The following is a 113685-nucleotide window of genomic DNA, read 5'->3' on the forward strand; positions in this document are numbered from 1 at the left end:
CTGTTTCTTGCACTGATATTTTCACAAATGTATTCAACATGTTGCAATAGACTTGTGAGCTGTAAAATGTTATTCTTCTCCCTATTATCTCCTATCAGCTGTCCTCCATGTCAACACCCCATTTGACCCTGTTGTGGGGGATTGAGCTATTGTTTCAAATAACAAATCTGGATAGCTTATGCCAGATTGCAGATCAGTAGTCCGTCAGGAGAACTTCCCCTCGCCTTGGAGCATATGAGTCAACTTCAGCATCACTGCCAGGCTGTAGTGGCTGCCGTGAGTCTACTGTGCCATGCCACAACACCACAATGCCAATATAGTCTAAGCACACTGAGGCCCCTGAACCGAAATGAGCCAGTACTGTAAAAAGTAATGGTGGTGATACCGTTTTAAAAATATCACATTAAAAAAGTTACTGTTTTAGTTCACCAGAGAACAGCGGATTACATGGCAGCGTTAGCACAGGACAAGGTGTTATATAAAGTGACGAAAGTAACGGGACAAGATGGAGAAGTCCGTTATTTTCTTAGGCTATGAGGATATTCTGATATTGTACTTTGATACTGGAGCGTATTGCCACTTACCACAGGCGTGTTAAAATCGTCAGGACATTTTCAAAGTTTTCTTGTAGTCAGTTTAACCCATTATTCTGTTCGCTAAAAGTGAGAGTTAGCTAGTTTAGCTAGCATTAACTGCTAGCAGATACACTGTTGCTATGGTTACCGTTCTTGCGCACCTATTTAGAGAAGGCGATGCGATTTGACCGGGACTATGTTTGTTACATGATTTTAAACTGCTCGACAAGACATTTGACATGTATATGTTTAGTAGCAATGGAGTTATTTCCCAAATTGAATTACAAGTATCTATGATAAGATTATTACGTTTACTTTGCTGTGATGTAGCTAAGTAAGTAGTTCTGTGTCTGGTGGAGGGATACTTCATTGGGTCCCAAGCTAAATCTGAGAGGTCGCAGGGTTATGTAAGAGATGTGAGAGAGACAAAAAATACACAAAATTAGATTTCTGTTTCTTTATGTCTTTTCTCTAATTATGCTTCAGTCTGAGGGGGAAAAATCACTATTTGGTTACACTGCTCATAACTCACTTCCACACTACCATATCCTGTGATGTGAGGTCACAAATAGACATGAACTCATTTTATGGAGTCACAAGCAAAAAAAAAGACTGGGAAACCCCTGGTGTATACTATCATATAAAACAGTGTTATGGGTATGAACTTTTTTTTTACTCCCATTTCTTTCCCACCGTCTCCTCTTATTTGATGTCATGTTGATAATATTTTACGAGCAAGTTTGTGTAGTTTTTCTTTCTGAAAGCATTCGGCGGCCCACAGTGCCAGTCCCCACTGACCACAGAGAGCCCGTCCAGGCACTGATGTCACCAAGAGCAGCCATTTTTAATGCTCATCCACTTACTTTCTTTTGCAGCCTAGCAGATCCCTGCAGCTCATAATAGGCTGTCGTGACAGGCAGGTTTTAAATCATACTCATAACAAGGGTTTTTCCAATTAGGATAAAGACAAAAGGAAAGATGATTTAGGATGAATGTCCTCTGCTTTGTCATTTGGTTAGGCTTTCAGTAATCTGGGGGTAAAATGTTGGATCTCCATTATGCAGAATATAGTTTAACTGCTTACAGGGATGTTTTGTGACGCATCTATAATATGATGTATTTAAAGCATGACCTCTTAAAACTTACCACGGTTTATGTGCCTATAGTAACTGTAGCATTAGTGGTTTCTTGCACTAATATTTTCACAGAATATAGTTTAACTGCCTGCTATAGACAATGTGTGCAGCATTCAAGTTATGCTATGGGGGCTTCTTTTGTGGTGAATGAAAGAGAAATTCTGTTGGCTATTTTTCCTTGTTTTCAGGCTGTGCTGCACTCTATTGGAGGAAAGACGTCATTGCATTAATCCATCAGGCACAGTGACATGTCATCCAGCAGAGCAGGCGTTATACCCATGTCTGTACTTAAAACCTCCATGATGTGTACAGTGTATAGATATGGCTCTTCACAGTATTTCAGTAGTATCAGTGTGTGCTGTAATAAAACACACAGCCACATCACTTTACAACAACGGACATGAAAAGAAGAAGTTTTGACAAACCCTCTGCATCCATCCCACTGAACATCTTTATTCATAAACTGGTAAAATATAGCACATTTGTATAAAAATGTAGAAAATTGTACACAAAATATAACACTTGGCTTTTGTCTATTGTAGTTAATGCTACTATTATAGCTTTCTGTTGCTAAAGGTGATAGTCTTTTGCCAGCAAAAAAAAGTCAGAATAAAGGATGACAGTTATAAAAAAAAAATGCACACATAGAAGGCAACATCCATAAAGTTCATTAATATAAAAAGATAATTTTATACAAAACATCTCATACATTCTAAAGAACAGCACTATCAGTCAATGTTCATGCCCCTATTGCTAGTGTTAGTGTCGTGTTAAAATAGACTATTTGTGCATCTTGTTCTCAGTCATTTTAAGGTGTCTTTGGTAGGTTGTACACTTTTTCCAAAATGGAGAAATGTTTTTTCCCGCTAATGCTTAGTAAACTTTGAAGTGAGGCGACTATTTTACTCTGACAAGTCTCGTGAAATGCTGAAGCAATACTTTAATGTGGCCTTATTGAGCCTAGCTGTGCTCAGATGTGTTCTTGAATGACTATTAAAAAAATACTGTGATATTTCTTTATCGCTATCAAAATGAGGTTCACGTGAACAGTCACAAGAGACAGAGACCTTTCCACACAGTGCTGTAGTCAGTGCAAAGCCACAGTGTAAAATTAGTTCTCCTATCAAGAGCTGCAGCCTTCTTCTGTATGATACAGCTCAATAGTTGCAAAAAACAAGTACCTCTGTGTACCCATGATAATATGTGTTTCATTAAAGTGGTAGCGACTGATAAAATCCCGCTTCTTGGCTTCCTATCCTTATTTAGTAATGCAGAATTTCCAAATAACTCCTCTTTGGGATTAGAGCCAAAGTGCAGCAGCACTATATTATGAATGTACCTCAAACATAGGCAACTATTACTGATCTGCTAAAACATACACACCAGCTGACTCGGGTTTCATTCAAAATAGCCGTCATCCTCAGCTGAGTCATGTACGAGTCACAGGTCAGGTTAATGTTTGAATATATCAGACATACTGTAATGTAGAGGGGACTGTTGCACATGTACAATATTTGAGCTTTACTTATTATCCCCTATGTATGTACCTTAGAAAGAGCAAATAACTTTCTGTTTTGCAATTATAAACACCATGGGGAAAAAAATAAGTACACAGCTGCTTTAGGAACACTTACAGTAAACATGTGGAGTGCAAACTCTCTGTCTGGAAAGGCAGTTACAACATACATGTAATCTGAACACCAAAGATTCAAACACCAACGAGTCCTGAGTGTCTATGTGTAGGCTGTGAGTGTTTGTGACTGCATTTGTGCATGTGTGGGAATACTGATATGCCACTATAGAGTGTGTTGTTCCTGACGAGGAAGAAATCCCTAGCAATACAGATTAATATTTAGTAGCACCGAGAAATCATTTCTCAATCACTAAAAAGCATAACTTTAGTCTTCACTCAGCTTCTCAAACAACCACCTTAGAAAGTCCCGTCTCAACATTGGCCTTCAGGATCCAAGCAGTCTATCACAAGACGGAGGATGATTTACCCACCGTCTCATTGTCATATACACAACATATATAAATGTATATAAAACGTATTTACATGCATCCTTCTCTGCTCCACTGTTGCCACAGCCCCATGTGACCGGAATGCCTGTTTCGGATAAAGTTCAGTATCAATTTCATATCAGGCATATCGCTCTGTGTCTTACAGTAAGGCACAGAAAAATACCAAGTACCAAGGCAGCAAAGGAACAATACAGCGAGGGAGGTTGATCAGGCACCTTTGGCTTTAAGGTTTGGGGTGGAGATTCTTAACACTTTTGAAACCTGTGATAGGATCACAGCTTAGTCTCAGCTTCCAACCAAAACATACTTTAACCTGTCATTATTACTGTTACATGTGTATCCAGTAGCAACAGACCCTACAGAAGTTCAAGATCCTGGCTCGAATAAAGGTTCACGTGTTGGGTTTGTGTGTAAAGGCTTATGGGGATGTATAAAAAAGCCCAGACTCCTGATCCATAGCATGAAATGATCCCCTCAAAAGTTTGTCTACCTTACCGTAACTTAACTTCCTTGCAATGTACCATGTAAAATCAATATGAGCAACAGCATTTAAGTGTTTTAAATCCCAGCCTGGTTACCCTTTGGACGTTAGGCTGCATACATTTCTATGTGGGATCTCAATTAAAACATTAAGAACTGGTCAAGGCCTCAACTTGATTGGTCTGGAAAAAAGATAACCCAAAGTCTCCTTCTAAGACAGTGTGTTCAGGTATTTATTCTCCCCAGCCAGCGAGGTAAGCATGGACGTCATGTCGCCTACAGCCATGTTAGACAGGCCAGAGCCTGCAGCTAGGCTGACAGAAGTCTGGGGTGTGGTGAGGCGGGATGAGGCCTGTGAGGAAGACCCTGGCTGAGCCTGAAGGGGATTGTTGATTGGGCTGAATGAGGAAGACTCAGCATCATCGATGATGGAGGTGAAATCTATACGCGCATTATCAAGGTCCAGGTTTTCTAAGGCATTGGAGATGGGGCCAGATTCAGGATAGGGAGCCATAGGGGCAGGCTTTGTGCCACCTGTTGGGTCCAGGTTGGGTTCCATACTGTGCTGCTGGTTGAGACAAGGTCCATTCTGGGGGTCCATGTGTTTGTTCATATCCATGTTTATCTGACCTGAATAGTACATGTTGTTGTTGTTGGAAGGAGAGAACATTTCATTTTGCTGGTGCTGTGGATGCTGAACTGGAGGAAGTCGAACCGCTCGCCTGGGGCTGGAAGTTGAGTGGACGGGGCTGAGGTGGGGTGGGCTGCCCAGGTAGCTTCCTCCTGCCTGTGACAGGCTGTTCTGGCGGCTGAGAACTTTCGGTCCCGGTGGGGGCCTGGGGACCACCATCTCCTGGCCATAACAGCCTTGGAGACCTGTCAGCTGTTGGTCTTTAGGTGTCACGGAGCTGGGCCCTCGGCTGTGGGATGGAGGGCTCATAACCAGGTTCTGGTTGGGGTAGGACGGATAGGGCTGGTTGGAGTAAAGATTCTGGTTTTGGTGCTGTGGACTGTGCTGCATCATCGCTGTCTGGGCACTCATATCAATGTTATCAGATAGAGGAGGAGGCTTTATTCCACTCTGCTGCTGCTGTTCTTGTTGCTGCTCCCACATGAGTGCTTGCTGTGACTGTACATAGTTCCTCACCATCATCTCCTTCACCTGCATCATGGGGGTTTCTGACCTCTGCCCATCAGAGAGTGCAGTACCAGCACAGCCCAAGCTCAAGCCCCCTCCACTGGGGAACGAGTTCTGGTTCTGCCCTTGAAAATCACAGCTGGGATTGTTAGAGTTTCTCATCAGGACCTGGCCTGTCTGTTGTGGGTAACCCTGAGTCTGCTGGACGAGCATACGCTGCTGTTGGAGCTTAGCACTTTGACAGGCATTCCCACCTCCCATCCCAGGGTGGAACTGCTGTTCAGGCTTAATATTGAGTTTGTGGGTTCCATCAGGACTGTTGTAGAGGCCTGTCTGATTGCTGAAGTGAGCTTGTGTCTGCTGAGGCTGCAGGCTAGGGTCTGAATACTGCATTCCTCGCTGGTTCTGGAGAGCATGGTTGGAAGTTTGGATTTGGCTGTGGGAATCACTCCAGGCGCCTCCAGCATCACCTCTCTGGCCTATGCTGGGGTAATGGGGGCCTGAGGGACTTAGCTGGCAGGTGCTCATACTGTATTCAGCCTGTTGGAGTAGTGTATTAGACATACCCTCTGAGTGAATAGGCCTTGCTTGGCCCATTGGATTTCCACCAGCCCTGGAGGTGACTTCCCCTCCTTGGTTCTGGTAGTGTCCTTGCATGTAACCCTGGTCTGGGCAGCTCAGAGAGTCATGGCTTGGAGACAGTTGGTTTCCAAGAGAACCTCCAGCTACTCCAAGAGTTTGATGCTGTTGCTGGTATCCAATGAAGTTTCTCTCTCCTGGGGGCATCATCATGGAACGATCCCTAGCATCCACAGGAGCAAGGTGGGGCTCTATACCCATAGCCTCCATCATTACATTCTCCGTAATGCTAGGTGGCCGAGGGGAGTACAGGTGGCGGGAAAGACTGGTGTCAGAGCCACGGTGCTGCAGCGCATTCCTTCGGCCCATCATGGCTACATTATTAAGGCTGTTGAAGCGCTTGGGGAGAGCTTGTGGGTCAGCTACTGATCGAACCGGGTCACTGGCTCGCCTACTGTTGTTACCTGGAGCCTGGTGAGGGTAGATAACACCAGTGCCATACTCTGTGTTGGCACTGTGCCTACGTGGACCACCTTGTTGAAGGAAGGGAGGCAGAGGCTGCCCCTGGTACTCACTCAAAACACCTCCTCTTCTGCCTGGGGTGCCTGGCTGCTCCATATTGGGTAAAGGAGTAGGTGGCGGTCCACCAGTTGCTGCAGCATATTTAGCCTTCAGGCTGTATTGCTGGGCAGGTGTTAAATTAGGAAGACCTGGCAATCCTCCTCCTCCAGGACATGGAGCTCCTCTGCGATTGGTCTCAGGAGATAAGGGGTCTCCTCCACTCTGCTCTGGGCCAATGAGGTGACATCCACCGCCACCTGTTCCTCCCATTTGTGAGACCTCACTGGAGCGACGGCTGGACAGATAAGGAGATACCATGGAGGACCGACGGCTGACAGTATATGCAGAGCTTAGGCTGCTGGTGCCGCTTCCTCTTCTGTCATTAGAGGAGCAGCCAATCGAGTTGCCACCTCCTAACTCGTGATTGGACAGCTCCATGACTCGTCGATTTGAGAGGAGTGGAGAAGGTGCACACATTCCCATGCTCTCCCCTGGACCTGTAAATGAACATACAGATGGAGGAAACAGCTTAGAAAAAGTTCCTCAATACAAACCAAGAATGTAAATTGAGATGTCCCACTGAAACGATCCCTGAATCCTTTTTCAGTCATAGGCCAGTCATGTTGTAAAAATTCAACTTTCAGGCCACCAAAAATCTATTTTGAGCAAAAACTTAGACTTCACTGATTAACACTAAGAATATGTCCACAACAGAGATCTGTATATTTAATTAGAGAACATACCAGGAAGTGCAGGTAGCTTGTTACTGGCACAGCGACCAGGAGGGGTCGGCCTGCGGATTTGCTTCAGCTTGTCAATCTTCAGGTTCTCCAGCCTCTTCAGAGCCTGTGCTGACATTCCCATTGTTCCCACACTCCCTGGCTCCCCTCCTCCACCTGCAACTCCATCCTCCAGTGCTGTGAGATCCTCCAGGCTGCCAGCTGCATTTAGGTTCATCTCCACTCCACTGTCATTGTTGTTGGCGCTCCCCAGTGGAGAACGTTCACTACTGCAGGAGGACTGACCACCCGGGCTCGGCTGGGATTTCTGAAAGACGTAATATAATGTATTGCCATGACAACCCTTTTCTAATGGCAGGAAAATATGGATGGATGTGCTGCTTTTAATACTGGACCAACTTAAATAAAATGCATCACTCACCAGTGCAGTCTCAGGAGCCAATAGTTTGCAGTCCTCCCTGCGTGTCTCTTCTTTCTCCAGCAGCAGTTCAGAGCTCTGGCCTCCCGGGGTCATAGCTGTACCAGGGGGTCGAGGTCCTGTGTCTCCGCGATGCTTCTTGGTGATGTGGGCTTCAGGGCCATGCACCGTCTTTACATGTTTACGCAAAGAGCTTGGATCTGTGTACCGCTTAGTGCAGCCGGGAATCTTACATACATAAGGTTTCTGTAAAAGAGCAAAGCATCTGTCAGTCTGGAGAATTGTGTTTGTGTGAACACAGTCTAGCATACCAACATTTACTTTTCTTGTAATGAAAATGTCTCTCAAATGTAGCAGTTTACTATATTTGGCCCAATACAAACTAATGTCAGTGTATTTTTCCTGAATTGACATTATCAGCATTCAAAATATTTAGTAAAGCTCTCTACAGTATTACTTTTAATAGTGTATAAAGCAAGTGGTCAATGTATTGTTCTAACTAGATTACTTTTGAGTGGTGCAAACTACACTACCTCATTAGAGTGAGTTCTGTTCTGGTGCTTGGCCCGGTCTGAAGCATTGGAGAATGCCTTGTTGCAGCCTTCATGTTCACACACATAAGGTTTCTCTCCAGTGTGAGAGCGCAGGTGGGTCTTCAAATTCTCCAGGCGAGAGTAGGCCTTATTACAGCCTTCAAACTAAAACAGAAATATATAGGACAGTTTTATAACAACAGCCAGGGTGTGAGAAAAAGAGCAACATCCCATAGCTAAACAGAGACAGAAACAGAGACAGAGAGTACACAGACAGAGACTTAAGATACACTCACAGTGCACTTATGTGGCTTCTCTCCTGTGTGTCTGCGCATATGAACCACCAGCATGTACTGGGCTTTGAAAGGCCGCTGTTCTCGAGAGCACTCCTGCCAGTGACACACAAACTCCTTCTTCTCTCCATGGATGTGCTCATTGTTGATGTGCTATTGGGTAGACAGATAAGCAGAGGGACACATTAATAATCAAAGTGATATGGCATAGATATGATTTTCCCAGCCTTTTTGTCTCTCCATCCTGCAATATCTATGGGTTGCTGTGTCTCTCACATGAACGAGCTGGTCTTGTGTGTCAAACTCCTTGTTACAGCTCTCCCAGTGGCAGTTGGTTTCATAGATGGCCTCTGGTTCAGGCTTCCCGTCCTCCTTGTCCAAGTCATCTCTGCCATCCAGTAGACCCAGAAGAGGGTCCTAATGAAACACATAGGTACAGATCAGAAGGTCATGGCTCACATTGAGGGAAAAAGTGTACAAATAGAGGCAAGGGGTTATTTGGGGCAAGTGGGGTAAAGTCCCACCTGCTGAAAACTATATAAAAAAGCGTGTTTTTAGTGGTACTAAAGAATTTAGAAATGTATATAATTCTGGATCAACTAATTAGTGCTTGCAACTAATATTTTGAATTTCCTTCCTTTACACAGATCTGAAGAAATTAAAAACAATAGTCACACGGTTTGGTTGAAAAGTGTCTTAGTCTATGGGCACAAGGGACTACTGTTTTTTTTTTTTCTTTATGTTTAATTATATTTTAGGACAAAAAACAGTACCATGTGCCCAAAGACTAAATAAAGTATGAGAAAGAGCACAATCAAGTGGGCCATTTGGTATCTTTGAAGTCACTGGGGATGCAGTAGCTTAAACCTTAGGGACCTGGGTTGGGAACCAGAGGGTTGGTGGCTCAAGTCCCCATCAGGACCAAATATGGAGCATGGACTCATAGCTGGAGAGGTGCCATTTTGCCTCCTAGGCACTACCGAGGTGCCCTTGAGCAAGGCACCATACCTCCAACTGCTCACTACAACATCCTACATTTAATAGTACATGTATAGGTCCTGTTTGTGCATGTGTGTGTATTTCAGGTCTGTGTGTATATGACAACAGAATGAAAACATTGAATTTTCCTTGAGTATATCCTATGTTAAATATCAAAGATACGCACAAAAATGCAGTGTATTTTCTTTTTTATTACAGAAGTTATTTAATTTACACAATGTTTATATTCTCCTTCATTTTTAAAAATCCTGACTTTGACTATTGATAAAAGTGTTAGTTTTCATGTGGTCTACACATTTCAAAGTTGTAGCCTACTGTTAGATACTTGCCCAAAGTATGTCTATACCCACCAGATTTCAAGATTTTAAACCACATTGAACAAATGTTGTCATACAGCCCTGGGCACAAGTGGTTGATGCATGGCATAAAAAAATCCGCAGTTGCTGGCTGCAGTTATTTATTATTATTCTACTAGATTATTTAAGTGGCTGGATACAGTAGTTTCCACGTGATGTTTTAATTGCGCATGACTCCATAGGAAGCGGGAAAACAGCAATGCGCATGCCCAAAACCTTGGCGGATGACACAAATTCGATTCCAGGTGAGTCTGATTATTGTTGACGTCATATGCTCGTAGTTAGCAACAGTTACAGAAAAGAGAGTGCATTTATCGTGAACGTGTGGTTTATCTTCTACAGCACAATGTTGAAAGTCTGCCTTTTGAAGAAAAACTAAACACCTCGGTGTCCCCCAGCCGCGGGATATTGTTATAAACCAAAATGGTAAAAAAATATTCAGATTTAAAAGTGTTTCTCCGGGAGATAAACGGCTAACTGCTAACTGCTAGCTTGTCAGGGAAGACTGTTGTTATAGCTCCCCGTCTGTTTCACTCACAGGGGGATGGTATCCGGAGAACAACAGACTTTCAGGATGTCAAGCATCTTTATGAAAACATGAAAGCAGCAGGAAAACGCAGTAATACAAATGGGGAATTGAGGTGTGCAACCGGAGGTCAAGAAAAAAAGGTAAGTACTCAGTCTGTTATCAGCTGTATCAACTGTATTATAATATGTATTACGTCAAATTGTGTACTTTTCCGGTTTCACATCTGTGCAAAGTAGTTGTTACTCCATCTATCTATCTATCTATCTATCTATCTATCTATCTATCTGTATGTGTTGGGTAGTTGTGAAGTACATCTAATTACATTTTTCAGTGGCATGCTGGTAGTTCAACTATACTCATAGTTGCATAGCTATTCAAGTAATTAAATGACCATTTTGCCATTTTGTGTAATTAACTACTGAAACTACAATTTTGGACCCTGAAAGGAATTTTTAAATTACTATTTCTCTATTGCTTCTTTACTGTAATTACTTCATTATCGTTTGAACCCAGAATTAGTCATGAGGTATGTATTACTGCTATAACAAATGCTCAGAGAAGTTGTTGCATTGTAGAAGTTACCTGGCTAATTGAGTCATCCTGCTTGGTGCAGTATCCCCACCTGGAGCCAGATGCATTAAACTCTGTGTAGATTCACGACTAAAACTGTGTATGCATAGAGGAGGTAATATGCATACGTATTATTTTCGTCAGATTTATAGAGCCTCATTCTGTTTTATAAATCTCAATCATTGTGGCGCTGTGTGGAAAAAGGCATACCCAGGTTTTTTGTGCGTACACACTGGTTGTGCATCTGGCCGCTGGACTCGTAAGTTTCTGAGGGCAGGTGCCAGACTGATGGACATTGTATACAAAACCAAAGCTGACATTCCTTTTACTTTCCCATGAATAGTGGTATATTATCTTCCGCTCTCTCTTTTTTTGGTTTATGTTTGACCTGTGAACAAGTGAACACTTTTTGCAATGAACTCAACGGAGCAGCATTTTTTGCTGGCATGTGACTTTTTTATATTATATTTTGATCACACATACATTGTCAATCTGATTATTTTTTACAAAGTAGTTTGAACTACTTATTCTAAGTAGCTTTAGTTAACCAAACTAGATTTCTCTCTAGGATATGTTTGCTGTAGGTCATCTTCTTCCAGTGTGATGTGTAATTGGTAGCTTGCAAAGCAATGTTTTCAAAGTGTCTTCCATAGGACTGAGGATCAGAGATCAGCCAGTCATGTTCTGCTGACATAGAGGTTCTTTGCCAACTATAGCTGCTTAGAAAAAGGCAGTGAAAGCAGCCAAAAAATATTCTTTGCATGCCGTGACTGTAATATTTTTGGCAAGAAAATGGTCAATAAGACAACATCTGCACATATGGGCTCACATCAGTCAACATTTACCATGCCTAACTGACACATATATCTCTACATGCCTACCTGACAAATCTAATGCCAAAACTAAAATAATAATGTATGAAGGTAAAGCTACTTGTGAGAATAACACCGTGTCTGTACCTGAGTGCCTGTGGAAGATGGACTGGCCACATCGCCCTCTGACCTCTCCTCCAAGCTCTTCACATTTATGCCATCCATTACACCTCCCAGCCCCGGCTCAGTCTTCAGCTACAAAACAAAACACAAATCGTGTCACCTCTGCGGTCCCTGCCTGTCAAAGTCATTCACATCCATACAATTAACACAGATTTTAATCCCAGGAAATATCAAAGTGTGCACTGATATTGAAATGATCTGACTGCTTTGTAACGTGATTGATAGAGCCATCTTACGTGTCCATGCTTGGGTGGAGCGTGGAGCCGAGGATTGTGGGGGGGTAAGCGGGAAGCTTGGCAGGGGCCTGGTGTGTGCCCACCCATAGGCGTCCCCCCGCCTCCTCCATACATGGAACTCTGTTGCCTGGATTGGCAGTTTATATTGCTGGAATAGCCGAGGGATGGACTGTGGAGTAACAGAAAAAGCAACAATATGACAACTCTATAAAAGCTGATGGAACTGGTCAAATCAAAATTTATACAACCACTGGCCAGTGGTTTAGGGATGTGATTACTTCATGCTCACACTAGATGGTGTTTGAAAGTAGAGGATAAATGTTGGATGATTAATACTGGTTTGCTAATGTGGCCAAAGGAGGGCTGAGGAACTAAAAGCAAACTTCATGCCTCAAAGTAAAACACTGCATATTGTGATTTTAAATTCAGGGAATGTGCAGCATGTACTTTGAATCCAGTACCTTGAATATTAGACCCTATGGTCTGAGGTAGTGTATATGGATATTGCTGCATCATAAAAGCATTTTTGTGCTTATTATAGAACAGGGAAATATCTGACCTCATGGCGCTCACAGAAAGATGGCCATAAGAGCTGGCCCCATTAGGGTTACAGCGAGAGTTGACAAAGGCCACCAGGGAGTTGGGTGATGTCCTGATCACTGTCTGCAGGTCTACACTGGCATCAGACAGAGGAGAGATGGACAGAGCTCTCTTTTTACTCAGCTTCAGCATTGAACGAGGTGTGGAGAACCTCGAGCCTGAAAGAGGGACAGAGGACAAGAAGAGCAGCAGGGTTAGCTTTCATGATATGAAATCATAAAAGATAAGATTTATATTTAGAGGACACAATAGGAGGAGTTAGCTTACCGTCACCTGAGCCGATCTGATCAGAGCCAGGCTGAATCTGGCAGAAGTTGTGATGAGAGGACATCATGTTGTTCTGGTTACAGTAGGGGGTGCTGTTGCCACCTGTTGGAAATTAAGTACAGTCAGAAACACTAAAACATACCACTTAGAAGATCCACATTAACATTTTGTAGGATAAGGATAGGTCTTACTATACAAAAACTGCATTTGTGAAGGCAGTTGACTCATAGTCATGTCGACATCTCATTTAACATATGCACTGATGCCTCTTTATGCTTGATGTTTTGCGGTTGTTAGTTAGTTTTGAAAGTACACAATACTTCAGTTAGTTTAGTTTATTTCCCGTAAAGTCTAGTTTTTATTTATTGCTACAGTTAACTTAAATTATTTTCCACACAAAGATCTAGTTTTAAGTTTAGTTTTTGTTTATGATAATAGCCTTGTGCTCAGTGTGTTGGCAGCTTAGGTTTCAAGATATGGATGACCTATTACTACCGTACGTTATGCAGAGAAATGAAAAGAACATCATAGGGATATGGGTTCCCGAAATTCTTGAGAGTCAAGAGAAGTTGGGTGAATCCAACACACACTCTGTTAGGAGATTTGTTGTCTTTTGAATGCAGATTTTATCCATACTTTTGAATGAGTTAATATCAATTTGACAGTGTCCTGGTGATTGGAAAAGAGGACATCAGTGTCAATAAAACAAACTTCAGAGACCCCATCAGTGGCAAAGATCGTGTGGCAGTATGTCTCAAGTAAAAGCCATGTTGATTTGAACATCCTGTAAATTCAGATGGATTTTGATTTGCTGTCAGTTTTTCTGTTGTTTATCAAATTGATCTGGAAGTGATCCCAGCGTTATCGCTCACCACTGTCGTTGTCGTAATAGTTGTAGTGTGGACTCCGCCATCTGCTTGAGTTAGAATGTTGTTTTTTTTAATTCTACATTTACAGTTATTGTTAAAGTTATCGTTTGGTGGACATCCCTTAACCCTGTACGTGCTCATGTTTAACACATCATGTTGACCTGCAGTCTTCTCCATCTTACAAGAGCTGATTGGTTGAGCAGGAAAAAAAGCCACACAACAATCATGTCATTTCAAGTTTTACTGTAGGTACAGCTGCAAGAAGCACTTGTAAAATCCAGCTTTTCTGAAATGACAAGTGAAGAAGAGACAGTTAACTACCCTGGGAGGTTTTATAGTCTAGACTCTTTGCTCTTAGTTTTTTTTTTAGAGGAGATGAGACAAAACAGGGAGAACTGGTAAAATAAGTGAAGTAGAATTGACACAGAGGGATTGTAACACAATGCAACAGTAATCAGCTGGCATCTGTTAAGTATTTGTACTTAGATTCTCTATTATTTGTGTATTTTATGTTTACGTGATCTACTTTAAATCGCTGGTCCATTTTAGGTTCCTGAGTAATTTAAATTAGTCCAAGCTGCTGTTTTTCTGCAGAGTAGAAGACATGATTATATCTCAGGAGTAAAACCTGCCTGTCTTTCCTTTAGTAGAAATCAGAGTAGTCTCTTCTCTGTTTCTTACTCAGTCTCTCAGGTATCTTTCAGCCCAAATCAGAAGCAGCTGTGCGATTAAGGAGATGTAAAAGATACTCTGACTCACCCTCTGTGGGCGGCATGCCCCGGTGGCCCATCATACTGTGTGGCGGTGGGGCCTGAGGGGGCCTCATGTATTGATCCATGCAGTGGCCAATCCCCTGTCCTGGGCCTGATCCGTGAGTCATACTGGGAGTCATGGGATTATACATAGCGCGGCAGTCTTGGGGAGGGCCGTTGAGGAGCGGGGCACGCAGCGAGGACACATCACTGTAGGGAGACTGGTCTGATGGGACTAGGCTGCAGATATCAAAGAAACACAGTTCATAATTATGAGAAATAATCTAAACTTAACGTCAAACATGGCAACTGCAAAAAGACATGATGGGCTGAAAAAGTAGGAGATGTGAAAGAGGTTGACCAATAGTGGATTTGTTTTTGGATCAGGCTCTTTTTTATTTTCAAATATAAAGAAAAGCGGACAACTTGAACACAGAACAATTACATCAAATCTCTGTATAGGAGCTTGCTTACACCGATCATATGTAGGGTCGATGTCTGTCTCAATCTTAGATAATCTGTCTTTGGTCCAATGAAGATGATGCACTATTTCAAACTGAACCACAGTGTGCCTAACACATATTGAAGAGGAGTAAATTCTCTTTAATTTTTTGCCAAATTGTTTCTGAAATTGTTTGATCCTACTCCTCTATACATAATGGAGAGTAAATTTGGGCTTGAAATGTACTTATGTATCTAAATAGAAATTTTACTGGTAGTGGTTGAGGGATGCAAGTCACTGAGAGACAGAAAGCATCACAGAGGACCATATTCAGTTGTGGTAGGTGAGCAGATTGGAGACCCTGAAGTGACACAGGAATTATATAATAAATAAATGAGGGTGATGCATAAAAACAATATCTAAATTCTATCAAAACTGAATAAATAAAATTGCAATAATACATGTTGAAAGAATATTATATAGCACTGAGTGTCCTGTGTCACTTTTGGGCCCAGGTAAGTGAGGGAAGATTATGGTAATTGGACAGCTTCTATAAATACCACATTATCTATAAGCTAAAATATCTATAGTAACTTTTAACAGGTGGTGTACAGCCTGGAAAGCAGCTCTGCCTGAAGAGCTGAAGGCGAATCTCTTGTGATGTCTGGTTCTCGCCACTAGATGGGGCATCGTCCTTATGTTGGTCCACACTGTGGAAACTTACTCATCTGGGTTTTCCCCGACCAAACTAGAGAAGGGAAGCTTCATTGGAACTTTCCAGCCTTCTCATGAATTTCAATATTTTCTCTGACCTTTCATCAGTCCCACTGGTCAGTTCAAAATCTGTCTCTCCTCTTCTTTTTCTCCTCTCCTAAAGGGGCAGACTTCATCCATCCACCTTCTCCTAAGTCGCCCTTTCAGTTCTTTAATTCTTTCACCGCAACGTGTATTCCACACAGGAGCTTAATCTGTCCTCTCTAATCCACTGTGCTAGTCCCCCCTGACTCTACCTCTCCCTCCCATTCTCACTCCTTTCTCCCATTCATCCCTTCTGTTCTCCTTCTCTGTTTCTCCCCCCTCTCTCTCTCTCTCTCTCTGTCACTTTCTATCTCCTCTTCCTCCCTCCTCCTCCTCCTCCTGCTCCTCTGTCATTCTCTGTCCCAACCAGCCACCTTTCTCTCCATCTCTCTCTGTTTCTCCCTCACTCTGGGTAACCTGAGCGGGGCGCGAGGCAGTCATGCAGAGCGCAGCAGGGCCTGGTCAGCCTGTAATTAGCAGCTGTCAGAGAGAGGCCGAGTCCGCCCGCAACCTGGGTGGCATGAGGGAGGGAGGGGAGGAGGGAGGAGAGGGGGAGGAGTGAGGGGCTGAGCTAGCACTGTGTCCACAACAATTGCAGCGAGACCTGGGCTTCTGCACCCTCAGAATATCTGTGTGATTAAAATAGGAACAGTTTACGAGCCTCTAAGATGAGTAGGATCCTTGCTTCTTAGAGACGGACTGCTGTGATTTCTGAAAAGATTGATCTGTCTCAGTATAAAGACTGGAGGCAGGGGGAAACGGCTTGCCTGGCTGGGTCCAAAATTAGAAAATGTGCCTACCAAAACCTTTAAAACTTATGGACATGATGTCAAACCTGTACAGAAACACAAAACAACTATTTGTGATTTCAGGGGGAGTGCTAATAGTTCATGCCGAGCCTGAACTTCTGGAAGTCTTCTCATCACAGTGAGGTTGCCAGGTTTTATACAATCGTGCCGATCATATCTGTCAACTTGGCTTGCTGCTGTAGTCTGTTATCAGTGTAACACTGTGTTCTGGCACACAACAATTAGTCGAAATAAAACTGATTTAGTTCATTTTCGCTTATCAGCAGCCTTCATCAAGAAAAAAAACTGAAGATACTAAAAATACTATGCATGCTATCAATGCTTAGTCAGACTAAGTGTGTGCTCTGTACAGCAGCAGAGTCACAGCACAGAGCTCTGCGATGAGGTCAATTATACCGACTCTACCAACTTGGTAACCAAAACAACTGCAACATAAAATTCAACAACATAAAATATAAAATATACCCCAAGCTTTTGTATGATCCCTACAATGCAACATGCACGTGTAAGCATCCATGCAGCAAAGCCAAAGTCAGTGTTGAGCTGTGTTCAAACAATGCATGCTTCTCTTGGGTCGCAACTAATCAGTTAAGCATGCTGTGGTCAACTGGTCACTAAAAATAAATTGGCATGATCAGTATAGTTTCTGAGCGGCAAGGTGATACAGTGGTTAGCACTGTCACCTCTCAGCTGGAGGGCCCTTAGTTCACATTCAACAACCAGCTGGGTCCAAGAGTTAATATTACTCACTTTTTATGAGTAATCAGTTGTGCCATACAATGAGAACGTTAGGTACTCTTTACCTGATTAGTTGTAGTGTATCAGTTTTTTAGGTACTCTTTACTCAGGACATGAGATTAAATCTACCTAACCATACTGAGCGTAAATCTTTACCTCACCTTTATTGAGTAGACTATAGGTTTTGTTTTAACACTGTACCAGGGTGACCTCAACCCAAAAGTTGAGGAGACCAAGAGGATGATAGAGAAAGAAGCAGTCATCCTCGGGTTGGATAAGAGGGGGATGAAGAGGACGAGGGGTCCACTGAGCCAAATCCGCAGCCAAAAAGATAAAAACCTTTGCAATATTATTGAAAAGAGAAAAAACAGGTGCTGCCTCAGCAACGCCAGCTGTTCCTGTTCTGATTTGTTTACAGTAAAGGGAAGATCTAAACTTTAAAGATCAAAGTAAGCGCTCTACAGATACTGAGTGTCATCGATGAACATCTTTGCCTGTAAAATGTCCTGCGTAATTGGCTACACTGGTGTTTCTTTTTTCCCTTTTTTTTCCAAAGATTATTTTTTAGGGCTGTTTGCCTATATTGACAGGACAGTTTGAAGTGTGAAAGGGAGAGAGAGCGAGGATGACGTGCAGCTCGATTCCATGTGGGCTGGAGTTGAGCCTGTGGCCGCTGCAGCAAAGACATTGCCTTTGTACACAGGGCGCCTGCTCTACCCATTAAGCTACTGGGCGTCCTAGGTGTTTCTTAACAGGTGGTAAAATGTTCTCACTGTGGCATCCCAACTGTCAACCCATGTATAGAGGTGCTCGGCGGATGAGCTGATGTTTATCAAGAAATGGCTCCAACATGTCTGCCTGCATTTATCTGCATGGCCCACATGTTGATTGATATCAGCTCTCACAGATATATCATTATTGTTATATATGTTGGCTAATGACTAAAAAAGAAATTGTGATACAGAAACGCCACTAATTTTTGTGGCAACTTAGACAATTGCCGTTTTACAGTTTGTCCTCAACATGGTACTTGAAGTTTGTTTTAGTAAGTTTAGTATATTTGTATCTTTGTTCCAAATTTAAAAGGATCCTTTTCAGAAATCTATAAGTATGTTATTTGGTCATGTAGAAAAGAAGAATATTTGTCACTATATTTTTAGATCCTTTTAATTCCTAAATGTCTCTATCAATATCTGCCCTTTTTACATTATTGCTCTTGTATAAGTTAAACAAACAAGATACAGCTTGTCAGCTTACAGTTATTGGTGGGAGTATTTCCGAAGTGTGGACAGTTCAAGGGTTGCTTCATCTCCGTTTCCCTTCCTTCCCTGTAGCTCTATACTTGACGATCAGATATGAGAGTGGTATTGATCTTCTCATCGAAAAGTTTTACCTCATCCGACTCATGGAAAGAAAGTACATAAGTATATTCCCCAAAATGTTGAACTAGTCCTTATATTTCTCTGCTGTGAGACATTTTAGGAATTCCCCATGACAAATAGGCTAGAGGTTAAAATGCAGCCACAGAGTAATATGAGTGAGGACGTGCACATGCTAACTGTCTTACCCTCTGGACGGCTGGCTGGGTGAGGTCTCGTAGTGATACAGCCCCTGGTGTGGCTGCATGTCCACTGGCATTGGAGCTCCGAGACCTAGCGCTCCCCGTACACCCTGGACCTGACACACAAAGACGAGGACACGGTTAGGGTGAAGTGAGGAAACTCAAACAAACCCCACCAAACTAAACTAAAGTGCATGAGAATGAAAAGGCAAATAGACAAAAACAATTGTGGTTGGGGGGAAAAAAGAATATGTAGGATGTTAATAACAGACCAAACCAAACCAAGCAAAACAGTTGAAGGGCAAAATAAGCTCCCTCTGAAAAGCCTGAGTCATACTTATTTTAAACAAAGCTGGTGAAAAGTACAAAATCATTACTTACGTAAAAGTAGAAATGTAAAAACCGCAGTTAAACACGCTGGAAAAGTACATCCTGCGGTCTTAACTTACAGTGCGTTAAATACAGATGGTTAGAAGTCAGATTTTGTGAAGAATAAAAAGTAAAAGCATAGTAAACAATGTTAATGATGGTGCTGTACCTGCTTCAGTTTTTTACATTTTTATTGGATTACTTGTGAGTTTGGAATATCAAATCTCAATAGCAAAATGTTTCACAACTATACAAGTTAGAGTTAAGAGTTTTGCTTGGTGCTTTTAAATTGCTGAGCACCTCAGGGTTTTGCAGGAGTGCCCGAACGTACACATGCAACATTTTTTGCACGCTCAGATTCATTGTTTTCAATGTAGATGCGTGGCAGGTGCACTCAAACACCAGAGGGACACTTTTCCAGTGTGCACATGTTCCCGAACGCCTATTTTTCAGGGCATGATGGCTGCACCCTGAGATAAACTATGTTAAACTTTTTAAAAACACAGCAGCGAGCACTGCTTGTCATGTCATGTGACGAGGATCAACCAATCACAGCCAACATCTGTCCCGATATCTTTCCCTTCTTCTGTAAATATCAGTTTGTGATAAATATGGAGCAGAAGTTGATCATTTTAGTGCAGAGCTGCCAGAGCTTTACATCTGCCCCACTGACAATATTTTAGACCAACACACTTAAAAACAGCGCCTGGAAGAAGATCAGCTCTGCACTCAGGGTTTCTGGTAGGTAGGCTAGGATATGGCGCTGGTTATGGTTGCCTAGCAACCTCAGACACAACCTGCCTCTGCACCCTGAAAAGTTGGCACAGAGTTGGCACAAGAGTAGTGCCCAGCGCCTGACCTCACATTTTCCAGGCAGTTAAAGAAACAGCATGTGTACGAGCCCTTAAGTTGAAATATAGTTATGCCAGAGCGGAACAGTCCAATATTGTCCAATCAGATGAATTGAGGGGCGTGTCTTCTGTGGTGGTGATGACAAGTGGTAGCATATAGTGTTAAGCTAATGTTGGCTCATTTTCATTGTAGGTTTAGGCAAGCTGCAAGACATATCTGAACGAATGTTGCCTTAACTACTTTCTAACATTTTACCAACTTTAATCAGACTCCACGACGCACAGCAGACTGTCAGACTGTCCATGATTCATCCTAAAATAAGCCTTGAACTGACGAACATCCAGGCAAAGCTCCTGGACCAGCTGGTGGTAGACCTACTTCCTGTGATTTCTCCTTTTTCTGAGGGTTGCATGTAGTCTACACACACATATCCGTTTCCCTGTGTCCAGTCCCCGTGCACCTCCCCGGCCGCCACCTGTCCATGTTATGTAGATTTTAAGGTACAGATCTGAGAGTTAACATCACAGAAAAATAGCAGTTGAGCTAAGGACAGGTGGTTGCCTAGCAACAAAAAAAAAAAAAAAAAAAGATACAGCAAGCTGCAAATCCCGTTCAGTCTGATCAGGGCCTGACTCTTGAGTTTCCCTTCTACAGTCACACATTTATAGAAATATTATCATCCAAAGCTCAGTTTAGACAAATGAAACCTGACATCCATTCATGATTACATAAAATTAACAATGTCCCTTAAATAACAGCTTGAATTGGTGTAAGGAATAGACACCTCTCAGCTATGGAAATAAGACATGTATACGTTAAGAGACTTTAAAGTCGGTCATGTGATGGTACTGAATGTGCCCTGACACACTCCTACAGATTAGACAAAACCCCTGTGACACAAACAGTGGGGTTGGCTCTAATCTCTCTTCTCTAAACAGTGTCGTGCACCTCAGACACCACTGACAGACACTAAAATCCTGCCGCACCTTCTCATCCTGGAAAGTAGCGATCACCATGGAAAAGGCATAGAGAAGAAGAAAAAAACTGGGGTTATGCCTCATAGCCTAAAAGACAAATAGTGACGGGATGCTAGCAACACAAACAGAGAAAAAGGAAAGTGGAACAAAGCAGTCTTTTGTGTGAAAGTCGTATTGAGACGGTATCTTTCAGCAGGAGTAAGGTGAGGTAATTCTAGCTGAGAGATTTGGGGAACAAGCACCTGCTCATTACATCCAACCACATCAGTGCAGGTACTAATAGTCGGGACTGTGGGCTCTTACATGGTTACACAGGTAATTAGGATCAAAAAATTACTGTACACACTGATGTCACAGCTACCGCAAATGGAGATAAGCCAAAAATTGTATGATCATTCTGATCGTTCAGAATGAGCTGCATTAAATATACGACCACAAACTTAATTCGCTCCAGTCAGATGGCTGAGAGGACTACTCTATATTTTTAAATGTACTTAAATGCTTTCATGTCATAGAAAGTCCTCTTTACAAAAAGATGTTATTTTGTAATTGTTTTACAAAACTTTTATTTTACATTGTAATTATTTTAATTTATCTATCAAATTATTTTTCCTAATGGTAATGCTGTAATGGCTTTTTATTGTTTTAAAATTGGTATTGCCTATTCTCTGTTCTCTATTTTTTCTTTTCCTTTGTTTCTATAATTAACTAAATGGCGTTGTAAACACGGTTGTCCCTCAACGATCTTTTCAGTATAAATAAAGGTTGAATAAATGAATTCTCCTCATGGTAACATCAACTAAATAAAGGTTTTAATCATCTAATTATTCCTCTTTTGAGGCCAAATCTATATTTAAAGTTTATACAACACATTTGGTGCCTGGAATTATACCGTTTTTATCTCTGTTAAAATACCAGTTATTGAAGGAAAGAAGAAAAGCATTAATATAAAAGGTCATTCCAGACTTTTTAACAGCAGAGTATATATGTATTGCATATTTGTTTTTTATATCCCGTAAGAATACATCAAAATCTGACAGAATCCTTTTGGCAGTATTTTTAAACCCTTTAAATCCTAGACACACTTGTCTCTTGTGTAGTAATATTTTAAATAGTAAATAGTGCAATCCGCTGCTTATCAAGTGCAATCCACTACGTCTTAGTGCAATATTCCCTTTATTAAGTGCAATCCACCATTTATTTTACATTAACAACAGCTTCATACAGCCAGTTTTTATTACACTATTTATGTCCACTTTCATGAATAATTATGTCGTCTGTTTTTTTTTTAAATTTGCTTTTTTTACTGACTAGTTGGAGCCTGATCAGATGTAGCACTCCTAATTTTGTTGTATATTCTTTGTACAATAACAATAAAGGCTTTTTATTCTATTCTATTTAAAAATGCAAGATTAAATATATACTTAGATTTTATCCACCACATTCTTTAACTCTGCATTTCAATCCTTGTCTGTGCATGTGAAATCAAAATGTCACATTGCTGCTGCTCATGTGACAAGTGTTCAAACCCAAACTGGGAAAGCTGCAGTCCGCTGCAGATGAAAGCTCTGTGGTCTGAGCCTAACAGGTTGCCAGGCCTGTTATGTAGTAGCACAAGTGTTAAAAGGGCAGTAGGGACCTATTTAAGCCCACAAGCCACCAGGGGGATTTGATACGCAAAGTTAGTAAGCGGCTAAATGATGTGGGCGGTCCGGGCCTAATTGCATATATTCAGCGCCTGCTTCGGATGTGTGTATGATAATTAGCCGGAAGCGCTAAATAGAGATCTCGCCGAGCACCTCAGCTGTCCAGAACTCATAAATACCGAGAAGGGGGTCGCCAGACAGCCTGTCACACACACACACACACACACACACACACACACACACACACACACACCTGTCAGTCTCGCCAGGGGGTAGCATAATAATCCAGTGGCCACCAAGTCTGCAGAGAATGTGTGTGTGAGAAAGAGTGAGTGTCACTGTGAATATAGCGAAGCAGTTTGTACTGTGTAAGCACAGTGGCAGGTGTGTATGAGAAGGGAGTTCTGGAGACAAGTGTATTTGCAGTGCAGTGTGTATGTGTGTGTGCGTGTGTGTTGGAGAGAGTGCGTTTGACATGATAAATGGTGGTGGATCTCAGAGTAAGAGTGAATAATGTATGAGACCACCTGCGCAAAAACAAGCTGGAATCTTTTTTAAAAATATGTTTGCGAGCGTTTCTCCAGGGAGCAGAGCAGCGAGTGAGTGTTACTGTTTTAGCTCCGTGTACACACACTATAAACTGTGCGTCGTGTAATTAATTTGCATGGTACATAGAGTATGCTCTTATCCAGCAAATTACTGTGAACTAAGCGCAAACATAGAGTAAGTCAACAGAATTAATGTGGACCAAGTCTGGGGATCCCTGTCTTCTGGAAATGACATTTTATACACTAAATTTGCACATTAAAAATGTCAAGTTTATATCATTTATCAATATAATGAGGAAACCTTTTTGAGTGACACATCTGCCAAGTTGCTAAATTGCTGATACTGAACATTTGCAAAATGTCAAACAACAAATCCCATGTATAAATGTGTAAAACGCATGCTTACACCTACTGTATGTGCACTTGTATGTATTTCTGTGCAGCATGTAAGCACACAAAGATGGATGATTTCTTAAATGCATGGTGCTGCTGACACAGGTGTCGTGGCATTGTGCTATTTTAGGTCAATATCTTGTGAGAAACTCTCAGGGAGTTTGCTCCCCGGTGTAATTTTGTGGTGCTGGGTTTTAGAGGGATGGGGCAGGAGCATATTAAAAACCCCAAGGCCATAAATCAAACGGCTAACTAAACAAGTCTGCTCCACTGCGGCACAGCAAGCTGGGCAGGAACCAAGGAGCTGAGGATGAGGACAGGATGTCCAGCCACTTTCTAAACCCCAAACCTCCCCATTCAAACACTCCAGCTTCACAGCCCTACAATATCGCCACCCCGTAAGCCACACCTAAAAGTCAGACATCCCTAACCTCACACAATCACTTGTCCTTAACATCATCAACTTTACATGGGAATATGATGAACCCAGTGCAAACAAACAGGCCATAGCATCAGTATATGGCAGAAGAGCTGAAGCGTAGCTAGAAATGCAACTACTGTCAGCCTGACACCAAATGACTTTTCAAGCCATAACACTGTCGTAGACAAATTTTCAATGTTGCAATTAAATCATAAGAGTAACACCTAGATGATGCACGCTTCTTTAATATCATAAGTGTTTAGTCATTGCTCATGCAAATACTTATGTGAATATTGTCAACAACCAGTACCTGCACTCAAACAGGAACAAACAGGAAGCAGCAAACCAGGTAGACAGTAAACATGAAGGTGACTCTGAGGATGCGCAACAATGTGAAAGAGTCTCAGTCAAGTTGTGGAGTGAACAAGAGTCTGTGTTTAATTGCCGTATCTAATCCACCAATCGGCACTTATTTTAGTGAGAAATCTTAAATTTCGAAATGGTTTGTGTCTCATTCCCATGGTCTCCTCTCACTAAAATAGCGCAGCTAACTAGTAGATGCTGGTAGCGAGAAATCAAAATCCGAAATGTTTGCTCACAAATACAATTTATTCTTATGGATTATACTAATGCTGAATGTACAAGAACACTGTTGACATATGACACCTTTTATCTTGTGTTTCTAGAGTTATGTTATTTTGTGGACTTGTAAGGAATTGTTAAATGTCATATTTCTTGGAGGGAGTTTTGCAGAATATTGTCCACCAGGTCAGGATATATATATGTATATATATATATTTATTTACGTTTATGTTTGTTAATAATTCCTGTTTATTTAACTATATATTTGTTAATACTACTGTTTAAATTTCTTATATTTTCACGTATCTTTCCTGTAACATAAATAATTTCCCCTCGGGGATCAATCAAGTATTTCTGATTCTGATTCTGAGGATGGGAAAAAATCTAAAAAAGAATCTAGTTGTAGTCCCGCAAATAGTGACCCTGCAGGATCCCCAGTTTTTGCAGAATCTTATATTGTGTGACTAAAAACTCACATTGTCTTTAGATGTGAGAGGGTGTCAGGCATAGGTATTTTAAAGGTCTCTTCATATATGTTACAAATGAATTGATTCATCATTTATTCTAGAAGAAAAAATCTGTCAAAAAGAATCAAGATCATAGACCCCCGTGATGTCTAATCAGCTAATTGAAATACTTGGCCAATCTATTTAGTTTTGGATAACACAAAAAATGCAACAGCAATAAAACAAACACAAAAAAAAAACACAAATTGGAAGATCATATTTTTAGTGTGTGACGACCCCAAATTGACCTCTCAAATATCACCAATCGAGACACTTAAAAAAAAAAAAACCTACATTTTAAAGCATGGCTCTGGGACACTGTATTATTTTTCCACACAGACAGATTCATGCTTGTCTTTTCCGAGCCCCTGCTTGAAGTTGCATGTTATCCTGGATGGATGATATTGGCTGAGTTCACCTCAATTACTGGATATTTTTAAACAAGACCAAGAAGTCCTGACTGTGGTCTCGCCTAATAAATTTCCATTCCGGCTTACCTACTCACTCACCAAAGCAACACAGCTTACCACCAATAAATAAAATATGGTTTTGTATCCCTAATGGTCCATTAGTCATTCACTGTCAGAAACCCAACCGCTGCACTGTAAAGACCCACCGTTCAGCAAAAGCTGATACTAACTACAACTGCAGATCTCTCGTATCCCTCCTCCTATAAATCAAAAGTTGGATTCAAGCAATAAAGCGTGACTCAGTTGAACACAGTCAGCTGTTTTTTTGTGTTTTTTCTTTTTTTGCTACAGCCTTTCTTGGTCTGGTATGAACAATAGCCAATGTTAGAAAACTTTGGCATTACTGTTATTCCATATTTGTTAGCTTTGGCCACACACACTTGCTGCATTTACAACAGCTCGCTTTAAATAATCTTTGACAGGTCTGTTACTTTACCTCACTTAAAGTGACAATAACAGGAAAATAAAAAGTGTAAGTAATACTAGCAAGTGGAAAAGACTTATTCTAGCAAATCTAACTAAAATTAGCTGATATTAGCCGCCATAAGCTAGTGCATATTATGATATTACCTTAAAGGGACAGTTCACCCCTAAATCAAAAGAACATATTTTTCGTCTTACCTATAGTGCTATTTCTCAATCTAGATTGTTTTGGTGTGAGCTGCCGCGTGTTTGAGGTATCAGCTGTAGAGATGTCTGCCATATCTACAATATAATGGAACTAGATGGCACTCGGCTTGTGGTGCTCAAAGCGCCAAAAAATATACTTGAAAAACTCAACAGCAATGTCTCTTTCCAGAAATCATGACCTACTTACTCAAGATAATCCACAGACCTTGTTGTGAGCAGTTTAATGTAGGAACTATTTTCTTTCAACCGAACTAGACCCACTAGCAGTATCACTGGGCGGACAGACAACCTTTCATGCACACATTCATACCTACGGGAAGTTAAAGACCCTGACACACCAAGGAGACGGTTGGCCATCGGTCAACATTGGGCCATCAGTGAGCGTCTGTTGCCCCAGTCTTTGCTGTGTGTCCCACACTGTTGGCCCTTGACGGCCCTTGTTGACCTTTTTCAGCCGATTTAGCATGTTGAATTTGCGTTACAGGGCGGAGCCTGTCAGTGAATGAAATAACGCTGATTGGCAGTTCAGCTCGGCGTATGAGAAGAGAAGTGGAAGTGAGGAAAGTAAACAAACAGCTTAACTCAAGGGGGAGTGAGATCAAGTTGTTACATTGGGTCAGATTATTCTCTTTTTTCAATAAGGTCTTTAGCGGAAATGTTTCACTGGTGCACAGTAAATGTTTTAACATTTCATTGTGTTGTTAATGTGCTAACTGGCTAACTAGCAACTTGAATCTGTCCGGTTTCCCTTTCTGAATGACAAATACAGACTACCGCCACCTGCTGCTATGGAGAGTTATTTTCTGTCACGCAGGTGCTGGTTGGCCATCGGCTGCAGTCTTTACTGTGTGTTCAGGTGCAACTTTTTGGGCAAGACAGTGGTGACGTGCAGCAAGGCAATAGTCGGCTTTTTTTTGCCGCTTGTTCTTTCATGTCAGATTGGTGTGTCTGTGCCTTTAAAGTGTCATCACTTAACCTAAGTTGCATGTCTCTGGACTGTGGGAGGAAGCTGGAAACCTGGAGAAAACCCACACTGACAGGGAGAACACGTGAACTCCACACAGAAGGGCCGGCAGATTTGAACCCACAACACTCTTGCTGTGAGGCAACAGTGCTAACCACTGCCCACCAAAGCAATCCAGACTGATAACTAGCACAGCAGGTAAGAGGAACAATATGTATTTTCGATTTTTGAATCAACACCATAAGATCCACAAGGTAGTAGCCCACTTGTTGCAGGGCTTCGACTGCATTAGGTGACTTTTCTCTAATGGCCTTTGGTTACACATTAGTCCCACAAACATAAGTTCTCAGGTGATAGTTTGTGTTTGTGGTATACAAAGAGAAACATTGTTAAGTCATGCACGGTTTGGCATTTGTGACATTCCCATAAAGCGCCAGTCCTCCTCCCTCTGAGGAAGTCTCCAGAGAGGACAGACATTTCCACAGGTCACTGGTCGTGTCAGACAAAGGGCCTGATCTCACCCCGCTCCACTCTGCTCCTACACTCTTTACTCTTGGGTGTAACACTAAACTGGGGCTCACACATGCCTCCCCCCTCCTGCTCTATCCCAGCCAATGTAAAAAGAGGCATTTAATGACAGCCCCTCTCCTCTTAACCTCATTTCTTCTCTGCTCTCAGATGGGAATGTGAGTATACAGTGTGTGTGTGTTTGCAGGATAATCTCTTACTTTAGACAACACAAAACAGCCTAACTCAAACTCAGCACACATCTTTGGAGCATGTCCTGCAGTGTAAACACCCATCTGAAACTATTTTGTCCCCCACCCTCTCCCTCATTCCCAACTTCCCTCTTCTCATTCTGCCTTTTCCATTTCTCTGTATCTCTATCTCTGGCTATCTGCTGCTCTCTCTCTCTCTCTCTCTCTCTCTCTCTCTCTCTCTCTCTCTCTCTCTCTCTCTCTCTCTCGCTCTTCTCCCCCGCTGCCTCCACCCTCTCCCTCATTCCCTCTCTCCCGGCTCATTCCTGCTCTTGCGACCTCTCCCTCGCCCCTCCCCCTCCTGGCGGAGCTGCAGTCGAGGTGGGTGTTCTCTGGCTGTTATGACTTGAGAGACGATAATGGCAGCTATAATGTAGCCAGCCGTTCCTGATGTGGCTGGGCTTGTGGGGGATTCTGTTGTGTTAGGGCTGGAGACTGAGCGGAGGGGAGGGAGAGGGGGGTCGAAGGCGGGGCTCGGGCCCTCAGCCAACCACAGTCCAGATTCTGCCTCATTTTCGTTTTCTTTTTTTTTTTTTTTTCCTCATTTCTTTCTCTCGCTCTTCACCCACCAACTTTTTCGAGCCCTGTTGTTTTCCTTCAGTGGTAAACTTTGTTTTTAAATTCTGGCTTTGTTTTTGTAACCCCCTCCCCACCCAACTCAGGCTCTCCTCCTTCCCCGCTTTTCTCCCCCACCCACCCTCCCCTGTGTTTTTTACCCCTTTTACCCAGACTCTGTGAATTCCTCACAGCTGCTGTAATGTGATGGGGGCTAATGGTGTGACCACCGAAAGGCCACAGGGCTGGAGACATCACTGTAATGTACAATAAGCCCTATTCACTGACCTGCTGCAGGGAAGATTAATGTCATATCTACTTAAACAACTACTTTGAGTCTTATTTAAACAGCTTTAATTAGTCTTAAGCCAAGACTGACATTTAACAAAGATACTGTACAAAAATGGCATGACTCTGCACGGACAAACAACTTGTCGAAAAGCAAGCATTTAATTCAGTCTTACTAATTATTGATTTCAGTGCTGTCGTGATTATCTTTCATGTCATGTTAGCATTACACCAACTAGTGCTTCCCAAATTGGCCATGCAAATATTTTACAGTAATACAGAGTTTGTACGGTCATGAATAACCTGGGAAAGTCATTGAATTCGAAAAAAGCAATTTCCAGGCAGGGAAAAGTTTTGGAATAATTAATTAAACCCAGAAAGTTTTTAAAAGTCATGGAAATTCACTTTACAAATACCTATACAATAGTTTATACTGTACGGTGTTTATGTTCAGGCAGTTTAGTCAAGTTAGTGGATGTTATGTTGTGAGCGTGGGTTACACCAGACTCTAAGCTGAGTTGCAGCTTCTACTTAGTCTAGATGTAAACTCACGCAATGCAAGGCTAATGCCGATATATTAACGCCTGGCTTCACTTGGACAAGTATAAGGTATGAGAACGACCGGGACCCCGGACATGCAAAATGTGGACTGTGTAGTTTAACTTTAAACATTTTGAACATAGGAGAGGCAGCGCTAGTTAGCCATGCTAAAGGAACTAACGCTAAACACCAGCTGCTGCTACTGCTATGCGAATCAACCCCCATTACCGACGTTTTTACCCCAGTGACCAATGTGATTCCCACTGCCAGTTGCAGAGCTTCCCTCTCATCCACCATCAAACAAGTACCCATTTAAGTTGCTGTGTCCAGAAACAAAGTCCTACCTGCAGCAGAGGTACTGTGGGTGCTAACGGTTGCAGATTTGCATTCGGTGAATGCAAGTACTCATACACAGTATATGTTTGTTTGGACTGGCTCCTCATTTTAAAAAAAAACTGACAGGTAATTTTGACTAGATTTTTGTTCTTATTTTTCATGTGACGTACCACACAGATGTTTCAGAGAATAATGGTCGGGAAAATTTGCCTCAAAGTCATAGAAAAGTCATGAAAATTTATGTAAAAATGTGCATGAACCCTTCAGGCATGCTGGATCCTTGCAAATGCCATTAGGAGCTCTACGAGGAAGCGGAGGACCTTGATTTTTTTTTTTTCCACAGACTATCTGTGTCCTCTACTGATGTGTGGATGAAGGGACGGTTTCATCAGATATTAGGGCTGCACGGAATATGCGGTAGACGGTAGAAATGATATAAATTTGGCCCACGGTAGAGATTTGCGCTCTACCGTCCTATCGTCGATGACGTCATCGCACCTGCCTCAGTGTGAAAATGGCTGCGAGCACAGAGACAGCGGAGCAAGAGGAGCTGGTTCACGTCCGTGATATAGCGTAGCACGTGCAACATGTGTTGCTGGAGAACTTGTGAGTGAGTGAGTTAATGTCTTATGAACAGCCCCGGACTTCTCAGACTCTTTTAGCGACTTACTGCTCAGAGGGAACTCATTCAGTGTCTCCTCTGGCAGCAGCACAGCGTCTCTCCCTCTCCTCTCTCGCCGTGCGCACACGGGAGTTGGTTTTCGGCAAGAGAGTTTGTCATAAACCTTTGGTAATGTAAACCTATGTGACGCTAGGGGCTCCACAAAAAACTCCATATGTGAATGTGTGATAGTTGTGGTATCATAACAGCCTGTCACAGGTTACAGCGTGATGATTAGAAGAGAAATGGCAGAGCATAAAGGTCCAGGTGGAAAAAACACAACTCAGTCATTTAGGATTTTGCTAAAAGAAGGAAATTACCTTTTGATATAGATCCCAGGGGACATTTTGCACCATAGAGTACTGGGTTTTAATTTTGAATTTTGAGATCTGCATTCTGCACAATAAATGCTCTAAAAAATACATTATATCTTTGCTTTTGTTGTTGTTGTTTTTTTTGTCAATTTAGCTTTGCTAAGGGACTACAAAACCCATTCTATTATAACTTTTACACTTAAATTTATACCACGATATATACCATTACCGTGAAGGGATTCGATTTATACCGTGATATGAATTTTAGGTCATACCGCCCAGCCCTATCAGATATGATTAAAACTTATTTTTATAAGTTACCAACTGTAGCTTTAAGGCAATTTGAAAAAAACAACAACAACAAAAAACAGGGAGAAATTAAATCACTAGATTAAAATAGAATAAATTAAATAACTGGTAATGTTAGGAACACCCCCAAAAATGTTAACGCCACAGTTAGGGACATGAAATGAGTGACTGTCCTCACATGACAAAAATACTACGAATGAAACTTGTCGTTTGGCAGCTACGTTGAGAAAGAAGAATCCCTGAAGCCCTAAACTAATGTTTACTAGACTAGCACTGTGGTTTAATACAGTCAACACCATAACCCAGGCTTCAACCCCACTGATTCACACCTCACGTATCCCTGTACTGTAAACTGTGGGCTGAGGAAGCTGCGGTGCTGATGTCTCCCTGCTGGGGTTCTCACCTTGTCGAAATGGCAGAATGAAACGTTGATCCCTTGTTGCTACACTGCCGGAGTGACTGATGACAGACATCAGGGCACTAGAGGGCTGGAGAGCGGCAGCTTTACATGACTACAAACAGTAGAGGCGGGAGCAGAGCTAAACCAAGAACAGTAGAGCAAACACAGCAGAAAACAGCACTTGATAAGCCTTTGGTTAACTTTTTTTTAGTTTAGGCAAGATGAAAGCCATATTCTTATTCAACATGATAAAAGTTACGCTGTGTCAGAGGAAAACGGGGTCCTGTACAATCGTTAAGGGTGTGGAGAAGAGCAAAGAAGGTAAAATGCAAGCTAAATATAATGACAAAGAACCACTTTTGGTGCTAAAAGTACCATAATTTACTCAAGCTGCCTTGTAGAGCAACACACTGCCTTTGCTGCACACTCATGATTACTGTTTTACCACCTTTGTAACTGTTGGCCTGATCAGTCGGTGACTTGATAGTGTTTGTTTTAAGATTAGGAGCGGTTCACCTCTCCATGTTTTCATTTGCCTGCACAAGCAGAGTTTTGTGCTGCTGGCCGCTGAGCAGCTTTGCTTTCTCAAAGGCAGTTAGATGTTTAACATTTGTCTGTTCAGGGATTCTAACCGACGACTCTATCAAAAGGACAGACTACCAACATGGGAGTGTTTCCTTCCTCTTTGGTCCCCCCCATAACTCGCTGTTCCTTCACTCCTCCACAATCCCACTTTTTCTGTCCTCTCTTCAGGCCACCCACCCGCCATCCTGCACATACCTGTGGTTTCCTGTACCCTGCTCCCCTCCTCTCCTCCCTCCTCTCTCCTTACCTCCAGCCTCTTTTCCTCCCCCTACACACCTTTCTCCCCGCTCTGTCTACTGAAGTAACATCTTGTCCTCCCCTCTTCTTCTACAACTTCTGCATGTCTGTGTATCAGGTAGGTAATGCCCTAACCACAAATATTTCTTTGAACTCCTTTTAAGGAGAAGAGCGGAGGAAAAAAGAGGAGAGAAGGATGGATGGATAAAGCAGATGAGGAAAGGTTGATTCACACAGCTGGCTTCCAGCTGTAGACCGAGGCAGCGCGTAGAAAATGCTCCATCTATAAACAACTGAGAGCCCAACCCCCACTTTCAAGAAAAAAAAAGCAGAGCTTTGTCATTGTAAATCCAGCTAAGCACTCCTCTTCACCTTCAACAGCACTCCTGAACGTCACCCAGTGACTTGTTGCTCTTTTCCTCCCACCCTTCTTGCAGCTCTACGTCATTTTCCGACTGGTTTTTGTCCACTCTACTCATCGCTGCCGAGTCTTTACAGTCGCAGTGGTAGTTAAAGTACAAATCAAGGCCTTGTAAACCTCCTGTCAATCATCTCCCTGACACCAGCGAGAGGAAAATGTCCTCTGCAGAAATTCGCTGGAGCTGGCTGTTACACATTGAAGCAGGGACAAAAACCAGATAATAATCTGTTCGGTTTATAGAAAGACCGCAGTGATTATAAGAAAAATAATAATCCTAACAGTCTTGGGTGGGCAGGCGATATTTATAGCCGGCCTGCTGCTACTTATATTCCTTAGCTGTATAACACAGCTGGAAGTGAGGGAGGAGAGAGAGGAGGTGGAACACTCGTGAGGAAAAAGAGACAGAGAAAAGGGAGACAGAGGGGCTCCGGTGGACGGAGGGGGGAGAGTGTGTGGGGGCGGATACCCAGCGCATGTGTGTGGCTCAGAGCAAAGAAAGACAGAAAGAGAGAGACATAGACAGCGAGTGCACTACATGAGGCTATGTGTTTATGTGTGTGTATGTGTGTGTTTGTATTCGGTGTGTGGGAGAAACCGCTGCGCAGTCCCTTCAAACAACGACAGCGGCAGACGAGGCCTGCAGGCCACCAGACAGACACAGTGACCACAGCTCTGAAGAGCCTCTCACAGAAGGGAAACGAGACACAGATCGACTGGGCAGGATTAATCAAGAGAAGCCACGTGGAATTTGTTGACCGCTAACTTTGCATAACTAGGCTGTATGGATTTAAAGGGTGACTTTGGTATTTTTCAACCTGGATCTTATTTTCCCATGTATTCGTGTGTAAGTGACTAATGGAAACAACAGTATTTGAAATCGGTCCAGTATTGAGTGAGAAAGCTGCAGCCGGGAAACAGGCTGCAATGTAACCACTCGGGGCATGTGCGCACCGTCACTTGACATCCACTGAAAGTTCTTGTTTTTGCCACAGACAGGCTCAGACTATTATTATTAGAGTCTGACATTATAGAAGGATCCCTTCATAGACAAACCTTTTTCTTTAAGAGTAATATGATTTTTGTTCAATCGGAAACAACCCAGAAATTGCGACCGCCAAACCCACCAGACTCCATTTAAATAAACAGTAATTTTATCATGGTAGCACACACTTTATTCAAAGTTAAAAGAAACAAAATAAAATGCCAGTAACTGTCTTTTTTCATCTTTCCATGTTCCAACAATCACCAACTCTGGTTTGGTTGAAATAAACCCTGAATTCACCCAGTTGGAAATATGAAAATATGCTGGCTCTATACACGCTATACATGCTAAAATTGCTTTTAATTTAAATGTAGTCTGGTAGGTTTTGATGATCTATCTCTACAGGAATCATTTCATAACGTTGTCAGACACTTAGATTAACAATCTGAACCCGTCAGTAGCAAAAATAAGCACTTTAGGTGGACGTATATTGATGGTGCAAACATGCCCCAAATCGTTACATTGCAGCCTCTTTTGCGCTGCCGGCTAAAGCCCTCCCGCTCAATACTGGACTGATCTCAAAAATGTTTTTCCCATTAGTCACTTAGACACAACAGCATGGGGAAAAATGGAGTCAAAATTGAAAAAGACCCAAGTAACCCTTTAAAGGCAGGGTCAACCTCAGACAGACAGATACGGTAAATGCAATGACTGGCAGGTTGTAGTTAAGCAGACAGACTAATAAAAAGGTAGAGGTTCAGACAAATTGCCTGATGGAGAAGACAGATGAACAGACAGACCTGCTCCTCCCATTGTAACTCCTCTTCACATCTAACATATCACTGTGGCTGTTACTGCTCTTACTCTTTCTCCCTGTGGTATTAGTAGTTTGTTTTTTTTTGTTTTTTTTAAAAGAAAAGCCGCTAATAAGGTCAGCTAATTCATGATAAAGACACGATGTTTTGTATAGGTTCTTCACAATAAAAGTTGTCACTTATTTTGTTATATAAATGGTTTTAATGTGAAGCAGCAAAATAAGGAAATGCTGATGTTTTCATTAGCAGTAACTTAATACGACTCCTATACAGCTACAAACAGAAATGAAACCGTCAAATATAGCACATTTCTGAAAGTAAAAAGACGACACGAGAGAAACTAAACTCTAAACTACAGACATTCAATTAGAAGCTACAAAGCTAAGCGCTGAAAGCAGAGACTTAAAGAAATGCCTTTCTGTCTCGACCTGAGTTGAGTCTTGCAACACACGCTTGTTTGAGGTGGTCCATATCAGGAGCAGCTCATCGTGTTAAAACTGACAAAAAAAACCTTAAATCGTTGCAGCATAGTTTTACTTACTTATCCTTTCTTAAGCCAGGTGGGTCCCACTGAGATACAAAATCTCTTCTTTAAGAGAGTCCTGGTCAAGACAGCGATCAGTTTGACCCAGCGTGGTGCAAATGGAAAACTCCTGTCAGCTGTCAATGATGACAAACCCCCTTTCTGTAGCGTCATATAACTAATTAAAACCATACTTATCAGAAAAACAAACAATTTAACATAAATCGGCATTATAAAAGAACTACCTAAAATGATTGAAACCATCTTTGGGAAACATTTATTTGATGTGTACTTTGATTATTTAGTTTGGCCCATGTCCAATCCGCTAACATAGAGGAGGCAGGGTTGTTGACCTATACTGCAGCCAGACACCAGGGGGCGATCAAGATATTTTGGCTTCACTTTTGGGGAACTGTCACATCGTTTAAACAGGATAAATCTGATTAAGCATTAATAAACAGGACTTAAATCTGATCAAACATTCAGTTCCAGTCTGCAGACATCATGTTTAACAGACATCACCTCTCACAGCCATTTGGAGCTGAATATGTGCAAAAGTTGAGCTGTAACAAAAGTCTGTCACTGTACAGGAGGAGCAGATGTTAGCTAGAAAGTGTGTGTGTGTGTGTGTGTGTGCGTGTGTGTGTGTGTGTGTGTGTGTACAGACAGTCGAGCTTAAAGTTTAGGAATAGGCAGAGCCCTCTTTCTGGGTTTTTCATCAGAAACAGTGATACATATATTTTAGCTCCACATCATAAACATCATAAACAGGCAGTGTTGTTCTACATAACAAACCAGTCTTTCTCTTTCCCTCCTCAGCGCGTAAACTGTACTTAAATTTGTCCCAGCAGCTGAACACACATGTGGAGACTTGTCTTCATCAGTTCACAGTTGTGCACGTCTGTGTGTGTTTGTGTGTGCACCCTTGATAAGGGTCATTGTATCATACAGTGTTATATCATCACTTTCACGCTAGTACTTTCACTCGACTCGCCTCTTTTCCCTCTTACCTCCTTCTTTTTCCATGTATTTGCTCCTCCTCCTCTCACTCTGCACTTTCCCAAAGTGTGAAAGAAAAACATGTGAAACAACACATTCTTTCCTCCCGTGCTCAAATTTGTCTCAGTCCACAACTCATCTCCCTCGTGTGCCCGCTGGGAATCTGCAGTAAACTATAAATCATACGAGAAGTGATGACTGCTGCGATCTGTTCGGGACGAAAGTGATGTTCTTCTTTTTCATTCTGCTTGCCATTTACTTAAACAAACCTCATCAATTTAGCCAGCGAACAAATTACAGAGCAGCTGTTTGGATCATATACACACAGAAACATACAGTAAAATGTGCACTTCTCCTGTGTGGTCCTTCTCAGAGCTGCTGACTTCATTACTAATATATCGCAGCCGTTTAGTTTAATACCCAGATGTTGGTAGGGGCAAGGCATCCGGGCCTGCGTTAGCTTTTAATTGGCTGGGATCCCTGAGCTGGTGTTTGGGGCTTAGCATGTGACTCAGGGAGACACACACAGGCAAAAGTGCCCACACACACACACAAATGCGTACACACACTTTCCCTGAACGAATGAAAGGCTTGGCTGGGTTCAGGATCATATGCTGTCATGAAGAGACGAGTCATGGCTGTCCAGAGTCTACAAACTAAACAAACGCAGACAGCACACTCACGCGCACATGCACACACGCAGTCACACACATAAACACACACTTATGCACATACACACACATAGTTACATCTTCGAGATCCCAGGACTGACTGACGCCAGGCTGCTGACGGTTGAGCCAAGCAGCAGCCATGATATCTGCCCAGCTGATTATTACAGTGAGAAATAAAAAGATGCATCCTACAGAGGGAGAGAGAGAGGCCGCATCCACACTGATATTTTAGAACAAAAAACAATCTCCATACACAGGAGACTTGAGTGCCATTTTGGAAATATTCTCTCTGGACAATTCAAGCACACTGGGCATCTGTGTAAACAAAAAGCAGATTGTCCACTCTGTGGCTGGCTGCTTAGTTACAGAAAATACTACAAAGGTGCCAGAAAGTAAGACCAGACATTTCTTTGCTTGAACCGACAACAATGTGGAACTGTCACTGAAAGTGCATAAGTATAAGGTGTTCAAGGGGGCAGAAAACAGATTGCGAGTTGTTGCAAAGCAAATAGGATGACATATCGGAGCTGTACAGGCCGGGAGCATTATTATTCACTGAAGGAAGTCATGGCAATGAGAAAGGAGTCACACACAAGAAGGAAGAAATCTCAAAAGCTATGTAGATCTAGCTATAATGTTTTGACTTGATAAGCTGTGACTGATAAGACCCAATCAAGGAGCGAATGTGGGAGTCTGACTCCCAAATGATTTTCCACAAGTCTCCGTTTCCACCCGTCCAGACTTAAACGCAACCACGGAGGTTTAAACTAAAAAGGGGTCTGCAGTGTTTTCAAAGGTCACCGTTGTAGTGACCAGAGTAGTGTGTACGTAGCAATAGCTGTGCATTTTGAAACAAAAACGTATTAGTGTGGAGAGAGAGAGAGAATCCTGTATCAGTCTGTCTTTTGGTCACAAACTGCACATCCACACTAGAGCCACACAATGTATCAAATATTAATCACTATACCGATTTCAGCTTCCTCTACCGCATGGCAAATCAAGTGTTTCCTTAACAGCCAGCCTCCAAAATGGAAGAGTTGTCATGCCGCTACCCACACACCCTGCAGTGGCAGCCTGTGAAAAATTTTCCTTAATGTTGCCTATCCGTTGTTTGGAAGTATTTGGGATTAAATAGAGAACAAAACATATGCAAAGACTGCATAGGACTTGTGTCTGCGCTGCAAAGCAACACAACTGACTCGATAAACCACCTGACAAACACCACAATTTGCAGTATGATGAATGCATTAAGGTGGCTGACATTACCTTACTGAATTTCCAAGCTGTGTTGGATACAAATCCAAGTCCATCAAAGACTGTCTAGAATAATAAATGCAATCACATTCATTTGGCCAAAAATATGTGTTCAATTGACACAGTTTTGCTTTTGTTTTTATTTAGCCCATAAGTTAGGTACAGTTTAATTTATATGTTGTTTCTTGGAGAAGCACTCTGACTATTATTTATTTATTTATTTATTTTTATTTTTCCCCCAAATAATGAATAATTGTGAAAAATAGTCACGATCTAAATATGGATAAAAATAATTGTGATTGTAATTTTGACTGTAAACGTGTGTGTGTGTGTGTGTGTGTGTGTGTGTCTGTTTTAAGCTCCTCATCCCCCTCCAATTCACAGCCAGCTGATTAGCTGATTTGTTGCCTTTTAGTTATGTTAATGCCACTTAATTACAGCCCTGGTGGGAACTCAAGACACTCACACACACTCTCTTTCTCTCTCTCTCTCTCTCTCTCTCACACACTCACACACACACACACACACACACACACACACACACGCACACTGATGCCTGCACACATCCACACAGACAAATAAAAATACTTTTTATAACCACATTTTAGGTTTTGCTCTCAAATAAACAGATGCACAAACTTGTGAAATGAAAAGCAAATGAAGAATTTCAACAACGTGATCTGTGGCTCATTTAAATCAATTGTGAAATCAATACTTAAGTTGGGAACACATTTTACAAGATTTTCTAATGTGTTGTGGGAGACCCCACACACAAGGAATGCCTGCACCAGTTTTGTCACTTATTGTATCTCATTAAAGTGCCATCACCACACATTACACGATTTCAGACTGACCTCAGGACTGTCAATCAAACTTTTTCTTTCAATTCCTCTTAGCAGCCACTCGTTGTAGAAGTCTTCCACCACTTGTTTTATGCACACTACGACATTGACCAGAAACAAAAGGATGGCATACATAATCTGGCCATGAAAAAAGGCTAGATGAGTGAACTACAGTTTAGCTTTGCAGGACTTCTGCTTTTGCTTGTTTGTCGGATCAGTAAGTGCCACTAGAAATAACAGCGTAACATTTCTCAGCATAGTTTTTTTTTTTCTGTTCATTTGGCTAAGGTGCTGTGACAACTCGCTGATGCACTGCACTAAAGTCTTTAGACTAAAATTTTGGTGACATACTTATGTGAACACAACGGGCAAAATCATACTGTATATGGACATGACAATCATTTTTGCTTACTTTGATGAGTTGATATGGTAATTATCATAACAGGCTAGTAATACGGTAAAAGGCACCATTGCGAGAGGAGTACAAGAGGAGTAACATGGAGCATGTTTTCTGAGGCTTAAGGACACAGTTGATGTGATCTGGTGATAAATGTTAAATGCAAACAAAACTGTGTTTGTTTACAATTTAAATGCCACAGGGTACATTTAACACACTGTATGCAAAGTGTAAGAATGAACGCCAGGCCCTCAAGTTATCCACTAGTACGAATATACCTCTTTTCCACCAAATTAGCTCTGGTTCTTGACACTCTTGGCACCTTGGTGCTATGTAGTAAACCAGCCTGCACTTCCATTTCAATTTTTTGAGTGGAACCATTGTAATCAAGGATGTGTCATCAACGGAAGGTGTTGCACAATCGAAGTAAATGGTCGTAGCAAAATGGCAGATTACATTGTTTACCTGCAAACCTTTGCTCTGTTATTACAACCTGTAGAAAATCTGCCTGATGAAGGTCTCGTCACTGAAATGTTGCAGCAGTTGCAAACACTTTTGTAACAAAGAGAAGCCATCTTAAGTGGCTGTGAGTTTGCAATTAGTCACATTACCCACATGTAGTGGAAAGGAGTAAATACCAAACATCAATCTGTGTCACAATCAACAATATTATACAGAGATAAAGGATTAAAGAAGTAAAGATTTAAAACTGCCTGGTGACAATCATAAACATACCCCAAAAAGTTTACATTACATAAGTACGTTCTTAAGAATAAATGCTTATGTCCTTATTGTTAAATTGAGTTCTCTAAAGAAAATTATACATATCCAAATCTTGCTGGTACATAAGAAAATGAACCTGTAGGGGTATGTTTACATGCAGAGTAAGCATCATTACACAGATAAGACTTGATATGTCTGTCTTGTTATTACAGACATTTTTCTTTACTTGAAAAAACAGCATGGACCAACTGTTAATATGACCACTGCATGCTGTTTTTTTTCTGATGATTTCTCACTTGACGTCTTCATTGTTTCCTACTCCATCCTCTCTTTCCAACCTGTGGCATATGACACGCCCACTGATGTCACAGTTCACACTTCAGGTCAAGAAAAACTTGAGATTTTTTTGAGAGAACCACCAATTTATTTTTGGTTGAAATGCTCTAAAAAGTTCAAAAATTAGATGCAGGAACCACAGCAGACCCAGTTCCATGTTGGTGGAAAAGGGCTAAGACTTGTTTTCTGCTGGAACCAGTGCCAGTTCCCACAACAAATCTCAAATGGGTCATAGTATTTCTCTTTTTTGCAGGGTGCTGTAAACTTGCATGTCTCAGCCATGGAGGCAGTGATGTCTGATGCAGAGGGAGGGACAGATCAAAGCAAAGGTGTGCACTGAAACACTTTCCACACAAAGCAGACTGGTTTAAAAGCTTAATAAAGACTGCCATCAAACAATGCGGTACACAGACTGCAGTAAAGTCTCTGCTAGATTACTGGAAGTCAGAGATCGCTGCCAAACATGGTCATGACAGGCAACAACCAACGGTAATGGTTGGTAAAGTTCACCAAGTGTAACTAGTTTTCGAAGCATCACTGTCCACACTCAATCAATGTTACTAGTTTACATTTACACTCGGTCAAAGAACGGCCATTTAAAGATGTTTAAATGTCTTCAGAAAAGAAGGAGTTGTTTCTGCAATCACAGAAGCTTTCTGCTATTTGTGCACGTAAACACTGATCCTATCTCATGCATGAGGAAGGGGCTCCCTTTCATTGTGTCTCAGCCCTAAATTCCACTCTGTATCTCCATGCAGTGCTCAGTGATGCACAGGGAGCACATGCACATACACACACACACACACACACACACACACACACACATAAAAACCAGACACACACAAACATTCACTCTCTCTAATACACAGATTCAAGCGTTTAAAGGCAAACTGTACACGAGGCTCACTTAATTAAACATAAATTGCATCGCATACACTGAAAAGACGTATCCCTGCACACATAGATATACACACAGATGTACACACATGTATACAAACAGATACACACACATACGGTGAATGAGAGGGTGGCTGGTGGCCCTGATGACCCAGGGACCTGATGTGACAAGCACAATAAGAAGGGCACGATTTACGTCAGCAGCTTGTGAAAGGCTCACTGAAGACACGCAAACACACACACACACACACACACACACACACACACACACATACACACACACACACACATACCTTGTGTCTGTCCTGCTCTATAACTGGAGGACTTTTCAAACAGTCCCTCTGGGCAAGGCGATTTTATTTTAGAGAAGCTTTTATCACTTCTTCTGTGATACTGTTCTCAAAAAAACCTACTAGACTACTACAATATGACAACTTAGCAATAAACACTAAAACCACTGATGCAAGTTATAATTTGAATCAACGTAACATTTGCTGGAAGCTGCCTCTGTGGCAACAAGTCATTGAATTTGCTAACTTTCTCTTGAGTCAGTCTCTTAGTTACATAATGTGGTTTAATGTCTGTTGGTGGTAAAAATCATTTTCTGATTTGTAAACACAGTTTTCCCCAACAACCATAGTTACAAATGGGGACATCAGATTATTTCTGAAAGCTCTGATATATGTGAGTTGGTGCTGAATAACAGAGGTGATGGTATTTTTAACCGTCACATGACCAACTCTGCAATCGTACAGTCGTTGTGAATTTACTGCCCCTGCAGCTCGGACTCTGCTGCAGACTGACTTGGGATACTATGAGTAACTATTTGCTCTTTGTGATCCAGAACATGATGACCAGATTTCTTGGTATGCTTGGATTCAGATTTTTTATTGTCTGTAACTGTTACATGTTGAATGTGTGTAACTTTGTTTAAATGTGCTGCTGCCTGTCTTGGCCAGGACAGTCTTGTAAAGGAGATTTGAAATCTCAGTAATACTTCTTCTAAAAATAAAAATATAAATCATCTGATGCAGTGATAATCTTTGACACCAAATATACTAAAGTTAACTAGCTAATTTTTAAGCTATATCAAACCTTTATTTCGTATCACCTCCTCACACTTTTCCCCGTTTTCTGTTATTCTCTACATTGAACAAAAATCACCTACCTAGAAATCACCTATTCTTGAGAGGTGGGATAAGTCATGTCCTGCCACAAAAAAAGACTTATTCCCTTTCTGGGGTGAAATGTTATTTTTTAAGGATTTATATGTATAAAATACAATTTATAAAATATTTTGATCTGCTTTCAGTGGCCTCGCCTTTAACCTGCCATGGGAGGTAGTAATAGCATGCGTCCCACCACTGGAGATTTAAAAGTAGCTGTTAGCAATTAGCAGCTAACTCAAAGAAGAAAAACAGCGGCCATAAATGTCTGCAAATTGGGAAAACAATGAGGTCCAGGAGCTCCTTACCATCTGAGCAGAGGACAAGATCAACTGCCATATAACAGCGACGGTAAATGATTGTTATTGACAAGTTAATGCCATTGTTGTGGTTTAGAAAGTGCTGGGGACGCATATGTTTTTTGTCACGCCCGTCATGCCTCTTTTGATTCCACAAAGCTGTGATGCAGTGTATGGTCACACGCTGAAGTGGAATGATTTTGCTGTCGTTTGGGTCTGTGTAAAAATACAAAGGAGGCATAAAGAAGGGACTTTAAGTGGCTCTTTTGCACTAACTCTGTGTAAAAAGGTTTAAGGACTCCTGTCTCACTTCCTAGTTTCCAAAAATGCGGAAAAGCTGCTCAAGTACTGGTAAACTTTTTACTACTTTCTGATAAAGTCATGAAATAATATTTCTAACTAGTGTGTCCCAACCTTAACAGGTCAATTCTGCAACTTTGAAAAATAAAACTCACTACGACTTCTTTTAAATATAACTTTTTGTCAACCCCGTACAATGTCAATTCCGTCACATCCTCTGACATCCATTATGTAGCTATTAGAGGAGAAATGTAATCACTGGGAAGTTGGCCCATCACAAGGTTTAATAGTCATGATTTTGATCTTTTAAAAAATGTTTTCCCAGCCTAACTGAAAACGAAAAAAAAAAAAAATCAATGTTTTGTCCCAGTTCTCAAGAATGTGTGATCTCCATCAAACAGGCGACCACATTCACTGTCAATCTACTCCAGCTCTCACTTTTCTAAACAAAACTTTCTGGATTTTAAACTGTATAATAAACTTTGAAGTGTTTAGTAAATAGTATTTGAGACAATAACTTCTTATCAATGTCTGCTTGGGACTTGGAACTTTTAAACCATAGGGAAAAGTCAGATTTCAGACACACACACACACACAGATTAAAATTATCTTAAGAAACATTCATATCGAGATGGACCCTGCCTAAGGACCCATGTATCCATAATATCACAGGATACTATTCTCAATAAATAAAAACACATTACATAAACTGAATAAAAACTCAGCTTTAAGACTTGAACTAGGAGGAATTAAAGATGAAAGGAGGGCAAGGAGAGTACATTTTTACCACTGTTTCCTGTAGAGAGGGAAAAAAAGGAGGCAGAGTGATTCACTTGAGATGGAAAAAATCTGGCAGCAGTAATGTTGCTGTGCAGCGGGCGACTCACAGTCTGCGTGTGTGGTATTCATGCTCGCCTTTCTCTTTTACAAAGCAGGGATGGGGTGAATCAGAAGGGATGGAAAGACAGAGAGAGGTAGAGGGGTAGAGAAAATGAGAGTGACAAAGAGAAACAAGTGAAGAAAAAGTGAGTTGATGGAAGAAGAGAAACAGGGAGAAAAAAGAGGAGGAGAGAGGGAGCGGGCTGTTGAGCGGCACTATGCTTGAGCAGTCCTTTTGACTGAGGAGAGAGGGACTGGAGACCTATTGTTGAAATCCCATTCCTCACTGTATTGTCCGACCTTATCAATGCAGGGTCACCAGGAACAATGGTGAACACTCCCAGAAGTTCTCATGTGTTCACAGTGTCACTGCAAACACAGAACGCAGGTGCTGTATCTGTAATTTTTTTAGGAGGCCAGAAAGAGTGCATAATGTCATTTGGCTCTCACATATTAATGGTAATATTATAATGTTGATGATGATGTCATCAGGGTTAACTCGGCTGGAGCTTGAGACACTTTTAACAGCTCTGAGCTCTACAAACTGGAGGTGTGGAGTTTGAAAGAAGTGGACATTAAGGAGGCTGGGAGGGTCTAATATAAGATGCTATTGAGTTGCATCATGGGAAATGTAGGATCAAGTGTTTTTAGAGCTTGACCCAAAACTAAATCTGGATATCTCGGCTTCTGCTATTTCAAATTTGGCCATGTGTTTGTTTGTTTGTTTTTGTCAGTCTCTTGTGAGTCCCCTGATTTTTAGGAAATCAGTTTACTGATAATTTTATTTATGACAATAATAATTCCAAGTGTACTGATCTGCATATTGTTCCTAGAAAAGTACTGCTAATCAGTACACATTTAATCACAGCTTGAAAAATATTTAAATAGAATAACTAAAATGAAATTTTTATTAGGCGCAAATCATTTATGAATGTGTCAAGTATTTGATTATATTTAAACAATTTTTAAAAAATTATTAATTACTTAGTGAATTACTTATTAATACCATCCAGGGCCCATGCATTTTTATACTCATTAATAAAATGGAATTGTTTATGCTTCATCATTGTAATACATTTTTTCTTAGTGAACCACCAGGGTTTGACTGAAACAGCAAGAACATAAACTGCCAGTGTAAAAACAATACAAACCCACTGTCTGCACAGATAATACCATAAAAAGACTCAGCTCTTTACTATGGGCGTCCCTTGGAGGGCAAGGGAAATCATTGTTCTGTATATATCGATATGAAAAACAAAACATAATAGCTAGAGTATTTAATATTTTTGCAGCTAAATGCGTTATCATGGCGTTACACTACGGTGCAAATGTAGTGACAAGACGTGGTGCCACCAGTATTTTCTCTTAATGGCCATGGGACATTGTTGTTTGCATGATCCCATATATCAGTCTATAATAAACCCCATAATAGCGTAAATATTTTTTCTTTTTACAGCAGCAAGCTAAGGCTTCTGTCTGCTGTGTCATCACATTGTGTGCTCATGAAAACGTTTTGTGCTGTGCAAAACCAGGCGAAAACGTGTAGTGGCACCAGAGGAATTAATAATGAAACTATTAAAAACACCTTTGCACTCTGCTCAGACAAGTTAGCATATCTCAAAGCTAAAAGAATGTACATAGTTCCAATAACTTATAAAGTGTTAATAAGCATTATGTTGATTTTTATACATTTAGAAATCTTTCAGACCAATATTTTGTTTTGTTTTTTTATAAAACATCCAACTTTTATGTTGTTTTTTTTTGTTTTTTTTTAATTTATATGACACAAGTTCAATACTTTTATCAGTTATTATGGCTAATGATTAACATAATCTTTTAGCTGAGGGTGTGCAGATTTTGGAGATGTGAGGTGTTTAAAGATATTAAGAAATCACATCACAATAAGCAAAAATACCAATGTAGGCACTGGTGGATCATTTCTACTGCAGAAGTCAGAGGGCAACATGACACAGTGACCGAGGCTGATGTAATAATAGGTTACATGTAAAATCCCTTTTGAGTTTTGGATGGTTAAGTTGAATTTGTTTTAATTCCTACAGCATCTTATCCATGTCGCTCGAGGCCGACTAGAAAGAAAGAGAGAATTCCACCTGTGCGATGGCAAAAAAAAAAAGCTCTTGGGTCACCAGACGTTTCTTATTCATTACCAGCTATAAAGCCTGACAAAGAGAAAGCTTCTAGCCCTTCTTCTGCCTCTTCACTCCCTCGCTCCCTCTCTCCCTCCGGCTCTTCATGGAGAACAGAGAGGGGAATCATTCAGCGGCTGAAAAGGTTAAAGTCTAGCCGAGGGCTGGAGTTCCTGCGTCTGCCAGGGGCACCTGAAGAGGGGCAAACATTTACCAGCAAAGAAAAGAAGAGGAGAAAAAAAATCAACAGCCTGCCCGAGAGCCGCAGGGTCCGCAGTGAGTGGCGGTGTAGGGCCCTTGGAGAGTTTGTCTTGTAATTGAGTCAATTGTTGACCCCCTGTTCAGCCTGCCTCTGCAAATCTTGGGAGGAAAAGCCTGCCGAATAATTAATGTTCTCTTTCCTCCTCTCCCTCTTGCTCTTCATCTATCTATCTCCCACTCCTCTTCAGTACCCCTTCTCTTCTTCCCTTGTTTTCCGTTGTCTCAGAGGATAATTGTGCTGTGAGTCAAAGGCAGTCATTTAGAGGAGGGGGGCTGTTCAGGGATCTGCTGAGGCTTACAATCTTCTTTTCACCCCAAATCTTTCTTACCGCCCCCCCAGCACTCGCTCTCTCCTCTCCGCTGCATTCTCCCGCTTTTTCATTCCTCCTTTTGTTTGCACCGTGGGATGAATTTTAATCACTCCACTCTCCACCTCCGATCTCAGTCCCCCCTCATTTTTTTCCCTCTCATTCCCCAGTCTGGCCACTCGTTCCCTGCTCCCAACTTATATCCAGCACCGCAGCACCTTCTCCCCTTACCACTCCTGCACTGATCAGCCCCTCAAAAGCTCTGAGAAAACAGGGACGCAGATATAGCCCTTTGATGACGAGAGGAGTGGAGTATTTGTCACTCCAGGTTTAGCACAGGCCAAATGTGTTTAACAGGCACGGGGGACAGAATTGGGAGAGAGGGAGAGAAAGTAGGCGAGAATGACAAAAAGAGGGAGTTTAGGGAAGAGGAGGAGGAGGAGGAGGGGGACAGCGGGACAGAGAGAGGAGGGTCTCATTCTGTTTGTGAAGAGCGATCATTTTTAAATGCCTCCTTCATTCGAGAACGGTTTGTTTGCATAAGGGCTCTAGTGTTGTGCTCCTATTGTGCTGGCTTATCCCAAGGGACAGTGCAAGCCAGGGACACTGTTGTGATTCACATTTCACACATTTACTTATTAGCAGATGCTCTTAACAAGAATAGTTTGACAAAGACCAAGTTGAAAAGTGAGAGTAAAAGCATATAACCATGGGAGGAGCGAGTGTAACATCCACTGAAAAAACTTCAGGAAAGTAAATTACAGGTAATCACAGATGAAGTCCCCACAGTAGAAGCTAGAGGCCACCACAGCCAACACATGTAAGCTTCCTGAGAAGCCAGTGGTGACACTTACGACAGATTTTTTTTTTCTTTTTTAACGAGGTCCCACAGGCTGTCCTCGTTTCCTCTCTGCAGGCCACAGGCGGTCAGCCTGAACATTTGTCCCAGTCTGGCTGGTCTGCACCAGCTGAAGACATTTACGAGGGACATGAGAGGGTCAGACAGCTTGATTTTTTTATGGTGATGTCAGGATGTCCGCACTAAGTATGATAACTTATGGAACAAATTCATAAACCACAAAACACTGGGCTCTTGATCCTTGTGGTGATGTTGTGATTACATGTACAGTATGTTTGATGGATTTACTGTTTTAAGGCACTTGAGTATTTCCATTTCATGTTACCTTGTACTTTTACTGTACTTATACTGTACCAACACCATAAAACATTCAAATGTCCAGTGTGTAGGATTTATGGGGATATGTTGGCAGATATGGAATATAATATAATAGGATGTTTTCTTTAGTGTAAAATCACCTTAAAATAAAAAATGTTTTTGCTACCTTAAAATGAGACATTTATATCTACATGGGGAGCTGGTCCCTGTCCACAGTAGTTGCCATGTTGCTCCGCCATGTTGCTACAGTAGCCCAGAATGGACAAACCATACACTGGCCCTAAAAAGGTTTAATCACATTTTCACATTAGCCACTGTAGTTGGCAACCCCTCAGCTGAAAAGCATTGAAAATACAATGATTTTCAACCTGAAACTGCTTCAGTCAGTGTTTTTACCAGTTTAAATCACCAGGTCTACTGGTTTTGAAGAGGAGGAGACCTCCACAGATAATTCAGCTCCTGCTAAAAACCATCTGCACATCTGGATTTTGTGTTATCAAAGAATAAAGATGAGCACACATTAGCAGGAGCTGGGCTAGCAACCATTGTCCGACGAGCCAAACGGCATTGGGGAAACATTGTTTTGTTTTGTTTTTTAACATAAAACGGCTTTATTAAGTGTTTTTAGCAGTTTAAATCACCAGATCTGTTTGTTTTGAAAAATAGGAGACCTCAGACGAAGCTCCTGAACAATGAAAACTGAAGGTATGCTAACCAGGAGATCACACTTGGCACATGGGAGAAGTTTCAGCTGGTTGCAATCTGCAATCCTCACCGCTAAATGCCACTAAATCCTACACACTGCTCCTTTAAAATGATGCTTACATGTTAATGCTTCAGTAATATTACAATACAATACAATTGAACAATATATATAATTACTAGAGACTAACCTGATGAATGAGACAACACCCTTTTAGATCTGGTGTTGCACAGGGAGAGTAAAGTCCTCACTGCCTCCCCTTCTCTGTCTCTCTCTCTCTCTCCGTCTGTCTCTCCACTATCCGCTGCCCTCCTTGTGGAGTGTTTGTTAGGAAATCCTGAACAAACCGCAGCTGTTTGTTCTCTCTTTGTCGATGACGGGTTTTTATTGACTTCTACTATTGACAATCGCACGACTCCTGTTGGCCTCGCACAAGCTGGATAACGCTGTGCAAATAGGTGTATGTACACACACATTCACAATCTGTCCGAAACACGCTCACAACCTGTGTCCAATTCACCCCGAGCACATTGTGGGGGGGGGGGCAGACAGAAAAGATAGATTAGAAAGAGAAGAATACACTTTATATATCACCGTAAAATGATTACGGTCTGGTGGAAAATACCTAAAGCTTGACAATAAAATGGTGTAACAGATGTCTTAATATCTAAATGACACACAGTGTGTGACCAAAGGTATGTGGACACCTGAATGTTACTTCCATATGAGACTGTTTTTGTGATTTAAAAACATGGACATTAATGTTGTTCTTCCACTTTTCCTCCAAGCTGCTGCCACCAAGTGGGAAGGATGCTATTAAAATATCACTGAATGCTTTGGTCAGAATGGTTTTCAAAGCTGCATTACAGTAAATTGATATCATTTTCTGTTCTAGCTGTTCTATTAATTATTTGCCTTTATTCACTTTGTCACCATATCCACATTAATTGGACGGCACTTGTATAGACCCACTCAAAGCAATTTTTACAGTTCACATTCACCCATTCACACACATACTACTGAGTAACCATTCACATGCTCTCACACACAGATGGAACAGCCATCGGGAGAAATTTGGGGTTCAGCATCTTGCCCAAGGATACTTCGACATGCAGACTGGAGGAGCCGTGGATCGAACCTCTGTTCTTCCGATTGGCAAACGAACCGCTTTATCTCTGAGCCTCAGCCACCCTGATGATTATTAATCAAAAAATTTATTGTGTAAATATTTTGTGAAAGTGCCAATAGTCAACTCTGCAATATCGTTGGAATATCGATCACAGTGGATTTGGTCAAAAATATTGTGATATTTGATTATCTCCATCTTGCTCAGCTGTACTCAGAGTTTGGTTGGTGTTGAGTGGGATTTTTCTGGGATGATTTGCGGTCATTTCAATGTTTCTGAAATATTAAGTACATTCTTGACCAAGGACAGGGGTGTCCATATACTTTTGGCCATATAATATATGTCTTCCAGGGCTTCTAAAAGGCATAGATACAACAGCAGTTCACACTACAACAAAACTAGGACTGGGCAATCAATCAAATTTTCTTTTCAATCACGAGTTTTGCTTCCAATGATAAAAATAAATGAATAAACAGGATAATCGAGACAAAATTATCATTGTTCACAATTATGCTCTTGTTTTGTCTTGTGTTGTAAATCTAGTGAATCCCTTTCCTCTGTGGTGGTGCACTTGGCATTGGCAACTTCACAACTTTCTTGCCAGATTTAGTGACTATTCAGACCCTCTTGGGGACTGATTTTGGAAAAGCAACTCGGGACAAATTCAATGACTTATTCTGACCATTAGGGAAAAAGTGAGAAATACATCAAAGATATTATATTGTAATTTATTTCCATGCATGCTGCTTTGAGTAATCGCAGTCCTGCCAACAGTGCAGGGTCTTGAATTATTTTCAAAGGTCAAGAAGTTCAAGAAAATCCACTGTTAAAAAGACGAGTTTTCAAGTTAAATAAATGCATGATGTTTCCAAAGTCAATGAGTAATCATGTTAAATAATCTTGATCAGTATTGACCAAAATGATCTTGAATATGATTTGTGCCATAATCAAGCAGCCTTAAGTGAAACACAGTTGTAATAACCTGTCATCGTTGCCATTCACAGCCATTAAACGCATCAGTGTGAGTCCAGTTAACTCAAACAGGAGGGAAGAACTCTCCAGATTCTTTGGCTCTGACTCAGAGCTGAAGGTTAAGAGAACAGGGAGTGAGAGAAAGCCAGAGAGCGAGATGGAGTAGTGAAAAAGAGGTTGACAAAAAACACACAGGGAGCGGAGCAGAGCTTCTGTGTCAATGAAGGAGATCATGGATGCCAGTAGGGGGCTCAGCCGTCAGCACAATAGACCCCCAACCGAGCCAAAACCCCTAATACCCATACTCCTATTTCACACATCTTTACAAAGCACCCATACAAGCCACATCCACCTCCCCCCGCCTCCACACTCAGGCCGTGCCCCGCGATTGCAGCAGGGGTGACAATGGTGAGAAAACCCTCCGTGGTACATCTAGGGGCCATCCGGGGACTCACGCAGGGGCCATCAGGACACCTTGTCTTTGTGTATTGGAAGACAATAGCGACATCTCAAGGAACAGTACTAAAAGCTTCCTCTGTCCTGGCAGGGAGCTGTTAAGAATGACAGGGGCGTCAAGTGTCGGTGATAAATGGGTCATTATCATCTGATCTAAGGTGAAGTGTGGAGCTGATAATGAGTCGCTGCGTCAAAATCACAGTTACGAGTGAGAGCCTGTTGTGCTGCCACACAAATGACTGTCGCAACTGTTTGAGGACAGCTGATGTTAGTCAAACTGAAGTGGTTTCCTCAGAGGTTTTGATACTGTGATACCCGGATAATGGCAATGAATCTTGCAGAATTATAGTATGAATTATACATGTCAGTTTGAGTCTCAACACTTAAAGGTATGCTATGCAAGATTTTTCTAAAAACGATGCCTCTCAATCATCTCTTAGAACCCCTTAGAAGTTTGTGGCAGTGTACATGGGTGGATTTTGAGACAATGGGCCCCTGGGCACAGATATAATAAGGGCCCCACCACCTCTCCTATTTCTCTATGAGGTAGCTGTGTCTTTTTGTGTCTTACTGAGGAAATTCTGTGTCTTCCTTGGTAGTTTTGTGTCAATCTATAGTTGTTTTGCTAGTTTGTTTTGTTTTTTTAGTTATTTTGTCTCTTAACAGTTCTTTTGCATCTCTCTGTGGTCATTTTGTGTCTCCTTGTGGTGGTTTTATTTCTCTATGAATTTATTTTGTTATTTTTTGGTTGTTTTGTGTCTTATTGAGGAACTTTAATGTCTTCCGTGGTCTTTTGGTGTCTCTTTGTGATCATTTTGAGTCTCTCCCAGGCTGGTACATATTTGAGTGACGTTTTGCAGGTGAAGGCCAGTGGGCCCCCTGATACTTTGGACCCCTGGGCCTGTAGCCGGTGGGCCCGTACAGTAATCCATCCAAAGCTGTGTATTTATCTTAGGAGACCCTGCCCTCTCCCTTTGTTTTCTTCATATTTTGCTGCGTTCAGGACGTTCCTGGGTACAGCACCCAGGTGAGGTTGAGACTTTGTAAAAAGGAAGCTACGAAAATCAACAACATTCCCACAATAGTACAGGACCTTGCAGTGGACATACAAGCAGTGCATGGAGGAGAGTTTGAATGTAACCGAATTCCCACATAGTATAGCTTTAAAACATGTAACAAGACATGAATACTTTATAATAATGATCAGAATTTAGTTATTTTCCTTCCTGTTAACAAGCTCCACCACTGAAATATTTTAAATGACCCTAGGCGTTATTTATTAAAGATCTCAGAGTCTTTTGGGTGTGATCTGGACGGTGCAATGGGAGAGACATGCAAACATTTCTCTTCTGCCAAAAGAAAACATCTTGAAAAAACTAATCGCTGGGAGCGGGGAGGAAAAATATACCTCAACATCCTGGGCAGCTCCGAGGGAATTCTGGCTCAGGCCCAAACACTGGAAACAGGGTGAAGAAGGCCGGGCTTTGTGGAGTAATGAGGTAGGGAGCATAGTGAGGGGCGTTAGGTAACTAAGAAATGATTTGCATCGGCAAAAATGTGACCGTTAGTGAAAGGGATGACATGAAGCGTTCAAGACACCTTCAGAGAATGGTGATCTTTGTGTGAAAGCAGGAGTAATTTGTCTTTAAATCAGATTGTTCTTCTAATTAAAACTAATACTGCAACATTTCTTTTCATTAGCCTCTTTGCTGCTGAGGGAGCTCATTGCATCAGTACCCTTAGGGGCATTCACAGGCTAACAAACTAGCCTTTAGTCATGATCTAGCTTAGCTCCACTAGCCTCTCAACCCGGCTACTGGCCTCCACTCAAGCAGACCCCCTCCTCCATTTACAAGGCCCTTCAGTGGCCGGCTGGTTGCTAGACAATGTGCTTGGTTATGTAAAGACCCTCCTGCACACAAAAGCCAATGTGGGCGCCTGTTATGTGCAGCTCTTCAGAGCCCCGGGTCAGTTAGCAGAAGAGCTCTGGTGCTAACACTCCAAGTTAAAAACGTTTGCTCTTCAATGTGTTTACTGAGAGGAGAGGAGAGGATGGACCAGTGAATTATCTGCTACTTGCTAATTTCACTTCCCCTCAACTTCCAAACCCCACTTGGCTGAGGTTAAACAACTCCCTTGTTGACCTGTGGGTGTATTAGAGGGTTGTGTTAGTAAAGGTGAGCGTGTGAACGGATGCGTGTACACGTGTACGCACACGTTGTGCTTATTCTTATCGCCAGTTACTCTGGTTTTTACATATCTCACAAGAACACCATGTTTTCGCAGTCATATCTCGATAGTGACAGCCCTGAATTTTAAAGTCTTGTCATGTTGTCATGTCTTTAAAGTCATGTCTGCTGCATGAAGAAAATTAAATCAGTCTAATAAAACACAAAACACTGAGAATGAGCTGATTGTAAGCAGGCTGTTCTCATTCTCTGTTCTTATGTATTCCTATGAAAAGTAATACACCAAAATTCGTACATGGCAAAAAACCAAAACCTCAACAACATACAAATCATACAACCACAATAACAGTCAGACCAGCTCTCCTTCCCTTTACTTTTGTTTGTCACTCCTGCCAACTGGACACCCCAGTGAATGAATTACATAGTACTCTGGGTGGCTGACAGTGAATGACACCACTGACATAAGCCTTTTGAGTTTATGTTACATCATATGAAAAACCAGGAGCTATTTATGACCGACTGTATTTGGTGAGAGAGAGACATTCTGTCCGTACAAGAACAACGAGAACACATTATGTCCTGCCAAAGCCAAAATTAGAGCTTAGTACAAGAGCATTCTCATATCAGGCTTGTCTAAGGACAAATAAACTAAACTAAAAATAAAATAATTAAAAATAAATAAATAAATAAAGACAATAGAAACATGTAGCTGATGATATAGTTCTCTGTAAATAAGTTGGTTCCCTGCTGTGTACAGGTATCCATTGTTGTACTACGTATAATGTGTGGACTAATTATGTTTGATGACTTGTCCAGTTGGACTAAAAGAGAACAACAAATTAAATCAAAGTACTACAGGTGAAATCATGAATATGTAACAAAATGTTTTTCATACAGCATGTCTGCAGTTAGTTATCAAATTAAAAGAAAGAAGTGTCAAAATGTAGGGGTGCACATTATATATCAGGCCGGAAGATTATCGGCCAATAATAGCAAATTTGTTATAATTTATTATTCTGATAATAAAATTATCGCAGCAATAGTGCAGCTCATACAGAACCACATTGCTTACATTGACTTCACTGGTGCAGCATCTAAACCGTTAATAAACACAGAGAAGAAGAGTAAGAGCAAGCCCAGCATAATAACTAGACAGTTTTTTGTTTATGTTATGTTAACAATAGTGGTATCAGTAGGATTTCATTAGGTCAGAGCCGTGGAATATTAAGCAATCCGCCTTTGCTCACTACATCTTAACCCAGTGGTTCCCAACTGGTCCAGCCACGGGGGTCCAGATTTCTCCTTAGTCATTAGTTCAAGGTCCACACAGTTTAATATATTCAGTGTCATGCTTTCGTTCGGCCATGTTGTTGAACTAGTTTGCCGTCTCTGTCAAGTATCTGTCCATTAGTCACTCACTCTATAGCAAGATATAGCACTTCAAAATGAAAGCTCTGTCCCCGAAATTTACTGTACTTTACAATAAAGTGTGTTTTTTACAAACAGGACAAGTTTGAGAGTCACTTGCGGTCCATTCAGAATGGATCCAACCTACTTTTGGACCTTGACCCACCACTTGGGACCCACTGTCTTAGCCTTTCTTAACCCCAGGTGTGCATAAACTACAGGTTATGATTAAGCAATATCACACGAGAGGGAGTGATGTTGTACTGTGATATCGGCACGACCGAATCACAGCCGTGACGATATCACAGTACAACATCACGAGCTCGAGTGTGATATTGCTTTTATACAACAGTTCAACAGTTAAATAAGCAAGGCTGATTAAGAAATGTTGAAAAATGAGGACAAAATAGATAATTTAAGCATTTTATTTGTCTTCCGCCAACAAAAATAGTTCCCTCAGGACTCCGCTGTCACCGTTGCTATGTAACGCAGACATGGTGCGCCAGGCACTTACTCTTTATACACATTTATCTGCACGTTTCCATTAATTGTGCAGCCGGTGAAATAAGTCTCTGGTGACTGCATGGTGGACTGTCGCTTCACAGGCACAGCCGACTCTGCCTTCTGATCTGACAGTATGTTGCTTTTCTCCAAGTCATTGAGCTCCGCTGATGAAACACTGACAAACCTGGATGTGTGCTCAGATGGATTCAGCTTCTCCTCTCCCTCATCTTCCTCTGATGACCATTCATAGTTCAATTCAAAACTTATTTTAGGAAATAAATCCATATTTTTGGCTGTTTGACAGTGGATGAATTAATTAGCCTACAACGCAACTGCTGACCTAACTGACACTAACCGTCAGTTTTGATTTGATTGTTGATTGCAATCAGCTGTGAGGCGGAGTGATACATACACAGTGAAATAACCGTGATGTTGTACTCCAATATCATCACAGTTTTACTGTCTCTCGACACTGTTGTGTAATCTTCCTTTTAAAATACAAAAATGTATGAATGTACAAATAAGTATGAGGTGCTTAGCTGGTGGTTTGCGAAACTGTCTACCTTTTTTTCTTGAGGTGGTAATCTCTAGGCACCTCATGATTCAATTCAATTCCGAATCAGAGGGCTACAGTGTGGTTATGAAACAATTATGGAGGCATCCAACTTTTTAAAATCTGTATGTGATTAATTTTTTCTCACTGTGTGACTACTTGCTGGATTGTATCCACCTGCGGTTGCTCACGCTCAGCTGTCTTCACCAAAACTTGAGAAGTCTTCCAGATTAGAATGTAAACACGATGCAGATGTTCACGTCCATTTCATCATCCAATAGGTTTAGCTGTAAGGAATGTACAGTCTGGTCTTACAAAATCGTTACAGGGGATCATGATGTCGTGACTTGGGTTTTAAATTTCTGATTAATGACATTTCTGCACTGAGACAGAATCTTTCAAGAGAGAATCGCAGTGCATCCAAGAATGAATTCTTTTCCCCCTAACCCTCGTATTTCTGTATGTTCAGGTTGACGGTTTTCTTCATTCTGAATCAATCACAGAAGAGGAACACAACTTATGTGTGTGTCTCTGTGCAAAGGTGACAACAGACAGCAGTAACCCTCCAGGCAATGACATGGTGGTAAGCCACTCACCTCAGACGCACCACCAGTCTGCTCTGATGGCCAACCAGCAAGGGAAGAAGTACTGAGGTAAAGCAAGCCACTGTGTGTGTGTGTGTGTGTGTGTGTGTGTGTGTGTGTGTGTGTGTGTGTGTGTGTGTGTGTAAAGGTTCGACTTAAAGACACACAGCTTTGCTTACACAGAAATACACACAGATCCCGCTGATGTTTGTACACCACAGACTGTCTCCTAACATGATGACTGTGAGCGATCAGGCATGATGTGGAACCACATAAACATGCCAGAACCCTGACTGTGTGAAATTACAGTACTGAACTGTTCGGTTTCAAGCAAAAACCCACAAAATTAGTTTCCTGAGTTTAAAAAACAGAGTGAAGAAAATATGATTGAGGACATTTTTTAATGTGACGACTTGTTTTTGAGTAGAACGCCATGCTAACGTCTTCTTATGAAAAAGATTTACCTTCAGGTTAACTCCTACAGAGGATGAAAACCAAATACTTAAATATATTTTATGTGTAAATGTTGCAGCTGAAATAGCTATTTTAGTAATTGATTATTTTTTATACAAGTAAAAAATTATACAAAAATTCGTTGTTTTTCTAATGTGAAGGTAAATCAATAATTCTGGAGGATTTGTGGTGTTGAACGAATAAAATCACATATTTGAGGACATCAACTTGGGATTTATGAAATTGTCATGTTTTTACAAAAGTGCTTTACAAATGAAGTTCATGCATGTGTTTGCGTGTGTAGGCCTTTGTGTGTATGAGTGTGCATATCCGTCTGTCTGCTGCTAATCTTAGAAACTACTGGACCAATAAGCCTAATATTTTTGTATGCACATTTATGGCTGTATGCTCAAGGATCTCTTGTGGTTGTGGTGATTCACAATTGTTGAAGAACCTGTTTTATTGACTGTTTAATAACGTCACTGACTGCTCATTCCTCACTCCTCTTTACCTGCTTGTAGGGGCCACAAGTTTTCCGTAAATCAGCTTGGCTAAAAAGAAGACTTACAGTCAGTTGCAGGCAACATTTTGGCCTTTGTTGTGGCTCAGAAACTGACATCCATTGAAAAGTTTGGTCTCATTTGGCACTGAAGCATCTGCCTATTAATTCCATACCTGATATGTTAAGATGTTAAGTGGAAGTCCCTGTATTTGTTATCTTCACCGCCATCTTGACCTTAAGGGAGCCTGGAGTTCCACTGGGCCCAGCTGCGAAAATGTTTTGTTCCCTCCACCGCACTGTGTCATAACACCTACATAATTGGCAAGATTAATCTATAATAAAAATAATTGTAAGATGCACCCCTTGAAAATATTTTCTGATATATAAGAAAACTAAATACAAAACTAAACTTTGCAGGTTGGTGCCAACTAAGTTTATTTGACTGTAATTTTGATTGTAGATCTTTGATTTATTAGCTGTTGTCATATGAGAGCAGATTTTGCAAGCACGCACAAACATGTCCTGTGTTTATCTCAATTAGGTGAATTAATAGTTGTACACTAATGAACAGCACTGGTTACCGGGTGCAAGTATACACACTATTTATTTTCCATTGCAACAAGAGATAGTAAATGTTCCAGAGCATCTTGTCCCTGAGATAAAACTCACAAAGACAAAGTTGTGTTTAGGCAACCTGAGATGAACCTGGACCACTGTGAACTCCTGCTAATGTGGGTTTTTCATCATGTCCTAGACAGTCACCTCCACCCACACAGAGAAAACACCCATATCTCTGACCATCTATACACACACACACACACACACACACTTGCACAAGGAGACAGCCAGACACACACAGACATACTGTATAGGCACTTGCATGCACACTCTCACTGTAAGACCCAATCACCCCCACACAAACTCAGCCTGACAAGCTGGAGCATGTGTGACAGAGCTCGTTGGTTGGAAACAGACATCCCTCTGCCCTGAGGCTCGGCTCTATCCCACAGGAAGCTGGAGTGTGAGCTGGGACACACAAGACGAGGGAGGGAGGAGGGGGCAGCCACAAGGACTCAACTCACCACCAACTGGAACTTCATGTGAAGGGATCTAATGACTTGCAGATCAGTTTGTTTGTAATTATGCATTGATTTGTTAGTGCTACTTAAGTTACTTAAATGATGATGGCAACAAAAAGTGGCACAAGAAATGGGAGAGAAAGGCATCTGACATGTGGGTCAAAGATCCCTGGCTCACAAGATCAGGTGTAGACCAAGGTTCACCGAATCAACACTCATGTTTGCACTGTAAATATGAAGCTACCAACACCAGTCGGCTAACCTAGCTTAGCACAAAGGTAGCTCTAGGTACCTCTAGCATCAATTTTGGACGTGGACAGCATGTCAGTTTCGGCTTGTTACATGCATAGTGTCTTTTCAGAATTAACTTCAGTGTTCACAGGAAAAGTAGGTTTCATCACCAAAACTACTTTAGGTTTAAACAACAAATCTACAGGGTTAGTTTAAAAAAAAAAAAAAAAAAAGATAATGGTTTAGGTTAAGATAACTATGTTTGTTATGTAACTTGAAGTAAGCAAATGACTGTCATATGACATGTGGCACATATGTCACGTGACAGTAACAACGTGACATAGTTAAAAACACTCGGCATTGACTTTTGGTTTTGCACGAAACATGAACAGCGGCCTCCTGGGTGAATGTCCTGTGCTTGTTTGACTGACTCACCACCCTGACCTCCCACACTACACAGACTTCCTTGCTCTTTATACTACATCATTGCCGCAGATGGGTTTACACTGGAGTTAGTCAAAGACCGGTATGTTTATACAGACGCTAAAAGGTGCCTTGTGCGTCAGAATCTGACGCCAACACCCACTGACTTGGCTGCCATATTTGATGCCCTGGGAATGAGAACGGACTGCTTGTTTTTAGCCTAGCCATTTGCCAGAAATGCCTTTGCTCTATATTTTTGCTACATGATTTTGTTGATCATTCGTGGTTCCTACCAGCAGGTTAAGAGGAATTAAGAGTCATCAGTCAAATACGGTCAATAAAACAGGTTTTTCAATAACTGTGAATCACTGCTCGAGAGGTCATTGAGAATACAGTCATAAATGTGCACACAAAATATTAGACATGACCCCCTCCAGGTTTTTGCCTAGCAGAGATAATAAAATTCAGCCATGCCTAATTCAATACATTCTTTGCACACTTTAAATATATATTGCTCTGTAACAGATACCTCTGAGTCAGCTCACAGACTCTTCTCCACTTGTGCTACTGTTAAACTGCTTTTTATATTTACCATTATATCTGAATTGTGACTTGTGGCTGTAGTGGCAGTAATTCAACAAACATTTGCTTGAAATATGCTTTAAAATGTACATATGAAAATGTATTAATTTTTTTTTTGTTCCAAAAAAATTATATTACCAGCCACAACCTTCAACCCAAACGTTCAGATAATAACCCACAACTTCCCTCGTTGCGCAATATCCACATCTGGGACCCTTCGCCCACTGTACACCCGAGCACATGCACAAAACACTTAACATTCACACAGACACATTGACACGCACAAGTGCTCACCACATTTCTGCTCCACAGCTGCACGAGAAGACAAGAGTCGATAAATAACCCCTTTGAATGGGATCCTGTGGGTTTCAGTGTTTGAAACTTTGAACATCCAGCGATTGTTCTCAGCAGCAGAACAAATTTCCGTTCATATCCCAAATGAAGTGTTCCTCTCACCACACTGAGAACTCAAAAGACAGTATGTATCTGTCAGACCGTCAGCAAAGCAGGGCTCGTAATGGACTACAGGTGCTAGCTAATAAGGGCCAATAAATGTGCCACAGTAGAACAACTGCCTGTCCTGTCCTGAACAGAAATAACGGGAACAGAGTGGGTTTAACTGCTGGGGAAACAATCAGCAGTCGGGAAAGTCCAAGAAAGTAACAACCTGCTGCGGAGTCATCACATTCGGATAAACTGAAAAGAGGCTGTATGGTTTTGTGTTTAGGAAGAGCAGAGACATCATTCATGAGTGTCACATTTTGTAGGACATTACATTGAAAGTTTTGCCAGGTTAATACAAACTGAAGCACCCTCAGATACATCTTATTGTGAGTACTGCTTTTTCAAGCTTACAAGTCCTGATTGATCTCTGTTTAGACATGCAATACCATACATTCAGTATTTTACTACGAGTTCAGTTGCTTCAACAAAGAGCATTAAAGGACTACTTTGCCCCACAAATCAACATTTGTGTATCAATTATTCAGCCCATGCTACGCTGAAATTGCAGAGAAAACTTTGTTTTTCTCACATGCCTCCACATTGAATGAAGAATCCAAAAACTGTGAAAATTCGTAATGAATTGAAGTCATAGGGGTCCATGTTTAACAACAGCAGAACTATATCAAAACATCAGTTAACAAACTCTTACATAACTCGTGCAGTATAATACAAGTCTCAAAAAAGTAAAACTTATCTTCACTCTCTGCACAGCAAGACTCCATTGACAAAAACAATAATTTTACCCCACAGGAGCTGCTGATCTACCACTGCCTCAATCAGCTGGTTTTTGTGTTACTGTGTGACTTCGGTGCTTTATAGGGTCAATTTAGATTCACATTAGTCATACAAATCCACAAACAAACTAACTGATGGAGGCAGTAGTTGACCAGCAGCTCCCGTGTTCTGCGAGGTAAAATGACATTTTGGAAGTTGATTCTGGCTTTGAGGAGAGCACAGATAAGTTTCACTTTCAGTTTAGTTTTAAACAGTAAGGTGTTTTAGTGAAAATGCATGCATTTGGCAAGCACTAAGCATATGACTGGATAAATGAGACTTGGATTATACTGCACGAGTTGTGTGAGAGCTTGTTAACACATATTTTGATATAGTTTTGCTGTTTTAAATGTGGTCACCTATGACTTCAATTAATCAAGAATTTTTTGGATTCTTTTTTCACCGGAGTTTTCTTTATGAATTCAATTTAACGGGGGTAAAAAATTGACATACAAATGTTCATTTGGGAGGTGGAGGATTTCTTTAAACAGATAAAACAACAACAAAAACTCAAACTCATAAAATAAATGGTAAATGGACCTGCATTTGTATAGCGCCTTTCTAGTCATCTAGTGACCACTCAAAGCGCTTTTTACACTACGAGTCACGTTCACCCATTCACACACACATTCACACACTGGTGGCCGAGGCTACCATACAAGGTGCCACCTGCTACTCAGTTTTAACACACTCACACACCGATGGAACAGCCATCGGGAGCAATTTGGGGTTCAGTATCTTGCTCAAGGATACTTCGACATGCAGCCTGGATCGAACCGCTGATCTTTCGATTGGTGAACGACCCGCTCTACCTCTGAGCCACAGCCAGTCAGAAGATTAGTCAAGAAGCTCAGGTCATAAGTACAGTGTCATTTTCTGAAGTTTGGCACACTTTCTAATGATGGTTAGTGTCCATCAAGTATATTTTATTTTAAATTGGGCTGCAACAAACAAATATTTTCACTATAAATCAATCTATTGAATAATTTTTAATGAATACATTAATTGTTTGGTCTGTAGAGTGTCAGAAAATAAAAACCAATGCCCATCATAAGCTTCTAGAGCTCATGTTGACGTGTTTATATTTTAAATGTCTTGTTTTGTCTGAACAATTATCCAAAACTTATCATAGAAGCCCCCTAAAAAACAGAAAATATTCATAACTGGAAAGTTAAAATTTTTATATTTCAATTATTTAATTAATTTTCCATCAATAGAATAATCTATTTATTGACTCTTGTTTCAGCTTATTTGTAAAAACAAAAAGTGTAACGTAATTAAATATATTTTTGTCCCAGTTTGTGTGAGAATGTAATATGATGTATGAAGAGTTACACAACACATCCAGGCAGCATTTCTCATCCATTCATCATGTTTAGGGTGTCGGGGGAGAGCTGGAGCATTTCCCAGCATGCACTGGGCGGAAGGCAGAGAACCAGCCTGCACAGGTCGCCAGTCTATCAGAGTGCGAACACACAGCGCTCTACTCTGTGTGAAAAGAAAAGTGAGCGTGGATCCCTGTTGACCCTCTGTGTATTCAGCTGAGTCTGGTCCTGTAAGCCCCGGCATAAATGCCCAGCATGGTACCTCGATCCTCCCCACAGACTAAAGACCAAGAGACTCACTCTCACAGCCTCTTCCTTTCACTGTACGCTGCCCTCTCTCTGTCTCACTCCAACACTCACAGAAAGACAGTATCTCTCCCCCGCCAGTTACTCTTCCGTTGTCCCACGCTCTCCTCAAACTTGTGCTGAGCAGGTGCATTACTGTGTGAGCTCCTGTCCTACAGGCTGATCCTGCTCTGTACCCCCTGGCATGAGGACAGTGACTATGACAAGAGCAGCATCAGAAGAAAGAAGTACATGAGGAGGAGGAGGAGGAGGAGGAGGTGGAGGAGGAGGAGGAGGAGGAGGAGGAGAGGACGACAACAGCTCTGGACCTGAAAAAACAACAGCTGCGACAGCCGCATTGTCATTCCAACATTTGCTTCATGCTGAGTGCAGCAGCAGGTCAGTTCACGGCATGGGAACCACAGAACTTATGCTGCTTTGCATCCTCAGCTCAAAGGACAGGTTAAATATTATTTAGAGCTGCCATATTGACCCTTCCTAAGTCCCGCCCCTTTTCTCTCTGTCCTCCAACAACAGCTGATGAAGCTTGGTCCCCGGCAGAACCTCGGTCAACTTTCCCCTTTCCTGTTGTATTCAGATATGCTATGTGCTAGTCTTGTCTATGTTGAAAAGAAAACAAATTTTAGAAGATGATGTGTCTCGGGGACTTTGGGGGGGGGGGGCCTATTTAAATGATCTATAGCGCATCGCCTGAAGTGCATGGTGCAAGTACATTTAGGGCGTGTCCAACTCCACCTTCACCACACATAGTCTGGGCGCTACGTAGGGTGCAAAGGGGTTGTATTTATTTTCTTAATTGATCATAGGTGGGTTTTGGGCGTAACATCAATTCAACCAATCAGAGTGCCATCCATTCCCCTTCAAAGACAAATTAGTGAGTGGTTTTCTGGGGAGAGTAATTACAAAGAGCAGTGATGTCACTGCAGCAAATATCGTGCTCTTAAGCAGCAAAACTAAAGACTATAGTTATAAACTTGACAAAAGAAACAGAACTAAACTTTTAGCTGCTGAAATAATCTAAGAAGTTACGCTGCCCCGAAGTGTGTAAATATGCATAGTGTCTCTCTTAATGAGGAGTTGGACAGCAGATCTGCAGCTCTGCTCTGCTCTCTGCTATGTTCACATTATAAAGAATGTAATAAATACTTTGTTCATTATTGATGTAATATTTCACAGAACCACAACCCATTCGCATGACAAACTATGCGCCCACCCACAGTTAATGTGAAGACCTACACATCCATGGGTGCATAGATGGGCGCAGGTACATTTGCTACTTTCACAATGTGGGTCCTGGCCATAAAAATGACAGCTGCATCAATCTGAAACTAGCAATGACAGTTGCGCTGTGCTGTGCACCACTTTGTGCCAGGTGTAAAGTAGGGCCCACAATCCTTTTGGATACATGATGTTGTATATAGTCACATCTTAACTTTGCCAATGTTAGCAAAATGCCAGCTAACTAGCTAGCTAACATATAGCTACATCAAGAGGAGTTAGCCCTATGTCAGATCCTTAGCCTATCCCTGTAAGGCTATGTGCCACCCTGAGCAACTTTTAGTGTTATTTATTTGGATATTCACGATGTCTAGCATCCCATTGATGACATATTCTTCCATTGCATAGGCTACTTTGGTCCTTGCATTTGGCTTCTTGAAGCTATGTTGCTTGACGCTCAGAAACAATCCATTACACACTCCAGCAGCCGGCTAAATGCCACTGACATCGCCATTTTAATTTTTGTCATGCTTGTACAATCTGGCTACAGTAACTAAGGAGGGGGCAGGATTTAGGATCTGTCAATTAGTCAAATAGTCGATTAGCTGATTAGCTGATTGACAGCAAATAAATCACACGATCTTTTAACCATTTTTCAGCGAAAATGCCAAACATTTGGTGATTCCGGCTTCTAAAATGTGAGGGGTTAATGCTTGTCCTTGTCACACGTAATACTGAATCTCTTGAGGTTTTAGACAGTTGGTCGCACAAAAAACACATTTGAAAATGTCACCTTGGACTAGGAACTTAGACATGTCTCCCTATTTTCTGACATTTTATAGTCTAAATAATGAATCAGTAATGAAAAGAATCAGTAGGATTTTGTCCCCCATCACGTACAGTACATTTAAATAGATATAGGATCTCTTCAAGACAAGTGTGGACATGAGGAACAACTACATCAACTAATAGTTGTTTCAGTGTATGTATGGGCATGTGAGTAATGTTTTTCTGGGCATTTGGAAAACAAAAAGGGCACTATCCAGTATCAGTGGGTCATTTTTGGATCAGTCATTTCAGAAACTTTAAGGTAGCCATCATCCTCCCACTCAAACAGAAGCTCTCGTGAGTAGCACGGTCACGGTGTGAAACCCACCACAGCCATCACACCTGCATCCATCCAGTCACAACATGTAGGTGTTTCTCCGGGTCTTCACCAGGAGAACTGACCTGCAGGGAGCTTTGTGTGTGGCCAACAACAGTGGCTACTGATGCTGAAATAACAACAAGCTGTCTGAAGATTTTAACATCAAGAATGAGTGTTTAACTAACAGCTGTGTTGCCACGTCACTTCACTCCCGCTTTACTCTGAAACTCGACCATGAGAATGAAGTTTACACGAGCTCCGTGGATGTTCACACACTCCTCTCAGCATAACGCTGGAAATACAATATACTGTGTGGCTTTTTAACCTTGGGCTGCTCTTACACATGGGAGGCCATGTTTCATGTTTCACCACACACACTATAATCATGTGTGTCTTAGAGTCCTTCTTTACTGGCTCTCTTTTTGTTAGTTATTGGCTACCAGGAAATGAAGGCCCTACTCATGTAATTAATGGGCACAATTATGTAATTGAGGAGTGGTCTGCAGTCTGCTGCAAATAGGACCAGATGTCCCGCAGGCCGAGAAATTCAGTTGTCCTGATCACTTACAGTGGGGTCAGCGCTCGTACCAAGACCTAACTCGCCCCCACGCAGTTACCCAGACCCTCTTTTCTTTCTCTTGTAAATAAAGACTTAATGGTTTACAAGCCTTCCAATAACCGTAATACCTTCAGAGCGAATTAGCTCACAAAGCAGCCAGACACACAGGCTGGAATGAGCTGAGACTGCTTGGAAGAAGAAATACACCCACGTGCATTTCTTTTCCTTCCTAAGGCAGAGTTTTAAAGGTCCAGTGTGTAGGATTTAGGGGATTCATTTGGTGTATAATTATGTGAAAATGAGAATCGTTGTGTTTTCATTACCTAAGAATGAGCCATTCATATCTATATATGGTGTTAGTCCTCGCATACGGAGATCGCCATCTTGCATCTCCATTTTTCTACAATAGCAAAGAACAGAGAAAACCACTGAACCGCAGGTTTTGTTAAATATGGGAAAACCCACTAAAAATAGGTAATAGCCTATAGTTAGTAAACAGCAGAAAGCAACAGGGAGGCCAGGGAAAATGTTAACGGTGGGTTACTTCTTTTTTTTATATCTCTGACTTATTCAATCTATTTTTCAAACTCTGTGCCAATGAATTTGTAAGGATGTTCAAACATTGCTGGGATGAAGAAGGATAAAACTTGTGGTGGCATTTCACAGTTTTGAATAAACCACATGAAACTGCTTTTTCAGTGTTTTTAACATGTTTAAATTACCATCTCCATATATTTTTTGGAGAGGGAGAGACTTCTGTTGATAATTTGGTCCCTGGTGAAAACCTCCTGAACATCTAGATCTTAAGTTTTCAAATTTAAAAAGGTGAGCAGCATAGGAGAAAAACTGATTTGTAACGTGAAACTACTTTATTCAGTGTTTTTATTGATTTAAATCACTAGGTCCATTTGTTTTAGAGAGGAAGTGACCTTTGCAGATAATTCGGCTCACAGTTAAAACCTCTTGAATGTCTGGATCAGACATAAAATGAGCACACATAAACTTATCAGAAAAGACTGGTGAGCATTTGCAAAGGCAGGGTGAGCAGATCATCTGAAATGTGCCAAACAGGGTAGATGAAACATGGATTTTTTCAACATGAAACTGCTTTATTCAGTGTTTTTACCTGTCTTCATCACCTGGTCTGTTTGTTTTGGAGAGGATCAAACCTCTGCAGATAATCTGCCTCCTGGTAAAAACCTCCTGAACAATGAACACTGAAGAAATTCTAACCAGGAGAAGTTTCAGCTGGTTGCAGTTTGCATTCCTCACTGCTATTTTCAACTCAACCTCTCTAAATCCTACACACTGCTCCTTCAATTTCAAAGATAATGTCTGTTTGACTTTGTTTTTAATTTTGTGATTAAAGTCTCGAAAAGAAATCACAAGATAAATGATCCCTGTTCAGACTGAAGCAACTACTTGTTTACTTCCTCTGGCTTCCTATTGTTGTAGTGTGTATGCATGCATGGACATGTGTGTGTGTGTATGTAAGTCAGCAAATTATCGTGGTGAACCGAGCAACCAGCCTCTAAATTTGAAGTTTAGATTATTGCCTGGGCTGCTCGGCTGATTTACATGCTGCTGATGTCATCCCCCTCGCTGTGTATTCAGCCTTCAGTCCTGCGCTGTTACTGAGGCAGAGAAAACCTCCCTGCTTTCAAAAGTTGGAGAAACTCAGCACTGAACAGCCCTTTCAGAGTTTAAGTACGACACAACATGAGGAAGATCTCAAACTGGTTCATATTGTTTAAGGCAACAAGTTGTTTCAACATTAAACAATATCTTAAATTTCAGTTTTACCACAGGATTCTTCCTACATTTGACTTTTTATGACATTTAATGTTGAGCTGACGCCCCTGTGAGCAGCTTCTATCCAGCCCTGAATCTCCACTGTGAAAAACAAACTGTCTGATAGCTGGTTGTTGAGTGAGCTACTCTCCTACATCCTAAACATCAGGGAATCTATTCGAAGGCTACATGTGGGCCCGGATCCTTCTCATGCTGAGCAAAACAAACAGTCAATGCTGGCATGAAATACAGAGGAGACAGAATTATGTCTTATCTGATCCAAGTTTTTGGGTTGAGACGTGAATCGTTTATGGAGGACAAACTAGTTCTTGAAGGAAATCAGTTTTCAGCCTGGAAGTTTCTTTAAACTTCCCATTTTTACAAAAAGAACAGAAGCTTTCTCACATATGAAAACTTTTTGATAATTTCTTGACGACTTCTCTCTTGCTAAAAACAAGAAATGCGTCATTAAAATGAGATAAACCATCTAAAACATGGAAAGCGGTGGTTGCTCAATAAGTGGCAGAAAATCAGTCGGTGTAGTGAAGTCAGGCGGGGCAGGGCCAGGCAACCAGTCAGCCAGTCAGGACGGTTGAGTTGTAAATGTGTTCCAGCAGGAAAAGCCAAGCTTCAGAGCAAGGCGAGCAGTCTGGAGTCGGCAACTTTCCCCTGCTCCAGCTAGCGCACCGCCCTCCCTGCAGCCCACCCAAGAAGCAGCCCATGGGCATAAATTTGAGAGCCTGACTCGCTGCGGATTTAAAACAATCTGCATCTCTCTCTCTCTCTCTCCCTCCTCCACACTCACTATGAAATGTTTCTCTCCTTCACCCTTTAGTCTCTTTTGCCCTTCTTTCCTTTCCAACAAATTCCACCGCTAATGAAAATGGAAAGCTCTTTCTCAACGTGTGCCAATAATATTATTTTCCTAAAGGCTTAATTAAGTTTGCGAATATGCACCGAATGCACAGGAACTGTATTTCTCTGTCTTACTGTACGATCTTCTTCTCTAGCCTCCTGTAAAAGAGGCGACAGCGAAGCTTTGTTGAAACAGAGTTAATTACATCTCACAACCTTCCAATAGTTTATTGTTTCCTGAAGGGAATTATTTTCTCTGTAACAGCTTCAACACAAAGTCAGACCGCTAGTTTCCATTTACGTTTTATGGCAACGGACCACAGGGAACATAACTGTAAACAATATTTGATGCAACAGAAGAAAACATCCAGTCACTTCAGTTTAGGCTATCACAATAAAAACAACAGAACAAAACAAAAAGACAAACAAGCACACCACATCACTTTTGTAAATCACGTGCTGCAGAGCTCTTCAGCTTGAATGAGCTCGGCTCGGTCGCATTTGCTTCTCTTTGACGGAGGATTTATCATCGTTTGTGCTACAAGAACAATCAACAGATGTTCCTTATGAATTAAATGAAGGTGCAGAGTTTTCTCTGAGTCATCAGTGAGAGTCTGCGACTGTCAGCACGAAGCCTGAAGTCTGATCAAAACGCTCGGCAGACCGAATGTCATGTCAAATCTGTTGTAGTAAATATGAGACTGTTTGACTGAGGGAGCAGTTACCTTTGACCCACAGCAGATTCATGTCAGTGTATCGGTGACGGCACGGCCTGCATTTGGCTTGCAGCGGTAGTAAGTCATGTGCGTGTGTCACTGTGCTACGTCCATGCATGTGGACCGACTTCCTGTTATGGCATCTGATCTGGTTAACGTGGCATCAGCAAGCCACTGTAGCTTCTCACAACTGTCACTTACTTACAGAGCAGGGAAACAGGAATAGAAAAAGACGCAAGAGGCCGAGGAGGAAGAGGGGGAGGAGGAGAAGGAGGAGGAGGAGAAAGAATGGGAACGAGGAGGGAGATTTACACAGAACTGGAAACATTTGGATGAGAAGTAACAAGGAGAGGAGAAGAAAACACAAAGAGAATGAACTTCATCTTTTTTGTGGTTTTAGGAGGCTGACCACACTATTCTTTTCTCATGAACATGCAGTACGAAGTGAATGTGGTTTGGGTCACCCATTGTTTGAAATTTAGTTTTTAGAACTCTGTAAACCTGGAACACATTGAGATGTCCTTCATTTCACTTAAAAATATATACAAGTAGATTCTGTAGAGGGTAAATGTATCTGAACTCCATTTACTCGCTTTCTGAAACAGCTTTTTACACAAATCTTATGGAAAGTTTACACAGTTTTTTATCTTGGAAATATTGGTATCGCTCGATTTATCCTTTGCAAGATCTTTACATAATCATTGAACAGTCATTAACTCACCGCCCAGCAATCATAGGTTGAGGTAAAAACATACAAATGCTCTACAGTCTACACTAAAACCCCTTTCCACTGGACAAAAAGCCCACTAACACCCACTGATATGTGGCTTTTGTCTTTAGTGGGAAAAGTTACAATCAGCACTCATTCTCAGGACAAATGACTCTGCAATAATCACAGTATTGATCAGTTCCAGCACTGATTGGCAGTGATGGAAACTTTTCCTGTGTGATACTGTGACGTGCTACCACAAATTTCATCTCTCTCCATCCAAGCAGTGTTTGAACATCCTTACAAATTCATTGGCACAAAGTTTGAAAGAGATTGAGTTAGTAAAAGATATAAAGAAAAAGTTACCCACTGTCAGCATTTTCACGGGCCTCCATGCTGCTTTCTACTGTTTACTAACCTGTTTTCCAGTTTGTTCATTACGTTGAATGTAGCCTGTTACCTATTTTTAGCGGGTTTTCCCGTATTTAAAATAACATATGCACACTAGTTTTGTTGGAAAACAGGTAAAAGCAAGGTAGCGAAACTTGACTGAAAAGTGTCCTTTACATCGACTATCAAATTTGTCAAATATCCAAAGTTCAAATAGAATAATTGGGCAAATTTTAAGTCTTGTTTACCTTTTCTTTGATATTTCCTGATCCTAAAGAACTAAATCAAATTACATTTTCCTCAGGCAAAGTTATGTATTTTTAATGCTGATGAGTTAAACACTTTTCATATTTAATTAAAAGTCTAGCGTGTTATGTTGTGTTCACACTGGCGCGAATAAAACAAGTGGCGCGAGTGTATTACATGTAAAGTCAACGTAAAGACGCAAATTCCCACTAGGTGGCATGATGTAAAATATGCGAATAAAGCAGCACAAATTAAACGAGGAGTACGATTTTGCGTCATATGCTTATTCGTGAGAGTTGAAAAATCTGAACTTCAGCAACCAATTCGCGCCACGATAGCCAACTAGCATTGAGATCCTCCGGGGATTCATTCATTGATTCAGCGATTTCATGCGCGTATGACGTGAGTTATTTGCACGTATAAAGCGAGTCAACACAAAATATTCTAGTCTTCAAACTCGCGCAAGTAACGCATGTTCAGTGTGAGCACAACATTAGATTTATTGGCATCTAGTGCTGAGGTTGCAGAACTGAGACTTCTCTCGTGCCAAGTGGGAGGAGAACAACGGTGGCGGATGCAGAAATGCGTATAGCCCTATCTAGAGCCTGTGTTTGATTTGTCCATTCTGAGCTACTGTAGAAACAACATGGCGGACTCCATGGAAGAGGACCCACTCTGTATGTAGATATAAATAGCTCATTCTACATTAACGAAAACACAATGATTGTTATTTTTGGGTGATAATAAACTGATGAAAACATCACGAATATTAAAGAACATTACAGATGACCCTAAATTCTACAAATTGGACCTTTAAGTGAAACAAAAGTTTAAAGCCTGTTTATATTTCCAAAACTAAGCTACTGAAAGAGGATTGCTCTGCAGGACTGACACTCTAATAAAATTACAAATGATACTCAGCCCCTGAAAAGCACTTGCTGGTGCCAACTGGTGCTGCGTCAAATAAAAATAAACTGAATAAAATATCAAACACATTAGCCCTCATGTGCAGCTGCATCTTTGTGCATATCTAACATCTAAACGTGAAGCTTGCTGCATACCACCACATGAGTGATCACAAATATCCTTGTTGCTTTATATATTAATGTCTATAGATAATTGCTGTGTACATTAAGCAGAGTGTGTGGTATGTGGTATGTGGAATTGCAAGTTGCCCGAGAACATCTGTCAAGCCACGGATCTCCTGATGTTATCTCATGTCAGATAACAGAGTTGTTGTCCAGAAAGCTCATCACAAACACACGCAACATCGATATGCCTCTGCACTCGTTCTCAACTAAGCGTCTCCCTCTGTCTATCTCTCTCCCTCTTGCTTCGGGGAAGTCGGAAATAATTATTCCAGCAGTAAAATGTAATAGCTTATCACATAAAAACGGCACTGGAAAATTTAGTGACTTACACACAAGCTGCTAAGAGCAGTAATGTAACCTCTCTACTTAAAGTTAAAATGAGGGATGGCAGTTTTGTTGGAGAGGGAACAAAGGCAAAGAAAGCATTTGTAATCTGGAGCAACGTTTCATCCAGATGTTTTTTGTTCTGGCGTGTTGTGTTGAACTTAAAAGGCTTTAAAAAGTCATCATATCACACAGTAACTCTCAGGATGACCCTGCATGGCTATCCAGCAGCATAAAGGAAACACTGGTCTTATTGGTGGACGTCAGAGAGACGCAGGCAGCGAGGAGGGTGACTGTCAGACACTTGCGTTGTAATTACACTGATGATGGCAGCACCCTAATGCACTGTGGCTATGGCAACCTGGTGAAATAACAAACACCGCCCCCTCCTCTTCGTTCTGCCTTCCGACAGGACAGTGCGCCGTGAGTCATCAGCGGCTGAGAACACACACATTGAAACACATGTGGCTAAAGCGACTCACACATACAGGTACAAAATCATGCAAGAATATAAACACTCTACACACACCTGTGAACAACAAACTCATCCAGTTATCACTCACAGTTCTATCCTACCTACAGCAGTTTGATTCACTTTTATCAACTGGAAAACTTATATAACTGGAAAAGAAATAACATTTTTTTCCTCTGCCTCCTCCTGCTAATGTTTCGCCTTTGTCATCCACAGCCGACCACCATCTCTCAAAGAAAACCCAACCACACACACCCATTGTTACAAACCGAGCTAAAGTAACACGGAGAAATGACTAAAGTACCACCGTAGGCTGTGTGCATATGAGAGCAATTCACAATCTCACCTGGATCCTATTAGCACTAGTTTGATTTCTAATATCAACCACATGAGATGATAGTTAACAGTCTGCATGCCTAACTGCTTTTACACACATGCGTGCACACACACACACAAATTTATCAAAAACCGCCACCCTCATTCAAAGACGGAGGCGGGACGATGGGGAAGGGGACGACTCCGCCTTTTACTGTCAGCAGCGATGCTTAAATCTATATCACAAACACACTCACACACATATTCCCTCAGGCACACACAAACACTGCATTTACTGTAAAATACAAACAACATTATTCTCAGTGCTGCACATGTGACCTGACCTTTCACATGTAGCGTTAAGGCCTTAAAGCAGTGAGTTAAGCCGGAGTATTCCCACATTAGGGAACAGGACGACTGGTTAGTTGGTACAATATTAGGTTTTTTAGGATCAGGACATCACCAGGAACATGTTTGGGTGGCCCTCCATTGTATTATTGTTTTTTGTGCTCCCAGCTATTGCCCTTCATTTGCAGCCTGGTGTCCTTTAGGAATTAGGGCTGCAACTAACAGTTATTTTCATTGGCGAGTTGTTTGTTCTATAAGATGTCAGAAAAAGCCCAAGATGACGTATTCAAATGTCTCGTTTTATCCACAACCCAAAGATGTTCAGTCTACTGTCATAAACACCTTTCACACATGCACTGCAAACCTGAAATGATGTAGACATTACCCGATATGTGCTAGATGTGAAACACAGAATTGCAAATCAGTAGGATCGGACATTAAATGGCCTGCCAGCTCCATAGTGCTAAGTCTATGTAATGTGCAACTGAGCCCATGTGTGAATAGAGCAGGTAATTGTCGAGAGAATTCACAGCGAGCTAGCAGGCATGTTAAGGACGTCATGAGGCTTGCGCAAAACCAGAAGAAAACAAACCTCCCAGGGTAAAAAAGAAGGGTCATTTACAAGAAGACGGCAACAAAAATGTCCAACTGGAGAGATGAAAAGATTTGGGAACTTCTGTTATTAGGGGCCAACGCAGAAATAGTCAGACAAATTAAAGGAATGGCAAGGGACTCCGCGTCATGTCCCGCCTCAGTTCGTCTCCAATCGGAAAATATCTGGTTAGGTGTAAGCTAAAAACTACATAGTGACGTTTAGTTTAGGAAAAACATTGTGGTTTGGCATTAAATTAGTACTTTTGTTACTAACGCAACGTCACTTATCTCACATGACATACATCACATACAACACATCACTTATATCACTAGCGTTTTATGCTACACACACTAGCATAGTAGGCTACGCTATTATTTAAAAAAGTCAACACTGACTTCAGGACGGGAACAGCGGTCTCCTGGGTGAAAGTCCTGCGTTTGTTTGACCCCTCCTTCCCACCTTTTGGGGCTCCCTACAACATTACGTGGACTTTGTCACTTTTTAAGCTACATCAAATCGCTTCCTCCTCTGCTCCTGTAATAATTCATTCAGCCACTAGAGGGTGCCACCTTAGAATAAACTACAGGTAGTAGCAAGCTGCTTGCACAGTCAACCTGTGCGGTTGGTTGATATTATACTGCAAGAGTGTACTGTATATTTTAGGCAAACAAAATGACTGCCAGTGAACAGTTAGCAGACATGTTCAGCATCTATGTTGATGTATAAACAGAATTTCTTGGGAGACACAGTTGAGGTCGGGGTGATGGATGAGACGTTGTGAACTTTATGCAAAAGGCCAGAGTTCACGTCCTCTTTCAGAACATTACTGTACGCTTTTTTTTAAAACCACAACCACCATTTTTTCTGAACCTTAACCAAGTGTTTGAGTTGCATAACCCTCACCAAACCTTAACCGCAGTTTATTTGCCATACCCATGATCTTTTGCTAACCTTAACCCTGCTGTAGTTGTCTTTGAACGTTATCCAGGATTTTTTGCAGAGTCATCCAACATTAATGTTCCCTTTGGCAGTACGATTGTTTTATGGGATGTCCTGATTGATGCCAGCTCTCAGCTGATGAGCCTCTTGACACAGTGTGATTAAAACTAAATGAAGCACATGGACAGTTATTTCCATCATTGATTAATCTATTAACCATTTTTAGAGTGATTTATTGCTTAGTCTATAAAATGCCAGAAAATAGTGGAAGGTTATGGGATCCTTATTTTCCAGAACAACCAACATTAGTAGGGAATGTCCAGTTGACACTTCCCATCATCCGTCCACTGAAATAATTACATCTAACTCAGCCGACCTCTCATTTTTCTACTGCTTTGAACTGATTGTCTCTGCAGATCAATTTGTCTGATACGCCTTCTAATGGGTGGGAAAGCTCTAAGTGACCATGAACAATGATTTTCAGAATATTTCCCATGACTGCAACATTTCCCCCTTCTATTATGTGTGTGCCCTTTGGCTAATGTGAGTGGAGCTGTGTAAAGTGTCTAATGCCTTTGCCCTCTGGTGTCATTCATCCTCATTTCAGCATCATTTGATGTGTTCACTATTATATTTCTAGGAAGAGGTGTTTTCAGTGATACCGTCAGTGCAGTCTTACCTTGTGCAACTATTTTCAGTGAATACAGATTACTGGCAAAGGTGATTATTGTGGTTTCTTGTCGTGATGTTCAGATGGCCCCCATGGGATAGAGTTTGGCTCAATGATAACCAAAACAACAAACCACAAAATCAATTCACTCTGGTCTCAGTGAACAACGTCCACAAATGACGACACACAACGTGAACAAAGCCTCACAGTGGTTTGAAAACAACACAAACGTGATCCGATGAACCAAAATAACCTTCAAATACCAGACCCTGACACCAGCGATCTGAGAGAGCCTCATGTCTCTTCATGAAGTATGGGAGGAAAACTAGAAGATGAGGAGAGAAAAGAGTAGCAGGGGGATAAAGGGAGAAAAGGAGTGTTTGATTGTGTGTCTTTGCTTATGTGTCCTTTGGAGCATCCCCAGGCCTGTCTACTCTGTTCTCTCAGCGGGCCGAAGCCGATCGGCTCCGCGCTGTGAGCCTACATGGTTTTAGCCAGGGCCGGCACAGACAGACAGCTGCTATTAAACCCTGATTGTTTCAGGTTCACAGGGTGTGAAAGGGTCTGATTGAGGGGCTGTGATCCCAGTGAGGGTGGTCTTTCTCCCCCCCTCTCTTCTCTCCCTCCTTCCCCCTCACCTCCCTCTCACTGGAAGGTGGGAGGAGGGTGTTGGGGAGGAGGATTGGTGAGGAGGGGGGGATTGCAGGGCATCACGTGACACATGTTTCTTGCTGAGCGGACCAAAATGGAATCTGGACAAAAACACACCACTTGTTGCTGCCTGCCTCTGGGTACCAGTGTGTCACGTAACTGGCGGCCAGTACACAGAAATCAAACATTGTCCACATTATTAATGCCAGAGAGAGCCACAAAGAGTCCATGTATGTTGCAGTTATGCGTCTCTTAATGAACGACTGTCATCTCTCAGATTACCTCTGCTTTGTATGTTGCTTAAGTGAACAGATTAAACATACATTACAAAAATCCTCTGCTACATTTGTTTATCAGGGTTCTTGCACCATTTTTAACATATAATTCAAAGCTTTTTAAGACCTCAACAAATATAATTCAAGTCCCAAAACAGTTTTGAAACAGTTCCTTTGATGGAAAGGAGAGATAATGTATTGAGCCCTACTCTGGAAAAACAAAACTTGATTTTTCCTTTCTTTTGTTTAGTGCTGTGACTACTGTCAATTCAAACTTTTCCATTCAAACAAGGTGTAGATTCAGGGAGGGCGTCCCCCTCAATAAAAATATGTAAGTAGCAGAGGTCTTTTATTTTGAAATTGAAGACCCTTCCTCCATACATTGATGCAGAAGAATTCTCAAGAAGGAAGGAAATTAAGTGTTTAACACTGAAAAAGTTCCAGGGGGAGGACCCCAAACTGAAACCTACGCCGCTGCAAATAGTTAACCAATCAGAGAACAGATCAAGCATACTAATAAGCTATATAATAAAAGTCGTCAGAACAGCCTGTCCCAAGCCAAAAACGTTCTGTATGAATTACACCTTGCATCCACTGGTGCCACACACCTCCAAAAGTTATCTCGCCTCAACCATCAACACTGCAGATTTAATACGTGCAGCTAATTTACGGTACATTTTAAGACAATTTGTGATCTTAATTATCTTGATTTTATTTTAAAGCTTTTTAAGGAGCCACGGGAGCTCTTATTTCTACTGGCCTAATGGGAGAAGGAATTCATGCCACCACATTCAATTGTATTCAGCCTGATAGAGACTTATCAGTGCTCTGATAAACCACATCAGTCCTCTCCTGTGACTGGACAGGAGGACAGTTGCTTCCTGTATGGTCTGTTTGTTTAAGAGCATTCCCATTAAGGAGCCTTTTGGCCTTAACACACTTGATAAAGACCAGGGAGGGTGAGGAAGCTCCCCTGCCGAGCTTTTCACACGTGGCCAAAGGACAAGTGCACTTTCCTCCCTTCGAAAACTCTCTCCCGTCTCAACCTTGAGAACGGCTTCTCTGCAAAAAAATCTGTACTTGATTGTATTTTCTGTTTTCCTGTAATCAAACAAAATGTCTGAGGTGCTTATACGCTTAATTTCCACCTCACACAAGACAGTTACAACTGCTGAGCACACTGTTTTTTTACCTCTTGTCCGGTGTTATCAATTAAAAATGTAAATAATACAACAATTATTTGACACATAATCCACCATTTCACTTAAAAACTTCTCAAATAAATCACCGACTTCCGCTCTTATGTTTTGATAGATCTACTAAAGACCCTTTGTGGCTTACAAATACACTCACTCTGGGTATGTGAGTGTGTCTGTGCAAATACTGTTTAGGGAGGTTGTGAGTTTGTGTGCTCAGCACTTCTCACTGTCACTGTGGAAGAAATAAGTGTTTGGCTCTTCTATTGAGTCCAGTGTTGACGCTCTTCAGTGCAGGGCCACTACATGAAGACCAGCAGCCTAATCTTCCCACATTAGCAGCTACAGTCATCTCTTATAGAGATATAATTAGATTAGATTCAATAATCTATCTCAGATTAGAGATGGATTATGGGAGGCTTCAGTGCGTGTTTATTTTAGTCAAAAGAAGGGACAAAAATGCTGCAAAACATTCATTTGAGACATTATTTCATGGGCTGATGGGGCAGTTACAGGAGTTTTCCTCCTCCTGATGCCTCACACAGCGCTCAGTGCTGGTGTTTTGTGGGTGTCCCAACAGAAACTCACATTTGGAAAAGATATTGGCACCTCAGGTATTTCAGGTTACAAGAAACAGCTGTTCTCGGGTGGCCTTGCGACCCTCGGCTGTGCCAGATGATTTTTTAAACTGGGCTTGTAGTCAGACCTCTAAAATAAGCACTTTCCCCCTGAGAGATAAACGTATGTGAAGGCAGGAAAATGTACATTTACTGATGTCTTAACTCGTTCACTCGTGGCAGCAGTGTTCCTCACATCTCAACAGATGGGTAGGAAAGACAGGATCAGCGCTACTTTGCATGAGGAGGAATGAATCCACAAAAACCGGCGTGAGGCAATACACACTTAAGTCGGTTAGTAGAAATATTATGCAACTTAATCACTGAAATCTTCAGTGTACAGGGAGTGTAAAGCAGCCTAATTAATTTAAATCAGTGCTTCCAATGCGTAAAAGTCGCGCACAATCATCTGGAGCGATAAATCCAAAAGAGGGCTTACTAAGAGGACTTCAGTAATAACACAAGTTTTTCCAACTTCAGAAAGTCAGACAGTGATTATGCTGGTGCCGAATAATTAAACACAACCCTCCAACTACAGATAAACTCGTAATTAAGCTTTTATCAGTGGTCGCCCGTGATTTGAAAAGCGAATATGAATCACCATCACTCACCTCAGGTTAATGCAGGAACATTCAGCATGAAACTTTTTGACTTGAATCCCAGAGTCCTTGGAGGAGCTCAGAGTGTCCAAGGACTGCGAGAGTCTGAGTTTCCAGTAAAGCCTCCCTTCTCCTCTCCTTTTCTCTCGACTTTCTGGCACAGACGCGCTCGGATGGAGATGACTGGATTCTTCACAGAAACCGACACTTTATCCTGTTTTCAGCAGCGCTTTTCCATCGCGTTTTCGCTTCAGAGTCACTTTACGCAAACGGTGACAAAATTGAACCCCATGTTCGGGCTATGGAGTCCCTCAAAGCGCCCTGGAGTTGGCTGCACAGCCAATGCGGGAATGCGCACCCCCTTCTCCTCCTCCCTCCCTCCCTCCCTTTCTCCACAGTCTGTGGACCACCCCGAAACAGGAAGTTCACTTTTTGTTTTTCTTAAAAAAGGACCATGCTGCCTCAGTTTTCCCTCAAAGTTAACATGCACTGCAGATTATCCACTCAGGCTGATATACGTTCACTCCTGCGCCTTTTGGTCATTGTGAGTAAACACAAACACATTTACAGCGATATAGTTAAGTTATATAAAGACATTACAGCATGCATGTGCTTATGAAATACTTGTATGGACATGGCTGCGTCTATATAAAGTGCGCTCCTATCTAGTAATTGGGATAATCTATCTATAAATGTTTTTGTTTACTTTAATAGTGTAACTTCATAGCAGCTTCTCGGACAGCGTGTGTGGCTGGCTACGTGTGGGGATGCTGCGGATTGCTGCGCCTTGCCAGTAAAATCCACCACAAAACCTGGACTGGAGTCGAGTCTGCAGCTCAGGACCAGGACCAGAGCCACAGGTCTACAGCATTTTATGTCCCTCTTATATAGAGAACATACAGTCATGCAATATCTGTACAAATTAAACAGCCAGGGATACAAATAAATAATACATTTGTATATAAAGTTATTCTTGTAGGTCACTGTGGACTAAGACCCTGTGGTCCTAGACTCCCAGGGTCTTAAAAGGACAGTCGACACCATAATCAAAAATGCAAATGTTTCCTCTTATATTATATTACCTGCAGTTCTGTTTATCAGTCTAAATCATTGTGGTGTGATTTGCAGAGTGTAGGAGACATTGACTGTAGAGATGTCTGCCTTCTCTTGACTATAATGGAACTAGATGGCACTCAGCTTGTGGTGCTCAAAGTACCAAAAAAATACATTTGAAAAACTCAACAAACGCAGCAGGAAGTGTGCATCTACTGCTACCTCACCTAGCACCACTGAGTTAGCTAACATTACAGCTCAGCTGAGGAGGACGCATTGGTGTTTACACCTTCTGCTGTCACAAGCGCGAGCTTGTCATTCATGAGTAGATGCTTCCTCCTGCATGGCGATACATTCAGCCCGTGTAGTTCGCAACAAGGTCTGTGGATTATCTTGGATTTCTAGAAAATGACTTTTTTTTTTTTGACATATATTTTTTTGGTACTTAGAGAACCACAAGCCCTCTCCCCAGCGATGCTTTCCGGCTCCTCCTGAGGAACCCCAAGGCGTTCCCAGGCCAGACAAGATATGTAATCCCTCCAGTGTGTCCTGGGTCTACCCCAGGTCCTCCTACTGATGGGACATGCCTGGAACACCTCTAATGGCAAGCGGCCAGGGGGCATCCTGATCAGATGCCCGGACCACCTCAACTGACCCCAACTGAAGGAGCAGCAGCTTTACTGTGCTGCCATCTAGTTACATTATATTCAAGAGAAGGCCAACATCTCTAAGGCCGAAATCTCCAACACTCTGCAACTCAACTCAGATATGTATTTTTGATATGGGGTGAACTGTACCTTTTACAATCCGTGTGTCAGTTATTTGATTAATTTCAAATTTGCACCATGAAAAGCAAAACCAACTGAAGCAGGTCATGTGTTTACAGTAATGGAGCCCTGTAATGTAGCTCTAACCCCAGCACTATTCTAGTCAATATTTTTCTCTAGTATTTTTTTGATCATAATAATGTGCTTAACAAAATTATGACAAACTAGTTGGCACATACAGAACCTGAAGCCAGTTAGCATTACTCCAGCACTGGAGTATAAAGTGGTTTCCCAGTCTGTGTGTAATGAGGCTGCCATGTGTACTCTGCTCTGTTGAACTGTCGTTAAAGGAGCTCTATACGATATTTAGAGCCTATGATTCAGAGGTTGTCTGCACACGGCTCTCAACATGGAGGTGGCTGAGCCAGTGGCTAGTAGCTAACGGTGATAACAGCACAAACGATGCTAAATACCACAGCTGAGCTAACAGTGTTAACCAGGGGGAACCAGAGGGGTGGGCGCTATGCTTCCATGACAACGACCTCCCGATTGAGCGGTAACCAATGTATGAGTGCATTTTATAGTGGCAGCGATTAGCTAGCTGGTGGAACAGAGACATGCACTAACATGGACGTACGGCCAGACTGTCTACCACAGCAAAGAACAGAGAAGCTCGGATTACAACACACAGAGGGAGCGTGACCTTATTCTCTGTTTAGGATGCCATTACTTCACTATGTCTTTACTCTTTAGTGCTATATTAATGCTCTAAATATCAATTAGTGCTTCTTTAATGCAAACTTGGAAGCAAGGCAAGGCATAGGCTATGTACAGACAGTCAGTCAGTACACAAGTGAATTATCATGTTTTTCTGAACCCCTTGAGTGATTAAGTGTGTGTGGCTAGACGACAAGTTCATCTCAAGGTGAGGCAGTTTTGTGTATTTATAATGTGTTGTCTATTATATTATAAAATGCTGTAACTCATACTCAGTCCAGACTAATGTGGTTTCAGACATTAGCAGGCTCCAGTGTTATTACCCCTGTCTGTGTTATTCATCATTGTCTGTATTTGTGGTGTTGGCACTTCGACTGGGGATCATATTACGATGCTGTTGTTTTTGTAGTACTGTCGCATACAATACGGAGGTAATCAGGAGTTAGTAGAGATAAAATGTGAGGGCGTCACGAGGAGTTGTGGTTAATAAGCAGTTTGAAATGTTCCACTGTTGCTGCGTCTGCCATTTGCAATTTGTGTTTTAGGTATACACAGCATGTTGATGTCATTAGCTGACCTTACTTGATGCTGAACTGCTGCCATCGGTGCAGGGAGTGTGAGTCAGCTGTGAGAATTAAATAATATTAATAATGTTAAGCATACAGTCTATAACTGCCAGGTGACGTCCCCGTGTCTGTAGTCTCTAGACGACTCCGTCAGCTTGGAGAGATTGTTTTCCACAAAGAGAAAAATATCTACATTTATGATTCACCCATATTAAAAAATAACACTTCTTGTATTTATCTATGCAGATATTAAGTAGAAAAATATGTATTTTTGTAGCTGACCTTCTAAAGAAGTATATTTAATATTTAGACCCGCATGGACAACAAAATTAAGTATTTGAGGCGCAGTAGGTTTTGCAGCAACTTTTATTGCTAAACAAATATTAAAATTAATGTAAATGGATTTTAGGAGTTATAATTACATGAAAAGTAAAAGTTAATCTCGTAAAACTGTGAAAGCCTGCTATATTTATTAAACAGTAGTGATAAAAAGGGATTTGATAGCACAAGTAGAGTAACCAGGATGAGTTTCAGTCCACATTAAAATAATACATCTACACTTTAAAGCAACAATGAAAGCTGATTCAAAGTACGAACAGTTGGTGACCTGAACCGAGGCAGGAGTCCATTGAGAACATACGGCCAGTGGTTAAATCAGATTTTGTCAATGAGAGTCTTGGGCTTTAGTCCTAATATAGCTGCTGCTGTAGCAGCCAAGCAGGGAAATCTTGGACGTAAATCAGCCCACAGATGCTGGAGCCATATGCTTCATCTGACTGCGGAGAGAATCCAACACAGGCTTCAGTCCAGATTATCAATGGGAGGAGATTAAAGGTGAAGCAGCAAATCCAGAAAGACTAAGTATAGACGGTCTCGTTGGATGGTGTGTAGTATAATATATGAGAGTATATAAAGTACTTTAGAGAGAGAAAAAAAGTTTAGACTGAAAATGTCTTCAATAGTATTGAATAGATATTTTCACTCAAGGATTTAAAGCTGTTCTCTGAAAGATGAATGATAGACTGTTATTAAATGATTACTTTGTCCACTTGGGGGCAGCAGCACAGGTTTGACACACAGTTTTATTACCTTAGTTGCAAACAGTTGGTTATTTACCCATCCACCAAGCCATCATTTGTATGGGGGGCCAATATGGGTAGTAAATGGGTTGAAAATTGAGCCCTATATTGACCCCATTTCAATTGCCCATGTTGATGGCTTTACTTGAGTGGGCCCCACGTGGTTATGCTAGGGCTGCCTGGGTACCAAGTGGGTATGGGCCCAAAAATAGGCATCTCATCTGGGGCCCACTTGGGTAAACTGGAATGGGACCAATATGGAACCCATGAACAATCCCATGTAGGGCCCATTTTTCAGCCCATTTACTAGCCACATGGGCCTCACATACAAATGTTGGCTGGGCAGCAGCCACAGAGCAACATTAGTATTTATTTAAAGCTGTGTTTTCGTCCTGGCAAATGTAAGCCCACGCTAAAATCACGCTCATTTGAGCTCTTTTTGGTCTCCTGCAGGAAATATATGACTCTTTAGCTGCTAAATGCTCCACTATGTTCACCAGCTCTGCAAACTATATCTGTCTGTTGTGTGGTGCTGGACAGGTGATGGACAGTTGGTTTCATAGAGCAAACGAGGTTACAATGACGTTGTGGGTCAAGTCTGTCTAAGGAGCATTTCACATCTGAAAATATCCAGTCAACTGAGCCACTTCTTTTTTTTAAATGACAATTAAAGGAGCAGTGTGTAAGATTTAGGGGGATTTAGTGGCATCTAGTGGTGAAGACTGCAGACTGCAACCAGCTGAAACCTCTCCAGGTTAGAATTTCTTTTAGTGTTCATTGTTTAGGAGGTTTTTATCAGGAGCCAAATTATCTGCAGAGGTCTCTTCCTCTCCAGAACATACAGTGCAAATAATGTAAACAGATAAAAACACTAAATAAAGCAGTTTCAGGTTATAAAATCTGGGTTTTCAGATGCTGCTCCTCGCAAAGGGAGTGCTAACCACGGTGGCTGACATAAAAACACAAATGGTCCTATCTAGAGCCAGACTTTGGTTTGTCTGTTCTGAACGACTATAGAAACAGTGGCATTGCAACATGGCGGACTCCATGGACAAGGAACCGCTCCCTATGTAAATATAAACGGCTTATGCTAAGGAAACGAAAATACAACATTTCTTATTTTTAGGTGATTATACACTGAAGAGAACATGTATGTTACATTCCATGTCTGCTAATATATCCCCCTAAATCCTACACACTGGACCTTTAATAAGTTGATCTGTTTATCAAAAAATATTGATCGCTGCAGCTTTAAAAACCAAACAAGAATGAAACAAAAATCAAACTGCAACTTTAGCATTCCTTACCCAGAGGAAATATTGCTTTGTTTTCCAGCTGTATTTCTAAAAATTAAATAACCATGCAAAGACCAAATGCACATCTCAATGAAGTCTAGAGTGTACAGGTGAATGGGACAAACATTAGATGTCTTCCTCCAAAGCTGATAGAGAGCTTACTGTGAGAGACAGATTAAAGAAAGCTAAAGCAAAAAGGTTTTCACCATGCCATCCAGTTCAAGTGAACACGAGAGCTGTAAATGAGATGATGCTTCACTACTTATCACTTTATTTCTGCGAACCTGGCTAAAGCATATTAACACAAAAGCTTTTACTGTCAGTCAGAAGCTGTTAGATGGTGTTGGTCATTGCTTGTACATTTACTTAATCTGCTGATTAATATACAGTGTATTAATATGTAAATGAGATATTTCCACAGTTGTTTTGCCAAAATATAGATGTAACATAAAGCACAAACGGTGCTTTAGCTTGCTAATAAACACAGTAGTATTTCACAGTCGAGAGAATTCACTCTCTACCGAGAGTAAAAGAAAGTGTTATTCAGAGGGCGAAGGAGCATCCAGGTTTAGAGTATTTAAGGCCATGAGAGGATCCAGAGAAACAAGCGCGTTAGCCAAGTGAGAGGAAGAGAAAGCATCTGTCACTAAGACTCGGGGCAGCTGGACACCATTCCCCCGTGCAGCAAAATCTTTTACAGGATTTGTTTTTCCATTGCAGATGGTCCTTTGCACATGTTTTCTTCCCATTGGTCCGGGGTCTCAGGCTGACAGTGCTGCAGCCCTGCAGGTACAACATATAAGGGCGCTCTCTGCCTGCACCAGGTTCCACCTCAGGGCCTGCACACTGAAGAGAGTAAACCTACACAGCACAAGAAGAGGAGCATCTCTCCATGAATGCTGCACACCTTCAGTCACTGCAGGACAGGTAAGGGTTGCACAGAAATCTTATCGTAGTTCATCAAGGAATTGAATGCACTCTTCTTTTAGTGCAGCTGTGTCTGCAATGCATGCACACATTTAAATAATTTAAATTTGCACAGCCACTTGCATGTTGCAGCATGTATTTGTGATGCATATCCTACATTACATGGTAGGGTTGCACAGGGAAACTTCAGCATAGCATTTATAACATGCATTTGCTTAGTTGAATTGTGATATTAGCATTTCAAGAGTTTTGCATCCAAAATAGACGAACGTATTACACTCTATATTTAGACTGTTGGATCAAATCTCATGCCCTGTCTTTTATTTAGGACATGGCATGCCCTAAAATTGGAAAATAAGTGTCAACATAATAGACGTGAGTAATGCTTGTGATTTTTTTATTATATTGGAAATAGCTAGATCTAATTTTAAATTTGATAACATTTTGATCACTCAGAGTAGGCAATTAGTATACGAAGTATCTGTCTGAAGATTGATGAATGTTTAAAAATGATAAAATGAGATCCTGTGATACACACTGATTTGTTAACATAACTAACCAAAGCTTTGTTTTTCCCAGTTGACCACAATTTAGTCTCCAAATACATCTGCTTTTACTTGAATTCTGTACTTTTTTTTTTTTTTTTAACTTCCACTAATGTGTTTCATGGACTTTTAATCATATATGTTGTCGGGACTTTGCAATATTCAAAAGTATGCTTGCACCTGCCATCTGAGGCATCTCCTTTCCCCCTAACATGGTCAAGTTAATTTGGCTTAAACATCTCTTCTATATTTGTGTACTGGTACAATATTTTATTTATCACAAAGGGATATCTACTGTAGATAAATAGACATTTTAAAAACAGAGACTGAAGTGTAAATGGAGCGGGTGTGAAATGTTTTACAACATTCTCTGATAGTACTACTACATGCTGTCCTGTCACGAGTCAGTGTAATCCACTGTATTGTTTTGAACGGATTATGTACACTAGACTGTAAGACAATTTAGACTAGGGATAGTCTGGGTGAGGACACTTTACCTGAAGGACACCATCCAATTTTAACAGAAATACAGCCATTGTGTGTTTGAAACACTGCAAAATGTTGATGTTAGTTACGCATTCTCTTTGCCGTTTTTGACAGAGTTCCAAAAAAAAAAAAAGGTATCAAACAGTTGAATATGGATCAAATGAAGAGATCATATTATATATTTATATCATGTACAAACACTTAATTGTTTCCCTGTAGAGCCATTTCTGTCATGCTACATGTGTGCCATATGTCAACAGTCTGTTTATTGAAAGTGCATTTGTCAGCTTCACCAGAATGCAGCAGCTGTAAATGCAGATATAATTTAAATACCTAAATACTTACCAGCATATTCTGTGGAGAAAATATGGTGGGATTACGACTCAAGATTATTACAGACACATCAAGTAAATGCAAATTGTATTATTTAATATGCAATGAATACATGCAATAATAGCACTCCTGTGCAAATGACCATGTAAATATTTCATTTTGCTTCTTCATGCTTTCAATTGAAAAAGGATTTTTAAAATAGTTTGTGTTGGCTCCACCGCCACCAGAGGGCAGCATAATACAAGTCTGAGAACAGAGCAAACCAAAACACTTCTCTCCCAACAGTTTGATGAAGTCTGGCAACAAACAGAACCACAAATGTAAGAAACTTTAATTACTATAACACATTTACTGCACACTTATAGCCTGGATTTCCATAATTGTAGAGTCAAATGTCAGAATGTTTTGTTTTTTAATTCATATTTACCTCTGTTTACAGACATGTCCTGCATCATCACGTGTACGCTGCACACCTGCCACTTTCATCAGATGGACAGAATTCACATCATCCCAGCAAATACTGTTGTATGTGACAGGAGAGACATTATCAGTGTTTTTTTTTTGGTCCTGGGTTAGGTATGTATGCAATAAAATATCTCCAAATCTAACCTTTATTTATATACTGTACTATATACCTCTGAAGTGTGTCAGCTTGGTTAAAATGCTGAACTAAATGAAGTATATTTGTATGTTCACATGCGCCACCTAGCTATGATCAGAACCCAGAATATGAACAGCTGCATCATGGACCTCATATAAGGTTAATCAATAAAAGAGAAACTTCCTGTATTCTATATCCACTGTTATAATGCATTTGAAAATTAAAATGTTTGCCTATTCTAATCAGTATTTTAATCCAGAGAAAAAAAATCTGACCTACTTTCACCATGATTAAGATAAGCAACACTTGCACACCTAAAGTAACATTGTTGCGTGTGATCGTGATAATTAGGTCAGGCAGGCTAAAGCAACAAACATCACCATATTAAACTATACTTAGTAATTTACTCATTTTATCTCATCCAGCACGCACTCAAAACTCTTTACATCTTGGCCGTTACAAGCTGTCACATTAGTCGCTGGCATACAATAACCTGATTGAATGGATTCTGTTTAGTCTCCCTTGACAGAATTAGGTCCCCGCAGGAAATTGTGTGTGGTAAGACCTGAGTGAAGGTTAAGGTGGAACAGCAAGGACTGTGACAGTAATTCCCTGAGCTGTGCTCGTGGAAGCTCCTGTTGGATCATGAACTACTTAAATCCAGCAGCCCCTGTCCTCATTGTGGCACTTCCTCTAAACCCACCTGTTTACAAAAGATACTGGACTTCAAAGCTAAAGAGTTTTAAAGGGAATAGAAAGATTATTAATTGTAGCCGACAATCTCAAAGTTTAATTTATAAATTTTGAGTTGTTTTTGTTGTTGTCAGGTCAGAGTTTCACATATTTTCAGTGCCACTGTGTGTAGAATTTAAAAATTAAACTGACTTTGGCTCCCTCCGATGGCAGTACCAAAAAAGTGACAGACATCTACGCCCCCCTCTCACCCTCAGATCAGACCAAAAAGATATGAGCTGAAAGTCAACACAAACTTTGCACCGATGTCTGTTAGGACTGTCCTATTTATCAGAATAATCTGAAACATGCTGTAATCACATTGAAAATGTCACATGTGGAGGCTTTAAGGGAGAATTTAGTCTTATTTCTGTATTCTGTCATTTTGGTAATTTGGTTCACGGGCTGCTCAAATTCAGAAACAGTCCTAAAAGCATCTAAAACACATTCTTTCAACGAAATAAACACTCTGCAATGGCACAAATATGTTTAGTAATGTCCTGACTCCTGGCAGTTTTACTGACATTTGGAAAAGTCAACAGCAGTGTCTCTTTCCAGAAATCATGACCTGGTTACTCAAGATAATCCACAGACCTTGTTGTGAGCAGTTTCATGTAGGAACTATTTCATTTCTACCAAATTACACCTGCTAACCTTATCGAAGGAAGGAAGGAAGGAAGGAAGGAAGAGTGCATCTACTCATGGACAAGAGGCTCACGCTTGTGACAGCTTGAGATGTTAACATTAATGGCAACCTCCTCAACTGTCTGACCTGCTGCATGTATACATTTGTAATGGTTTTGGGTCCATGTAGCTCTTTGGAGTTAGACGACAGGCAGAAACTCACTTCCACACGAGTGTGGGATTTCACAAATGCTCGTCGTTTATTTTTATGTCAACTTAATAAACACTCCAACCTTACCAAGCCCGGTTGTACAGCTACTACGATTTCATACATGAACAGAATAGTCGCCACACGTACTTACAACCATCACTGTTGTGTTGAGAGACAAAAGAAAAGCAGGAGCACATGGGTATCCGTCCGACCAGCGTTGGGTGCGCTTTCAACAGACTCAACTCATACATTTCATATATTCGGCTGTTACACGTTCCTAGTAGGACACTTAGGTCGGCCAATCACGGCCTATTGGCAGTTCCTCGCACTAAGCTCAGAACTAGAGGTGACTGGGCCTTTGAGTCCATTGCGCCCAGATTGTGGAATGCCCTCCCACAGAAGTTTTTAAGAAACACCTTAAAACCTACCTCTATAGACAGGCATTCTTCAACTTGTCTTAAGTGATTTAGTTTTGCAACAACTGCTGCTGTTTCATTTTGTGTCTCTGTATGTTTGTATGTATGTATTCTTGGTTCTCTCTGTGAGAAGTGCTATACAAATAAATTTTACTTACTTACTTACTTACTCAACAGTTGAGCTAGCAGTAGATGCACGCTGTCGTTGGTTGGTGCATTTCGGTGGGAAAATAAAAGTTCATACATGAAACTGCTCCCAACAAGGTCTGTGGATTATCTTGTAAATGTATTCTATTCTTTCTTCTTTTTTTTCATGCTTTGAGCGCCACAAGTCAAGTGCCATCTTGTTTCATTATATTTGTGAGAAGGCAGACATCTCTACAGCCAATATCTCCAACACTCGGCAACTCACATCAAACTACAGGTAAATGGAAAAACATGTATTTTTGATCTAGGGGTGAACTGTCCCTTTAAGCTAATTGTTTTCTTGTTCTAGCCAATTATTTTTATTTAGTTAAACTGCTCTCAGAAGCGCAGGTGTTGGTTGTAGCAAAAGAATAAAGCCATTATGCTCTACCTATTCAGCACCAAATGGCAGACATAGTAGAACATTTAGCAGCTCAAGAATCAAAAGTTTTAATTAGTTGAGAGTAAAACAGAGCTAAAAGAGTGTGGATCTTGGCTTACCTTCACCAGGTGGCCAGAAAGATGACTCCAAATGAATGATGATGTTGCTCTGGACTGCTGGATGTGTAAATAAGCAACTATCTGCTTATAATATCACCATGTAGCAATTTAAACAGTAACAATATGTAAAATGCTGTGTTCACTGCCCCCAAGTGGCCAAAAAATTAAGTTATTGCTAGTCTCACCACCAGACAATCAGAGATCTCCGCCTTACTTGTGAGTCTAAGTTATTGCAGGTTAACATATCTGTTCAGTGGCATCAACAGTGTATGCCTCATTTTGGAGAATTTTTATTTACAAATTTGCAGAGACTTTTGGTGAGAACTGGTCCGAGTAGCGGGGTGCCCAGGTGACAGAGACAAAATATTTGCCTGTCGCTGCAGCAGTTAAGGCCTGGACAGCAGGGCCTCTAGCTTGGCCAAGTGCTCCAATAAACACAATGGTACAGAAAGCTAGTGAAGACTTATGTCCGTCACTGACTCCAGCTTTTTGGTAAGGGTGTCTGTAAAGTTGGAAGAGAATGAGCGGTCCAGGTAGAAAGCTCAGCAGAGTGGCAGAACCCTGTCAGATAAAGATGCTAAGCAATACCATTTGTATTGGTGGAGGTACACTGTAGTCTGTGTCTTCCCAATTTTTAATGTGTCACACCTTTGTTGTTCTTTCAGCACCTTTGTTCACCTTATCTAGTCAAAAGTGTTAAAATCAATGGTACAAATAATGTGTTTACAAATGCAAATGGCATTGACATAACAATGACCATAGTCTGCTTACGTAGAGGTGGTGCATTTGAAATGGAACATGATGTACATTCAAGCAGATAGTTGACCATTGTTGCATGTGAGCCAAAGCAGCATATCTACAAACTACAAACCCTGACTGCCTGACATCTGCCCTACGTGAGAACTACAAAAGATGGTTGTTGACCTGAAATGTGCTACTTCAGAAAGAGTTTACATCATGTCTTAACAAGTTGCCAATTGATTTGGGGCTGATCACTGCTGGTACTCTTGACTGAGTTCTGCAGTGTCCAAACTCAACCCAGCCAGTTTGGACATATAGTTAATACTGGTGCCAGATTTGGCACAATTTAGGGAGTGCAGGCTTGGGACGATTTCGGCTCTTGTTAGCAGCATTCGGACCAGGTTTGGGCCAATGTTGCCTCTCGGAATCAGTCCAGTGTACCTGGGACGATTCAGTCATGTCATTCTGCAACCATTAGTGGGCTGTTGTGTTGTTGGGCACATCAGATATATGTGTTTTGAAAATGTATGTTTATGTTCTCCTCGTTTTTGGCTGTTGCAGTGCCCCAAACTACATCAGGGAACTTGTCTAGGATGTTTCAGAGGCACTTGTCCAAGACTCCATTTATTGATACCTCCAGTCCTTTTCTTCCTCTGTATTGACAAGACAAGTTGCTGCTTCTCTGAGTCTTGGAGAGATGCTCAAGCAAGGTATGTACATCCATCAAATAGTCACAGGTGGTCACCATGTTGCAAAAGGTACCTTCTGGTACCCAAACTCCGTAATTCCTTGGTCAATCAAGATTAATATGTTCTTCTCAACTAAAGAAACACAAGAAACAAGCAAGGACAGTGTCCATTTGCCTACTCTGCTTGCTTTAACTTTCTTTATTGGATTGTTTGTAAATTTTTTAAATAAATTGTAGATAGCCAATGTATCAGGAGCTGCAAAAACAGTTAAGAGATCTTGCAAGTTAGCACCCAGTATGATCTCAGTACTTTTCCCATTGGTCCGTCTGTTGAAGTCATCAGGTATGCCCTATTCTCTGGGTACCTTATTCATGTGGTATTCTCTTCTTGTTGAGTCTCCAAGTGGCATCCGTGTATCACCAAGTGAACTGTTGCTTTTAATTCATATGTTTGTCAAGCTTGTTTCAGGAATATATCTGTTGTCATGCCATATTTATTAGACCAAGATGGTGCCAATCTGCAGGGTGGGACTGTCTCTTGAAACTGGCTGTCCTTTTGCGGTCAAAAAGCCTTGGCTATAAGGTAAGTGCTAATCACTCCGAACATCATAAACCTGTCTCTAGATAATAGATACAAAATATTGGGGAATGATTTTGCCGTTAGGCATTGAAATAGTGCATGTTTTGATATGTTTACTCAGGCTCAAACTCTGACTTCCCCTCAGGCTTCATTCTTACCAAGAATTCTAAATTGTAGTATCCAGCCTGAAGATAGTTTTTTCTTGTAAATATAAGTGTTGGCAAGTAACCTCCCAAATCTGCACACTTGTAGAAGCCAAGATTTCCAGTCCGACAAAATAGCTTTCGTGTAAGCAGGTCCCTAAAACAGTGGCGTCTTTGACCTCCAACCATCTCTAAACACCTAAAAAGCCCAATGTCTGTCTAGTTTGCTCTGACCAGTGGCTGTTTCTTCAGGATTCTTTGAACTTCAAAGTACAGATATGTAGCTATAAGGGTTTTCCTCTGTTGATTTATGGTCTCATATCATTTTTATAAGACACATCTCAGGCACACGACACATAGTCCAATTAAGTTTTCAGCAGCAAGCAGAGGCAGAGAGTCAAATGCTACTGCCTAACCACGAGCAAAACAAGTTGGCATGTCTAAATAGAATAAGTTTGGCATGCCCAGACTCACTGCTCCCTCTGTGATATGCTCCTGACACCTTCAGAAGTGAGGTGTATGTACACCAAAATCATCTTGAAATACATTTTTATGTGTTTCACAGAGATATAACTAACAAAAGAAAGGCAACAACACAAGCATGATATGAGTAACAGTGGCTGAATGGTAGGGTAGGGTTTATCCAAGGATACTTTTGCTACTGCACAGATTCACTTTGTGTCCTTGTGGCAAGTGTTGATCACCAGTGGCAGTACCTGGTCTGATCAGTATTCCCAGACATCAGGTGTAGTTCTGCTCACCAATAAGCTAGAAATTCCTGTGATGTATGGATACTGTTGACGGACTGCTCCATGTGAGTATATGCGGTCCAAACTGTCAGTGGCATCAGTAAAGAGATCAGTCACCAGAAATAGATGTTTGAGATATGAAACTTGTCCAGAACTACAGCTGTCATGTTTAGCTTTGTGGCTAGCAGTTTTCACTTGTGCCCTCTGCTGACCAAACTGTAAATAACCATAACAGCAGTCACTATGACCATATTTACATCTCTGGGTGCTGACAGTGTCAGGACTGTGGTAGGCAAGAAGGTCATTTGGCGATCATGACACCTCAGACAAATGTTTGTCCAGTTTTGACTACTTTAGACCCCTAAGATGGAAGTTTTCTTTCCATTATACACAATTCTTGGACAAGTTACTGATTATTATAAAATTGCTTTTACTGTGCAGTCCCTCAACCACCTCAACTAGTTTTTGTTTTGCTGGTCCCAAGGATTTTTGAAATTCTTGGAGTAAACGTGACAACGTGAGTCAATGGCGCGATCCCAGTAAAGCAGGAGTCAATTTAATTGGATTTTTCCCTGTAGTAAATCTGTGACCCTCAAGCTTATTACTTGAATGACGCCACCAAGAGGCAAGAACTGATGCTGAGTTTTGTAAACATTGGCAGTAAACCTGCAAATGCACTAACCTACAGAGAGGCTATCCAGTGCATTTGTTGATAATAGAAGAAAAATATAGATTATATTTGTGGTAGTTAAATTTGAAATGTATTAAATATCACACCAACACGAGGTAATGTTAAATGTATAGTCATCTTTTTGTCAGTTATTAAGAAACAGTTGTTACAGATGAATTAGTTGTAGTTAGTATGAGTTTAATTAGATTTTTTAAGATATGACAAAGTTGAAATAATGAACGTGTTATTGCTACAATGCATTTTAATATAAATTTATTCAAAGTATTTTATATATATATATATATATATATATATATAATATAAGTATTTTATATATTTCAAACTTGAAACTATTCTCTTTTTGACAGGCATTTGGCATTATCGGATTTGCCGTGCCGAGTGTAAACTATGCTCAATTATTTGATCTTACAAATTTTCTAGTCGTTGCAATTTGATGCAAATATGTAACATTTTTCAGGATACAGAGTATAATTTTATTATCAAAATTATTTATAGCTTGTTGAATTTTCTTCTTTTTTTTTTTTACAACTTAATTTATTAAAGGAGGACTAAATCGAATGCCCTCTTTAACAGTGAGCAACTAAATGACAAGTAAAGCTCTATCTGAGTTCACATAGAGGATGCCGGATATTGTTCTGTAACATGGAACCTCTGATGTAACACATAGAGATATAAGGGGTAAGTAGGTCTGTCGTAATGGGATTATCCTGTGGATTTAAAAGTTATTCGAAGTGCCAGGTACCATGTACAGCCAGCGAGCAGAGCAAGAGTGCAATCAACAATACAAATCAAAGACCTTTAAAATGGTTCTTAAGATGCAAAAGGTGTTGAACTTCCAAACAAATCGTGACCCGTATTTGATAAGTGCAACCAACTGAATAGATATTAGCATAATGTAGGTGTTTGGTATGTTTTCTATAGATAGATTTTATCCTTGAGTAAATTCTATATATATACTGCAACTACTGCATATATACCTTAAATATCGCCCTGTAGATAAATATTGATGAATAAATATGAAGAATGTACATTTAAATTTAATAGCAGCATTAACTGTCTCATATGTGTGACTGCCATGGAGATGTCATTGTAGAAATGTCCCAGCAGTCAGTTATGCTTCACATGAACTTGCATATAGTGCACTGGTTCCCAACTTGGGGGTCCTGACCCCCACTGTGGGTTGCCAAAGCTTCATGAGGGGTCACGGGGCCTTTTACAACACATTCTCACTCTGACCTTGTCACATACTGACATTTGGTCATGAACTTTCCATGTCCAGATACGATGTGCAAGGTACCGTATGTGCATTGGTTGTTGACGTTCTGGGACACCATGTCAAGTTCTGCCTGTCTTTTTTCAAAATACACTTCTGTTTTCACAGGAAATGTAACATTTACATACAGTCTCTTTCAAAATAAACACACTGTCAGTACAACACCGCGTTTCCCCCTTACATTGCCAAGCACTGTTAAACTATAATGGCAACTGGCCGCATGTCATGCTGCCGCCTTAAGGACGCCTTTTTTTGTTGGTTTCTGACACCACAAGTCACTGCCCAAGCGCCAGAATTTGACGACTTTGCAGTGAGACCAGGCTTGATTTTAAGGGGTGGAAGAAAACGTTTAAAAAATATACACATTAGGCCTATATCTCAGCATTTCATTCATCTCTGTGAAGAAAATGAAATGAAATTGTTCTTTTTAAACTTAAGATTATTACTCAAGATATAAACTAAACACAGTGAAGACCTGAACATAAGTTATATTCAGAGTCTTCACTCTCTGCTAAACAGCCTCATTCTGTGTTAGAAAAGCACAAAGTTTAAACAACCAAAGAGCTAACAGAGCAAAGGCCAAGCAGTCAAGGAGAGGAAAACACTGAGTTTGTCAATGAAGCCTGTTTAGTATGTATAAATCATAAAAAAAAACATATAAAAGTTCTTAAAAATATCAGGAAACTTTTCTCTGATGCAATATTCACAGGAAATAATCTGCTAAATTCATCCAAATCACTGGTTTCACTCAAACTTCCTGCAATTATTATGTTCAGTGTTTTGGGTTAATTGTGCTGCTTATCAGTTGTTCTGTACTGCTATTATTATGCTCTGAATATAATACAAAATATCCATGAAATATGTCACTTAGTCACGGGTTGTCACTTCTCTCAGTGATAGAAAATGTGTCTCTCAGGGAAAAGGTTGGTAAAGTGCATTGTACCAGCTCACTTGGTTGGCTAGTTGTCCAACATCTTAGATCACTAAATTGAATAATTGATCTGTCTTAGGGATTTAATCTGACCGAGTCAACAGCGAGTCTGACGGGACATTTGGAATCAAAACCAGCCTCACTTTTTAGGACATTTTCCTATTTGCTCTACATGTTAATGGCACAACTGCCTGAACATATGTCATAGCATGATTACTTTATAACAAATAATAATTACTGCATGTTTATGTGCTCATCCGAACACCCAGCATAACAATGTTGGTTACTGTTTACCTGAGGACAGGTGGGGGAGAGGAGAGAGTGTGAGAGCCGTTCCTTACCAGGCTGTCCCGTCATGACACCGCGGGTGAAGAGTCTGACTGACACCTTAGCCTTCCCTCGGGGATTTGTGGGATTGGAGTGGAGTGAAGGATTAGGGTTTTAGTGGCACACAGAACACAGTGGGTCTGTGGGTCAGTGTGTCACTGTATCAGTGAGTCAGTAGGCTTTTATTTTTCCCCAGAGTAGGTCAGTTATCTGCTTTCCATGAGCACGGCCAGTGCAGTTATTTTCTGGTGTCAGAGGGTACTCACATGCACACATGTTAACACCAAATTGTCCTCATGCTCTAAAACCATCACACGTGCAGCAGCCGTTATACAAGTTGTGACATAAACAAAAGGCTTTGGGTTGATGGCAAGACTCTGAGATTTATTCTTATTTAGTCTTATTTATTCATTTATTCACATGTTGCTGAGCAGATCCTACGACGCACAGTTTGGCATCATGTAATCATTCAGTTGTAGACATTTGGAGTTGCTAGACCTGCAGATGTTTACAAGCACGTGTTGTCCTGTAACCAGTCGCTGCGTATCTAGACATTGCAAGCTCAGATAAATGTGAATGTAAGTTGCACCAGCAGGAACTGGGAACCAGAGGCAAGGTAAGTTTATTTATATAGCACATTTCAGCAATAATGCAGTTCAAAGTGCTCTACATAAAACATAAAAAGTATCAAGACAAAGTGCAAAAGATACCCATTGTAAAAGGATATTTAAATACCATCAATACAAGCCAAGACGATGGAAAATATAAACAAGCTAAAGACAGGTATAAAATACACGAATGAAAGCTGCAGTGTAAGAAATCTGAAATAGAAATACAGGCAAATAACACCCAAACTATCTGCATGACTAGAAACCACTAGGTGTAAATGCTTTGTGATATGGGTGAATAGACCTTTTTTAAATTTCTTCTGTGCCAGTTTAGTGGCTGCCTCCTTCAAAATCCACATTTACTCTCCAAAAACATCACAACAGGTCACGCCGTAAAAAAGGCTCAGTTTGCAGCTAAGAAACCTTTCCTTCGTTTATCTGATAAGTGTATCCATTGCAGCCCTCGCTATCCCATAATCTGCTGTATAGAGATAGATTGATAGACTTTATTTTGGACCTTAGTGGAAGTTTGTCTTTGGCTTCTCCCAAACACAGCAAAGGTACATACAAACAAATATAAAAAAACATACAAACATACAATATATAAGATACAATAGTTCAAATAGGCAGGTTGCATCAATAAGTTGTATAAATGATAAAAGAGAGCACATCTTATGAAATAACAGTGTTCCCTAATGCGGTCATTCTGTGTTATGTATGGCATAGGGACTTTTTACACATGCCGTGGCTGGTTCTTGGGACCCAAAATTGACGGCCAGATGACAGCAGCTCAAACTCTGAGTGTAATGGATGTGAGGTATCTGCGGGCATATGTTTGACCTTCCTGCGTACAGCACTGTCAAATATATTTTAGAATTGTTTCTGTGACTTGCCTATTACCTTCCCTGCAGTCTCGGAGAGCTCATATTTGCTCCTCATATCAAGTTGCCGTACTCTGCTGTGATGTTGATAATGTTGGTTGGTTGTAAAGTGCTGGTCACTTTATTTATAGGTGACCTCTGAATTGGGACATAGTGAGGGTGCGTCGTATTTAGCAGTCTTAGGTTACTTGTCATCTACTATGCAGCTCTTTCAGAGTTATTCAAGGACATCAAACAGTCAAACTTAGCGAATAGCTGCTGAACACAGTGGAGCGTTTAGCGACTAACGAACTAGACATGCTATTCGTTAATGAGCAGTTAGTTTGGTCTACTGTGTAGTCAAGTATGGCCATGATTTTGATCGACACTTGTCTCATTCCATTAGAAAAGCGAAGATGAATTAATGCTAATTCACAGTTTTAGAACAGTTCATTGTCACCCCAGAAGGGAGTGCCCAGTACCTGGACTCTCTCGAGCCTGGAGGCCTGAATAAAGTATGTTTTCTACCAGGACTGAATGAATGGAGAGAGCTATATCCGACATTTATAGAGTCCCTAAAAACACAAGGCAAGTAGGTGTAGGAAAAATAAGCTAAAACGACCCTGAAGCTAATTACCTGTAAACAACAACAACCATAAAGGAGAGAAAAGGAGAGTTCCTCGTATGGCTGTTTGGTAGGACTGGCTGGTCGGGGCGAGAACCGGAGGGACGCAAGTGACATTTGACCAACTTTGCAGAGCAGCCAAAACCGAAATGACCATACTTTGTCCTGACTTTGTTGGCTGAATTTAAGCTTTAATATTTAAACTTCAGAAACATGGATGACAATATACTGAATACATTTACTGAAAACAATATTTTAAGGGAGTAAGTGCCTTTTTTGGACCAATAAAGTTACGTGTGCTCAGTTCAGCGTTGAGTCTTTCAGGTTTTGATTAATAACTCTGGATTAGTCTGCAATTCACAAGTGCCCTTTTGGCAATAGAAAGAGCTCATCAAAAGCGTTCATTTGATATACATATATATATATAACCCATTTTTGCCCAAAATGTCACTTAACACCTCTTTGGTTCTCACCCTCCTTTTTTTTTATTAAGACAAATAACATGCACAACCTACAGCAACACACAGCACGATACACATACACATATCTGTTGGTCATGTAGTCATGGCCAAGCCTCCCTCTAACCAATTTAGACTTGCCATTAGCATGTTAATGATTCCCCCAAACATGCACACACCCACACATATCTCCACCAATGATGTAATACATGCTGACACACACACAAACTCAGAGGAATACACATACACACAAATGTGCATTAAATAGGAGTGTGTACAGAGGTGGGTGAGCGGGCAAAAACAAATACGAGAATGAAGTTTAGGAAAATAAATTATAATATCAATAGTTATAATGATTGCAATAGTAATGAAAGAAAAGATTCATATAAATATATGATACATAATTCTTCATCAGCATAATGTGGTCCCGACTAGGCTGAATCTGATCCACCGGGGACACTTTGTGAGTGAGTCTGCCAGATGTTTTGTTCTAACATGTGTGTCTGTGGTGGGTCAAGATAGACCACTGCAGATAGACCTTAGTATTTTTAGATTAATAATTTTAAAACAAAATATCTTAGTGACTGACAAAAAATAAATAATAAAAAATACAGAATATAACAACAGAGATTTATGGGAGTTTACAGAACATAACAAGTATCTGTTATCTGTAATTTCTTCAAGCTTTCTCGAGTAAGGACAGGACATAATATAGACACAATATAATATAGTTCCAAAGTTCATCAAGTCCATCAAGCCTATCGTGATTTGTGATAATTAGAGCAGTCTGTTCCATTGATAGTAAGTCCACAAAGTCCTGACGCCAGTTCTCCATGCTGAAACTGTTTGGTTTACGTTGTTTCAAACTCATTAAGATGGTCAGCTTGGCTCACAGAAAGGATATCGCTGTAATATATGTACAATTCTTGTTACGCAATGATCATTTTCACTCCTAGTATACAAGTTACTGGACAAGGTTTGATATCTATAATAAGAAAACATAATTTTGATAATGTAGGATCAATTTTCTTCAGTGTGCAGGTGTAATGTTGGCCCTTTGTATTATCTTTATTTGCAAAATGTTGTGTCTAACACAATTCAGTAAGTACTAATTTAAATGCTACATGCCTTTGTGTTGTAGTTAGGGGTATAGTATACCCATGTCATGTTCCTATATGTGATTTAGTTTGGAAATTGCTGCCAGGCGCAGCAGAACATAAACGCCTATACACTAGATATGACTTCATACAAAAAATTATTAGCAGATGAGATAAAAAATATAAGTCTTTCATCCAAAACTGTTTTTTCAGTTCATTAAAAGGGGCCATATTTTTTATTTCTGATCACTCGCCCCAACTGTTTTATATGTTGTGCTGCTGCCATATATTATTTTTAAGGGTTTTACCACCAGCAGTGAAAATAATTCAGGTCAGCTAACTTTATTGTCCCAAAAGGGAAACTTTTCTTGCAGTCAGGACAGAGCATTTAAAACAACACAGAATGAATAGTACAATACATAAAAACAATACAGTACATCACAATAACAACAATAAAACCCACATAATGGACATGACGCCAAAAATATTCCACTAAATACCAAATGTTTCTGTGGCTACAGATAAAACGTTCTGGATCAAAGGCCGAAACTTTCAAGTACTCACAGTGCTGTGGAGCCAACAGTGCTGAACACAAGATAACGACCCCGCACTATATGTCCTGATAATTATTGATTATATCTCTGCTCAGCTACAACCATCTTATCACAACTTATCACAACACACTATCATGGTTTGTTTTTAAAATGCTCACCCTTTAAGCAACTGACAGTAGACAGCACGTGGTTTTGATTTAGAATGGAGATTCTGTCCAGATAAATTAGTACGCTGAGGACATGTCTCCACCTCTTTTTGAAATGGCGGATTTTGTCCCCATCGATCAGTAACTTTAACAAATTCTTGACACAGGGTTTTCTTGTCTAAGTTGTCTAAGTTGTCTGTGATCATGACAACACAAAAGAGCTATTAACATCCACGGGTTTTTTTTAATTAATAAAGTGAGCTAATGTGTTGTTGACATAGGTGCCACGTACACATTAAGGTTACTTTTCCAAACAAAAGAGGAGTAGAAGAACAGAGTAAATCTTGATTACATGTGTGCTGAATCAGCAGGGATGACATGAAATTAGAAGTGCTAATCTACAAGAGAATAACTATAAAAGCAATACAGACTGTTTGAGAGCCTTACTGCATTATGTTCTATTATATTTTGAGATTGAGACAACTTTATTAATCCCAGCAGGGGAACAGCTTGCCTTTTACACATACTATCACATAACATACAGTAGCATGTAGACACATAAATAAATGAGTAAAAATAAATAAAATAAGATAAAGCTAAATAAAAGAATGTTTGAATAAATGATAAAAAGTTAATCAACTGATTAGCAATAAAAGAGATAAAAGAACAATAAAAATTTAGAGAGAATTAAAAAGAGGGATTGTGGAAGGAATAAAAGATTGTCTTACAAGCAGGTAAAATGTAACAACCCTGATGGCAACAGAGAAAATTCAGCTGCAAGAACATGACCAGAAGAAGCTAAAATACTTGTGGCTTTAGCACCTGTAGCACCTGCATTTTGTGTTTTCCTTTACATAAATAAAAACGTTTCCACCTTAAATTGGTTTGATGCTCAAAATTTCCTGAGGGATGACCCCCAGACCCTGAGCTTCTTAAAATCACATATGTTGAAGACCTTTTTTTTTTTTTTTTTTTCATCTGAGCCCTTCTGTCCACAATGCTTCTCAACACAAAGTGACACCCTTGGATTAGTAGGTATAATGTCGATGGAGTACTCATGCAAAGCCAACATGATGCACCATTACGTTTACATTTCATGTCTGCATATACATTTTCTTTTAGTGCCATTTGTTGAGGTATTGCTCCACTTAAATTTTTGCACTTTTGACCCTGAATAACTCATTCAAGATGATCTGCTGATTTTACGTGTCGCTTGGAGATAAAACACCTGCATCAGCCTCCTTTGGTTGTTATAATGGATGAGGATAGCTTTGCATATAGATGTAAGTTAAAGGATAAGAAAACAGGTGATTTGTATGCCATGACTGAGTACATGCACCAGTGATTCACAGCAGCAGAACCAACTCAGAGACCAATGTGTGAGTTGAGTTACTAATGAATTCAACATGAACAACTTATATAATCAAATTGATCTGATTAGAGTCCATTTTGGGTGGTGAAACATCAGCATCGCTGTTGGCTGTAGAAGGGGCGTTGGCAAACCTTGGCAGGAAAGGACATTATGTTTTGGCCTACTGTTTTTTAAAGTTCAAGGGATTTTGGCAAAAGATGTTGGCGACATTTGCAGTGGCCTCTCTGGGTATCAAATATGCTTCTTCTTTCATGTTGCACGGCTGTGTTCTAGCAGCAGTTTATAATGTTTGCAATAACACAAGACAATTACAATAAACAGTGCACAGTCATGTTTGATTGTGTGCCACTGTATTGATACTGTCACATTCTTTACAGTTTATAAACTTCCCAAAATCAAACATACTTCACTATTTCTTTGCAGAGCTGATTGTTTGCATCTGTACTGTTGTGTGAGATTTATATTGTGATCGATCCCAGATGCAAATGCATGATGTGACAATGACAACATGCCAAGGGAATGTGACAGTTGTTGACACACCAAACACAGACGGTCCATAACGCCACTTCCACTATTTGTATGAGCAAACACGACCTTTGCCTTACAGACAGCGCCAGTGTGACTAGAGAGCAGGTAACGTGTTTCTCATGTTAGCTAAAACTGGAAATATGGTTAAAGGAGATGACCACTGACTTTTAATGTTTCATCCTTTGCATTTGGTGGTAACATGTATAATCATACAGCTTGCGGAAAGAAACTTTTTTTGTTGACAGATACTTTTTTTCTCTGCTATATTCCAGTTGTATACATTTTTATAATAATCATTACCCTCTCTGTTCTAAGGTGCAATGTGTGGTCATTGTGGCCAAAGAGGAGAGGTACACTGATATGAAAAAACATCACAGAAACAACCAGGTTAATTTAAAATATTTATTTATTTATTAAAAAATATACTTTAACCATAATCATATCATTTCAGCACACTGTGACAAACATTTGTTTTCATTGAATTCCTATTACAAAATCATTCATTGTGCATAAAATATAGCATGATATAAAAATAAAGACAATAATTACAACTTTAAATTGACACAAAATTCAAACCCTGGCTCGGTATCGACCAGTTACAGTATACAGAGATCTGTGTGCTCTGCAAACACATGCAATACGACACATTTGAACACAAGTAGTGCTTAAGAAAATAAGCGGATTGCTTTCTGCAGGACTACAGTATCTACTTGTTCTAGGTAGTACCCACCTGAGTTTTAAGTATAGACCCTTCAAGCAAAATTTACTCTAAAAATACAGTAGGGTGATAAAGTGCTTAATAAGTTACATTATGATGGCACCTCAGTGTCACATTGAGTCCTGGGACAGGGGGTGCTTACAAGATAAAATAATACACAATAAAGTTAAAAATCGTTTTACACAGGTTGGAAGAAAAAATACAAGAGCAGCTTTAAGAGGCAACAGAAAGAGGTGAAACAAGTTTGTGGGCTAGTTTGGATGGAAATGTCGAAAAAAATTCTTGTTATTATGTTTGGCCAAGATGCCCCTACTTATTGCCTGAAAATCAATACAACATGAAACATCCAGAGACATGAAATATCTTTGGCTTTTACACCGCTTGGTGTAAACATAGGCGAGAAGCAAACAAGGCCTGTCTCAAATCTACACTATAGATGTATTTGGTACAAGCAGCACAGTTTGTACACAAGAAATGACTGTACTGTGTCCTATGAAATGACACAAGGCATGTGCTGACAGATGTTCGTTGAGTCTTTGCCAATTTCAAATGTTAAAGTTTTACAAAAAGTGATTTAGTTTGCCAATAATGTATTACCATACTTCTTTGTTTTTCCCATCTATTAGTAGATCCTCCGTTTCTGTTACGTGTTGCATTGTGGGTCAATGGTGGCCACTGGTTACGCTCACTTTAGTCATTGTTGTATGCTGGCATTTTTAAATATACTTCACTTGATCTTTTCCAAGTATGGAAGTAAGCATTGTTAGAAGTTATCAAAAGTAATAAAGTGACATTACCTTGATGAAGTAATTGCATTTGTACTTATTCCACCTTTACCAGGGTAACCTATAACCTATTATGTTTAAAAAACTTTCCCAACACTTGGTATGACATACTCAAATCTAAATTAGACTTATCAGTTATAGGACTGTAAATTGTGCCATTAGGAAACGTGGAAGGTGTTTTTAATCAAGTCCATAAAAGTGATTACCACATCACCGTCTTGCTGGAAAGCTTCTAATTTTACCTCATCCCAGAAAACTTTAGACTTTGAGAGCTATAAATGCCAACGTGCAACACCACATGCTCATTGACCCACCTGCCTCACAGACCTTCACATTACCTGACATCGAAGCAATTGCTAAATGTTTGCTCACGCTGCTGAGAAATGACCTTAGGTTCATATGCTGTCACAGACAAGAGTTACCCAACTGATTAGCCGTCTTATGTAAATAATACAGTGGAGATGCTGATCAAACATTTTTCAGCCTGCATGCAGCATCGGCTGGGCTGTGATCTCAGGACAGATTGTACCAGTTTAAACAATTGCAGTTCAGTCATAAAAACTGCCTCCCAGCACGACTCACGGAACACAAATAAAAGTCCACATGGACATTTTGTCACAGGTCCACATATAAAGACTGCATAAATCAGTAATAACATGTGTCCAACTTTCATTTTGTCATCATTAGTTCGTGAAGAAGGCAAAGTTTAAATCAAAGATCTCTGTCATTGATTTAAAAGCCTGAAATGGCAGCATTTAGTTTAGCTAAGAAAAGGTGCAGATAAGCCATGGAAATATATCACTTCTTTAAAATAAACTATTAAGGGTATATGCAGTATATTGTATGTGGACACTGCGACTGTTACGTTAAAAAAAAAATACTGTAGTGAATGTTTTAAAGAGTCAGAAGACTGGTGAGTGCTGCTCCCAGTTTCCTGAGATCTGTAAAACATTTTACTTTGGGCTGAATTCCAGCAGCAATCATAAAATACAAAATAAATAACCAACAACATAACACAAAAGTGAAGGAAAAAAGACTGCATTGGGCATGGATTACAATGTACACTATAGTGAAGGCTTCATAATCTCTCTGTGTTTTAGTTTCGGGACTTCATTTAGCCCTGGCCTAAACTACATGTCACCACTATAAATGTTTTACATGAATATCACACCTGTCTTGTGTGTGTTGAGTGTGCCATATGGTAAAGTGGCTTAGTTTCTATCCTCTCTTCAATTAATGTGTGTAAAAAATGTGTCTGCATTCAGACTAAAATCTCATTTAGACATTTACATTTCACTCCGTTGGCACTCAAAGTTTTCTCTCCAACTCTTTACATACCGCAACACTTTAAATTAAATAAAAACGACATGTAATGTGTCACAAACACTATGATTTCTTAAAATATAACACAAAACATCTCTTTGTCTTTTTGCCTATTATGTCCCTAGTGTAATCTTAATTTTAAAACTGACATTATAGTCATTGTTTTGTGTGTAAACTGCTAAATAATGTGTCTATTTCAACACACTTCTATGCCTAATTTGGGACAAAGCAAACTTAAAAATTTTCAGTCCAATTAAAAAAATGAGTGCAAGTAACAACATATTTAGAGTTAGTTGTCCCAGACTAGACATGGAAAAATACTTACATTTCCATCTCCTCTGTTCATGTGTGTTATCTGACTATCTGTCTACATACACACATAATTCTGTTGTGTTAAAACAAATCTGCTTTAACTACACTCTGTCCTTTATGTACATCCACAGGACTCCACTATCATATCTGGGACGTCCGTTTTGACGATGCTGTGTTGGGAGTTGAAGTACACCATGGAGAGTGGCTGGCGCTCAGTGGGAACACAACATGAAGATGCAGCCGTGTTGATGCCGTTGACTTTCAGCTGGCTGAAGACGGTGGCATGGAACGAGGATGCTATGCCCGGGGAGCCTGACAGATGTTGCGGGCACTGACCCATGCAGTAGTTCATGTGGTAGCCCTCAGGTGCAATGATCCAGTCGTGCCACTGGATATCCTTGAACTTGATGTAGAAGTCTCTCTTGCAGCAAACACTCACATCGTCACCACAACGCAATGAGCGCTTCCTGAGTGAGTGTTTGGAGTGGTCGTCACGGAGACGCACCTGGGCCACAAGGAAGGGCTGGTTGGCGGTGTCGGAAGAGGCGTCCATGGAGCACAGGTTCTTCCCATCTTCATCGCAGCTGACCTCCAGGTGCAGCCGGCGCTGGCCCCCATCCAGGAAGGCCTGCAGGGTGCGAGTGATGGGGAAGGTGTGCCAGTTACTTTGCTGGACCTCCAGCATCTTTTCCATCACCAGGGTGCGGTTGGAGCCTGACACCCCACCTTCCGCAGAGAGGAAAACCCGGGCAGAGAGGCGGGAGTCTCGATTAGGGTCCTCAGAGGAGCGGGCGTAGATCCACAGAGAAGACTGGAGCACCTGGATACTCTGGCCACGTTCCTGCAGAAACTGGAAGGTAAGACTGGCTGCATCGCCACTGTCTGTCTCATCTATGGATCAATGAAATTAAGAGAAACACAGACTGTTAATATTTTGTACATTTTTACAGTCACCTGTGATACACAAGCAAAGATAACCATGCTTAGAAAGTAAAGCTGCAGTTTGTGTAAAAATAATGGACAAGCCAATCTATCTTCACCCATTTGAAACATTCATCACTATGTTATGGTTGATACCTCATATATAACCTCACAAGAAGCCCTGCAGACACCTATGATTGAATCTAAAGGCAGTGACAGATACTGTTAACCTAAGCTTTTACATTTTATGGAACAGTACATCAACCTAAAGTAGTTAACAAGGCACACGGAATCCCTGACCTAATTTGTGTCCATTTTACGCACGGTCATGCAGCACATAGCATGTGCCCATGTGGAGATTTAAAGCCATGCAAGGAAAAGACAGATTCACAGTGTAAAAAGTAAATACCAAACTTACTTATATCAGCAAAGCTCACTATTTCATAGCCTTGATCTTTGGTAGGTAAAGTGTTTTCTAGTTCAAGACTACCATCCTGTCTGACGCGCCCCGAGTGTAGTTTGCGCAGCGCCGTGAGGAGCGCTGCCCGGGGCACCGTCTGAGTGATGTTTGGTCTTTCTTTCAGATGCAGCTTGTCCAGAAGTTGCTGTTTGGCGATTTCTATCATCATCCTTTTCTCTTCGTCTTTCTCCATCGCCGGCAAACCGCAGGACGGGCATCCCGGGGAGCCACTGACCCAGAGACCCTTCAGCAGCACGGATGCCAAAAAAAGAAACGCGGGGACGAAAAAAGACGGCGTCATCCTGGACTCTTAAGTTAATAAATGAATTTCTGTGGTAGGCGTACGTAAAGGACCAAATAAAACTATTAAAATCCCCTTTCCTGAGTTGTTCTTTGGAAGTGACAAGTTCCCCAAATGTTGTCAGAGGTCCTTGTTGACAGCTGGACACCGTGAAGGCAGGAGCTGAGAGAAAGGAATGGAGTTTCACCCTCCCGATGGTGAAGATATCTGGGGTAATCCACCAAAAGTGGTGACACGTTGGAGGGACGCACCAATGAGCGCATCGGGGCACCGAGTAAATTACTGGAAAAGCATCAGTGTGTGCGTGTTGCTCTTACACACACACACACACACACACACACACACACACACAAAACAACACACGCACCCACACAACACATACAAAACATGCGCCAACACGTAGGCTGCTGATCACCTGCACAAAGACAGAGATGACTAGTGGTACACGCAATCAATAAAACTTGAGTCAGTGCCACACCTGAGACAGGACCTCACTCGCTGTCTGCATGAACAAAGACTTTTGTTTAACAGTGATTGGTTTTGTCACATTTTAGGTTAAACTGCATATAATAAGGTCGTCACCTGCATTTATCACAACAGGAAGTTTATGTACCTCGCTGTCCTCACGTGGGCAACTGAGCAGGATACGCAACCTGCCACCAAACTCATGCCGATCAAAGTTGAAATTCAGTGCCCTTTAACCCAGTTACAAAGTGCGCGAGCCACACAGCCACCAAACAATTGAATTGTAGTTCAAAACGTGCAATAGTGCCCGAGGCAACGAGGCGGAGACTGCGGTGCGGTATCTCCAACACGTTCCGTCATGTTCCCTTCAAAGTGAATAATGTTAGTATCCTGTTAAAACGTCCCTTTTCTGTGTGTGTGTCAAAGACAGAGAGAAGAAGACGAATGACTCTGTGTGTGTCATAGTTACAGATACCTGTACAAGTCTTGTCTGCTGGGTTCTCATGGCATTTTACGCATGTGATAAAATCCGAAATAGGCCAGTTCACCAAAATTGCACAGCTTCAGACTGGCCATAACAAGGGCGTAGGTTTCCTTACAACATTACGGGGGCCACATATTAAATAGAGGGGAATCTAGGGTCCTCTATCTGAAAAATTTGAGCATTCTGGTTGATTTTTATATTTTAGCTCAATTTGTGCTTCAAATTATGGGCAATAACAAGGACGTAGGTTTCCTTACAACTGAAAGGAGGGGCATATATGAAATAGAAGCGTTTTGGGGTCCCCTGCCAGAAAATTTTGACCTCAAACTCCTCAGCACCTGCTCGAGGCAGTGACCCCTCTTCTGACCCCACTCAGGACCTGGAGAAGGAGGTATTTGCTAACAGAGCGCTGCCAGCATCAGACTCCAACCCTTTGGCTCAGTCTAGAGGTGGTGGTGTTGTGGGGGCCAAGATCTCACCATATCCAGCTTAAAATTTTCTGCTCTTACACACACACGCATCACACGCATCACAACATGTGTCAAAATTCTCTGCATTCTGGTGAATTTTTATATATTTTTGCGGTCAATTTGTACATTTTCTGCATTAATTTATAGTGTAAATGTCTTCTTTTTTTTCCTTTTTTTTTAAATAAAAGTCCTCCGCAACTGTGTTGTAACATGTAAAAACATGTTTTTATTGTGTTCCCTGACCCCAAATCTACACTTATGGGCTTTTATGTGGCCTTTTGCACTGCAAATCTGCTGAAATGGTGTGCCCTTGATATAGGATAATAGGATACAGGTCTTCAGCGCACATGCTGACACAGTGTCTATGTTTATACCTATAATAATGTCCATAATGTCATAAAGTGTAAAGAGTACAAAGTCAGTTTGTAAGAAGTGTCAATAAAGCTACTGTAATTATTGGTGTGAATAATCACACTATATACAAACATTCTGAATGTAACAGGTTGCTATTGAGTTACAGACTACCATTTCATAAACCTGGATAAGGGGCCCTACATCTATGCACCCCAGAAAAAAATGACATTTTAAAATCATTTAAAAGGTATTTAACACATAATGTGTAATGTGTTAAAAGGTGCCCTATCACAACATGTGTTAACATAAAATAGGACATTTTTTCATGTGTAGTCTTCCACATGGACATATATAAGACAACCTATACTGACAAAGTTTTTTCAGAGATTTTCCTTAACTGCAGAAGTATATAATTAAAACATACAAGTTATACCAGTTAGATATTTTTGCCTAAGGGTTAACTAGTAGGTTGAGCGACATGGTGTTACTGTGGCATAGAAGTACTTGCCTGCCCACATGTGGGGAACTTCTGGTACTACAGCAAATTTAACTTCAGCTATATTGGTAACTATAGATAATGTGTAAGATATAAGTGTACACATTAAAGTTAAAGACAAAAATATAGGCTATTTCAGTCAACAAACATTTAATTGTGAACTTAAGGAAGGATGAAAATGAGTTGAAAACTTATAATAATTCAGTGTTAGGCTGATGATGTTAGTATAAAGTATGCATTTTTGATTTTTTTTTATATATATTTATTAGACCTAGTATGGGGGAGATAGTGTGTGGGAGAATGTGCTTTTTCAAGATTTTGCAGTGGTTTAACATTTAAAATATCAATTGCCTCCCAACTAAAGAGGAGTACTGTCAAAACTGGAGAAAAAAATGACAGATTGAAAACATATGTTAAAATGCAACATTAAAATAAAAGAATATTTGATGTTGACAGTTTTGTATTTTGTGGCCAGTAACGGAAGATAATCCAACTTTACAGTATCCTGAACGTCTCCCTGCGAATGTGAAGTACGCCGCTGACGTAAACTGTCGGTGAGGGGGGAAAAAAGTGACGTTGACACACACATACAAGCCGGAGCCGAGAAGGGGGAATAGCGTTTTGTTTCTTTTTTCTTTAATTTGTCTCCTTTTATTCTTTGGCCTTTCTGTTGTTATTTCGCTGTGTTCCTGTGACGGATCCGACTGCCCTGCTCCTCAGCGCTTGCTATCCACCGTTAACGTTCATGCCGCTCTCCCCTCACGCGGCGCTATTTTGACAGTCGGGGTCGCAGTGAACCAACTCAAGCTAGCAGCTCCATTATATTAGCATTGGTAAGTCATTCGGAAAGCTAGCTCACCGTTCCAGCTAGCACCACCTATTTTGGGACCTGACAGTGCTAGTACAGGTTTAAAACAAGGCTCGTCTTACTGTAAACGTATGCTACTTTGTTGGCTAACCGCTTCCAATATAAACGCTGTGTTTTTTTAACGTAGTGTTGCTAGCGTACACTGAAAAGAAAAGGCTAGCTAGCGGGCTAACGTTAGCTAGGTGGCTAGGTGCTGTAGGTGGCTAATTATACTCGCCGGAGGAAGCAGGCTAATGCCGTGAGCTAGCTATTGTTAGCGTGTGGGCAAGCTAATATTTTCAGTCAACTGCACAGCCACGGCTCTGACCATACTACCATCTGTTCTCTACAGACACAACTTGAAGGATTCTCCACACGGACTTGCGACACACGGCCAGCAAAACGGTGAGCTGAACCTTTAAGATGACTTGAGACAACTTAGAATCGATGATCCATGATTTTTGGTCATATATATATATATACACACAACGTGACGTTAAGCACCATCTTTAAAGTCCGCGTTCTCCATGCCTGACACGAGATGGCCATGTTAACATTTTATATTTCTAATCTTAGCAGGGAGACGTTACTGAAACTAGGTGAATGAATGCGTGACTGAAGTGACTGGGGATGAAGGGAATAGCTTGTTATTTGGTTGAATTTGAATGAAGTGGTTGGAAATTGTTTGTACGTTAGCAGTTCTCTGCAATCACGCTTGAAGCCCACCTTAGCTGGTGACAACAAGGTGCTATTTATGCCATTACACGGTGTGCATGTGTTTGTGTCCACTGATGGTCAGAAAGGAAAGCAAACAAGGTGTAGATGAAGCAACAAATAGCCACAAGTTTTAAACCCATCATTTATGTTCATGGTTTAATGTTATGAGGCTAAATAAAAGTGAGCTGATTTAGTAATCAATTAAAAACAAACTACACTATTAGGCTGTGCTTATTGCACATGACATTGAAGTGTGTTTTGTGTAATGCCTTCCTTAACTTTCTTAGACATCCTCCAAACTAAGGTAATATCAATCATCCTAGGCCTTGCCTCAGTAAGGAATAATTCTTATTTGACATAATGAGATCAAATAGAAACCTTTCACTCATTTTGTTCTCCAATCCATAGTTTGTAAAACATATGGTTGAGGGTAATTATAATAAGAAGTAGGTTTTTTTGATTAAAACTTCACAAATGGCCGTTGGTCTCTGCGCCTTGGCTTTAGCTCAACATTTTGATACTCGAGCTGAAAATAGATGGCAGGACTGTTGTGTCAAACTAGGTGGGATCACAGCACAGACTGTCAGAGCTGTGATTCAAACATCTGCTCTGGGAAAACAGCATGTGTGTCAGAAAACATAAATATTCATAACTGGCATCGGCCAGTCATGTGATGCAGATAATTGGTGAGTTGCAGGCAAGGACTGCCAGTAGAGTCACATTTGATGTTGAGATTGTCTTGAAAATATCACAGTTTGCCTGGTCCTTTGTAGACAGATTAAATGAGATTGAGGGCATATGAAGGAGGTACCCCTTCTGAGTATTTCTGGTGTAAAGCATTGGTATACACAGTGATTATTTTTGTCCTAGATGCGACTCCATTACTTTTTTCCACATTTATACATTAGGCGCCTATCTTTCCTAAATAATTCTGAATCAAACTGCTGGTGTAAGGGTAGTATCATTGAGAAAAGGCTTCTCCATAGTAAGATCTGATGGAGGTGAGTCATTGAATCAACAGTCTGCTGTTGCTAAGGCCAGCAATGAGAAAGATGGCGTATCCTGTCTCCCTGTCAACATTTTCTTCCCCCTCGTACACTGCAACTTGCAAATCTCGATGTTGCATTACTTATTAAAGTGAGAAGCGTCAATAGATCATAGAAACTGAAAATTTTGGTGGACAAGTGTAAGAATTGAGGAAGAGATTTCGTGAGTGTGCTTATTCTTTTTTTGGGGGGAGGGGGACTGCACATGACTACAAACAATTCCCTGTTCATACACCAGTAGATGTGAGTGTATGTGTTGGATGTCGCTTACTTGCTTTTACTTTGTTTACTTCCTACAGTCAAATCTTTATACAAGCTAAGATGTATGATCAAGGTAAAAGCGATTTTAATACTGTATTTTACGGGGTGACGCAATTGAAATAGGCAGCTATTATCCGATAAGACATCATCTGTTTTCTCTGTTTGTATTTGTCAGCGAGGTATCCATATCTTCTTCTGTCTCTGAATCTCTGTTTGCAGCAGCATAAGCAGAAGAGTGGCTTTTTCTAGAGAGATTTGAAGAGCTATTTATAGATCTCTGCCAGAGCACCAAGCGTGGTGCTGTTGCTGCTGCTCCTATCTCTCTCTTCTCTTAACCACTCCTGCTTCTGTTTCTCTGTCTCTCTCCATCTTCATTTGCTCTCTCTTCTTTTCCTGTTCTCTTTGTTTGCTGAGCTCCCTTCCTCTTGATGTCTTTCTCCGACTCTGTCACTGCTTTTCAACCCTCTGTTTCCATATCTTTCCTTCATTGCATGCTTTGATGTAAATTATTGATCAGAGCAGAAGGGAGGCGACTGGTTGCATGGCCGTAAGCCTGGCCTTAGACTGGGTATAGCTGCCTGACTGACTTCAGTGTAATTGCTGCAAAGCTGGAGGGTTTTCGCATGATAGTTCAAAGGGAAAGAAAACAGAAATACATCACATGTTGAAATTCACCATCAGATTGTAGGATCCAAGCTGGGGTTGAGAAAGTGTCTGTTTTGGCAGTAAATGTGCTTGAAAGAATATCTGTTGACTTAATGCAAGAGTAGCTTCAATTGTTCAAAGATGTGGGCCCCAATAACCCTTATTCAACTCCATGCTATATCATAAGTCAAACTGGTTATGTCCAAACACTGTTGTACTTAGTAAAGCCCTGTCTTGGCCTGTTTGTATGTTTGCTGTGTAAATAATAACCATTCCCCGAGTGTTTCCTTTTAACTTTACATAGGTTACATGCTGTGTGTAGAGACTGCAACATCTTGTGATTGTATCCACAAACGGTTTATCTGTGGTATCTTTGGCAACTGATCCTTGCTCAGCTCCTCCCCTTTCTCCTTCATGCTTTCTAAGCCCTTCGCTGTCTTCTCTTACTGTCCTGTGAAAGAAGCTCTCTGGCTGCCCAAATGCAGAAGAAGCTGCTGGACTTGGTTTGAGGCATTAGATGGCATTAGTGCAGCCCATCCCCTTTATCCCAGTCATGTGGTCAACCTGAGACAACCCTTTTTTTTTCCAGGGCCATGCTAGGATTGCGGAGTCATTGGTTGGTCTCTTGTCTTACCTTGGCTAAGCAAGGATAGAAGGTCAGTGGTAAACATTTGTCCCTGCATTTCCTATACAGTGCTTTTGTTGTGCAAGATCTGCAGAATTTGACTGTGGATTTGTACCAATGACTTTCTTGCCGTGAGGTGGCTGTGCTAACCACTAAGCCACAATGTTGCACCTATGCTTAACCCTATGGGCCCTAGGCGTTTTTGGGGTATTTTTACTGCCTTTACTTTTAAGCTCATATCACAGTCATTATAAAGGCTACATACACATGCTATATCTTGTTTTTTTCAGGACAATGTGGGCTAACCAGATTTGCCATCATTACATGTCCTTCTATGTGCCTGTATTTTATATTAATTTTTATGTCAATGAAAGAAACTGATCCGTGTGTCTAAATTCTTACATTTTTACATGTATCTCACTATAGAAAGTTGGAAAATGACATATTCTGCCATATATGAAAAGGGGAGACTCTCTGGAATCTGGCAATATAAGAACCATGATGGTGGGACATTCTGTCACTTCACAGCTGTCCAAAACATGTGGTTTGTGCCAGGCGGACATGATTGCTAGTATTTTTTCAATATTGCAAGAAATTCCATTGACTCATTCACAAGTCAAAAATGTGTTTTATCTGAAAGAAACATGCAATATTTGCATCTAAGATAATAGAAATATAGTCAACCAAGTGCAATGATGTCCTCCAAGATATTATTTGCCACTTTGTTTGCAGTAAACAAAGTTTGTTGTTGTTTTTCAGTTTCAGTTATATATTGGGGGGACATTTTGGGCATTGGGGGGGGGGACACATGTCCCCCTCAATATATATGGTGACTACGGCCCTGTCATGTATGCATAATTAGGCTACAGTTATCTGGGTGCGCAAAGGTGAAGTGGCTGGTCTTGTCATACAAAG

General features: G+C 40.9%; 3 protein-coding genes across 20 annotated transcripts in view; 1 reads left to right on the forward strand and 2 right to left on the reverse strand.

Annotated features, from left to right (window-relative positions):
* Positions 1-2144: 2144 nt before the first annotated feature.
* gli1 (GLI family zinc finger 1) lies at positions 2145-78478 on the reverse strand. 2 transcript variants are annotated; one of them, XM_050038357.1, is made up of 13 exons: positions 78143-78478; positions 19003-19112; positions 14656-14888; positions 13028-13129; positions 12720-12918; positions 12161-12329; positions 11889-11996; positions 8752-8892; positions 8479-8628; positions 8183-8347; positions 7653-7895; positions 7235-7538; positions 2145-6988 (listed from the first exon to the last, which is right to left on the reverse strand). In XM_050038357.1, exons 2-13 carry the CDS (start codon positions 19071-19073, stop codon positions 4425-4427), a joined length of 4449 nt encoding a protein of 1482 aa, XP_049894314.1. In that variant the 5' UTR covers positions 19074-19112; positions 78143-78478; the 3' UTR covers positions 2145-4424. The 2 variants fall into 2 exon arrangements, with proteins under 2 accessions (XP_049894314.1, XP_049894315.1); XM_050038358.1 differs by lacking the exon at positions 78143-78478 and adding an exon at positions 59793-59972.
* Positions 78479-101928: 23450 nt separating this feature from the next.
* LOC126386518 (inhibin beta B chain) lies at positions 101929-106716 on the reverse strand. Its single transcript, XM_050038914.1, has 2 exons — positions 106018-106716; positions 101929-105569 (listed from the first exon to the last, which is right to left on the reverse strand). Exons 1-2 carry the CDS (start codon positions 106358-106360, stop codon positions 104794-104796), a joined length of 1119 nt encoding a protein of 372 aa, XP_049894871.1. The 5' UTR covers positions 106361-106716; the 3' UTR covers positions 101929-104793.
* A 2452-nt stretch (positions 106717-109168) lies between these two features.
* Positions 109169-113685, forward strand: part of LOC126385724 (R3H domain-containing protein 2) — an 82157-nt gene continuing 77640 nt past the window's right edge. For 14 of the 17 annotated variants that reach the window (XM_050037612.1, XM_050037609.1, XM_050037622.1 and 11 more), the window contains exons 1-2: positions 109170-109462; positions 109829-109881. The gene's annotated coding sequence lies outside the window, so the exon portion shown is untranslated. Of the gene's footprint in view, positions 109463-109828; positions 109882-112734; positions 112802-113685 lie in introns of all 17 variants that reach the window. The other 3 variants (XM_050037611.1, XM_050037610.1, XM_050037618.1) reach the window with 2 other exon arrangements.

Source organism: Epinephelus moara, chromosome 24 (genome assembly GCF_006386435.1).
Source record: "Epinephelus moara isolate mb chromosome 24, YSFRI_EMoa_1.0, whole genome shotgun sequence".
In the NCBI taxonomy this organism is placed as follows: domain Eukaryota; kingdom Metazoa; phylum Chordata; class Actinopteri; order Perciformes; family Serranidae; genus Epinephelus; species Epinephelus moara.

Bases quoted from the DNA above. Each gene is read 5' to 3' on its own strand.
- gli1 (XM_050038357.1), bottom strand. From the start codon at position 19,073: ATGCCAGTGGACATGCAGCCACACCAGGGGCTGTATCACTACGAGACC. The intron at 8,629-8,751 runs GTGAGAGACACA...TCTACCCAATAG, and splicing joins CACAAGACCAGCTCGTTCAT to CACATCAACAATGAGCACAT. The intron at 7,539-7,652 runs GTGAGTGATGCA...TACGTCTTTCAG, and splicing joins TGGCTCCTGAGACTGCACTG to AAATCCCAGCCGAGCCCGGG.
- LOC126386518 (XM_050038914.1), bottom strand. From the start codon at position 106,360: ATGACGCCGTCTTTTTTCGTCCCCGCGTTTCTTTTTTTGGCATCCGTG. The intron at 105,570-106,017 runs GTAAGTTTGGTA...ATTGATCCATAG, and splicing joins AGTGAGCTTTGCTGATATAA to ATGAGACAGACAGTGGCGAT.